This window comes from Sinohyriopsis cumingii, chromosome 1, assembly GCF_028554795.1.
Source record: "Sinohyriopsis cumingii isolate HCF-2022 chromosome 1, ASM2855479v2, whole genome shotgun sequence".
Taxonomy (NCBI): Eukaryota; Metazoa; Mollusca; class Bivalvia; order Unionida; family Unionidae; genus Sinohyriopsis; species Sinohyriopsis cumingii.
Window position 1 is genome coordinate 190,893,913 of NC_142961.1, and position 123,648 is coordinate 191,017,560.

The 123,648-nt window shown below is 36.5% G+C and overlaps 1 protein-coding gene across 5 annotated transcripts; it reads right to left on the minus strand.

Moving 5' to 3' along the window:
* Positions 1-7,288: 7,288 nt before the first annotated feature.
* LOC149808578 (uncharacterized) lies at positions 7,289-76,480 on the minus strand. Of its 5 annotated transcripts, none has more exons than XM_089979462.1 (11): positions 76,324-76,480; positions 50,888-51,052; positions 31,667-31,687; positions 26,211-26,378; positions 22,526-22,791; positions 19,504-21,431; positions 18,691-18,858; positions 17,446-17,543; positions 16,593-16,775; positions 14,922-15,107; positions 7,289-9,837 (listed from the first exon to the last, which is right to left on the minus strand). In XM_089979462.1, the coding sequence occupies exons 2-11, from the start codon at positions 50,993-50,995 to the stop codon at positions 9,739-9,741; spliced, it is 3,225 nt and encodes a 1,074-aa protein (XP_089835588.1). In that variant the 5' UTR covers positions 50,996-51,052; positions 76,324-76,480; the 3' UTR covers positions 7,289-9,738. The 5 variants fall into 5 exon arrangements, with proteins under 5 accessions (XP_089835588.1, XP_089835597.1, XP_089835605.1 ...); XM_089979471.1 differs by lacking the exon at positions 76,324-76,480 and adding an exon at positions 76,108-76,260; XM_089979479.1 differs by lacking the exon at positions 76,324-76,480 and adding an exon at positions 75,144-75,163.
* Between the last annotated feature and the right edge of the window lie 47,168 nt (positions 76,481-123,648).

Genomic DNA, 123,648 nt, shown 5'->3' on the forward strand with positions numbered 1-123,648 from the left:
TTCTACAAATAAACGACAATTAATAATTGTCATTGATTCGTAAACAACCTTTTGAAATTGACTGGCAGAAATCCCCCTTTTTGCTCACAGACGCTAAGGTAAGCCGGAAAACAGTCTGAAAGGTAAGGTTCTTGGGATAAGTAATAAAACAAATGGAAACTATATTTCTGGTCTAATATGAAAATCTTTTAACAATAAAATATATGAAATCCTCAAAAAATAACACATATGGGGGTGGAGCTTTGATAAGCATAGCTATGGCAGACAGACATTTGTATGACCGGATGGCTTTATATCAGTGGAATCATCTCCAAGATTGGCATACATGCAACAAAATGAGTTATGTAAATATAACATAGTTGATTTTTGCCAAATATTGACTAGTTTACCTGCAAAAGATGACACATCATGTATACAAAGCAACTATATTGTTCTTGTAAGGCATGCATTAACCAGGGTAAAGAACACTGTATGGATCAAGAAAGGTGGTTCATTTGTTGTAGATCACTTTGCATCATATAGGATATTCTGGCATGAGTAATTTTAGGTAATTTATTAAAGATATGGTATTCCTTCCCAATTTTCTTTTCCTTGTCCTGCAATAATTGTTCCTTTTTTACACTTTCTTGCCTTTAAATTCTTTGTGCAGTTTATTTAGATAAATTCTGCACTCCCTTTTGTAGAAGGCCAATACCATCAGACATGAACGTTTCTTCAAGTCAGCAATTCCTACTGACGCTTGCGTAAGCCCATTTATAACCTACTATTAAATTTCAATTCATTCTATTTATTTCTGTCCAACTGTACTTCTGGAGTTTCCTTATAAGGTCAAACAATTCTGAGTGATAACCACATTAGTCACATATTGCCCATTACTTTCATTTAAATCTACACCGTTCTTCAAACTTTGCATCCCATCACAAGAATCCAAAGTAGCACAGGATCATATTTGGTATCACGGTACCAACTGTTTTTCCATACACCTCAATGCTAATGTTTTGTGAAATAAATATACTTTCTATCCCTACCTCAGCATGCATCTCACACACTGTCATTGAGAACAATGTTTGATTGTCAATTTGACAAGGGCAAAACCAGGTTCTCCATTGCATTTAAGAGAGATAACTCTACTGAAACTAGACGGGGTAAGAGTTATCTAGTCACAACATACACATTTTCAGCCATGTGTACCACATTTAAAAAAATCTTAAAAAATACAAAATTTGATCTGGATATGATTTAACATAATCTCACACATTGCTAAGAGGCTCGACTTTTAAAATAATCTAACATAAAGTATAACTCTTACATAATGCACCAATCACAGCTAGTTTTGTTTATTTCTGAATACAATGTTCCCTAAACCTTTAGCTCTGTCCACCTGGGTTTGTTCAGTTGGTACCATTATACATATAGCCAACCTTACTTTTTTCAATAATCTGTGATAATAGCTTGGGACTGTACAAGTAACAAGTGTACTTAGTCTTGCTTGTCAAAAACAATTTTATGAGGTACCAAGCTGTGTCTTATATCAATGTCTATATAATGGTCTTTGAACTATTTCAACTGATGTTTTAATATTTGTGCTACCAAACTATATTTTGGGAATAAAATGAATTGTTTTAACTATCAGTTGTGTCTTATTCATATAAGCACTTATTGAATTAGACACGGATGATATTGGATAAATCACATATCATATTATGTAATAACTAGGTCAAAGGTCAATGTACCAAAAGTACGGGCATGACCTAATATTATTATAAAGTATAAGCTTTGAACACTTTACACTGTCTGCAGATACATGACAAGGACAAAACTAGGTACTCCATTGCATTTAAGAGAGATAACTCTACTGGAACTAGACAGGAGTAAGAGTTATCTAGTAACAAACACATTTTCAGCCACGTGTACCATATTTGAAAAAAGTCTTAAAAAAAGCAAAATATGATCTAGATATGAATTAACATAATCTCACATGTTGCAAAGAGGCTCAACTTTTTTTGAAGTCTAACAGAAAGTAGAACTCTTACATAATGCACCAATCACAGCCAGTTTTGCTGTTTATTTCTGAATACAATGTTCCTACACCATAAGTTCTGCCCACCTGGGTTTGTTCATTTGGTACCTTTATACCATTTGCATGTTTATGGAAGTCTGTGCTCCACATAATGGTGTAGTAGTCAAATTTATCCCCCTTTGAAAGTTTCCCTGTGGAAAGAATTGGCTAGCCAATTTTTTTCCCGGAGAAAAAATCAGGAAGCCAATTCTTTCCCCAGGGAAACAAATGGCTAGCCAGTTCTTTCTGCCTTGAGTTGAAAGTTACCTCCTGGAGAAAGAATTGGCTAGGTGACTCTTCCCATGCTCCAATTACACCTTTATACATTAGAACAATTAATTAGCAATACTAAACTTTAAAAACAGAGATACTAACTTATTTTAAGAATTTTATAAGAACAAATTCCTCTCAAAAATGAATATATTTGTTTTTAAAACCAACTATATTAAAATAAATATTTATGTTACAACCTAGGATATAAACAAAAAATATATTGATGCCCTTTCTTCATTTAAGGAATTTATGTTTTTATTTTGGCAGGGGGGATTTTATATATAATTAGAATATAAAATGAGGAAATATAACTATTTTGAGGAAATATAACTATTTTAAGGTCTCACTAGGAAGAAATATGATTGTCCCAGTTAGTTTTTATTAGCATGCATAAAATATTTTAGCATTTTATTGAAATTGCTAATTAAAAAGAAAACAATAGGAAGTTTGCAACCAGTGTTTCTCAAGTATTTAAATATGAACAAACACTGGGAGTTTATAGGTCAAATTGTAACAGAAAACATTAAAATTGCACAGATCTGCCAGAAGCAAAATTTGATAAAATAAATAAATCCCTTAAAACCTTTCAAAAGAGAACTCTTGTACTTATGAGAAATGCCAATAAAATAAGGAGATCTGGCTGCAAATTGGCACAACGGGTCAGCCCTTACATAGTAAAAGATGCTCTTACAAAGGGCAGCATAGGACAGCAAAATGAATGTAACAGCAAGCTGCTAACTTCTACCATTGTAGCCGTTTGAAACTTAAATACAAGGAGACCAGCTATGACAAAAGCCACCACCATCAAATATGCCACAAAGCCCAAGAAAGCAGTAAAAGAACTACTGAAAAGACACAACAAAAGACATAATTAGACTTCAACTCCTTTAACAATAAGTAACAGAAGTAATGGTAATCCACCTATAGTTCTTAAAAGACAAACAAGTCAACAATTGAAAAGATTGCCATCCCAGGGACACAAGGAAAACAAAAACAATCAAAATATCTTCATTTCATCTACAGAAAAACAATGCAAAGACAGTTGCATGAAAATTCAAATCACCTTTATGAAGCAACCAAATTTTAATGTATATAAGACATCCTTAGCCCCAACAATATTGGAAATTGTACAAGGTGAAGGTACTTGTATGTTTAGAGCTATAAGCTTTGCAATTTTTGAGTAAGCAAAGAGAGCTACAACATTTGCTATAATAGTATTGTCAGGCATATGCGCTCCTCAATGTTTACTAAAGAGCTTATCAATTACATCAGTAACAATGTAAATAAGTATTTACAGAGCAGTAATATGGAGTAAACAGACACTGAGATTATGAGTGCAGCATCACTATAACCAACAGACATTTATGTGTATAGTGCTAGCGGATCAGATTCCAAAGAAGTTAAACAGATTGGCTGAGGTACCCAGCATCCTTTCCCTTGGATACTTTCACTCAGTCTGGAGTTTATTTACAAAACCTTGCAGATGACCATTCTAATGTAGAGTTATGTGAGATATATTTTGTTAAGTGAACTATTACATGTATTATATTTCACAGGTGGGCCTTAAGCAGATTAGGAAAGAGTCCATTAATGAAAAGAAAATAAATGCTTGCAGTGGGGAAAGAATTGGATAGCTGATTCTGCCTCCCCCCTTTATTTGTTAAGTGACCCTATATATGTATGACATTTCACTTGTATGCTGTATTACCATAGAGCCCACCAATGAAAAGAAAGTATTTGGTTGTAGGGGAGAATTAGCTAGCTGATTCTGTCCCTCTCTTCTTTGTTAAAATGACCCATTACATGTATGATATTTCACATGTGGGAATTATGCTTATTACTAAAGAGTCCATTAATGAAAAGAAACTAATTGGTTTTTTGGGTGAGGGGTAAGAAATAACTAGAGGGGAAAAACTAACTTATTGTCGGGGGAAAGAAATAACTAGAGGGGGAAAGAATCAGCTAGCCAATTCTTTCATAGGGAAATAACCAGCTAGCTGATTCTTTCCTCAGGGAAATTTTCAGCAGGGGGAAAACAATTGGCTGTTACACTGGCATTCTAGGGAATATGAATTACGTGATGTAAGACATTTATTTTTGGATAATTTGCCACTGGATAACTCTTTTCCTTGTTTAGTTCTAGCACAATTATCTCTCTTAAATGCAGTGGAGTACCTGTTTATGTCCTTGTCAAATTCATTATGTTAATTCCTATCTAGATCATATTTTGTATTTTGTATGATTTTTGAAAAATGTGGTACACATGACTGAAAATGTGTATGTTGTGACTAGATAACTCTTACCCTTATTCACTTCTAGCAGAGTTATCTTTCTGCAATGGAATATCTGGTTTTGTGTTCATCATACTGACATTATAACTTTGTTCTCAATGACAGTGTATGATGAACATGCTGGATTAGGACAGAAAGTTATTTCACCAAACATTATACCCTTATCCAGTTCTAGCAGAGTTATCTTTCTGCAATGGAATATCTGGTTTTGTGTTCATCATATTGACATTATAACTTTGTTCTCAATGACAGTGTATGATGAACATGCTGGATTAGGACAGAAAGTTATTTCACCAAACACTATACCCTTATCCAGTTCTAGCAGAGTTATCTTTCTGCAATGGAATATCTGGTTTTGTGTTCATCATACTGACATTATAACTTTGTTCTCAATGACAGTGTATGATGAACATGCTGGATTAGGACAGAAAGTTATTTCACCAAACATTAGCAATAAGGTCTATTGAAAAACAATTGGTACCGTGATACAATCAGCTTTGAGTCATGTGGCTAACACATGTCGAGTAGCAGACTGAATGCTTATTATGATGCCCAATCAGAAAAGCTAATAATGATTTGAATGAGGGCTTCTGATTCAAAACAAGAGAAATAATGAAATGGAATATTATTATTTAACTTCACAACTGATAATTATATGATTTTCTACAAATTTTTGCTGTTTGCACAACTCTATGTTGATAAATGTTAACAAATGTTGTGGCTATGATGTCGTTAAGAGATGCATTCTCTCTCAAGAACTGAGTTTATGACTGTGTCATAAATATGGTTGCATCCAAATAGGGTGTGGCACGATCTCTCTCTCTCTCTCTCTCTCTCTCTCTATATATATATATATATATATTCAATTTAAAAATGATTATGATTGTATTAAATGCAAAAGATTACATCAACTGCAACATAATGAATTTTAAAAGTGGATTGAAATGGAAATACATGGGTTACAAATAGAAATACATGGGTTACAAATGGAAATACATGGGTTACAAATGGAAATACATGGGTTACAAATACCTTTAAGTTAGCTTTCTTCTCTTAATATATTCAATACTATAGGTATAATATACCTACCTACATGGAACTACATTAATATGATGAAAAGGGCACAAAAGTTGGATGTGTTTACAGGAAATAATGATAATACTGATCAACATGATAGAAAAGGTAACCATATAATCAGTTTTATTTGTCATGATGACATCCTCCTCCCTTTGCAGCCATCTGATCCATCCACTCTAAAAGTATCAGCTGACAGCAAGTAATGGGATATAAATTTGCATTTAAATACAGATTTAGAGACATCAGCAAACTAGAAGACTAGAATAGCCATGATTCTGAAAATCCATCAACTTGAAATGGTTGCCTGGGGTGATATATATATATATATATATATATATATATATATATATATATATATATATATATATATATATATATATATAAATAAAACTTTCTACTGTTATTTCTAGAGGGCCTCAAGGGAGATAAGTTCTATTGAACCAAATGATTTACCCTCATTAAATAAAGACTTTATTGTTATTCTTATTATTATTATTGTGTGTGAAACCTACCAACCTCACACAGTATAATAAAAATTACATTGCAAAGAATACAAATGATTCTAGTTCAGTTTCCAGACTTCAAACCACATACGGTAATAACTTTAAGTGTCTAAGGAGAAAAGACACAATGAAGGTCAATTAATGCATACATACTCACATATACACATAAGTAGGTATAATTCTTAATTATCCTTTCACCATAGTGGTTATTTCATCTCATGCTTCCATATATAAGTAAAGCAGTTCTCTAGATCAACCTTTGTATCAGAGCAAAGATGGATTCAAATTAAACACTTTACAACAATAAAGCGAAGTAAAATATTTTATTAAAATGTGAACATTTATAAAGTATTAATTTTAAATGATTCAAAATAAAAGTGTAATCTAAGTAAAAAAAAATGCCTTGATGTTTTTGATTTCTTTGTTATTATGGATCTGCAGAAAATATTTGTGATTCAAAATGCAGAAATTATTCATTTCCCAAATTTTAACACAGAATTTTCAATTACAGAAAGATTGTTTTTGGACAATGTTATTAGATGAATAAGTCTCACTAATATAGCTTTACTTTACAGAATAAACAAATACACTGGTGTATTTCTTTTGAAATTTTGATACTTGCACAAATTTGGTTACATCAACGTTTCTCACAATTTTCTCATATACTGAATTGTACAGCAAGAAAATTAGACTAAGAATAGTTCAAAATATACGAGTGTCCCAATAAGCCTATGAATATAAAAAAATGTGATAAGTTAAAAAGTTTGAAATAGAATATCACAGATCTGCAGAGTAAAGTTATTTTAATGAAAGGCAAAATACTCATGACAAGTAGCACAAATAATAAACGGACGGAGTTGTTAGGTAGAATGATCTCAATATCTGAAAATACGGAAAAGATATGTAAATAATTTATACTAACAGCTTTTTATTCTGATAGTCCACTCCCAAGAACACACAACAAAATAAAATTTCTAAAATGAACTTGATGTTTATATATATATATATATATATATATATATATATATATATATATATATATATATATATATATATATATATATATATATATATATATATATATGTATATATGTATATATATATATATATATATATATATATATATATATATATATATATATATATATATATATATATATATATATAATGGTACAGCAACTTAAGTAGGTGATTTTGTGCTGAGGCAATTGGAGTAAAGTCCCTTGCCCAAGGACACACCACAGCCAATGACCAAGTCTAATCTGATGGTAGGATTCAAACCTACACTCTTTCAGTTGTGCATCTACTAACCACAGGGCCATTGTGGTTCTTTGGAATATATACACAGAGTGAATATGATGCATTCTTTATTGACACACAAATTTAAACCTCGGTTACAAGGTACGACAACATAACACTGACATACACAGCTAGGTCAATAGCAAAACTGGTTCTCTTTTTACATTTTTTTTAAAACATAAATCAAAAGATATGATGCAGGTTCATAACTTCATAACATATCTTAAGGAACCATATGTTACTTGGTCAAATATATTTAATTTTAGAAGTGTACAAAATAAAACTTTTTATGCAGACCACATGTAATAAATCCAAATAATGACACAATTTAGACAGTACAGGACATGATTTCAACTTACCAATTGACAAAATGACACAATTTAGACAGTACAGGACATCATTTCAAATGACCAATTGACAAAATGACACAATGTGGACAGTACAGGACATGATTTCAAATGACCAATTGACAAAATGAACAATTTAGACAGTACAGGACATGATTTCAAATGACCAATTGACAAGATGTTTTTAGTATCCTTTAGTATTTTTATGCTAGAACAAACAAAGGTGACTTGAGAGAGATGGTATACTTTAACAGTCCTCTTGTAAAGATTTTTAAAGTGATACAGTTATCAATAAAAGTTGAAAGGTGTTAAAGAACCACATCTTTGCACAATCATATGAGACATTATGTGAAGCAAATAAAGCAGAATATGAGTTAAGTATATTTAGATAACATAAAAACCCATTACATTAGATTAAAATATTCAGTCTACTTGACCTTATCTATTAGTGTATGTTAAAATTCTAAGCCCATGAATTTCTGAATGATTTGAGATAAAGTTCATAAAAATCAAAAAAGGTAAACATTTTAATGATTTTCATGATATAGTTTTAACAAACAAACAAAAACCAATAAACAAATGCCAGAGATGCTTCAGAATTATATATCACTGAAGTTAGAGAAGCTATACAGACAAATACCAAGTAAATCACCTCATCTCATGAGACAATATTGACTTATGATTGGTCAATCCTAGGAATGATGTCACTGAACAAATTATGCATATTGCGGTATATTTTGTGTCTGTAAAATATGGTAAATTATATTTTAGTCTGAATATTATTGTTCTACATGCATGTAATTGTTCATGTTTCTGTTTTTAATTTCAAAATACTCTCTGTCACATAGTTAGGTATAGCACAAATACGATGGAATAATATAAATACATCTGTTTTGTACTATCTTGTCATCGTTGTACATGTAAGGACGCAGTTTTAGCATATATAATCAAACCACACACATGATACAAACTTTGCAAAGAAACATTTACCCAAAAAATTGATCATGACATGACTCGTTGAATTGTATTGGTTCAACAGTATGTAAATCTGAGTCATCCCAGCACCTACGAGCAAATACGATAGTATGCATTTTACTCATTTCATGCATATTACCGTCTGTGTATAATGCATTGAATAAGGGTCTTAAAAGGTTGGAGCTTTTATCTTTTCTGTTTAAGTCAAACAGACCTGATTTACATATACATAACCCATAACAGTGCTTTAAAGTTTTCAAGTAGTTTAAATCTTTTAGTTAAATTCTTGATAAAAATTGTAAGGATTTAAACAGAAACAACTCAGATACTCTTCAATGATGCCATTTTCAGAGATGAAGACAATGCTGTAGCAATTTGCAGAAAGATTTTGTTTTTCATTGTAACATATTCTGTCACAATATACATGCCAGCAGAGTTAAACTCATGTTCATAGATCTTATAAATTTTGTTTGTCCTTCCCAAAGCACAAAAAGTTGACGTTTTAGTGGGTGTTATAATAAAATTAACGTAACAGATATTTACAGTTAGAATCAACAACAGTCATGTAAAGTGTGAGATTTCTAACATGCATGTCGAACAATTCAAATATGTGAAAGTTCACCTTCAGCAGTAATATGAAGAAAAAAATTCCTTTTGGATGCTGATGTTGATAAATTGAGATGTATGTAAGAATGATTAAAAATTTGATACTTGAACAGCATTCACATAATACTAATCAAACTATATAAACTCACAAAGGGAGAATAAAGTTTTGATTTGTTTATATTTTCTAACATAGAGAAGTGAAAACAACTATACATAATCACAAAAAAATTTATCCTTTACAAAGTATGCCTTGTAAATCTCTTATCCTCAGTCTTCTCTTTGAATTATCCAATCATCTGTTCCACTACCTACTTTTTTCTGCTCTTTTTCCCAGAAGGAGCTTTATGGGAAGCTGATGGTTTTCCTGATCCTCCTGTAGATTCTACTTCCTCTATCATACCCAGGGACTACAAATAATATGACAAATAAAGTTAATGTTGATGATACAAAGGAAGTGTTGGATGAAGCATGAAATGTTGATCATAGTGGCCTATTTTGGCAGCAGTTAAGTTGCCTCCAAGATGGATCCACACACTAAAATACAAAATCTATAACTGAGAGTACCTGAAACATTCATCTAACATAATTCAAAACTAAACTTAGGAATGATGGAGAGATGGACTTAAAAATAGTTTGCATCAACTAAAAGCAATAAAAATGTTGGCATTAAATTAAAAAAAAGATTTTAAAACTCGGAGCTCATAGAGCAACATAAGAACTTTAATATCATGGCTTTCAATATAAATTGTAATATAAATAAGTAAAAAGTGTGTTAAAACCCCTTGAATGGTTGGAAAGTGTTTATAAATAACACATATATGATACTGAAATGCACAGTTCCTCATTGGCATATAACCTAAACCTTAAATACAAACTTCTACCTGCTGCCTACCTACAGCAGCCAGCCATAAGCAAGCCAGCCAGAACCGGACAGAAAATATTTTACTAAAAGAGTAATTAAAACCACATCTGTATACCAATGATCCATTGTCAAAATACATTTTATAAAAACATAATAAATTGTGACACAGATAATGTGATAAATAATCATCCAAGTTTGTAAAAAGATGCAGGTACGTTTTCGTAATGATACGGACTTGAGATAGGCCTAACATATATGATATGCAAAAATCTAAGCAACAAATACATTACGATCCATACTATTATTATTCATGAATATAGACCACTTAATGGTGATTTGGTGAATATAATAACTTTTATAAATACTCATATTGCTGGTAGCTGATATTACATACAAAATGTGCATCAGCTTTACAAGACACTTTTAATATTATGACTACAATGCCATTTTGAATGTTATACTGATAAGAAATTCCATTGTGCAAATGAAACATAACAGTGCCATGAAATACCTAAAATGTTCCACTTGAAATACAGTCTGTAAAGAAGTTTGCTTTGCTTTGATGTTCTATGGCACAGCAACACAAGCAGGTTATTTTATACCAATGTAGTTGGAGTCAAGAGTATTAAAGATATGCCACTGTAACCAATCTGGGATGATCTGATTCTTGGATTCAAACCCACATACTTTTTGTCATGAGTTAGACTGGCAGGCTAATAATTAACTCAGTTACTGCGGCTCCTGTCTCTTTTAGTCACCCTTATGACATGTAGGATGACATAATGGTCTTATTCTACATCCTTGAGCCCATAGAGGGTACAATCATGACTAGAAACTTATTCTTGTGGTCTCTCTCATTCTAAATTCCTGAACTCTGATTGGCCAACATCAGTCATATATAACCATGTATTTTCTGTAAGATGGTACAACTTGTATCAAATTAGGAAAGAGAGTTAATTCCTTTAAGTCTCCCATTTAAATCAACATGGCATTGAGACTTCTTTCCAGCAGAGAACTTACACAGCAATCATTTAAAATGTTTAAATAGAATGTAGAGGGTGCTCCAAAAGCTACATTCCAAACTAAACCATTTTGACTTGGACGCAGTCTATGGGTCAGTGGGGTCTGATAATGCTACCACAAATTTTGAACAATATTTATCATTTGGTGAATGTATATTTACAAAGTCAATATCATAAGAAAGATGGAAATGAATGCAGTTCAGAGTGTTCAAACTTTGTAATTTTTGGTGCACAATGAAAACAATGAAAACTGCACATTTTGTTTATGTAAACATGCCTTCTGTGAAAAAAGTAATTATTTTGTTTATGTTTTCATGGGAATATCTGGAGTCCCTTAAGTATAGTCTGAACTCAGCCAAACACCTTGAACAACATGGTGTTTGTGTGTATGTCTGAGGTTACCTTAGCTCTGCAGATCTCTGACTATTTGCTGATGGATTAACAACCATTTTAATTATTTGCTACAAACACTTTAAAATGCAACATACATCAGAGGCCACTGTTTTCAGATTCCTCCCTCTGAAACGATCTCGCTCAGCCACTAGAGCCTTTGATTTCTCAAAGGCAGCTGGGAACTATTACCTCCCACACCCCCTTTTTTATTCATAAATAAACAGGTACATAAATGGCTTATAGATAGCATCATGTACCAAGATCACTGTTAACTTGCAATTCTGGCGAAAAGTTTATTTGCATTTGTCTTTAATACTAAAACCTCTATCATCATCAGTATAATAGCCATGGACTTGCAGACCTCAGATAATGTCATGTGTCAAATATTGAAAAAAAGATGCACATACCAGACTACTTGAATTAAATGCCAAAAAAAATTCAATATACAGGTAAAACGCATTATAACGCAATTTGTTATAATACAATTCTGCTTATAACGTGATGGCAGCATGGCTCACATTTTTTAATTTAAGGTGACCTCTCTTTTTAATGTCCTAATTACATGTTCTCAGAAAAGCTGATTATTCGTATCCCTAGCGGATTTTTAATCCATGTACTGTGTTTAATGTTGCCATCACTTCACTGTGTACCGTTTCCACGATATTAGCATGTATACAATTCAAAACTGAAGTATATATGATGTCTGATGAAACCCGGCAAACAAAACAATTGATATATAATCAAGAGGTTAGTTAAAACTGATGACATTGAAATTTCAATGCAAATATTCTATAGGGAAGTTTCTCAAAAAATTTGTTAACGCAATCTCACTTGGACCCTGAGCATCGCATTATAATGGGTTTTACCTGTAAATGCCAGTTTTAATTCATACAGTTTGAAAGTCTCAGCTTAAAAGGTGTTCATGTGTGAATGGAAAAAGTAGCAGCAAAGTGGATGACTTACTATCACAATAGCTGTGTGCCATGGACAGATAATCTAAATACAATGCACTGCTATTTAAAGCTTGTATACTTTTTAAGTTGTAAACCTTTACTGGCTGTATCACTTGTAAGAAACGGTGTTTTCAATATGTGAGAGGAAAAGTATTCTTGGAGATTTGCATACAGTTCCATTGCTGATTAAATGCAGGAGTCTTTCACAGTCCACATTGAAAGAAAAAAACAATATTGAGCCCACCAAAGTTGGTGAAATCATTCCTGTTTCAAAAGATCAGAGAAAACTGCTGATCACTTTGATTAATTGCTGTGTCAGAAAGCAAGAATTACCCCGGTACACTTGTTAATATTTAGCCTCAATAAATGTATTTATTATACTGAAACTAAATAACAGTATGAACTGGCTTAATTCATTTAAAAAAATAACATTGATGAAGCTATAACAGTTATGAAGTTATGAATTTAAAGTAAGAGACTAAACATCCAGAGTAAGTGTTTGTAGTATTCATCCTCGTTGTACCTTGATTCTCTCTCTCTTCCATTGCTGGAGACAAGAAAGACATTTCTCTCTCTCATTCTCTCACTCTCGCTGGAGAGAGAAAGGAATTGTATAAACTGATACAATTATGTTTTCATCAATAATAATAATAATAAAAATAATAATAATAATGAGGACTTATATATATATGATAAAGTTAAAAGATTGAATTCCTGTTGAAACACAATAAAGTTAAAAGGTTGAATTCCTGTAGAAACAGCCATGTAAAATTTCACAAACATAACCATTTTTTCTGTTTTATTAGTTTGTCTTGTCTATGTTTTGTATTTGCCTTTGAAAAAGACTCATTAAAGAGTCGAAAGCACTTAGGCTAGCTAGATACTAGTTTTGCACTGTTCGTTGTCAGTTTATTGCATTTATCTTAATTAATCCCCGACACATGTGATCCCTTGGCGGATCCAGAGCACTTGAAACATTGTTATTCACCATATGATTTGTATTCTTTATATATATATATATATATATATATATATATATATATATATATATATATATATATATATATATATATATATATATATATATATATATATATATATATATATATATATATTAAAAATAACATGGCATTTAATGTGTTAGTACATATCCCAATACTATTGGTAGCAGTATATCAAATTGTGATCCACCCATGGCACAATAATATGCATATAAAAACATTCTTGTGACCGTGTGCAGTTGATTCTAGATCAAAGATCATTTTCCACATATTAATCATTAGTGACATATGAAAATAGTGATACAAATTATTAATAATCCCTGTTTTCTAAATGAATTTAATATGGAACACATTTTCATTGCAATCCTTTCTGCTTTCTCTTCCCCCCTCCCCTCTCATGCATAATGGACAAACCACAAAGAAATATGGAGTGAGAGAGAAAAGGAATTTGGGCTCGATTAAAACCTTGAAATAGAAATTACACCAAGTAACCTACAAGAATAAGGTTTGTTGTAACAATACATGTGCACTTTCCTTGGGATTTATCTACAGTGTTTATCAATGACACAAAGTTGCAAACCATGTCGACATTATACAGATCACTGTCTATGTTGTTTGTTTTAATGGTTATGCCTAGCAACCTGCACAGATCCAGATCTGCCAGTGTATTAAGCACCAGCAGATCTGGGTTAATGCAGTTTGCAGCTAGGCTCAACTTATAAGTGAGTATACAGACAATATATAAATAAGTTTCATCTAAGTGAGCTAAAAAAAATTGATCTTGCGAGAAGTAATGAAAATATTTGTGTCACTGCACATGACTTGATAACAGTGGTCATTTAATAAAAAGGAGGAATATTTGAACCTCCTGCAAAGTTTCCAAACTTAAAAGTTAAACTTCATATGTGGTCACAGGTCATTTTTATTTCATATATTCCTTACAATGTACAAATACCTTATGGTCTTTGGTATTATGCAGCAACTTCTCTTACAGAAATATTCTCTACAACATCCTGGTTTATGTCTCGTTTAATCGAGTGATATTCTTAATACAGATTGTGATAATTCTGCTTTGTGAACAAATGAAAAAAGAAAACATAAATGCATTGTGATTTTAATGTAACTACTTTTCCCCAATGTTGAAGACAATTATTTGTGATCTTATGAGTTATGAATATAACAAATTTCTGCCTAAGTAATACAGAGAAAGCCCTTTCTTACTTTTAGTAGAGTTATTTAAAAAAACAACTAAAAGCTTACCCATCCATAAAAAGTTGCAGCTCCTGCACTAACATCTCTAATCTGTCCCATGGAGAAATTCTCTATCATAGATTTAGATTTGTGAGCTATATCAACGGAACAATCTTTTGGATCAAACTTGGATATTCTCCTCATCATTGATTCTCGCCCTGTTTTTCCCATGAGAGCTTGGCAAAACTTCCATTGCTGGAAAGTACAAAGGATATGAATGTTAACTGAGGATGAGTCGTCAATTTCAAACAAGTCAGCCAAAAGGAATAAAAATGTATTTGCCCAGTCCTTGTGATATTCATGACATTACTTGAACAAGCCATTATTTTATTGAAATCATATTATATTAACTTCAGAATAAAATATAGATAAAAAATTTATCAATTAATTTTTGCTTCATAATCTAACTAGAATTTGGTATGACAAAACATCTGCAGAATGCATGATTTGTGAATTAGGTTTATTTTAATCATCTTTCAAACTATACTAAGGCATCTTGATGACAACAATAGGGAGACATAGTCTTACAAACTTTCCTAAGGTGTCTTGATGACAACAATAGGGAGACATAGTCTTACAAACTTTCCTAAGGTGTCTTGATGACAACAGTAGGGAGACATTCTCTTACAAACTGTCCTAAGGTGTCTTGATGACAACAATAGGGAGACATTCTCTTACAAACTTTCCTAAGGTGTCTTGATGACAGCGGTAGGGAGACATTCTCTTACAAACTTTCCTAAGGTGTCTTGATGACAACGGTAGGGAGACATTCTCTTACAAACTTTCCTAAGGTGTCTTGATGACAACGGTAGGGAGACATTCTCTTACAAACTTTCCTAAGGTGTCTTGATGACAACGGTAGGGAGACATTCTCTTACAAACGTTCCTAAGGTGTCTTGATGACAACGGTAGGGAGACATTCTCTTGCAAACTTTCCTAAGGTGTCTTGATGACAGCGGTAGATAGGCATTCTCTTACAAACTGTCCTAAGGTGTCTTGATGACAACAATAAGGAGACATACTCTTACAAACTGTCCTAAGGTGTCTTGATGATGATGGTAAGGACACATACTCTTACAAACTGCACGAAGGCTGCTGATGATCTTGATGATGACGGTAGGGACACATACTCTTACAAACTGTCCAAAGATGTTTTGATGACAACAATAGGGAGACATACTCTTACAAACTGTCCTAAGATGTCTTGATGATGATGGTAGGGAGACATACAAATTGTCCTTAGATGTCTTGATGACGACAATAAGGAGACTAACTCTTACAAACTGTCCTAAGATGTTTTGATAACAACACCAGGGAGATATACTATGATGAGGATACTTTCGATGGTTTGTTTGATGAATAAAGCAAACAATGTTTCATCAGGCAAAGACATAAGAAATATCTCATGAAAATCCAAGTCAACGTTAATTATGTTGTTAAATAAATCTACATCTCTTCAAGCTATTCTTGAAAACAGAAATGAAATGAAACTGCTGATTATATTATTTTGCAACCTGAGTTTACTTTTGATATCTTTTAGCTAAATGTAATTTATATCAAGAGAAATAATACATTAGAAATGAATGGATTCCTTATATACATTTAACTGTTATTGTAGAATAAATGTGATATGGAATGAGTTTCGCTGTACAGAGAAATTCAAAACAATATTATTCCTACCTTGACCTCTTTAGATGAATTTCCTAGCAATATGAATGTGGCCATCATTGTCTGGTGGACGCCATCAGGTGGATTCTGGTAGGTCTTCAGTTCAGCAATGGTCTTGCTGTCAAGATTTAGTACAGCATGACGAAGTTTCTCGATCTTCTCCAGCTGTTCCTTAAGACGTTGCGCTAGTGCAATCTGCAAAAGCGAAAAATTAGTTTTACACAGTGAATCAAATACTGTTTGGTACCACTTTTCATGGAGTTTTTGGTGTTGTACTACAACAATGACCTCTTTCTATCTCCACTAAGTTAAGCAAGACAAAAAAGAAAATAATTTGTGCAACATCATGAAAATTAATACACACAAAAATACAATTAATTCCGAGTAAGAAGATAAGTGGTACAACGTAAACATTTATCCAATAGAATGCATACTTTAAACAAGGTCAGACTCTGTTAAATGTATTAAATAACAATAAAAACTTGGTCACCTTTGGAGACAGATGTTATACTTTACACTATGCTTTTATTATAAATATTCTAAAATAACGAATATAATAAGAAAAAGGCCCCACCTCATCATTACCAAGCGAATATGTTTCTGATATATATATATATATATATATATATATATATATATATATATATATATATATATATATATATATATATATATATATATGTATATATAAAAGATGGCCAGTCAAGACTCCAGCACTATAGATAAAGACATTATCATTATTTGCGTTAATATTTGTTCTTTTCACTTATTTCATGATTTATGCTGTTCTTTTTATCCCCATGCCAATGAATCAATTTATATCATAAATTATAAAGTCAGTCATTAATTTTTGAGACTTTCATACCTGTAGGTCTAGTTGATGGTCTTGATTGACAGCCTTTGCAGCGGCGATTGCTCTCTTCAGCTCGTCCAAGTCTCTCTTCCCTGAGGCAACAGTCAGAGCTGAAAACAGACACACCTCTTGAAATCATTTTTCATACAAATTTGACAAATGCATTAACCCCCATGTTGAATTCCCCATTAAGCACTGCAAAGTGTGTATTAGCTAAACTCACATATACCTGTTGAATTTCAAGGATTTTATGTTGGTTCTTTATGCTACATGATGGCATGTTTGGTTAAGAATCTACATATATTTAGTTTTCTAATTTATGATTTAAAAGGACAACAAATCGTGTACGTCCATGCACATTAATAAAAGAAGACAGCGTAATCTTTCTATTGAAAATGGTTGAACTTAAAAATAGTATTGGTACAAATATGACACCATTCAGCAAATTAAAGAAAAAAGACTGTAGGAAGGGTATTTTTCACACATAAGTTTAGTGATTTTCAAAGTTCCTGGTAGACTGGCTAAAGAAAACTAACATTAACGCACTGCAATTCTATTGAAATACATAGAAAAAGCCACAATACATAAATGCCCATACTCAACTAATTCATTTTCTTTGTGACAAAACAGTCGAAAAAAATCATACTCCTGACACGCTGTTAAACTTGTTTAGTGCAAATGAAATTAAGTGAACAAATAATACATTTAAGTCTCATCTCTACATTTTTGATGAAATAATGTCTTACCATAAAATCCCAATTGTAGTTAACGTGTCTTTGTAGAGATACAAAAGGAAACATAACATTAATATTACTGAAAATTCTTCGGGCAAGAAACATTTGAAAAAAATTTGAAATTAGAACAAAACTGTCTTGATATCCTCCCTTTCCATTTTTTTTCTATTGTCATTTGCTGATTTTCTACAATTTATTCAACACTAATGACATAAAATTTGATGGAATCAAATTTCTTTAAATGTTATCTCAATTCTCTTATCCTAAATGACTGTGTCTTTAAATGTGATCAAATCGTAACAAACCACAATGGAGATCATGGATTATTGTTGAACCTATATCAAGACACATATACAATGATTAATTAGTAGAAAATAAATCTACTTTATATTTGCTCTAGAAAACAATCACTCCATAATATCAGACACTGCATAAACCGACCATATCTTGGAAGACAAACAATCTGGCCAGACAGTCAAAGATATGTATTACACTATATATTCAAAACCTAAACAGTAATTACCTTCTTTAGCTTCTAAAACACCCAACATGTTTTTCGCTTTCTGTAAAAGTTCATCATCTGGATCTGGGTTCAATTTCTCGTAGGCAGCAATGTACCTTTGGAGCATTTCCGGATCCTTCATCTCGATTGCCTTCTGGATCTGCCTGCGAGTCGCCCGCATCTGCTCCTCTGGAAATAGATTAAAAGCTAAAACACAATGGTCTGAAATCTAGTGTAAACTACATCAAGCATCATTAAAACTCATCTTTTCAACTCAAAGGGGCTGCACCCCTGTTAAGAGAAAGCAGTCTAAGCATTTGCTTGTCCTATCTTCCGGGTTTTCTACTCGGTTAATTTTCCCATGTGTGCTCACTAATCCTTGCACATACTATTTAAATATTCCATCGAACCAGTTTATTCTGTCTTTGGAAGTGAAGAAATGTTAGTACTCAAAATGCTTTCGTCGTCCTTATTCACTCGTTCGTACAATGAAATGTTGTGAATCACACTGCCAACCATACTTGAATAATAAAGAGTACCGGTAGGTACTGGAAATTTGAGCCCCCAGTGACCACCCATTTAATCATCACCAATAAATATCAAACCAAACTCGATACATGTATCTCAATCAGGAGCCTTGATCCAATAAATGTCATTGTAAAGGCAAAGCATCATTTAGATATAGCACAATTATAGTACATGTATTTCAAACATGTATCAGAAATCATGATTTCAGCCGTGAAATTTGCACAATTTCAAAGATAAGACGTGCCCATAAAAAAGAAATATTCCGTTTTGATTTTAAAAAAAACTGGAATCTATCAATAAACATACCTTGTAATCTCAGAGCTTTGCTTTCTTCCGATTCATTCTCGTCAGGCTCAAGGGTAAACTGTTCCTCCTCTTCCTCCTCATGTATTGTCTCTGCCCCAATATTTGTCATCAGCATCTTGGTATTATCCTCATATAGTTCAGACGACGGTTTGCGATTGATCTGGTACTTGGCTATGTTTCTTACCTGACCATTTTCGTCTCTGTCATAAAGATTCATCATATACTCTCCGTACTCTGGGAGTTTAGCCAGGATGCATCTCATGCCCTCCTGTTCAACGATCTGCACTTGGTCAGGATCTGGAGGATCGTTTGCGTTTCTTCTGTGAAGTTCCACTGCCACATTTTTAAATCCAGGAGGAATTGGAATGAGGACCTCCTGATCTGCGGTCTGCACTGTCTCAATGGGAACATTTGCATTGTAGTTATTTTTTTCATCAAAGGTCTCTCCATCGGTTAATGGTCTACCATCAGATTTGACAAGATATGTGTGGACATTGTACATACGTCCACTGTTTCCTTTGTCATTTCCAAAAACATTTAGAGAATATTCTCCTTCATCTGGCATATCGAGTTCAAATATCCATTTACCGTTCTTTTCAGTTTTTTTCACATTCATTTTCTTCATCGCCTCCGGATCACTACTATGAAGCTCACAGACCAATTCAACGTCTTTGCCAGCTTGAAACTCCACGGTAACCTTTCCATTCTTAGCAGTGATTTCGCTTCCTTTGTGGCTCAAAGCTTTTATTCCAAGCTTCTCTGCATTTGGGTTTTTTCCCAAGTTACCCATTGCGAGATTCGGGAAAGGATTATTGTGAATGTCTTTTCCTTCTGTTCTGATTAGATAGTTCAAGACGTTCGGTGCCACACCAGTACTGTCAATGTCATCAGCGTACAATTTGAGCGCGTACTCACCTCCTTGAGGCAAACGAATGTTCACGATTGCTTCTCCATTTTCCAGTCGTGTCACGGCATAGTTGCTGAGTGTAGCATCGTCTATCAATGCGTGCTTCAGCATGTTATGCAGCTGAATATTCTTCTCTGCAGCAAGTCGGATCTCCACGTTACCATCCTTTGACACGATGATTGCACCATCGTGTGTCTTTGGTTTCAGTCCTGCTTCTGCGGCATTTGCTCCGGGACCCCATCCAATCGGTGGAACATCTGGCAGAGGCAGGCAATTTTTCAACGGGTTCTGGCATGTAATGAGATAAGTACATGCAAGATCAAAAATTTCTGAGTCACGCAGATCCATGCCAAATATGTCCATTTTAAATTTTCCAGCAATTGGAAATCTTAGTGCGAAACGGAGAAGGTTTGCTGTATGCTCAAACAACACAAATCTATCTAAAAATACCTCTGGGTTCACATCATCACCTTTACCAGACCTGCTCTGATAAAGCATGTATTTGAATCTATAGAACTCACTCTTGTTAATCGGCAGAGAGAACTCTATTTGTATCTCTCCTTCTGCCGCATCAAGCAAACATTTTTCATGACTGCTTGGAGTGAATTTCATGTTCAAAATGTGAAAACGTTCGCGAATGTACACATGCTCTTCATACTGTGTCTGTGTAATTGGAGTTTCCAAAAGCTGCCACTGCGGTTCATCGGGAAGATGGGTCCACACAAGCTTGTCTGGATCTGGGAAGAAGTAAAATTCGTTTATTCTGTGTTGTGTTGTACCCTCGGATGTCCCTTCTTCTTCTTGTGTCATGTTTCCGTCCGAGTCCACCAATGTCCACTCTCCAGATTTTCTCCCAACGACGCAGGCAGATGCCCAAAAGGCATCCAGGAATCGCCAATCGTCCCTGACGTAGACAGCATTCCACTGGGCACCCATACTCTTCCTATCGCATTTTGTCCCGATGTCATAGGCAGCGCTCTTGTTCATTCCGCTGATTATCACGCATGGTATCCCTGCCATTCTAAAATAGGTAAAAGTAACCTTACTGCTTGCATATATGCTATGGACATATATATATATATATATATATATATATATATATATATATATATATATATATATATATATATATATATATATATATATATATATATATATATATATATATATATATATATATATATATATATATCGTTAAGCTAGAAGTAAATATTCACACCAATGAAAGTAAAGAATATTAAGAAATGACGTGTACGTATGTTTATGTGTATGTATGTTTTTGGATTTTTAAGATAGCTTTAACAATTTGAGTCAAATCGCTACGATGTCTGCAATGCTGCAGTTTATAGTTGTGTCTAGCACTGGGGCATCATGCCGCAGACATGTAGTATCATGTCCCACCCAGTCATAGTATCCTGAGACCAGGCCGACTAGTCCTAACACTAACCTCTTAATGCTGAGCGCCTGGCGAGGCAGCTGCTAGTATTCTTTTTATAAGTCTTTGGTATGACTCGGCCGGGCTTCGAACTCACAACCTGCCGCACCCGAAGCGGACGCTCCAACCACTTAGGCTACCGGAGCGGACTGCACGTACGTTTAATTTCACGACTGTACATTACGTAATACAAACGTCGTTCGGCAATTAATTACATGATAATTAGGAGGTGCATCATTTTTAAATAGTCGTAAAATTCTTGATTATAAAGACAGTTATCCTTATATATTTCCCTTCTTGGAAACAATTTTACGATAATCCCTTTTCTGTGTTGAATATGTATGTATGTATGTATGCATGCACGCTCGTACGTACGCCCGCACGCACGCACGCTCGTACGTATGTATATATGATTAAAATGTTTAACATCTAATATCCCGTGTTTATACCCTACGATGCTAGATCTTTATCATTTACTTTCCTTTACCTACATTTCAATAAGGAATACTTACTTCCTATCGATTGAAACTAAGACAAACTTCGTTTTGATCCGTCAGAAGCAGAAATATAAATAATAATTAAGAAAAACAAAATTTGATCAAAAATGTGTTTTGGAAGACTCTGAGATGTTCAGCTTATCTTTTCAAAAGTAAAATACGTTATTATAAAGCATTCCTCACTGACAAAGGCCGGAAATAAGATGTGCGTGGTTGCCCATGTTCATTTGGATCTTGGTAAAATATTCTAGTGGGGAGTGGTTGGGTGGCACCCCGTCCACTTTCAGATTGTATACATCCACGGAAGTGATCCACAGGAAAATGGCTCTCACGATCTTCAGGTCATCCCAGTCACCAGGGGTCTTGTTCCTGACATCCTGAGGATTCTTGTTCTTCGTCAAGTAGCTCACCAGGTCTTTGAAATTGCCGACCAGAAGTTTTGGTGGAGCCTGTGGTAAGAGATAAAATTCAGGACAAACTGAAAATTACCTAGCAATATCTGACCAGAATCCTGCCCAGATCATTTGCTCTTTACTCGGCTAAATATATCCGAAAGCAACATTTAACGTGTTGATGTGCCGTCAGATACCACCCCCTAAAAACCGTCTAACCCACCAACTGATCTAGCAATATTTATGAATTATTTTTAATCAAAGTTCTTTAAAAAAAAAAATAAAAAAAAAAAAATAATAATAATAATGTGGCAGTCGAGATAGTACTGTGATTCTCTGGACAACATGCAGTATATTAATTTACCACACCTAATAATACAACTAACTTGGACCGGGGTGGGGTGGGGGGGTGGGCTGTTGGCCGAGTTGTCTAAGACGATCGCTTTTATAGCTCACTGACATCTCATCTCTGTCCGCGTGGGTTTAAGTCTCGGGTATGTGAGAAGACTTGCCAGTAGCTTCCCGTGAGTCGATGGTTCTTTCCGAGGGGTTTTCTGGATTTTTCCTCAACCAAATATACTACTTAGCTGCATAGCCTATCATGTGCTGAAAAATGGCAATATAAGAACAAATATTGCCAAATGTAGCAAGGGTGAAAGTATAAATGACAACCACGATATATATACGTTATCGGTCACACCTTATACTAGATATAGACGACGTAACACAAAGACTACTCGCGTCTTATGCTTTTCAGTACCCCTCATTTAATTCCCTAAACTTGTCTCCCAAAGAGGGATGACAATTATATCACCGTCGCGGGCACCTGCAAACTATCCTAACGGTTACTCATGCTGTGAAGTTTCTTACTGTACTGGGTATTCAGAGAAATTACATGTCGCAAGTCCGCACGTATACGTGAAGGTTAAGCTGAAACGTGTAGGTCTTATATTTTCGAAACAGGTAAATAAAACATAATAATAATAAATAAAACCAATTGTGCCCCCAACAATAATCAATATAAATATACAGGTGAAAATTAGTTTTTAGATACACTGGCCAATCTTTCGATGCTGTCCTGCACAAATGACGCTTGTGAAAGTACAAGTTTGGTAAAAATTGGCTGTCACGACTAGGCACTAGGCTAGGTTGAGCGGTTTTCGACGACGTAGTTTATATCAAATTTCAAAGCAAAATAAAAAATATTTTAAAAAAGGCTCAAGTTATCTGGTGACACTTTGTCGACAGATGCAGTGCGGTATCTTCAACAAGTGCGCAAAAGCTATTGGTTGTAAAGTAAATATTTGTCAAAGACTGGATATCTCATTGAAAATATTTTATGTATACCCACTGAACGAATCCTGGTTTTAATACTTTCCTCTTAAAGGTGGGATATAACACTACCGAGTTTATTCGTGATATAAAGCATACTGCGAACAGTAGAAATCGCAATATTCCGCCACGTTTAGCTTTAAAAGCCAGTGTACCAAGCGCCTGAATATCAGCGTCGACGATGTTCGCAATTAGATGTTTAATATAAAAGAATGAATATGATAATGTTATCTCTGACGTCTTGAACGCAGCAAAAGGAAATCAAATGTACGTGACCCAAAACAATAGACAAATATAAGTATTTTTAATACTACAGTGAAACTCCTCAAACCCGTGACCTCTGTGTACAGGAATTCCCTCAAGACCAATTGTTTTAGTCCTGAATTTTTCTTTTTCTGCTTCATCATTGTTTCCTTAGGAAATCGAAACCCCTCAACTTGAATAATGAAACAAATTTTGATCCCATATTTCAATTTTGCACTTTTAAAAACCTTCAGAAACCGAAACTCAATTCAAACTTTAAAATAATAGTTTAACTCCTATATTTATCAGGTGTAGTACTAGAATGCATGAACATAATAGACAAGACACGAAGCAACGGATAAACTTTGTGTAAAACTGGTTCAAAATCAGTAAGGTACTCAAATATTATATTGGGAATAGGTGTGAAATGTCTTCTTTATAGTAATGTAAATTATGGGACACTTACTGCGCAGATAGTATGGAAAAGTTAGAACGGAGCCATCGATGGGTCAGAATGTAAACTGCAAGAGTTAGTTACCTTGGGTTAAGTGGGAGTAGGGAAGGGTGTTATCAACAGTTCCCCTTTCGACTGATAGCATCAAGTTCTTGTGGAAAGGATTAATGGAAGATAAAGAGATACAATAATAAAATTGGTGCTTTAGAAAGTACCAAGATAGAATGACATGTAATAAAGTTGTAATGGTGTCTAACAGGCATTAAATGTGTGACAAGAAAGGAATTAGTTTGTTGCATAGAATATTGTGTTACATGGTTTGTTAAAGGGATTTTTTAACGCATTATTTTGTATTTGAAGTGATGGCTCTGTTTGGTATACGACAGAAGCATCTTATCTTTTAGTACATACAAGAATGTTTAATCATAGTATAAAGAAGAAAACGATTGAAGTAGGAGTTAAAGAGAAAAGTGCAATTATGTAAGGGAGAGGTAACTATTACCTACATTGCCTTGTAGGTATATACATCCATAATGAACACAGTGATGAAATTAAGCTGAATGAAAAAAACTAACATATGTACATAAGCATAATAAATATGAAACAAGGTATGTCCATTAAGTATGAAAAATATAACTCGAAAGTAGATACGTTGGTTCTGACATCCGATTTCACAATTTTAGCACATTTTAGTTATGGTTCATAAATGTACAAAACGTAGTGGTTCATCAACTAAATATAACATTCATAATAATATAAGTACCAACTGGAATTTGGGAATCAGCTTTGGAGACTGGAACCAGGCACCCTTGCAACGAAACACCATTTGACAACATGGCGGTCGTTATAACAAGACGAGCACTTTAGCCCTTTGAGGATGAGAACGATGTATACTGTCAGCATTAATGGGGAGAAAAATGGTACAAAATTACTGAGGCCCATATACAAGGAATTCTCTTCGTCCGTTAGTGAAGCCATTTTCATTAATACATTTATGGATGTAGCAACAGTTGCCAGTTGGCGATGCCACTGGTCCCAACTTTAACACAGACCATCGGGTTAAGAGTCGAGATTACCACTGCGGTAACAATTCATCCGGAAGATATATCATAAACACATTTCATTAACATCAACCATGGCATCGCCTTTTTATGTAGAGAGAGGGGGTGGGGAAGAGTTTGAAATATAATCCAAGAGTTTCGTGTCAAAACAACCGTTTAAGTCCCTAGCTGTTTTGTTGGAACAAGACAATTTTCGACATTCAAAAAAGAATACATAATGTTCAAGACATGAATACATACATACATACATACATACATACATACATACATACATACATACATACATACATACATACGTACGTACGTACGTACGTACGTACGTACATACATACATACATACATACATACATACATACATACATACATACATACATACAATTACTCACCTTTGCAATGTAATCCTCAACGTCCTGGAAGTCTTCCTCTGCAAATATGTCTCTCTTCAGGAATTTTGGTGGAGCAGGAGGAGGAATCTGGTTTCTATTGTAAATTGGAGGGGCACCACTTCCACCCCCTCCTTTGCCTCCGGATTCACCTGTTTTGGGCCGTGATGCCTGTAATACACAAACTATATACTCATGAAAAAGTACCATTACAACGAAGGCCTCTCTTACAGTTTCCAGTTCACGTGTTCGAGGGTTATTATTATCTAAAACAACTGGAGTTAATTCAGGATCGGTCTTTTATGTAGGAAAATAGTAAATAAAGTATGTTGTAAAATTCTTCTGGTTTATTACCAACAAGAAATTCCATGAATTAATGCCGTCTGTTTTACACAGAAGTAGAGTGGTGGTAGTGTTGTTTGTACAAGTTGAGGACGGGAAGACATCGCTGATGAGAATGTAAAATAAAAGGAACAGTCAATGTAGTACAAAAGCTGTTATAATGATGTTTATTTTAGTTCATTTATTAAAAAGAAATTAATATTACTTGTAGATTATATAGTAAACCTTTAGAGGCTTCTGAGTGGTGCATTAGCACAGGTATCCAGACAATAAGGTGAGTTGTATTGGTGAGCGAAAATCTTACCTGACTATAATCAATCTCAGACACTGCTTTATCGATATCAAACAGTTTATCTAATTGGGCTGAAATCCAATTATAAATAAAGAATGTGCGGAAATGTAAGTCGATAGGACCGAAAAATTGGTCTACAGCTCCACAAATTAATGATGGAAAACTGACAAATAAATTCAATCGAAGCCCTATCAGTACCAGATACCTAACATGTGCCTATCGGTATCACATACCTATCATGTACCTATCAGTATCACGTACCCATCATGTTCCTATCGGCATCACGTACCTATCGTGTACCTTTCAGCATCATGTACCTGTCATATAGCTATCAGTATCACATACTTATCATGTACCTATCAGTATCACGTACCAAAATATTGGGTTAAAATACAGTATTTATTAGGAGAGTTGTGTTACTGTGCGAAAGTAAATGTGACACGGCCGGAGGGCCGGAAGAATAGAAGCATGGGAGGAGGGACAAGCTGTAAAGCCTAATTTAATTTATCTTGTTTTCCACAAAAAATGGGTCAACAATGAGTATGCTCATCTTGACCATGCAACACAATCAAGATTGTATTACTAGGAGGATTATGGGTAATGAAATGAATGTAATCGCCTTCACACCGGGGTTCATAAATGACACAATAATATCTCATCTTATTAACTTCATTTGCGACAGAACTAATTTTCAATTCTAATTCGTAAAGGAGCTTCGAAAACATTGCATTTTGTGCTGTGAAAACAATTTGATTCACTAATAAAACTACGAAATTTATTGTATTCCCAGAGAAAATAAATTCGCACAGCTAGCCTGCTATACATAATGGCTGTTAGCTCGGTACGATTTTCGTTTGGAATAAAGTAGACATAATTAGAAGTCCTACGGTGAAAACCCCACGTCATATTGATTATCACTTCAGGAGAAACAGTGACAACAATAATGTTAAGACAGTCGTCGTGGCAGCCATATTGGATTACGACTGGCACTATTTTCATTTAGAACCAACTAGGTAACATAATAAGTGTCTTGCCTAAAACCCCATGTTGATGTAGCCATCCATTTGGAGAGGACTACAGATAACGATATTTTCGAGAAATGAGTTTCTATTCATAAGTTTCAATAACAAGTTTCAAGATGGCGGCTGTGGCGGTTATACTAGACGTCTGATGCGCACTAGATTCATTCAAGACCAACTGGACATCATAAAAATTCTCCTAGTGAAATCCCCACGTCAATATGACTTTCTGTTCAAGCAGTCATGATAACAAGATTCTTAAGATGACATCCATATTGGACGTCAGACTGACAGCATATTTTTGAGCATCAAACTAGACACCACAAGAAGTCGTTTAGTGAAAACCCCATACTGGTATGACAATCAGTTCAGAAGGAGTAGCCATAAAAAGATTTTCAAGATGAGATCATATGGTGCGAAACCAGCTTCAAATTAGACAAGCCACAAAATTACCATATCACACTTTATATTAAAAAAACAATTTTCAAACCAGACATTTCTGAAGCCCAGATCATAGTCAGAAAATCAAAGATTCTTCTTATATGACAGCTTTAAAAGGAGTAGGGCAGTATGAAGGAGTCTGTAGCCCGTTTCGTAATTTTTTTTCTTTCTCTTTACTTTTTATTTTAATTGCCTTGTTTCTTTTAACTTGCTCACCCATCCCTTCAGGTTCTGCAATTTTCTATACATTATATAAAATCTTCTTTTTAAAGAAAATATAAACCGCATGGTTATCATCGTCCACGCCACGTGCGACAATCCGCTACGCTCTTTAATCACATAAAGGAGCTCAGCAGATTGTCACTCGTGGCTTTTAACAATGCATGGTTACGGAAATGCTTATTACTCCCGAGACCTACCAACAGCTAAGTTTTGCTGCATGTACCAATAGAAAATATACAAGTGATAAAACAATTAAAAAAATAAGAAGGTATATCGTCATATACGAAGAACAACATCTGAGACATTTCATCCTCCATACGTTTTCCTAAATAGGAACAGTGTTGAACCACATTTGAAACGAAGCCTGCACTGAAGCTAATAATATATCGCATTATTAAGACTGGATCTATTTACATGTACATGTATATTTAACCAGCTCTTTAACAAAATGCAAAATTCTATTAAACTCTAGCCATGAATTCAACAGTTAAACTCCCTTCTTTATTCTAACATTTTGATTCCAAATTCTATCATTCGATGAAAATGTTTTGAATTAGGATAATACTCCCATCGTGATTCTAACAGCTGTTTATCTGCTATTTAAAAAAGAAGCTATTATATTTTTTGTCCAATGAGATAAAGTTTCGTCTGTATAGAAATGACTACGTGGGATCCAATAAGTATCATTTACTTGATTGTCGTCTGCATACGTGGCTTAGCCTTGAGAAAAAAAAAACCCAGCTAAATTAGGTATGTACGGGTGACTGAAGAACACATTCGCGGTGCCATTGTAACATTTAAAAACGAGTTCTTTGATGCATGTTGCAGTGATAAAAAAAGGCAAAATCCTATCAGCAAGATAGAATTATGGGGTGGGGTGGGTTTAGGTAAACGAAATAGATCTTTGGTGCGGGCATTAGATCATTGCATAAAGAAATATGCATACAGACGGCACTGTAATTTCCTCTTTGCAATACAGTATATAAAAAGAAAAATCCATTAAATAGACCCGCCGCCTTCACCTTAAGAGAGCATAAACAAGTTAAGAAAGTAAACGTCGTAAAAAAGAAAACTACAATATATTTATTATGCATCTCAAATTTTAACATAAATCAAGTTCTCAGATTGACACCCAAGAGTCTTCAAGAGAAATCTATCTTTGGCAGATTGCATTTATCTGACTGAGAAGAAAAAAAAAACCCAAAAACAAAAACAAAAATCCTAACTGATATTAAAACATGCATTGGACTCGAGCACATTCAAGATATCGACCAAATATGTGCGCATAATTAATGATTTTAAATGAAAATTATTCAGACAGGTCATGCTTGTAATTTCTCTTTCAAAAATAAAACAAACAAATTTATTTGGGAACAATATGTCAAAGCATGATAAAATAATGTACCTTTATATTTATCTAGGGACTAGTCATTGATTTTATGGGGTGGGGCCTAGGTTTTCATTTGGAGCCGTTATGCATTATTTTTTGTTGTTTACCGCAAGATAATTTTTTTTCAGCTAATAAAACGAATATACCAGGATCTTATTTTTTTTATAAATATGAGCACGAATGTTTATCAAGCTATTTCTGTCCGCCCCGCCCCTCCCCCCCCCCCCCGAATATTAATTAATAAATGGTTTGTCCCTTATTGATTCGTTAAGATTTTATCAATAGGCTAAAATAAATAATATAAAAAATACTCAGTTTACAAATTAACAATAAATGTCATTTTAATACACTTGAAGTTTTGTTACCTGACGATGACAATTACCTCCCCTGCATTATCTAATAATTATCTTTTCCCTCCAAAATACGATAAGCATACAGATGGACAAAGAGCTTTGTCGATAACACACCGTACAAGGGGCTGCCGTATCAAACCAGGTATTGACAGGGTGTTTCTGATGCACATAAATAACATATAGTATGGACATAAGCACTGCAAAGAAAAAGACTTATATTCACTACCACTTATATTTCACTAAGAATGGATCAGCCGCGTTTAGCTTTTTCCCAAACTTTCCCTTTTCTTTTTTGTTTTGCTTTTCCAGAAGTTACAGTGTACTGATATGCTTAAGCCACATTTACATATTTTCAACCAAAAAAGAGAGTGTAAGATGTATAATAAAAAGGTAGTTTTACATTGAATAGTAAAATATGGGTTCTAGTGTACTTGTCGACGTCGATGGCATCTAGTCCAATGCAGGTTTTCCAATCAACATCGACTTTATATAACATACATCCATACTGTATTGTTTAATGTAAAATAACTGTATAATATGATACAAACCAGATGTAGTAATTAACATAGCAAGCAAGAATATGTGCTCGTCTAACATTGCATTGGGAAGGAACACGGGATTTGCAACCCCTATTTTCATTTCAATGAAGAACAAAATCTACCATTACCAAGAGTGACACCTAATCCAAACACTTTGACTAAAAGCAAAATACCGAGATGCTGAGACACAGAAGAAAAGTAAAAGAAAACGTCGGAAATGTGATTAGGATAGATTCATCTAAATCCGTTATACCGACAACATCTCAATCACACAGTTAAATGGAGCTCATCACCTGCGCAGAAATCCCTTGGACACACAGAATAATTTCCTGATCTGAAGTGTTGTCACATAATTTTGCAGCTACATTATTTATGAGGGAGTTCCGTAAATTACAACCAATAACGTCGTTTGATAGATACAGATCTTGGACACATTTTGTGAAATTACCATTTTGCTCGATAGCTTGCCGTATTATGTCATTTAAAAACCACGGTGAAAACAGCTGACACTTTCAAAGTGGATATAACAAAAAATCTGATTGGTCGAAGTAAAACCACCTTAGCTGACTTGACGGTACGCACGGATATTTCCTCCCTGTATGCCAAGGGTTCGTCTGCAGGTGTTTAGCTTCATAGAAACCATGACTACTGAAGAAGATCTGACAGCAGAAGAAAGTTTCCTACCACCCCTAGATAACGCACAACAATGAAAATGGAAACACACACATACACACAGATATATATATATATATATATATATATATATATATATATATATATATATATATATATATATATATATATATATATATATATATATATATATATATGAAACCTATGTAATAAAGACCATTTTCTTACCTCAGGGTAGAATTTGTCCACCTAGATGGTTGATTTAAAAAAATGGATGAAATTAATTTCATTTTTAGAAAGTAGGGACGTCCATAGAAAGGAAAACGTTTTGGCTTCCATTTTAAATAATCTATACATTTCCGATAAATGTATTCAAACTCTTACAGTACTAAGACAGAACGGTAGAACACTCGTTGGTGGAAATAAGCAAATGTTTAATACCCACACGTAGAAGATGACGGAGTATGACTAACACTTTGATAAGAATGCATGCCCCAAAAAGAAATTACTTTAACATGATTCAGCAGTGGCAATTAGGGAGTTTAGGGTCAAGAAGCATGTTAGTGCAATGCCTTTTGGAATTGAACCACAAATATGCTCGCATTTGGAAAGTGGCAACATTATGGAAAACACAAGGATATAGAAGTTGAATGCAGCATTTGATAGATACTCCCCTCCCACCCCACCCGACGAAACCGATTTGTCATTTCCGTCTCCATGACTTTCATCACTCTAATATTAACAGTACATGCAGGTCAATCATATTTATTTTCTTGTTATGGTTAATGTCAATCTAAATTGCAACCACGATACTGAGTTGAATCTGAATCAAGAATGATTAAGATGATTTATGGATACGTCAAGAATCTCGACGTGCACTTCGAGTTTCTTTGATTTCTTCCTCGACCAGCTAGAACCAGGATTCTGACACTGCGTCGAATAGTCGAACACAAGCATAGTCCAGCCTGAGAGACAAATACAGATCTTCTTTGACATAAACACGTCATGTTCACTGAAGATGAGACAATCAACATGAAAAGAATGTTGAAACCTAAAATATAACAGACTTACCGCCATCCTAGCATACTTTTCAATGGCATATATTCCATTTGTATCTACATTTCGAGGCGAGTATTATATACGAACGATCACTGTGCCAAGTCTTTATTTCATACAAGCTGACAGACTACAGATTAACCTGATTTACTTCAAGATGACTCAATTCGAGTCTATTACGAGAATCAGGTAAACATAATAGATGTACGTTAATAGATCGGACAGTTACAATAAATATGATGAATCTGAAAGGGACCTTTTCCATTGTGACATGTTTTTGATAAGAGCTTCATATTTCAACCCTTATAGTACCAATTTGTAACTGGTCTGTTATACAAGAGAATAAACCATCAATTCGCTAAATTTGCCATTTGGACCAATTTGAAATGACTTAGGACTCAAGCCCGGGTTTCATAAAAATCTCAAAATCTTGTCTTCAAATGAAGACTTTACATCGTCTTGCGTATGATACATCAGACAATACCCATATTTCTGTCTGAGATAGATTTAATGGAAAGGACACAAAATCGTACTTCAGTTTAAAAATAAAACATGACCTTTAAATCTTTCAAAAATGTCTTTTAGGAAATCCTCAATCTTGAGGAAATTCTCGATAATTTTCTCAGCGATAAACAAGACTGCTTTAAGAAACATCAAAGATTCAATTAGTGCATTGCAACACCTGGCGCATACTGAATGTTTTGTGGAGAAAAAAATTGCAACTAACTAAGCAAAAGGAAAAATATTCAAAATTCTACATTTTGGGGAGAAAAAATCCTGAGATGATTAGTGATAATTACCCCAGATCACTAAGTGTAAGTTAAGAATGGTGACCGTCTCGAGAAGAGAAGTAGCAATGGATATCTTGATAATTCGTAAGTTTCCACTATATTTATCAAGATAAACATGTGTTGTTTACTTGGCCATCAAGTTCATAGAATTATTTTTCAAACATTGGCAATAATCTAAAAAAAATGAGTTACTGTTTGTTTACTTTGCGTGTACACACGGATGTAAAGTTTTGCCAGTAAAAGTCACTATTAATACTTTGTAATGCAGGTTGATGAATCTAGTGCACTAGTTAAAGCTGTCCTAAAAAAGACAAGGACTTTAACGCTACTGCGTCCTGGCACATCTAGGGTGAATATATAACTTTGAGATCAATTATATAAACTATCATGGGTTGGAATGATCGATAGATAACGACAATCGGGTGAACGTGCATAAATGAGTGAATTGATAAGTAATTCAGATATTTAAAATGAATTTTTATCATGGGTAATTCAAAATTGTGTCTCGACAAAAACATGTAGTTTTCAATTTGTCACCACAGGCACTCCATAAACCTTTTCTGTGTAGCAAAACGTATGTTTTTGTTTGTGCTTCAAAGATTAATAAAAAAGAAAACTAAACTCCAGATGTATGTGCAGAACTTCATTTGCTCCGCCATAAATACTTGCAAACTCTTTGCAATAGATCTATTGAAAACCAGGTACTGATTTCTTTTTGTAACTGATCATTAAACTTGGTCAATATTTGATGATTAATTACCTTTCTAACGATGCCAACAATCCGCATTTTAAAAAGTGTAATTCAACACCCGTACCTTACGAGTGTCCGCTTCTAAATCTATACGTTTTGGATTCGAATCCAGGTCATAGGAATATGTAAAAGTGGCCTTAAACACTGGGGACTATATCAAATTCTCATTATACGTTTATCTTTCAGCCTCCCTGTTCCTGCGTCCCTCCGTATATCAAATAACAACATCTAATGACGCATATAGTCGGTGATATTCACATATCTTGGTCGTTGTCTACACGTTACTGGTCGACTCACGACATGTCGCATTAAGAAGGATATGTTGAGACATTGGGAATGCTAATAACAAAGACACCATTGTAGAAGCTGATGTCACAAGAAATGAACTACGATGAAGATGCACTCTGTTTCAATTATGCATCGGTTGGCATAGACAAACACTCTGTGAAGCTTTGATTCACTTTACAAAATCCTGAGTAGATGTTGTGGTAATTATCTTGAATGTTAATGGAAACATTTAAACTTTAAATCTGTGCTCTCCCACCCCCACCCCGCTCTCGTTTCTTTGTAGTTGGGCAGGTCAGATGCGTATTCCCTTGAATTTAGAAGGCATTAATGTATTCATTCGATCAGTTGTCAAATTTGCCTTCCACAAAATAGTCAATATGTTGTGTGATTATTGCATGAACATGGCAACAACATTGGTTAGATTGGAGGCGGTGACAGTCGAAAAGCATTAGAGTGGCTCGTTTGTAAATAAATTCTTAAATTCTAACATTTTGTAAAGGCGTTTCTTTTGTTCCACCTACACCACTTGAACCAATTCACAAATAATACACAACAGCCTATATATGACGCCATATACCCATAAGACAGTTTTCTGTCAAAAAGACCCCATATTTTTCTAAGATATTAAGTATATGACAGTGTACATCCTAGTGAGATGCAAGTATGTGAGCATTAAATATTTGACATAGAAATTGCAGGAAACAGGAAAGGGGGTGGGGGCTGGGATCTTTTGAAAAACACATTCTAAGCTCTCAATTAGCAAGACCCGATTCATAGGAAAATGAAAACATTTCATATCCATTATATTACTTGGGAAAAAAAATTATCTTGAGCTGAAAGAAAAAAAAAAAAAATATATATATATATATATATATATATATATATATATATATATATATATATATATATATATATATATCCTGGATTGAAGCCACACACACACACACACACACACACACACTAAATGGTCTGTCCCATATTAACAAATATTCAGCATAATAAATTCAAAGCTCCATTCTACAGTGAGAAAGCATTCATTCACTAAGCAATTCATACGACAGTATATTATTTACGCCTGATTGATTCAACTTGCATGAAACTGATTCGTATAATTCCTCTCTAATTCCTCTCTAATTTTTGTGCAAATTAAAGCATACGGCTAAATAGCAATAAGTTAAAACAAAATATAAAATTACAACCAGTCGCTTACCCTCGCAGACATCTTGCTACAGCTATTGACGTTGTACACTGGCGAAAAATGTCGCTATACTCGACTTAGTACACTAGCATATTCCTTAAGATCAAGTCCTCTTCAAAAGTGTTTATTTTCTAATCGATGGAAATTTGTTTAGAACCGCCTTTCTTTCACGTTTACACCATTATCGATGGCTAATGTCTTTATTTCATATGCTGCCGGGCGTTCTTAACCCTTTTGATTCTAAAGGATCACATTACAGACCACCATGCCAAAATAAAAGTAGTGCTACAGTTTTGTCAATTATCAATGAATGTTGGTTATGCTTTCCAAAAAGGACAGATTATGGGATTCCAGAATAATTTCAAGAAAACCCTTTTTATAATGCAACTATCAAATCAATGACGTCATTGCAGAATTGTCGTAGAAACTGTGAAGCGCTCTTAGCAGATATCTTGAAACCACAAATATTGACTGTTGGCCATTTTGTAATGAACGGCTTTTGACACGATCAAGTGGATAACAACATAAAAGTCGTGCTTTACCAACAATTGTCTTTGAATTGTCTTGTCGAAAACTACACGTTTCATTAATTACGTATGAAACCCTAATACCACAGCGTGCAAGAGAAGGTTCACCAAGGGGTCAAAAAAGGTAACCAGTCTATTATATTTTTCATTTCTGCGCAAGAAGAGACCTATGTACAATTTTTACTGTAAAAACAACGTTATCGCGCACTAGACTTCGGGTCTGGGCTGCGGAGAGGATTGGTAGGTCCTAGGAAAAATTATCCAGTGAGCCCCGATGAAATACAAATTGTGACAGCGATGCCCCCACCCCCCACCCCACCTGATGTGAGCCCCCTGAATTGTATTCTAGTGGTCCTACCGTGTCCACGGCCCTGCTTTATTTGATTTTGTTTGTTTATTTTTGTTTTATTTATACAAAAGAAATCGCCAGTTTCTTAACCAGTGTCACAGATTCGCCTATATTTTTCTATGCTTTAATGGCGTTGAATATTGTTTCTATTTAGAAGGAATATATTATTAGAAAAAGACAACCACGCACAAATAAAATCATCATCTTTTTCCATCCAGCACATTTACATTTAAATATTTCTTTTCATTTTGCTCATTACTCACCGCCTAAAATCACTACTAAAACAACGAAATATCCGAGATATAATTTACGGTTACTCCAGTTTACATACAATAGCAGATGGTGACACGGCTCATACATTTGTAGGTCGATATAAATAGATACCCAGCATCATCAGTCAACTTTAAGCCAACAAACCGAACCATAAAACATGTTTAAGCTTTGATTCTATTAGAAACAGTTATGCAATCTGTCGCAATTTCAACGCTTTTTATGTTTGTTGTTTGTTTGTCTAGATTTTTGTACTTGCCTCAGTTTGAGTCAAAAGCGCTGAGCTAGTGAGAGACTAGCTTTGCACTGTTCGTTGTCAGTTTATTGCATTTATCTTAATCAATCCCTGATACACGCGATCCCCTGCTGGATCCAGTGGACTCGAAAGGACTGTTATTCGCCATTTTATTTGCATTCATAATATAATAATTTTGCGCAAAAGTCACAAAATTAAAAATTAAAAGGTCCCAAATGTAAAATGTTCATGTGCGACCACCATAAAGTCTGCCTTAATAAAGAAAAGTTTTCAAATAACTATAATATTGTATAATCGCTATATTTGCTTTTGCAAAGCAAGGGGTTGGGAATTTAATCAATTTCAGCTGAATAAACTGATACCGTTATTTTAAATACATCTGTATAAAAAAAAATGTTTAACAAATTGTTTGATTGACTTTGCTTTGTTCATTTGAATGGGCGAAGTGTCGTTATGCGGGTAACAAACGTTGATAAGACACATACAAGGAGAAAAATATAAATATAAATGTTAGCGTTACATATCATTAGCTACGAACACTTACTGAATATACTGATATCATTATGGTCCGACTGCACAGATCCAGATCTGCCGTTGCATAACGCGCTGGAAAATCCGGATCTATACAGTTTGTGAGGAGTAATCAGTACAACTAGCGATATAGACCATAATCTACCAGCACATGATGTGACGGCATATATAGGTCTATGTTGTTTTATAATTGGACCTGACGATAAGCGAAGTAAGGACAGCAAACTAGAGTGGACAAAAAATTATGAAGACTGCTTATGGTGTGAAACCTAGTTTAGCCAATGTCAAAACCACAGTCAGGCTTTTTTAGAACATTGTATGTTGTTGTTGTTGTTGTTGTTGTTGTTGTTATAGGGTTTAACGCCATTTTTCAGCACAAGATAGGCTATACATGGCGGCCAGTATTAATGGTGGAGGAAGAACCAGGGAAAACCCCGGAAAGAACCACCGACCCACGAGAAGCTACCGGCAAGCTTTCTCACATATCCACATTGGCCGAGCCCGAGACTGAACATTGTACGTAAATATTTCTAAAAGATATTGAGAAACATTTATGGACAACTATTGTTTATAGTTATAAAGTGCTAAATAGTTCGATTCAATAATGGGTTCACATTGAAGGCTATCAAACAATATAGTATTTTATTTCCAGCTAGGTTTGTGCCATCTAGTGAGTCGAAAAATAACAAATACGAGTAACTTTTTTCTTTGTCATGGTCAATATTACCAATAGGTAGGTAAACACTGGTACTTTCTTTTATTTACTAACCACATACGTGAATAACTTTCCAGATCTGACTAGAGATAGCTACTGGATTGAAAGCTTGTAGAGGCCCATGTTATAAAGGCTTAAAAACATGTTCATACTGGTAATAAAAAGATAATGGCAATTGCTGGAGCGTAAGGAAGGCACCAATTTAAAAAATAAAAGCTCAAACAACGGACACTTTATTGGGAAAGCCGACAAAAGGAGAGAGTCAAAAGTTTCATGCAATAAATGACAATATAAACTACACTATGAATCGCGTGAGAAATAAAGCAACATTAAATGCCACAGCGTTTGCCACATTAGAGACATTTATGCACGCATAGTAGGTCCAGGGCCGGCGCTACCACATAGGCAAACTTGTAACAGATTAAAGAAAGATTTTATACCACAATATTTACATGAATATCCACTATATCAGGGCCGACAAAGGGGGGGGGGGGGCAACGGAAATATATCCCCGGGGCCCGGGCCGAACAACGCTTTTTAATTTTATAAAATAAAAATTTTGCTTAAACAAGAACAAGGAGAGGCCCGGGTGTTTCTTACCCCAGGGTCCTGGATCGCTCTCTACGGCCCTGAATGCACTGATCTCCACTCTGGCCCCCATGACACAAGAAACGAATTAATTCGAGAAAAACCGTTATATTTTAATTTTATTGGATAGTTAAAAACTGTCAAATCACAACTTGTTCCGGTGTGAGTCAGACAAATAAAAGACAAATAATCATGTGGGGAAAAAATAGCGGAGAGAGTGCTTGGAGAATAGATAGAAAAACTAATTGCAAAACCGATCGGGTCTATGTAAAGGGACCCAACGCCTAATTAGCCGTGTGAGCGCCGAACGACCAACTTGCTCATGCCACATTTTACGTAAAGACAAACTCGCCGATTTAATTTATTGAAAGTTCGCGTGCTATGTAGAAATGTTGCCAAAAACTCGTCGAACCTAAGAAATTTTTTTTATATTTATTCAAGAAATTACGTATTCATGTGTATATTTTCATTAACTGTAACGATCAATAACTAATAAAAAAGAACAAAACCACAGTACGTTAAAGTATAAAACATGCTAATGATGTCACTACTCCTTCCACTATATTAAAAAGTTCAGTATAGCTTGGTTTAAAAGCCATATTAGCATCAATTAATTTAGCCGAACGAACTAAACTGACATGAGAAAGACATGGTTCTTTCCAATTTTAAGGGACTTACTGGGGGAATTATCAAGACGTAAACAAAAGACAACTTAGAAGAAATAATATGAACAATGTCGCATGAAATGGCTAACTATTCAATAATTACATATGCATCCAAGTTAACGGATATGCATATTGTTGTTTATACAGCGTTTAAATAACAGTTCAGGTTTAATTTAATACACGGAAACGCATTTTACAAGCAATTCGACGAATATCGTGTAAAAGTGAGTATTGCGAATCTATAGTCTTATAATAAGTTATATAAAATACCAAAACCGAAAAACGTTTGTAAAATTTAAGAAATTACGTTATTGCGAATTAGCCCACCCGCCCACCCACCCCTCAATATATAAAGAATTTCTAACACAAGTCCTGATGAATAAAGTTCTAAATAAACTTTAGTCTTATTTCAAATAATTTACAACGCTGAAGCTGTTGATGCGCCTGTAATGGTATGCAGTCACTAATGTAATAATGTACCAATGACCTGAATAGTAATGATGTGCCAGCAGTCTTTAGATGAATCACAATAATACCATCCAGGAAGTCTTTGTGTTACGACTCTATGGTCACAAACTAAGTAACAGAAAGAAATAAAACTAACAAGTTTTGTAAAACTTAACAAATAATTTAATTATTAAAGTTATAAATCAAAACGTGAGAGGAGCTTAATGTGTTATGAAGTGAATCCAAAATAATCATGATAAACTTTAAAGAAAGTACAAAACATTGAAAAGTTCCATATAAATTTCAAAACCGGAATGTTAATGTACTGGTCCGCCAAGAATCGTGTCGTTGTCACGATGGTGTTGTTCAGAATTCCTTTGAATAAATCACAAGAGTTCTAAAAGATTATTATAGTCCAAATAATGAGCACTTTCAATTTCCCCTGAACAGTGCAAACAAATATTTTTTCCCCTCTCAATTAATACCCAATTACAATATAAAACACGTATGCATACTTGCAACAGGAGCACAAGAAATATGGATGACTAAAATCGGAATGTAATTGCCCAGTTCTTTCCTTACAAAACACCGTTATCGCGACTATAGTTCACAATATACTCTACGTGACGGATCTTATTACTAAGTTGGCCTCAAACATGCATTCTCATCTGAAATAGCCCAGCCAATGGGAACGAACTGAATTCTTCTAGAATCATCTTAGCCCCATCAAGCTAATGAGAAATAAGCCGAAGTCGTCATAAAGGCTATTATCAATATTTGTTATCAACACAAACGTAAGCATATCGTTATGGATCCTATTCAATGTTTACTCTGTTACCAGACTCAGGTCACGTAGGCAAAATCTATCGAAAGATATTCCGTGCAATTTACAACGATGAATACATTTTTTAAACAATCTTGTACCAGGATTTTTAAAAGAAAATATAGATCTCCATAAAACTTGTTTGTGTTCACTATAATTCCAAATTAATACCTCTGTCCAAGAAAATTAATATAGAGCAGTTAGTAATTCCAGAGCATAATACATAATTTAACCGAAGTCAAAATCTGAATACAATAAATACAAATTATTTCTGATCAATTGTTATAGAGTATATAGCTTCAGACATGCACCTCTAAAAAGACTGTTAGCTCCACTTGGTAATTTTCACTTTCTGAACTTCAAAAGAAAATTAAAAGTAAAACTAGCCGATAACTTTTTAAACTTTTTATATAGTTTATAATACGTTGATTGCACTGTCAAAAGTTGGTATTATCTAATAAGCCAAAATTCATTTTACTCTAGTAAAAATTGCTAAAGTTAGTGTACTTTGGACGTACTTTAGACTCATTCATCGAGCACAATGAAGTAGCCATTTTATCAGCTATCTGCTTTAGATAGTGCATAGTTTACATAAATACATGCCGCTCCGGTGGCCTAGTGGTAGAGCGTCCGTCTCGGATGCGGGAGGTTGCGGGTTCGAAACCCGGCCGAGTCATACCAAGGACTTTTAAAAATGATACTAACAGCTGCCTCGCTTGGCGCTCAGCATTAAGAGGTTAGTGTTAGGACTGGTCGGTCTGGTGTCAGGATAATGTGACTGGGTGGGACATCATGCTATATGTCTGCGGCATGATTCCCCAGTGCTAAACATCACTATAAACTGTCACACTGACATCGTAGCGATATGACTGAACAATTGTTAAAGCTACGTTAAAAATCTAAATCACGTACACACACTTACACACATAACTACAGGATATAAACAAATTGTAGTCACAGTACATAAAAGCAGGATAGATATAGGCCAACAGGCTCTCCATTGTGCAAGTTGTCAATGCACACAGCTTCATCTTATACCGGTCCCTCTCTCAGGAGTGCATACCAACTTATAGCACTACCTATGGTTGAAAACGACCTTCGGCAGTATTGCTTTTCGGCAAGATCCCGCTCTTGCAGTGCTCTATTAGCCATTTAATGTTCGACATTTGTCATTTTGGAAATATCATGTCTGCGACTTGTCTATTCGTGGAACTTTGTCATGTACGCAAGCTAAGCAACGGACCAATCAGAATGAGCCAATATGACACAGTGCCTGAATCTGTTTTCTTTGGTTGTGTTTGGTATTCATCGTCGGAGCAACACGTGGAAAGCTGTAGCGTGCCAAGGAAAGTATAACAAAGCAAGGTCACATCACCGTAGCCGATATCGGCTGATGCGATTGTGAAACTCGAACTCGCACTCTTCTAATCAAGAGTCAACTCTTTAACATCTAACCATTGTGATTTATACAAGAGTGCAAATTAATCAAATCAAGCAGTCTCTCCAACCACATTGTCAACTTGACAATAGTCGTTGGCAATAAAGTACTGAGTTGCACATTTTTCTAAACATGCATCCGAAATTATATAGACAGAAATGCGCACGTGTCACAGCTCAGACATCGAGGAATAGCATCCGAAATTATATATGCAGAAATGCGCACATGTCACATCTCAGAAAGCGAGCAATAGCATCAGTAATTATGAAGGCAGAAATGTGCACGTGTCACAGCTCAGAGAGTGAGGAATAGCATCCGTAATTAAGAAGACAGAAATGTGCACGTGTCACAGCTCAGAGAGTGAGGAATAGCATCCGTAATTATGAAGACAGAAATGTGCACGTGTCACAGCTCAGAGAGTGAGGAATAGCATCCGTAATTATGAAGGCAGAAATGTGCACGTGTCACAGCTTAGAGAGTGAGGAATAGCATCCGTAATTATGAAGACAGAAATGTGCACGTGTCACAGCTCAGAGAGCGAGGAATAGCATCCGAAATTAAGAGGGCAGAAATGCGCATGTGTCAGAGCTCAGACAGCGAGGAATAGGACTAACATGCAGTGCTGAGGTAATTCCATATCAACGGTGAACTTGTCTGCAGTTAACTTTTCAGTGATCCATAGGAACAGCGCATGAGCAGTGAATGAATAACTATTGTCCTCGATCTGCTAATTTCGTGGAATTAAGAATCTCGTCTTCGATAATTTCATTTACATTGGTACCTGACAAATTACCCACGATACCTTTAGTACTAGCATTTGAAAATGAAGTCATTTACTAACGTTAGAAGTGTTAATTTTAAAAAAAATTATCTTACATACTTAACAGCAAAGTTACAAAAATATCTGTATTGTAAATAAAAGCATTCTGAGATGGTGAAATGTTTTGTAATTTTTGGGATAAAAAATTAAAAGGCTGGGAATTGATTACGCAAGCTTATTCCAGGCACTTTGACCTTATATTTTGTTCTTGTAGTTTTTATCTGCGTAAACCAAGAAAAGAGATTAGTATTCATGTAACCTATTTTAGTTCATATATTATTTAATTTAAATCAGGTCACAGTGACATCTATGCATCTTTATTACATACTTATTCCGTAATCCTTTGATTGTAAAGTAACAGGAAACATTGGAAAGTAACATGAAAAAAGGGAAAGAAACACGAAACTTAAGAAAGTAACAGGAAACATTTGCGAATACTAATGGACCACTTGCCCACGAGATATCGCTTAAATGTTAACAAATTGTTCTAAATTAAGATGCCAATACCTCTACTGCTGCGTGTCTGCAAACAGAAGTGAAAACAAATATATTGGCGGAACTGATAAGAGTGTCAGCTAGTCTCTGACAAATTAGTAATCGCAAAAAGTACACTGATGTAGTCAGTCACGACTTTGTATATACCGTGTATGTTCGATGTCTTGAAAGTTTCAGGAAAAGTTATCTTTCAAAGAATCAAAGATAATGTAATTTGCGAAAGTGTCCATATCTCTCAAACCCCGTCCCCATGGAATAGATCAAAGTGATCAATCTTATAATCATCCTCAGACCGGCCCAAATCATATTCCAAATTATGAAGTCGGTATCTAAAACATTGAAAGGAAGAGCTGTGAGAAACAGACACGTACGCGCACCCGGAAATGCAGGTTCATATAAAGCTCTTCTGAAAGCATACAGATTGAAATAAATTTCCGTCTTCTTGGCTGAAATGAAAAGATTTTTGGAGACTGTTTCCTGTATTATACTTATCCATTGCCTATAGACATAAAGGTTAAACTATATTTTGATATCGCAGATATCAGTAATCGATCCTGAGCATAACATTCTCAGTTCGCAAGTAATGTATTTGGGTCAAATTATTGATTTTCTTTTTTTTTTAAATGTAACCAAATCTTTCCCTATGTTATGTACATCTGGTGTTTACGCTATAAATAGACAGATTCTTCGTACTCATGGCCAATGTTAGGCTTCTGTGCGGGTCGATTTTTTTGTTCTAAACACAATAGACAAAAAAAGAATTTATGGTCGGTCAAAAAATCCAGTCGACCTTCCAGTCCTGGTGAAGATAAAATGATTTTCCTGTACCAACGAGTACATTTTTTTTTGTCTGTATATTTAAATTTACAGACGTACTTACAACTAAAAGATCGATAACACTGATTGAGTTAGTAAACAGAAAGTACTTAAACTTAGTTCAGAATGGTCGATAACATTGCAATGTTCATATTGATTTTAAACACTATTACAAACAAACTAATGTATAGATCAATGCGCTTTCTCTCTGCTCGTGATTGCAGAACAATTCATTGACATATGCTTCTAATTACAACAAATGATAAGTTGCAAGACTGAACACACGAAATAGTTTGTGTTTGCTGCCAGGCAATCTAGGAACTGTGGGTAAGACTCAACCAACATTATATCAATCGACAAGACTCGATCGGCTCACATTCTGTTGCCAAAAAATGGAAAATAACGAAAAAAATATCTGACAAATGTTACAAGTTCACATGACATTAACGTGCATATTGAAATCGAAACAAACTAACAACTTTAAAAAAAAATATAAAAAAAACATAACGTTTTCTAAACATTAACTCACAAAGCACTGAAACCATGTTTACGCTCAAGTGGAGCGGTGTACATTGGTGCAATACCATACGTCATCAGTTTACACTGTTACGGTAAACACTAGTGTTACAGCTGGTTAATTAAATCGTAATACGTAAAAACAATATTAAATGGCCCCAACCAGGGACCTGAACCAGTGGTAGGAGTAGATAAATTTAGCGTGTGATGATGTTACATTCCAATCCATACGTAAACTGGATTTTTAAATTTAAGTGAAGAATTTTCTTTTATAAAAACCAACAACAACAAAAAAATTAATAACTCAACAAACTGTATACCGGTTATAATTCATAATCACACAATTCCACCCAAAGACAAAAACCAAGGACGTGTACATTGGTGACAGATGGGGGATACGTAACTTTCTTTTGAGTAAATATAAATATTTAACTAATAAAGTTGAAGTTGAAACATTGTGTTGTCACTTAATTTCGATTTACAGTGATTATTAAGCAAAGTCCGATTATCCATTGTTTTCAAACACGATCGTGCTTCTAACAAAAAGTTTATTACTATATTTAATCTTTTTAAAAAATAAAATGTGTGGCGTGTTTGGTTGAGTATTACATGTATACAGGTATACAGGTATTGCAGGTATACAATACTGTATGGATGACACATGGCACAGTCATGTCAGTTCAGACACTGACAATCTCCATGTTTTCTGTAGAAAGCTAATAATAAAAAGGTTGTTTGTTGTTGTTGGTGGTGGTGGTTTAACGCCATTTTCAGCACTTGATTGGTTATACAAGGCGGTCAGTATATCTTGTGGATGATGAACCATTAACAAAAACAGGGAAGAACCACCGACTCAGAGGAAGCTACTGACAATCTTTCTCACGTACCCACATTGGCTGAGCCCTAGATTCGAACCGTGGCGACAAGGGTAGTATCGCCAGTGTGGCGATATAATTGTTCTCCCACTGATATACAATACATGTGGAATACGTAATAATAAACAAGTATTAAAAATAATAGATGAATAAAATAACGGGTTACATAGAAAAATGCTTCATTCCATGGTCCCACCTCTGGGCAGAACCCAGGGACAGAAATGGTCGTAAGAGAACGTGATTATATGATCAAATCAGACTCCAATTATGAGGCGAATTAGTCATGGAGTTCTTGGAGTATAAGAGAGAAATAACTTTAAACCAAAAACTGTATGTACAACGTGCCCCCTTTAGAAATCTAGACTCATGGTCCCCATTTTGCAATTCAGATATTTCTAACAGCACCTGCCCATCCACTTAATTTCGTGTCTTAAAACTCTATCGTTGTTGTAGAAAAAGGCTAGATATAAGAAATTTTAATGAATTTAACACGTGTGCTTTTTTCCGAAGAAGTAGAACTGTTTCAGGCTCAACAAGCAAAAGAAATGTAAGTGACGAAGAAACCTTTTACCAAACACTTTAACTATAACGTGTCCCCATTTCCATACCCAGGGGCAGGACAGACACTGAGAGAATACCAGAATATATGATAATGTTACATTTCAAATATGACGAGAATTTGGTAAGGGGCTACTGGAAAAAAAATTCTGGAAACAAACTTTTAATCAAAACTTCCAAACACACATTCATTAAAACTCATTCTCCACCCACCTACAGCACACGTTAAACCCACAAGCTAGAAACCCATCTGGTGCAAAATTCAATTCTATTTAAACTGGTAAGGAAAAACAAAAGAGACTACTATGAAATCTTATCAATGCCAGCGAAGGGCAATCGATCCGCCTTGTTCCACTGAAACCCTTGTCATATTTAAAAATACCCTCCTACGCATAACAAAATGTTTCTGACCATAGTAAGCAAATTCAATTAACCAATGAGAGAGATCATTACGTGACCTTTTAGAAATTCAATAAGGCAATTTCCACGATGTTTACAGGCAATAACTCGACATAAGTTGTATGAAATGTTTAAATTGGAGAATGTTACGTGCGACATGTGCTACAGAATGCACCACAAACCACATCCCACTGGAGACATATGCTACAGAATGCACTACAAACCACATCCCACTGGGGACATATGCTACAGAATGCACTACAAACCACATCCCACTGGGGACATATGCTACAGAATGCACTACAAACCACATCCCACTGGGGACATATGCTACAGAATGCACTACAAACCACAACCCACTGGGGACATATGCTACGGAATCCACCCGAAGCTGTTGCCTAAAATTTAGGAAGAAAACACGCTAAAGATACAGTGAGGCTGTATGTATGTATATGATTTTATCTGTGCGTACGCTGGAGGAAGTGTAATAAAGGTTCATTAAAATGACAAACAACTATTTATACAGTAACAGCATTACTAATAAAATATGGCAGATCTGTTATACAACATAATCCAAAATTAATGCTGGAAGGAAACACTATTTCTTTCAATAAAATGTACATATCTGTATGCAGAGTATATATTTCTCTCTTAAAGTAACAGTTGTGATACAGCAATCTTTAAAACAGGTTTGATGTACCTATATGATTAATAATAATAAGCAACAAGTCTCTTTTCCTGGAGCATTGTAATTTCGTGTTAAACAGTTCGGTATATGTACAATGTATCCTCAAGAACCGGATCCTACATCTTAAATATATTGGAATTTCAAAGAACATTTTAGCACTCTCACTACGCATACAACATATATACAACATATAGTATAATTATTACTATTCTCTCTCTCTCTCTCTCTCTCTCTCTCTCTCTCTCTCTCTTCTTTACTCTCACTAAAACCTTTGGACTCATTGTCAGTATGGGATATCTAATTATATTCATTGACATTTTTCTTCCTGAGATTTTGATGAGGTATGACAATTTGAGTCTGTGATGGAATAGGAAGGACGCGAACAAAAGACTACATTCTAATAAATGCACAAGAAAAAACATAACACCCCGTAGGGATACTTGTACTATTATGAAACAGTTAAACCCCTGCAAAGATGATGTAATGCATCCAAGAGATGTTTAATTTTGTATCTAAAAAATCACCTAACTAGTGTGGAAAGTTTATTGTGACCCATGCAGTTAAAAAAGCCCATGTAAAGCATTTAACTATAATAAATATGGACGAGACTAGTTGTAATGCACGACAAACTTTGGTAGGTGAGAATGTACTTTTATCCAGATTTTGTCCTTGATAACGGCTTTACATTATCCATAGGAATTTTAGAAGAGGGCTTTGCTACAGTGGCCCTGCAGACCATCGGTACTCTCGCGCCTGCTGACCGTTTTACCTCGCCTGACAATCACGGATCATTGAACAACGTTGTCTTACCTCTACAAATATGCCAGCCCAATACAACTGAAGAAACCTTTATTTATTTTTTCTTTTATCCAAGTGACCTTAAGAGGGTCAACAATGTGCTGATTCCATTATCACTTTTTTTACCACTGCTGATTGGACGATTTGCTACCCTCTGCGTGAACCATAACCATAGTGCCATTTACTCAAAATATTGTTGTTTTAGAAGAAGTCAATTAGCCTCCGGCATAACAATGACTCTGTCACTAACATATCCCGGGAAATTATCTGGAATCTGAAGTCTCGATGACCTGTCTAAACGTTTGTAAAAGTTGGTCTCACCATGCTAGTTGGTATCTTCAATTTCAATGCCATTGCTGACAATTACTTTGTCTTTTTCATTTTCACGATTGCTTGCATTCTCCACAATCATTTCATCACTGATATCTTCGCGATGGACGTGGTGACGACAATTGTCCCCTTCTTGCTAAGTATATCCATCCCCAAAAGATCTTTGGCAACAGCATTTGGGACAAACCCCATTTGTTTAGGTCCCTTGTAAAGCGCAGAGTCGAAGTTCACCCAACCAATCATGTCGCGAATGGTTGGCCGACTGCTGTGTATAGCATAACCTCGTACCCATCCAGCCCGCAACTCATCGTGATCGTCTTTTACTTAGGTCATATCAAAGCCAGTATCCTTCCCGAAAATGATTTCACATCCTTTTATAAAGCCTGTTTTGCATATGAGGTTTTTTTTCAACAAGCAAAAGAAGATGTGGAATTACATTGAAATTTCCCATGATTTTTCTTTTTAATATGTTCCCATGTTTGTATCAATAACACTGCTTATACGTATGCTTGGATCGGTCATTGTTAGACGTTTGTGTCACTAACTAGTACTTGCATTGCTACTGTTGCGAAAAGCATTCTTCTGGACTTGTGTATTAATCGGCATATACTCCTATGCAGCCTCAATGGCTGAACTGAGCTCTTGCTCCATCCACTGCTGTGCCTAATGTTGTGGCAAAGCTTACAATAAAAAAAATCTCGAAGACGTGTAAGTGGGTCTCGATCTTTCAAGAAATGATTGATATGTTGGTCAATCCAAGCTATCAAACCTCACTACGTATCGGTACTGTCTTTCTTTACCCTCAGTTCCATAGCGAAATGCCCATGCGGTCGTTTTCCAAAGCGATCCATTTCCTGAGCTCCATGTAATAACTACAAGTTTAAGTTGCAACATGTCTACCTCACATGTCCAAAGCTTCCGCAGTCGTAATATCTTTACACTATCATACCATTTAGCCAGCTTAGCGACTGCTTTGAACTATGCCACGAAGGTCATGATATCTTGCCCTCGTTAATGCTCATTTGTTTGAAAAATTACTTTGAATGATAAGGAAGACGAAATTGTTTTCTTCGTTGAATTTTCTTCATGTCAAAATCGTTCAGATTCAATCATCAAACACTTTATTTCCAAAACCGTGTTTGTTCCCGTCTTTAATTTCCCTTTTTCTAACTTAGTTTTTGACGTTCCAGTTTGAATTCAAGCTAACATTGTCTGAACTCCAGTGCTCTTTCACTATTCTCTGAGGCTGGTTTTCGCTTTGTTTTCTAAGATGGCGGCAAGAAATTGATAGCGGTGTCGTCTTCATACTCCCAAGTCTACATGCCCGTGAATTCCATTAAATTAGACGTTCAATCGTTGAATCCACGGCCACTGGACTGGTCTCTTTTCTCGTTAACGAGACACACACTTCGCACTAAGTAGTCAAGAATTGTATATGAGCACTATACTATAACAAGTCAATGCTAAACACACTTGCTTATTTAGCTGAATCCACAATTTCCAGAATTTTTAAAGACAATACCAATGTTATTAATATACAATTCTAATACATTCACTCCAGAATTTGGAATAAAACATACAGCTACTATCCCCCACCCCCAATGTAACAAGCAGTCTCCGTGTTCGCACAAGCATTAACTAGAGGTCCAACATCTGTACGTGCAACTAAAGCTGAAACCAACAATCATGTGTTGCTCAGTAGCTAAATGTAGTGCTATACGGTTCTATCATTGTTTTAAAACGGCTGCAGATAAGTAATTTTATATGAATTAGTGTGCCTTATCCAAAGGAGTGGAATTGGTACAAGCTCAGCTGGTCGTGGGACGATAAACAATATAAGTGTGCCTGTTTGATAGTTACTGGTATCAACTGTCCAAGATGCTGAAGGTAATGGTCTAACTGTCACTACAGATTTAACCTGATATGCACTTAGCAAACTCACTAGTAACAGTCATAACCATAATGCCATGCAGAACATTACCCACAAAGATTTGTAAAGAGGGCGTCATTTCGTACATGAATTTCCGTTGCCTTTGCTGTTATCTGCTACAAATAAAAGTTCTCACTGAAACTGAAATACATTTACTTGCACAAAACAACATGACTCCATTTTTGACAATGTTTGCATTATTCAGACTTAATTCAGCATTTTGACTTTCTTATTCATAAACCGGAAGACTGTATCTCCTCAACTACTTTGAGAATTACTTTGTTTTACGGAAGGCTCAATTCTTCTATCATGAAGCATACTCAACTTGTCACGTTTATGACTTGAACAATTTTTCCACAATTTTTTATATTCCACTTGGTTTTGTCAGCAAGTGCATGCCCCATTCATCACTATATCACTTCTGAGATAATTTTTAAGTTATGTTCTTGTTAGTTCTTACCTTTAGTGAGAGACACAGAGAGAGAGAGAGAGAGAGAGAGAAACGAGAGATGGAGAGAGAATGTTTTTTACTTGAAGACCGTTCACCGTGGCACCATTCATATGAGCTTTGCCTCCATAAGGAACGCTGGAAGGACGGGTTTGTTGCTTTAGGGGTGGTGTCGATGATCCGGATCCCATTGTGACGAAATTATTCTTTTTCTTAAGTCTCACGTTGCTGCGTTCATGACGTCAGGTCTAAAAAAAAAAAGAAAAGCACTTGATATTAACTTATTTTATTCAAGATCATTTTAATTTTGTCATATTCTGTGTCTGTTTTTATCATTAATGATGTTTTCCAGTTTACATGGAAATTAATCTTTTACTTTTAAATTAATGAACGCTTGCAATATTAAATATCACGATTTAAAAAGGAAAACGCATATATCACCTTTCTTGATAATCGATATTGTTGTAAATGAATTGCTGCCTCGTACCAACACGAAAGCAGAAGGTGGCATGAAAGTCTATGACTTGAAGCTTACATTGTGATTTGTGCTGGCTGAAAGGTTTTTAAAAAGAAGGAAGATATGGTAGTGCACATCTTAGAAACTCGAAAGAATAATTTTCCTCTTTGGAGAGTTCTTGCTGGTAATTCTGGACATATCTGGTACGGAAAACAGTTGAATAAAATTCTAATTATCTTGAAAGAACATTTCATATCAGAGCATTAGTAATGTGCACAGCAACTTTGTCCATTGCATAGCCTTCTATAATTTACAGAAAATATGTCCGGAATAATACAAATGTCCCACTTTGTCACATTTATGTTAATAAATAACTGAAACTTCTTAGTTCTGTGACAATATTTTCATTGTTTATAGCGAAATGTTTTTTGGATTGGAGGTTAGAACACCCAATACGGTAGGTTATAAAAGGTCCCATCCTTTACTTTATGCCCGACTATAAAAACCAGGAAGGCCCGACTATAAAAACCAGGAAGGATATAGTCTTCATTCCATTTAAGTTTAGGGTTTATATAAGTTTCTTGTACACTATTGGTCAAGGTGGTCACCAATTTATTAGCATGCTGGACTGGCTACTAGAAGGGTGCGTGTTAAAAAAAACAGGTCTAAATCAGGCACGATCTATCTTGTCTTAGTGGTATGTCACCCAGCAACGTACTTTACTCACATGGCCTCTGCACAATATAACCATATGCGTATGTCGTTAAACATCATCCAGTCAAACCATCCTACGATTTTGCGATTATAACTTCCTCCTGCCAAAAGAAGGCTAATGTGACCTACATTTCAGGTTTTACCGTTTTTGGCAATGTTTGGTGTTTTAATTAGATTATCATGCAATATAGATCGCAAGGTCATGTATCTTCACGCTTGGAGGTTTCTTTGCTAAAATGCATCCTCCCTCCAAATGTAGGTCACTGCAGAGTTATGAAGTAGAATAACCTCATAGTGCTTCTTGACATAACAAAAATGGAGCGAAATGACCCAACAAGGCATTTGCACCTACAACAAAACGAAGAGTCTTCTTAGTCTCATGAAAATGATTCAATTTTCACTGGATCTAAAAGTCACTAGAGATAGTTTGCATAATTACCAAAGCTGGTGATTAAAGAATTTTAAAATATTAAGAAATCGTTCATCACTAACCACTGTCGCCATTAGGACGCGAAAGAGAGGGTGACTGTTGTCGTCCATGATCCAGGGAGACACAAATCAATAACAGCTTTATCAGCTTTACTCTATAATCCATATTACACACATCAATCATACACCAAAATAAAGGGAATTCAAAGTTCTTTGAACGATGCCTAAGATATGCAAGGTCTTTATTAAATATCCAGTCCAATGAGGACAACTGGGAAAATACTTGTTCTTTAAAAACTAACCCATCGCAAAAACCTTAACAGAGCACTGGAAATCGTATTAACATTAACGTGTCATTAATTTATGTCAATGAGCCACAGTGGTTTAATGGATAGTCTGCCAAGCTCGCTACCGACAGGATGAGGGTTCGAATCCCACCATCTGATTAGCCGGAGTTGGTTATAATGGCGTGTCCTTTGACAATACATTTGACTCCAACTGCCCGGAAACAAAATAAAATACTGTACGGCTGTACCGTAAAACACCAAACCAAGATACACATAATGTAAATCAAAGATCAAACGGAATTGTCATGTGCTTTGTAATCAACATTGACCCAACATATTTACTTTTCGAAATCTTTTCCGGAAATTGGCAAACTAACTGTTTTGGCTTCTCTGACCAGATTAAAGCAGGCTAACACTATCTGGAATTTCTTAAGATGAATATTTGATCGAAACCAGTGATAATTCTTTACCTCTTTATTTTTTATAGGTGAAGGAAAAAAAAAACGAACAACAAACGAACACCTCTAACATCCCGATATTGTTTCACATATTCGTATTGTATTGAACCTCTGCGAATCCAACCGTGCCCTGAACTGTACTAGAAGTCATTTGTTTTCCTCTTATGTCCAATGATTTATCGACAATAACCGTTGTCTACTAGAAACTCCAACGTGCCCAGATAATTTTCCTTTAAGCAATGCATGCACGCAAATATCACAACCATACATTTGCATCACAACCTCACAACTGCATGGTTTCTCCTTATTACATTTCCGTAACGTAGCGCATGACTTCACACCGCGAAAATGTAAATACAACTCAAACTACCCTATCCCTAAGTCATCAGAGCATACATACATACATACATACACCGCTCCGGTAGCCCAAGTGGTTAGAGTATCCACCTCGGATGCGGGAGGTCGCGGGTTCGAACCCAGACCGAGTCATACCAAAGACATAAAAATGTGCTAACAGCCGTCTTGCTTGGCGCTCAATATGAATTGGTTTTTGTTCTTTCAAACTTAATATGACATGCTGATTCCTTGCAATTTCTATCACTACAAATGAAAAAAGAGTAAAAACTAGTTGATTTACAACATCGCGTCATGTTTGACCCTAAAATTCTCATCAGCTAGGAAAGTTTGGGGAAAAAAAACATCGTTCTCAAATAAACTGAGATTTTTTTTATTTTAAAAGTCACATGACCTCTATAAACAAATTGAATACGATTTGCATTTATAATCTTAATTTATATAATGACATAATGCGTTGTTTATTCCTTTCAAATTATAAGGAACCAAAAAACGCCAGGGACTTTGATATGCTGTTCGATTAACTGCAAGGCGGTACATGTAGCAAGAATGACCTGCGCCTCATACAGTATACAGCAATTATAGAAAACGATTTAATAACTGAATTATAGTAACAAGGAATGTACATAATTAATATCCATCCTGGTAGCCATATTTTACTAAGTTATCGAGTTGCAAAATCTTTGATTTAACAATTTGATTTCGGTGATAATACGGGAAACTTCGGACAGACAAGAAACCAATAATTTTGTTTAGCTTTAGTAACCGGTCACGAGAGAGGCCAAACAATGTGTACACTCGATATATCGATATTCTGACACATTTGATGTCGATTTAGGACGTAATGTATCACGAATTAGTTCCGTTTCTCACTTCATATTAGGAAGTCTTCTAGAAAATAGATGATAAACTATTATAAGTCTAGGGTATATGCCATTTGTAGTTACGTCTCCATTTCTATACATTTATTATATTTTTTTAAATAATTGTTTAATTATGGGAATTCGGTGTTGGGGAAATATTCCTCAGCTCGAATAATTAGCCAGTTGCTGGGGGCAAACGTCACAGAGTGCAATGTTGATGAGATTTCATGATGGAATGGCTTAGTTTCGTATCAAGTTCAGGTCAGATCCGCATAAATGGGTATGTAGTCAGGTAGTTCCTATTAAAATATAATTGTGTTGATTGACTGTGTATCCCCATGTGAAACATTAGAGATAGGGTCTGATAATTTGTACAATGGAATAATTGAGAAGAAACTGTTCCATTATCACGATTAGTGAATTAATAAAATATTAGATTTGATCACTTAATAGTCCTGTTGATGTCGATAATTAAATCAAGTTCAGAAGAAAGAAAACGACATGCTGATGTTTAAACTCAATAGTTACTCTGTTCGATACAGTACAAGTGGCAATGATTGTGAATCGATATATAAATTAGTGTCAAATGACATTTCTCTGCATTTGTTATCAAGCTGCAACTGAGCTGAGGAGAACATCATTACAGACCACTGATTTCTTTTTTTTTTTGGGGGGGGGGATATATTTTGTCCACAACTGATATCAAGTTTCATATCTCTAAAGACATAATTACAAGTTAGAAGCACTGTGTTGAATAATTTAAAACTTAAGTTATGTCTATTTGTCATGAAATCTTCCATGTCATAAAGCTGAAGCAAGACAAACGATGCGTAAATATGGATTAATGTTGTTTTTTTTGGGGGGGGTGGCGGATCCAGAAATATCGTTAAGAGGAGAGTAATCAAGCTGGCAAGGTGTCTGTGGGATGGAATCCTGAGTGTGGGCCGCGGTATCTTCTGAATTTTAAGCGTTTCTTGGACATAATTTGTACCATCTAACTATAAAAAGACTTCTAGGTACATTTCTTTTTGTATAGCGCTCATTTGATTACGTTTGGGGGGAGGGAGATGGGGATCGGGGTGCGAACCGGTTCAGCTACCTTCCTCACCCACTGGATCTACATCTGCTTCTAGCCGTACAATAATGAGTAAATTCACCCTTAATGTTAAGCATGACTCCTCACCCCACCCCACCCCGAAAAAAATATAACAGCGTCACAAAAGAAATTTAGGTCGTTATGACATATTTTTGTGAGTGTGAATATTAGTCTTCGAAATGAATGCATTTGTCACTTTTTGCAATGGTACAATGGATAGCATCTAAAAAAGGAGCTAATGTTTGGTTAAAAATGGATTTCTGTGACCTAAATTGCAAGATTAAAAAATATTTCTCTTACTCAATGTATTTATTACACGTAATGACTTAACATACAATACTCTCAAAGAAATGGGACTTTGCTAGTCAGCTTATGACTTTAATCAATGCTATCAGCAACATTAAAAACAACCACTCATCCAAAAAGGACTCATGCAGATATATCCAGGGCCGACAAGACGGGGTAGGCAACATGGTGATATATCCCCGGAGCCCGGACCCGCAGGGGGTGGGGGCCGGGCCTAACAACACTTTTTAATTTCAAAAAGAATTGTTTTTAACAAGAACTAGGAGACGCCCGGGTGTTTCTTACCACACGGCTCGTGATCGCTCTCTATGACCTAGGTTATATATTTCCTTTATTGCGAATGCATGACAAAACTGTTCTTTCTACATGAAATTTTGAATCATTATCAAAACGAATCAAGTGGTGACTAATTCAAACATAAACATTTTAAAGTTTTGAAATGTTCTCTTACTTAATAGGTGTATTTGTAAACATGTATTTACATGATGTACACAAGAAATTTGCACTCTTTGTCTGTATTTACCAAAGAACCAAAAAGCCATAAAATATGATAAGTGTCAACTCATATCCATAATTAATGCTCAGTTTGTGGAGAGCATATACATCAAACGCTAACGGCTGATTGGATTCTTTGATCATAGGAAATTTCCCTAAACGCATCAAGGTGCTCAAGTGTCTCATATTCTGATACGTAGTTACCCTGCTATTATTCTGGGAATTTAAAAAATAAGAGATCGTCAGAAAGTATATTACTCTAAACATCACTGACCCCGATAATCCAAATCAGTTCAAACTTTAGAGAAGAATATTACGCTCTAATTAACAAGGCCTTCGTGGTATTAAGCATATTTTATTGCGTATATTACGAAAGGAAAAGGGTAAGGCACAAGTACTTCCAACTTACAACAGCCTCTCCTATAATAAATACAAAACACATAATATTTAATTTAAAATAATCACAGGATTTTACTACATACATACATACATACATACATACATACATACATACATACTCGGAAGCTGACATTGCATACAGTAGTTCCAGCAGCCCGACACCGCCATTGCATGTCACATAATGGGTGTTTACCATTCATTGCCCATTTTATCTAATATCGTATCTACTCGCTTCTACGTTTAGTCTAACTGCAATCAACAGAGACCCTGATCTGCAATCGCATAGTGCGCTGAGCGTTCAGGGCCTATGTTATTAGTTCTACTAATTGCTCCCAATGAACTGCATAAACGCAGATCTGACAGAGCATTCTGCGACGACAGATCTCAACCCATGCAGTTGGATCTACCTTTACAAGGGAGTATGTATGGTATTCATTTCAAGTAATATGTAAACACGAAGGTAAAGGATTTCGATACGGGAATATGAACAAAGTTTGAGTAAACAAATTGCTTCCATCAACTTGAAACGAAATTCTGACACCTGTATGGTTAGAGCGTCCGCCTCGGATGGGGGAGGTCGCGGATTCTAACTCCGGCCGAGTCATATCTAAGACTTATAATTTTTTTTAAATGGTACTAACAGCTGCAGTGCTAGGCGCTCAGCATTAAAAGGTTAGTGTTAGGATTGGTTAATTTTATGACGGGATAATGTGACTGGGTGGGACATCATGCTACATGTCTGCGGCATGATGCCCCGATGCTAGACATCACTATAAACTGTCACATTGCAGACATCGTAGTGATAAGACTGAAAATTGTTTAAAGCCACGTTACAAATCCACATCACACACACACGCCACTTGTATGAAAGTTATGAATTACATATCTCGATATATTAGTATACGGCCTTCAGGCACTCGTTTTATACTCCTATAACCGTTTTGATAAATGTTTTCTTGAATTTGTCAAGAAATATTTAAAATGGGTCGTACCATTTTCCAACTTGATTTGTAAAAGCTGTTAATGTCATTAAAAAAAAAACGCTGCGCAGTCAGGGCCAAACTATCTACCTGCCTTAAGTACCTGCGTACACGAATGACAAAAAAGCAGAAGGCATGAAATTCGTAACAGGAACAAAATATCCATTTTTATGGATTATACTGTCTGGTATAGACACACACATATTTGCTATTTTCCTTCCATACATTGAAAATGCGAATATAAATTTAGATCAGTTTCAATCTGCAAAGAATGAAAATTATTATTTACCTTTATCTCGAGTAACGCTACTTTCCTATACCATCGTCAATTCTACACTAGTAGTTAACCCACCAATTACCTGTATTGCTTACGGGAAACATGTTGAACTAGACTCGGTTGATACCGCATGCGTAGACGATAGTCATAATAAAGGGGATATACCCTTTGTGTGCTGGCGGGTATTCGATATTCTAATAACCACTGTATTGATCAAGAAACTATGGCGCACCAAAGGTCAAAACCAACTGATACCTTTACAGCGGTATCAAAGTCTAATTTAATTTACTTCAAGACGGAAGTAATGGTACTAAACCTCAAATAAACTATTATATTAATTGTACAAGCAAACCACATAACACACGTCACATGTCCAAACTCAAGTGTAAGAATAATTGTCCAAATTCATACGTAATATACTAAAAGTCATACAACACTAAAATTTGACAAATTACATTACATACGTAGAAGCACAGAATTACATTACATACACAGAAGCACAATGTACAGAAAATTTAACATATGTGCTATTATACACTTGAAGCACATACTCTGGTGGAAGTAATTAAATATATTGCATATTATACAACATATATTATTATTATTATTATTATTATTATTATTATTATTATTAACTAAAGCAAGAGTAGCTTCGTTTTTAACATAAAACATTTGTAACATGGTAGATTATTGATATACTATAATCATAAGACCTAATATAGCATACAAATAGTATTCTAACATTTAATGAGTCATGGTGTACGATGGAATTTAAAGAGTGCACAAGGACCTTCGTCTACGTGCAAACAGAACGAAGCTGTGAAACTGACGTACAGGCATTTCTTCATGTCTTCCCTGAGAGAGAGAGAGAGAGAGAGAGAGAGAGAACTGCACGAGTATATTTAAAAGAATGGATGCAATATTTCAATGTTCACTCCCTGGGAAGAAGGTTCGTTGTGTTTTACATCTAAAGGAGTACAAAATTTGCTTCACATTTATACGGTGTAAATAACTTGAAGATTTCTTTTTTATAAGTCTAAAAACCTCAAGTGTAATTAAATTTAGCCGTCTTAACTCAGAGATGGCAAATTTGACCTTGCTAGCATATCTTCACACGAACTTATATGGTCATTATAAATTAACGTGAGAGCTTTTATTATAAGTTTCTCAATTTCGGAGAATTTATCACCTATATAAATGCCATACTAATGACAACAGTTTGAGTTTGACATTGTGAACGAGTAGCAAATTGTTGGCTTTCCTAATACTATTTCAGTATGTCCCTGGCGCTTTCTTACCTAATTCTGATAAAGTAAACAGTGACTCCAAGTTCAAAATGAACTGTAATTGTCAAAGTTTAACTCCCGTTTCACAATCTATAGTAATTTCTTGAAGGTCAAAAGAGGCATTTTGATTATCCATCTTGAAACCAGTAGATAAGACATAAAGTTTACACTCTATTGCCGTATTTGGTATTCTGGTATCCAAGAATCTTGTCAACGGTATACTGTTCTCTTTGCAACGGTACATAGTTATCGTTGCATCACTGTTTTGTTAATGCAGGAGTAATATTTGCCGTGAATGATAAAAATCACCACTGCAACGGAGTTTTTGTTTACATTTGTGTCATTGCAAAAGCTTTCATATTTGTTGCAACGATATGTATATTCCGTTCAATGGTATAAAGATACTAGTGTTACGGTATATTTTGTTTTTTGCAACGGTATATTTTATCGCTGCAACAATAATGCCACCTTTGTGCTGCGATTTTTAACCGCTAAAATTATATTTTACCTTTGCATTGGTAATATTGCCATTGTAACGGTATAATAATACTCCGCTGTAACAACACAAAAAATGTTACAAATGGTGAAATAAACCATTGCAAAACACGTTTGCAACGACAAATTATACCGTCGTACAGGTATTTGAATATTGTTGCAACGGTGGTTGAATCTCCAACGGTACATGTATTTGTCGTTGCAAGGATACCAGTGTTACAAAATATCGTTTACAACCGTAAATGTTATCGTTGCAAAGAGTATTAGTGACATTGCACCAATGACATTTAGAGTTGTAATGCTATGTGGACACCGTTGGAACGTTCTCTGTTCTTGTGTGTGTCCCATTTGGAATACTACATGTTGTTGCTAACTATTGTTACAGGTGTGTATTGGTAAATTCAGATAGGAAAATATATACCGCTCCGGTGGCCTAGTGGTTTGAACGTCCGCCTCGGATGCGGGAGGTCGTGGGTTCGATTCCCGGCCGAGTGATACCAAAGACTTACAAAAATGGTACTAACAGCTGCCTCGCTTAGCGCTCAGCATTAAGATGTTAGTGTTAGGACTAGTCGGCCTGGTGTCAGGATAATGTGACTGGGTGGGACATCATGCTACATGTCTGAGGCATGATACCCCAGTGCTAGACATCACTATAAACTGTTACACTGTAGGCATCACTGAAAAATTTTTAACGTTACGTTAAAAATCCAAATCACACACACACACACACACACACACACACACACACACAGAGATAGGAAATATGAATGCACATAATCTACTTTGAATTTGGGATTACGTGGAAAGTTACTGCTGTTTTACTTTAAAGGGAAGGAATACAGTTTTCTTACAACCTCTGCAAAAAGAAGCGCGGATATTCTCACTGAAGAAAACGGCAATCCCAGAAACGAGCCAGACAATTCATAACCATCCAACATTAAACTACCAACCAACCAACCAACCAACCAACCAACTAAAATAGTACCAAAATAAAATAAACGATAATTTAAACTAATGAAGTACCATAAACACTTTGAGGAGGAAAAGGTCCTTGTGTGATAGATTGATTATGTCATAGATTGACAATGTGATAGATTGACTATGCGAATGTAACTATGTCATACATTGACAATGTGATAGATTGACTATGCGAATGTGACTATGTCATACATTGACAATGTGATAGATTGACTATGCGAATGTGACTATGTCATAGATTAACAATGTGATAGATTGACTATGCGAATGTGACTATGTCATACATTGACAATGTGATTGATTGACTATGCGAATGTGACTATGTCATACATTGACAATGTGATAGATTGACTATGCGAATGTGACTATGTCATACATTGACAATGTGATAAATTGACTATGCGAATGTTATGTAATTATATCTATGAACTCAAAACACATCCTTGGTCTTGTTCGCAAAATTAATTTTGTTCTGACTAAACGGACGCCTAAATTAGTGCTGCTTTGTTATCTACATGTATGCAGTCTTACTGAATTTTACACACACACACACACACACACACACACACACACACACACACACACGGCAATTTCCTTGGCATTTATAACATAAAATCGAAAGAAAATATACTTTAACACGACCTCCGGCTTCATGCCAAGATATACACCATTGTTTAAGTGATCAACAGTGACATATGAATTGATAACCTTTTAAAAAAGGGCATGCATCACACAAATGTCACTTAAACATAGCAACACATGAACTCGAACTCATATCTATCGAACGGTAGATCTTTTCATAGCTATTCTACTACCAATGTACATTTAGAAACCACACATTTGCTTTTTAAAATTGCACACTTTTTCGGTTCCTCTTTTGCACTGTTAGTTTTACTAATGCAAGCGATTATTTTGATTTCTGAAGGCAATGGCTTCTGAATGCAGTAATTATAGTGATATATATATATATATATATATATATATATATATATATATATATATATATATATATATATATATATATATATATATATATATATATATATATTTAATAAATACGTACGAATTATGCTAAAGTATATGTACCTGTGTACTGCATATTGTTCATATACGTCTATGTTTCCCAGTGAAGTCATACATAGTCATTCATGTTAAATATGTATGAATGGTCTTTTATTCTTATTTGGTGCTTTCTTGTGTTTAACATAACCAGTTACAAATGATTTTAAAGAATCCTTCAGATACTTCCACGCTTTTAATAAACACCAGACATTAAATATTTTTATCACATGCCGATGTCTTATTTATTGAAACTGCTCCATTTCGGATCTAACGAGCAATGTCAATTATCCAAAGTGAAAGTATTTCGAGTATCCTGCTGATCGAATAATTCTTTTTTCCCATAAAATAGAGTTTTCTTATGGTAATTTGTTACACATGTAATGATGTATAGACCCACTTTCCTTAAATTATGTATGTATTATGTATGCATGTATGTATGTATGTATGTATGTATGTATGTATGTATGTATGCGTGTGCATGTATGTATGTATGTATGTATGCAATATAATGCTTCATATGTCACGTTACAAGTCAATGCTTTTGAACGACAAGTACAAGAGTATTGAGGATATATTTTTTCCTACTTCAATGTTATGTACTCTGCAATTAGTCTGGTTAACATACCACTGAATTCGGTTGTTTTCTTGCTTTCTAATAATACTTGGCAAGTTTTAATCCTGTTGCTCCTTTGGGACCATGAAAATAATTTTTTCTTTAAAGTCAAGTGAAATACCTGTAAATGACTGAGTGAAGAATAAAAACCATTATCCTTGAACTATCCCACAAAGTTCTGGGTTTCTACACTCTAACATCACAAAAAGGAAAGTTATTTAGGTCAAAAGAATGTAGTAATAGGCTGTTTTTATCAAGTAGGTCATGACAATTGGTTAGCGTTAATAAGGATTCACTATTTGTAGACTAAGTTTGACTCCGCTCTTTTTATTCTCTTCCAGCTTGGAAATACACATAGAAAAGAGGCCACAGCAAATAAGCACGCAATCCAGTATTAGCTATACAAGAAGAAGTCATTTGAAGAGTACTGTGCTGTTCGTTTTACCAATAACTCGTTCTTTTAAGATGTCTGTTTCCATATACGCGCAAGTATTGTTTATCTTGATTTGGTTTTGCGTCATTTTATTGTGATATACTGTATATCATGTAAGGTTAGGTTTTAAGTTAGCTGGAAGTCCTCCTAGTCTGCAAACACATACATATTTTAAGGTAAAAAACGTCATTGTTATAGTTAGATCCATTAACAAATAATCAGTTGGGATGTCCTTGCTTCTGAATATGTTCAAAACAATTATAGAAGTATATCTTTACAAAGAATTGTGGAGGAAGGATACACTGAAGACAAGTACTGTACAATGGTATTTACAAGTTATTTACTATAGATTTTGCATAACTACCCGTTTGTTTTTACCCACTCCCCTTCCGATTTCAATAACAAAAATCATTAATGTGATAAAAGGGTGTACCGAACTTAGTCATTTCACTCACTGAGCTATAATTTCTAACCCGATTCTGACCAGGGTGACACTAACACTGTCATCGTCTGTGCGTTTCATACTTCCATACCAACACGGCGACATATCGCGTACACTACAGGCGAGTCTATTTACCTCAGACAACAAAGTGACGTAGTTCATCCTATTTGGTAACTGCCGGATAATTCCATAAATTGCCGTAAGGCTGAGATTTTAAAGTTCTATCACTTGGACATTTAAATTACACCGTTGGATAAATCCACGTGAAAGGCAAATGTGTAGCCGTCATTCTTTTTTCTTCCTTTTCTTGATTCGACATTGCATATATCGGAAGCAGACGACTTAGTCTTTACCTTCTACATAGATACACATGTAGTCGTACACCCCTTCGCTGAAAATGGACTTGTCCATGAAATGGAAATGACCGGAGAGCACGGTCGTCTTACGGGGGCGCTAACCAGTTATTATGTACTTTTGAGAGAGCGACGTATGTAAGGTGAAGTTGTTTGCTTTTAAAACATGCACAGAGGAGAGAATGGTGGCATACCTCTATGTTACTTTAATGTAACGTGGCTGACATTTCTTTGGATATTGTACTTGTGGTAATTGTTCATGGTATAAGCACACTGTTAACTAAAATGACTGCTCCCTTGTGCTAAAAAAAAATCAGCCTGAATTAGTCTAAAGTACACTAGCTTAAGCAGCTATTAAAATAGGGAAAATGAATTTTGCCAGACTAGACAATAGCAGCTTCTGAAAGTACAATGAATAAATTACCAAATATATAAAATAAAATAAAAAGAAATTATCGGCTCTTTTATTTTTACAATTTACCTCTGAAGTTCAGGAAGTGAAAGTGACCAAGTGGAGCTAGCAGTTTTATTAAAAGTACACATCTGGAGTGAAGACAAGCTGTATAATCTATAACCCACATTATAACCATCTATCATACACCAAAATAAAGTGAATTAAAGGTTCTTTGAACAATACCTAAGATATATAAGGCCTTTTTTAAAAAGCCAGTATAACCAGTGAGGGAACCCGGGGTAATTCGTTTTCTTTAAAATTCTAACCCTATGCAAAATACAAAACTTTACACCGAAAACTTCCGTTTGGTATAAAACACGCAGACGATAACGGTGTTAAGGCCCCCTGGTCACAATCAAGTTTGAAACTGTAAATCAACGAATGAGCTAAGTTCTGTGCATTTTTTATATCTCATTTATGTCTTTCGTCTTTTGAACTGGCGAGGGGTGTAACAAACAAACAGGGAGGTATATTAAGGTTATAATTACTTTTGCAGTATATGAGAACACTCTAAATTACAAGGTACAAATAGGACAAAAAACAAGTTGGTAACACTTACTAATATTTACTGTCAGTTATAAAGTGGCATCCACTGAATGCATTTAGATTGTTTTTTGGTATTTATTTTTATAACATTTTTCCAACTACTTATTCTCTTACCAAAGTTCCGATATGTTAACCCTATCTACACTTTAGCGGATCGAGCAGATATTTTAGTGCTTTGTCCATGAGACATCTATTAGATTTCATGAATTGCCTCCCTTATTATGTAATGTCATACAACCAATAGCATGTAACAGCAGTCTATTGTACATCGACCGAAAAGGGTGCAGACAATTGACTTCAAAAGGATACTTTGTAAGTGTAACGTCAATAGCATGACTTCGTACCAGAGAGAAGCCATTACAAGTGTATATGAGTGAAAGGTATTTGTGCAAACATGGACCGGCAGTGGAAAATTGCTTAAAGGGGATAAACATGCTTAAAGGGGACAAACATGCAAAACTGAAATTCGGGCAAACTTCATATATAATTTGCTATATGTATAAGGTTCATTTTCTGAAAATTTGCACATTTCATTCTTACTCGTTACGAAAACAATTAAGAAAAACCCGATCCGTCCTTAATAGAAAAACGCGCTTCCCTCCCCCTGAACAAAAAGCGGATGCGACATCATTTGAGACACTGTGCACACCGGCACTGTTGATAAAGAATTATGGATAACTCGCTCCATGGATAACTCGCTCTGGGAGAACTCATCCCAGGTGTTAGGAGAAGTCGCCCGATGGTGTTCGGATAAGTCGCCCCACTGCGCCTGGAGAAGTCGCCCCAAGGATCATATATTCTAATTTTGAGATGTCGCCACATGGTCGCTAAGGCTTTATTTATTGTTAGTTTCCTTCAACCTAATAACTTATTAAATCTATAAAATGTGCAACTTTTCAACTTTTCCATTTGATCAACTCCGCTTCTGACCTTAACGAAAAAGAGGTGGTATCTGTCTCCTTTGCTCTGCTCTTCAAATCATTAGATGCATTTTTATTGGAAAAATAGAGCGGGAGTAACCATGATGTGACGTCTGCAGTTTTATTTATAAAAGGGCTCCAACCTATTAACCAAAGTCATCCTGAGACGACTTTATGGCATGGACCTCTATGACCCGAAATCGACTGAACTGGGGCTGGCAGTCAATAAGCCAAATGGTTATAGCATCATCTCTCTAACTGAACAATTTAATCTGATTTTTCATTGAGATTTCCTAACCACTGACGAATGATACTTGAACTCGATAAAAAGCATCATTGACTCCTACTCAGGAAATGCGGTCTCTACTGAGTTCAACATCATGGCTAATGCGCAGAATTCGGACGGTTTATGAAAGCTCACATATACTACGCTTATCATATAGTTTATTTCTTCATTTCTTCTTTTTTGTCAGTGTTCGTAATTTTATTATTTCTCAATAAAACAAACTATTTAAAGTTGAACGAGAAGTTTAAAAAATATTTCACTACTAAATTGCCGATGCAAAATAAACATGATTACATTATCGTATTATATAAAACAACAACTTGATCACGCGTATTAACGGCATTTTGTTACCTTAAACGCATATTTGAACTGCTAGACGTAATTGGGACATATTGAGAAGATCATTTTTAAAAACAAATTTAAATGTCACATCTAAATCTTGGACTAAACTGAATAGTATTTCACATGGTCCGAATCAGCTTGGTAGTTTGGAGAATCAGCCAGATATCTGGGCCTAATCAGTCAGCAATTTGTACCGAATCAGCCTGGTCCGAGTTTGAGAGTAATTACCAAATTAATGAATAATGTTAATATAATAGCTGTATCAATCAAGAAAGTTAACAGTAACATTTGTTTTTAAAAACAAATCGTGGCGTTCCGGTGAGTTTTGTTATAAGAAATCTTACGAGTTTATATGAACACACAGGCTTTCAATTATAAGTGATTTTTTTCTTCTATTACCGATATTACACAAAAAAGATGAACGCAGAATGAGAAGGAAGGGTTTATTATACAATGAGTGGAAAACAGTGAGTCCATTCAAATTATTTGCTCCCCTAGTCTCGATCATGTAGAAACAGTTTTCAAAATTAATTTTGATTGGATGTGATGTCTTGCCGCCCCATCCAATGAAATTCACAGACCCGAAGCACAGAAATATCTGCCAAGGTGTAGTAGATAGGGTTAACAAATCGGAATCTTGGCTAGCGAAGATGGTCTAATTATTCATATATATATATATATATATATATATATATATATATATATATATATATATATATATATATATATATATATATATATATATATATATATATATATATATATATATATAATAGGCTGCGCATAATAACTGGTAGATTACCATGTACTACATTTTTGTTTTTAAGCCAATCGTATAAGATGTGTGTATATATAAATTTATATCAGGTATATTTGTCCAGATTTGATCAATTGAAGTTCAAACGAATACTGTGGAAGAAGCTGTAGAGATGATGAAGTGACTAAAATGTTCAAGTAATAAAGAGGCAGTCAATTGCGTGACTAAGACTTGGATACCGTATCAAAACTGAGGGTAAAGTGACAAAGGAGGCAGCTAATGACATCTAAGATATAAAAGTTCGGGTGTTCTATTTGTCTTTTTTATATTTATTACCTGTATTATCTCTCTCTTATCTTTGCAAAATCTAAAATATTAATAGGTAGCCCCGATTCATGTAACTGATCATCAGTGAACCATTAAAATGTGCATACTGTAGTTATATGTAATTTGCATTTCATTTGTTTCAAGGTATGATGTTGATTAAAGTATACATACATACATACATACATACATACATACCGTAAAGATGCAAACTCCTTGTCCATTTGTATCTATCAAAATAATATAGTGAGTGATACTCTGGTAACCAAACATCTTTTAGCTGAATAACAAATAACAAACTGACTATATAACCAACTGATCAACCGACTAAATTATTGACTGCCTGCCTGACAAGGAAATTAAATCTCTAACTAACCTATTGACTGTCTGCCTGACAAATCTCTAACTAACTTATTGACTGACTGCCCAACAAATGTCTAACCAACGAATAAATTACTAGTAAGAAGCTGACATCGTACTTGAAAGGTTAGGTTAAAAATGCTTTCTAGTTTCCACTCTAAGCTGTGTAATTAAAGTCCTCTGCTGTGCATTACGATGTGTTATACCATGTTAAAACATTTTGGTTGACTGGCCTCAAATTTTATTCATAATAATGATTGTAGTGAATTATTCATTTTTATTTTAAGGAGGCACGGCATTTAATCGCTTTTTGTAAGCTATGATTATATATTGGTACCGTCTATTACCGAGGTATGCCTACACGGCATTTAAGCATTTTTTATAGCGATGTCTACATCTATAACATCTGAATAAATGTAACCTGTAAACATTTTGTCATGAAGTCATTTAGCCGTGAAGATTAAAACTTGAAAGAATAACTCTATTCAGAACAAACAAAATCGTAAAAATCATTCACAAGTAGAATTTTTAGTAAGTGATCCGATTCGATTTATACAGTTCCAATACCTGAGTTTTTGTTAGTACCTTTCAGTCATAAAATTAAGCCAGGCACAATGTCTACAAAACGTCTGCATCACGTTCTAAACAATGCGAGCAGAGGGAAGGATCGTAGTCAGTAGTTTCGCTTGAATTCGATAGGTGGCAGCACGGAACAAACCGATCCAAGATTACATCCGGTTTACTTCCTGCTTTATAAACAAACAACGAATCTATATCATTTTCACTGCTTTAAAAATGTTTCAATCTCATGAATCATGGACGTTATCGTCGCTAAGACAGCAGTTTAGCCGGGTACCCTGGCCTCTTATGGTTTCCTGCACACGAGGCCAGCACTGACTCGCCGTGTGAATGGCCGATACCTGCGGAGAAATTCAAGATGGCGGAGGTAATTCAGGAAATATTAAAAAAGAAATAGCATTAAATCAATCATTTCTAGCGCTGTCGCTACTGACGTTTTCTTTGTATTAGTCATACCTATGTCAATTAAAGAAAACATGAGCGTTCATTTAAAATGTCAATATGTAATACTGCCATTTTAAGCTTGTGTGCGGATTTAGAAGGGGATTACGGTAACACAAAAGCTGATTTGACGCTATTTCATTATTGCCAACGCAATTTTTGTCTTACTTCCGCCATTTTGAATTTTTTCAACGGGTACCAGTCGTCCAAGGTACCAGGCTACGTGTAGTAAACAAAAAAACAAAAAAAATAGTCCAACAAATCGGGATCTTCGTTATCTGGACAAAAGAATGTGTCAATCGATCGGTCAGCAAATATTATGTACACTCGTTGTCATAATTGGAAGATAACATATTCTCGTATCTGCATCAAAATAGAATAATTATATTCTATAATTAGCTTGTAACAGATGTCCATAACATTATAAATCCACGTACCGTTCAACGATTTGTTGAGAAGAATTTTTTTATATATTGTAGGTGGGATAATTTAGTTTTTAAACATACCATAATTTTAATCAACTATTCATTTTCAACTAAAACATTTTTCTTCTTTCTTTTACAGTTTCCTTTCCCTAAATATATCAACCATTGATAAACGTACATATAATTTGGTATTTACTATGTTCAAATTAAGAAGTGTGGTTGTAATGAACGGTTGGTATTGTCGTAGAGATCATTCTTAATTTTGATGTTATAAATATTCAATATAAATAACATAACAAAATCGTCAGATTTGATATTGGCAGTCTTAATTTGTATTTCACATATTTCCTGTTCAAATATAAGCTATTTTACAATAAGATAAACAAACATTATTTTAAAAATAATTGACGGAGCAGTGAGCAATTTCATCAACATTTTAAATAATTATGCGTGTGTGTGCATGTGTGATTTGGATTGTTAACGTAACTTTAACAATTATTTAGTTATATCGTTATAATATCTGCAGTGTGGCAGTTTATAGTGATGTCTAACACTGGGGCATCTTGCCGCAGACATATAGCATCATTTCCCACCCAGTCACATTATCCTGACACCAGCCCGACCAGTCCTAACACAAACCTCTTAATGCTGAGCGCTAAGCGAAGCAGCTGCTAGTATCATTTTTATATGTCTTTTATATGACTCGGCCGGGGTTCGAACCCGCGACCTACCGCATCCGATCGGACGCTTTAACCATTTAGGCCACAGGATCGGTAGGTTTTAATCTTTAAATAATTAAAAACACGTCTACTTTGCAAAGAGACATTTTGTTTATTAATGATTGAGATTGATATTGTAACAGTACTAACAACTTTAAGTGAAATTTTGAAAATGATATGGGGTTAAGGCTATCCGAGTATTATTACCTTTATTACGAGGGCTATATTTAAAATTATTTTCCTGATCTGATATTATGCCCATCCAAGTATGCTCTTGCTAAATTTTATTTTGATTTTGCTTAGCAGCCTCTCAATACATTCCAGGTTATATATAACAGCTTCCAAAGAGAACATCAGAAGAAATGTGGGACTTTCCTTTCCTTAATAAAAATGTCAGATAAGAAAATGATCTTAATAGCATTACAAATTTGATATATGCTAGGTTGTTGCTAAAGTCTGAACAAACGAAGTCTAAAATTATAAAGATATACCGATTATATTAACTTAAAAATTTTAATTATGTAATAGGTTGTCTACAACTCGTACATATAAAGATCTTGATAAATGTATACGACGCACCAGCGTACTTACACAGGAAGCTCGCATGTTAGTTGTTGTTGTTGTTGTTGTAGGGTTTAACGCCATTTTTCAGCACACGATAGGCTATACATGGCGGCCAGTATTAATGCTGGAGGAAGAACACGGAAAATCCCCGGAAAGAACCACCGACCTACGAGAAGCTACTGGCAAACTTGATCAAATATCCAAGTTAGCCGAAGCAAGACTCGAACCACACACGAAACAGTAGTCAAAGATATCGTTAAGGTTATGGGTGCGGCAAATGTGTTGCACGGTTTGTTAGTAACCGACTGTTTTATATGATTCTATTTGTAAAAAGTCATCCAGGCCATTAAACACATTTACTAATCATAATTTCAATTATAAACTGTTATTTAATATAATACTAATTGTGTTTAAACAAAGTCTATTCAGTCATGATTACTGAATGTTCTGTACCTTAACTGCCATAAAGAATCTTCCAGACGAAAATTATCGATCGCTATGGACTATTACAATGTTGGCTAGGTACTACACTGGGTCAAGAAAAGAACAGAGCGCGACATTCAATCCAGATTGTACTGGATAACACTTTTAGGTTAATCTCGTCCAAAAATGTCCACATAATTTTAACACTGACTTTGTCCTATGTACTTATCGGGATGTGTAAATAATGACATTCCAATATAATGAGGATGTACGCGGAACCAAATATAGCGAAATAGCGAATAATTGCCATTTAAAGGAACGTAAAATCAAATTCTAACAAAAGTTACACCCTTTACTGAGATAATCGGTTTTAAACGCCTAGATGACCTGTATCTGATTTTTACGATAAGTCAGTAGAAACCTTACCTTGGTTCAACGCAAGCGCCTCGCCAGCTAAGTTTAATATTCCATTCTGGGTCACAATTGACCTATCGCCACTTGTCGACCAGCTGATCAATTAACCAATCAGCGACCGTAAATTAGACAGACCTCCAAGCATTGCTTTCGTCCGCCATTTTCCTCCGACAAGTTGCTTGTGGCAATAATAAATTGATTATGATAAGTATTTAAAACTGTGCAATGATTTGTTGATTTCTCCATCGATAGGGGTGAAAAGAAGTCAGTGGGAGCCTTGTAATTCTGACAGTCGATACCCAGATCGTCTAAATCAGGGGTGGGCAAACTACGGCCCGCCAAGGGTTTTCATGCAGCCTGCAAGGGTTTTCATGTTGCCTAGGAACAAGTCATCATTCGCACTGACTCTGTTTATGTTACTCTTTTTATCAAATAAATGTGCTTTTTTTGAAGTTTAAGTTTAAGTTTTCAAATATTAACAACGTATTAACAACTGAAAATTAATTAGATGTTATTTAGAAAAACCTTTTGTTTTTGCTATTTCAAATATTCATTATTTTACTTAATGAACTATGCGGCCCGCGACAAGGTGTAAATTTGTGTATGCTGCACTTGCACTGGAAAGTTTGACCACCTCTGGTCTAAATGGAGGAATTAGAGTTATTCCTTTTCCTAAATATAGACAAACCCTCGATGGATACAGACCTTTTTTGTGGTCGTGTGTACGATCAGTTGAATGTGGAAAATATTGATGGCAATTACAAATGTTTGTTTGCATAAACGTAGGTAGAAAGCATGTCACATCTATGGCTTGAAGAAAAAAATAGAAACTGAAATTGAAAAAATATATGTAAAACTAAACGTTTGTAGAATATGGTTGGAGTACCTCCTAACCTTCGGGCTTTGATAGATATTATTCTTCTTGTATAGGAAGGACTGAACCCCAGACTATTATTTTAAAGTTTGAAAATGTACATTTTAACGTTTGATTTTCCCAAAAATAATTTTTTATAGCCTCGATTTTTCACATATTTGAGTGACAATTTACTTTTTCATTGGGCTAATGGAGGCAGGCCTGACCCTAGGATGTGCGGGGCCTAAGGCAGCAAGCGATGAGCGCAGGGCCCCAAGCAAAAATATTGCATTGCGAGTTAGTACGGGGCCCAAGGAGGCTGCCTTGTTCGCCTTGCCCTAGGGCCGGGCATGAAAGGAGGTGTGAGGATACAAAAATGTAGTGATAAAGAAAAAAAAAACAATAGTTTAAGATAATTATCGTCCACAATTTTAAGCATGCATTTACATGTTTACATTAACAGACATCACTGATCAAAATTCCGTCTGACGAACACAGTAGAACTTTAGAACTGTTGTGTACAGCAGTATACTTCTAAACAGTAATTATTTACGATTTTGTTATTAAATTTTAATTCATTTACTTCCAAGTCAGCATAAACATTGGCCAGATAAAATCAACAAGGATAAGATTATATACTAAATACATTAGCACCTTTATGCTGCGAATTTCCGTTTAGATGAATAATTTATCAAGCAGCTTTGACATTCATTTTTATTCTTTACTGAAATAAAACACGTAGATTATTACTATACGAACTTGAATTCAAATATAAATATTTTCTACTGCAGTATAATTTATGCAACTTTGTAATTTGACATTTTGAAGAATAATACAAAACATTTTAAATAAACATATCACTTAAACTGAAACATATTTCCTGCCAAATACTGCATGTTTGTCGGAGGTTTACAGGTGGTCACGTCACGTCACGTCACGTCACGTCACGTCACGTCACGTGGTTTTGTAGGCGGAGCGATCTAACATCTCGCGTAAGGTCACTTAACCATGCAGCTAATGATATTCTAGTTTTGTCTCAGTCTTGATAACCGCTCCGGTGGCCAATGGTTAGAGCGTCCGCCTCGTACGCGGGAGTTTGCGGGTTCGAACCCTGGCCGAGTCATACTAAAGACTTACAAAAATGGTACTAACAGCTGCCTCACTTGGTGCTCAGCATTACGAGCTTAGTGTTAAGACTTGTTGGCCTGGTGTCAAGATAATGTGACTGGGTGGGACATCATGCTACATGTCTGAGGCATGATGCCCCAGTGCTAGACATCACTATAAACTACACACTGCAGAGATCGTAGCGATATGACTGAAAAAATCGTCCAAAAGAAATGTAAACAGAGAATTAAAGAACGTATCTGTAACCGGTTGTGACAGGGAGAGTAGCGCAGGGATTGTCGCTGGGAAATGGACCACCCACATGAGCATGAGAGTACATGTATACCTCAGACTGTTTAAACAACACCCAGTGTTCCAATGAAAAGTAATAAATCATGTAAAACAAAGTTTAAAGTCAACATCTGTCAATTGCGAAAGTCACCAGAAGAAAACAACCGTCCATACTTCACATTTTGACTCTTATTTGTTTTATTTGCTGCCATAGCTGCGATCTCTTGGTTCTTAACAAATAGCGTCATCATGTGGTCTGACTCTTGTATAACATTACTGGACATTATTAGACAACAAACCGGTTAACCAATTTGTTACAGTGATATCAATTTTAAGAAGATATTGATTCTATTTGAGAACATGGGTTACGGCCATTATTAAGAAACAGTGATATTCATGGATATATTTTTAAAATAGTATACTCGTCAGCAATCCCGACAATTTCCCGAAATCAACTGGTGATGAAGAATTAGTCATTTATTATTAAGTAATAATTCCAATTTTTATAAACTGACTGCGTTTTCTACGTTTCGATTGGATATACGTGATACTGATCTGGAATTTTTTACACCTCGATAAATTCTGCGGGCGACTTTTGGTTCCCTGTTTCCAGTTCATTTGAGGTGAAGTTTTATCGTTAACAACACCTTACACCCTAATAATAATAACAACAATCTCCCACCCACCCACTCCTGCGATTTCCGATCAAAAATGACAAGCCACAGCTTAAAATCGACCATTAGAAGTTAAAACAATGTAACTGCACAGTCCTTCCGGCACTCCAACACTCACCCCTTTTGCATTTTACCTCGACATGTTACAGCAGCGGTTATTAAAGGTCAAGGTCATATGTCAACCAAGGGATGTCACCAAAAATGGACACGGTTTTGCTTTTGTTGTTGTTGTAGTGTTTAACGCCATTTTTCAGCACAAGATAGGCTATACATGGCGGCCAGTATAACTGGTGGAGGAAGAACCCTGGAAAACCCCGGGAAGAACCACCGACCCACGAGAAGCTACTGGCAGGCTTCCTCACATACTCACGTTAGCCGACAGACACGCAGAGGTGAGATGGCAGTGATCCGGAACGGTGAACGCTTTAGACCACTCGGACACTCGGGGCCCCCGATTTTGCTTTTGAAAGACCGAAATGCGTAGAAAGTAACAACAACGTTGCTATAACAACACGTGCCATACGCAAGCGTAATTTTTGGGGAAAAAAGAAGTAATATTCCTAGTTTAACTGCAACAACCATTTTTTATATGTTAAAATAATGATCATAACAATATATGACTGGCATGACCCTCTATGACATTCTACCCCGTATCACTGTATAAAGAATCGATGAATCTTGGCTAGCGAAGATAGGGTTATGTATTCTATCGCAGTTAAGAGGATAATGAAACAAAACTTCGATGTACATAAAAGTGAATGTTTTGTTGATTAAATCTGCTGATCTGATGTTAGAAAGGAAGTAAATTGGAATAATAAGGATTAATTGATCATGGTTGGGTATTTATCGATGTGTAAATTTTACCTAATCGCTCAAAAAGTTAACATAAAGTCATTCGGACCTTATTTACTTTGTAAGTGATTAGGTAAAATTTACACATCGATAAATACCCAACCATGCTCATTTAATCCTATACTGTAAATAAGTCAAGTACACTATAGGTGACGCCATGCAGAAAAAATAACGGAAAAAATCCGAATACCACGATATCATAGAATTCAGGCTATCATAAGAACCTACCATATATGTTATCGTCCTGCGGCATACGTTGTCGATTAGGACATGCGTCATATTATGACGCCATACAACTTTTTACATTATGACGTCATCAGTTTGTCCAATAAACTAAAGCGCATCAGTAATGAAATTATACCTAATGGTTGGTAAAGAATGAAAGAAAGCCTACTTGTTTAAAATATTTATACTTGTTCTCAAAGCAAAGTTAAGACAGCTGGTAAACGAGGTTAAATACATATCGGGGCAGATAATAAACATGATAGATATTGTAAAATGTACTGTTTGAGTCGAGTCGCTACCTCGCTGGGAACGTGACAAAATAAGCTCGTTGATATGAGATATCAGAGAGTAAAGTAACCAATAAATTATCCGATAATCACTGAGAACAATATGCGCTGCGACTTTGCAAGAAGAAAGATAAAGGCGCTCATGCTGAGTTAATCAATGCTAATGAAAGACAAAGCCCCAAAATGTCCGCAAACATAAAAACCTTTGTCAGTCTATTAAATCTTACCCGGAAGTAGTAGATGAAATAATGAATGCCCAGTGTCGTAGCAGGGGTTCTCTTTTGTGGCATTCCTAACGAGACGCCCGCGGAAAATGTTCTTTAGTAACGCTCCGACTTTGCTAGAGAAGACAGTTTTTATGTCGGTGCCCAATCCACCCCCTCTCCTACTGGCTGCGCGAGGGTTCAGGGCGTCAAATGTAGTTTTTCTACAGTGGTGCCGCTACTGTGCCCTATAAAACGGTTTTTATGACAGTTGCCAACCTCACACTTCCAGACACTTCCTAAATTGAAGTTTTCTAATAAATTACCCCGTTACAATAAGGTGAAGGTAAATTACTATGAAAAGTTTAGCGACAGAAAAGTTCCCAAAGGCGCCCCATACTCCTGGATCCTAGGGGAAAATTGTCCCTCCCACCCTTCGTGCACACCACCACCCATATATCCTGTGACCCAACGTACCTTTACGTTCCCATTATAGTGAAATCACATTAATACAATCCTGTCAGCACGATATTATAAATATCATTCATGGTAGTTGGTAAACTTGAACTCCCTCTTTGATTCCATCAAGTCATATAGAAACAAATTAGACCTGCCACACGCCTATCTAGTAGCCAAACCACTAACGCACAACAAAATATATCTATCATCTTGACACAGAAAACTGCAACTTACCAGTTCAAACTTTTAAGACGACAGTCAATTCTATCCACTCCGATATACCCTGATAAAGCTTCGAACACGCATTGTATGGCTTGCCGACCCCAAATGAGGTATTAATAACCGTACAGCCTATTCGGATTGCGTGCTATACGAATCGTGTTGGCATGCTGTGAAGACACCATGATATGGCAGTCCGTTCAAGTAATTTGATCGTTTCGATCGATATACATTGACGAACAAAACAATGTAACCACTAAATTGTGAAAATCAGTTTTCCACGTTTTAATTTTGTTTCTATCTTTTTTACCAAAGAGGGATAGTTGAACAATTCAATTCGAGATCCAGTGTGAAATTCACCGACCTTAAATGACAACTTGTCAAATGTAAGCCAATTCTAATAACTGTACATTGATGAGTAATTCATGTTACTTTTCACTGCCATCTGTTTGTTCTCGACGTAAAAGAAGACACGATTTCGAAATGCCAAACATTTAGCATACATAAATGCGTCAGTCTCAAATTTCTTGTGGGCAGCGAAACATTGCCAAATATAAAGAAAAATGTTAATTAATGTTCATACATAAATAAGGGCGAAACGATATTTATATGTCAATGTACCGGTCAATATACAGAATAACTGGCTATTTCAACAGAAAATCAATAATATATTCTATTTTTATTTATTATAAATATTCTGTCATAATCTTTATTAATTACTCTTTCTTACAAGCTCGAATATAACTGTTTTCATATTGACTTCATACAGAGAGAGAGAGAAAGAGAGAGAGAGATAGTACAAGCACACTCATATATAGGAAGTTTGCAGGATTACATCAACTCTTTCACGGTAACCTTGTATTAGTTTTAATACAGTTATGACTTGTTATAGAACATTGTTCAATAGCAGACGAAGTCCCTCGTGTTTACATTAAGTACATGTTTTTTCAAGAAACCACCTATTCATCCAAGTACATGCAGATCCATAAAAAGCGATCACGGGCCCTGAGGTAAGAAACACCCAGGCCTCTCCTATTTCTTGTTCAAACAAAAAATTTCTTTTATAAAATTAAAAAGTGTTGTTCGGCCCGGGCCTCTTGTCGGCCCTGAGCACATGGATATAGATAACAGACACTCCTGATAATACAAATAAAGGATCTATTCAAAATTCTTAACAGGGGACCCGGGTGGCTGATTGGTCTAAAGCGCTCTCTCCTTTACCGCTCACTGCCATCTCACCTATGTCCGCATGGGTTCAAGTATCGGGCTCGGCCGATGTGGGTATGTAAGAAAGCTTCCTAGTAGCTTCCCGTGGGTCATTAGTTCCTGCTGAGGTCTTGACGGGTTCTTCTTCTACCAATTATACTGGCCGCCATGTATTGCCTATTGTGTGCTAAAATGGCGCTAAACCTATAGCAACCAAGTGCCCAAATCGTAATATTGTAACGTGTCAAGGGTCAAGGTCAAATAAAATGGAATAGATGGATAGCTCACGCCTTTTTCAGTTACTAGATCTCTCCAGTGTATTGTAGTGTCAAGAAATGGTGTGTTCACCACAAAAGTTATTATTTAGATCATGAAAGCACAAAACAAAACAGATATCAATAGTCAACACAGTTTATTATATATATGACTTCCAGACTTGTCTGTGTTTTCTCACAAACTTTAGTGCTCAAAATGGTGAAATATAACATTTGCAAATATGCAGAACAGATGTTTGATAAAGCATGTTGAAAAAACAACAATAGTTGCAGTGGTAAATTGCATGTTAAAATCAGCAGAAATGTTCAATTTGTCCTAATTCATATAATCTCTAACTCAGTTAATCCCAGTTCCAAAACTAATCTTACACAGACAAAAAAGTTAATAGTTCTTAAATTTGTTCATATGAAGTACGGAAGTGGTAATGATTTTGTGAATCCAATCAAGGCTTGGAACGAGACCCGGGTTTGTGTTTTATAGTCCAATGGCGAATATGATAGAGGCACAGTCTGGAACCGGATGTCGATAGTGTGTCGCGTTTGTTGGCTGAGACACAGGGGGCGCTCACCAGTTATTATGTACTTTTGAGAGAGTGACGTATGTAAGGTGAAGTTGTTTGCATTTAAAACATGCACAATGGAGAGAATGTGGGCATACCTCTATGCTACATTAATGTAATGTGGATGATATTTCTTTGGATATTGTACTTTTGAAAATTGTACATGATTTAAAAACACTGCTAACTAAAATGACTGCTCCCTTGTGCTAAAAAATCAGCCTGAATTAGGCTAAAGTACACTATCCATAGAAGCTATTAAAATAGGGAAAATTAATTTTGCCAAGCTAGACAATACCAGCTTCTGAAAGTGCAATGAATGAACAACCAAATATATAAAATGTAAAAAAAGTTATCGGCTCTTTTTTATACAAATTACCTCTGAAGTTCAGAAGTGAAAATGACCAAGTGGAGCTAGCACTTTTTTGAAAGATGCACATCTGGAGTAAGGCCAAGCTGTATACTCTAGAACCCATATTACACCCCTCAATCATACACCAAAATAAAGGGAATTAAAGGTTCTTTGAATTATACCTAAGATATAAAAGGTCTTTTTTAAATAGCCAGTATAACTATTGAGGAAAGCCGGGGAAATTCTTTTTCTTTAAATCCCTAACCCATGCAAAATAGGAAACTTTAGAGCGCCGGCACAGTTTTGTCGTTTTGAGCCACACAGTCTGTAACAGGATGTCAATAGTGTGTCGCGTGGGCTGGCTGCGAAAACAGTTTGTCGTTTTGAGCGACACAGTCTGGAACTGGATGTCAATGGTGTGTCGCTCTAATTGAATGCGACACTGTGTGTCGTTTTGTAACAACAAAGTGTGTCGTTGTGTCGGGTATATTATTTTGACACAGAAATGACACAACCACTACAAAATGGATGGAAATTTGCGATTTCAAAATGACACGTGAAATTGAGTAGGAAATTCGATAATGCCAATACTAAATTTCCAATGAATAGCAGACGGTTGTGTTGATGACACGAAAAATTATGAACTTACACGAGTATTACCTTAATCCTGAAGAAAAATTGATACAATTGCCTATTTCTCTCTCAAAATAGAAGGTAAGTGATAACAGTTTACAATCCTATCATGTACACACTGGGTTTCAAAATCTTTACCCAGAAGACAAATATTTAAACAAATCATTTTTCTATGATTTACATATGGAATCAAATTACTTTTCCTTTGTACAAGCGTCTTATATCAAAAACTGTTACTACAGTTAATATTATTTGCATTGGAAAAGAGGTACAAATTTCCAAAATGAAGGGAATTTTAACAATAAAAGGAGATTATACATTATTTCAACCATTAATGCTATGTGCAAATACACTTTATAAGAATATAAGTTGACAGGTAGTCAGGATTGTTTCACTTTTTCTTACCTACTAATGAATAAATTGACTCTCTCTTACTACACAATTTTAATTCACGGTCACGTCAAAGTAACCAACAGTCTAAACAAATTAGGTTAAATAATCGTTGAAAATTTTGCAGTAAAATAATGTTTGAAACTATTCATAGGGGTAACATTAAAACACCAACAACACATACAATTAACACGTTTTATGGTTAAACTCGTTTTGAACATTAAAATCATAATCATTTAAATACACTAAAAAGAAAGCTAATTGTATGTAGGCCCAATAATATATTACAAATCTAAATAATCTGAAATAATATCTTTGGCTTTGATGTTTCTTTAGAAAGGACATTTACTAAATACGAATATTGCAAAGATGAACGTCTAATTAAGAAATGATTGTTTAAAATTAATTTATGTTTCAAGAATGATAACATTCCCAACCACTTATGGAAACTGAGTGTTTACCATTTTGAATTCGAACCCGATAGCCGTCAGAACAAAACTTACTGCTGTGCACTGCACCTTTATTTATACAATATGTGTGTGTGTGTGTGTGTGTGTGTGTGTGTGTGTGTGTGTGTGTGTGTGATTTGGATTGTTAACGTAGATTTTTTAAAAATTCAGTCATATCCCTACGATGTCTGCAGTTTATAGTTAGGTCTAACACTGGGGCATCATGTCCCACCCAGTCACATTATCCTGGCACCAGACCGACCAGTCCTAATAATAACCTGTTAATGCTGAGCGCCAAACGAGGCAGCTGTTAATACCATTTGTATAAGTCTTTGGTTTGACTCGGCCGGGGTTCAAACCCGCGACCTCCCGATTCGAGGTGGATGCTCTAACCACTAGGCCACTGGAGCGGTGGATCACAGAGATGTAAATCTCTGCAGAAATAATGTAAACCTAAGAACCTGACACTAAATATTAACTAAAATATTAAATATTTCGATTCAATACTTAAATTTAATGCTACGTTATATTATTTCAAATTACAAATGTACGATCAAACAGTACAAACCTTGTCTAAGACGAGTAACAGTGCACTGGCTTATAACGAAGGTTGTGTTGACCGAAAAGTGCAACAAATAAAATACAGAAGTGTTATCTTTACAGGAGACAAAAAGTAGATTTTGTAACCTAATGTTAAATATAACTTATTCCACGTCAAATTTCGTGACATCAAAAATACTTATTATTGCTGAACTACGATTGACACATATCGCAAAGTCAATACGTAAGTATCCCCAGTACACAAACCGCCTCCAAACCAAAGATGGCAGACATTGTACAATAATGAATGGTATTGAACATAGTCAAAAATTAACATGATCTGTCAACATTACAGACGATTCTATGAGCAAATCATAGTACTAAACATTGTGTCAAATGAATTAGCTAGAATGTGTGCGAAGGGTGTTATGGTTGCAGTGGGGGGTTCCCAATATTTATTTAAACTATATAGAAGTCCCACCCAGCTCGATTTTGGTTGTAAGTTAAATTAGTGAAAGATAGATGTAAAGCTCCGAGCCCCCGGTCAGCAATGCCGACGGTTAAATGGTTAAATATACAAAAAGGTTGAAGTTCAATGAATAACACTTTAATAACTATTCAAGAATCATATGATTCAAATTTCCAATTACACTCCTTCCGATCGACCCTTTAATAGCCTATTGCATCATTTGATTAGCAGTGTGAGATCGCTTTCCGCCTGTCCTTGTGTTCCACTCATCTGTGGTATTCTTGTTTCCCAATTCCTTCTCCTCTTCCTCCCCGACTTTCGCCAAATTCCTTCTCATCCTCCTCAACTCCTCTATACTCCTCCTTCTCCACTTCCCCCTTCTCCACCTTCTCTCCACCGACTAGACTTCCGTCGACTTCGACTGTTTCAGCTAGTCTCAGTAACGTCTCCAACTCTTGAAGACTCGGGATTCAATATAACCCGAAGTTCTGTGTCCCCTAAGAAGCTTCCTATGAAAACACAAGGACGATACAATATTTTTCCTTAGCCCTTTCATCTCACACTACACACAGCCCATCATCAGATAATGGCAATTAAATTTCTTTGGTCACGCATTCATTCACATCGAGATACCCTTACGTTCTTGTGTGGTAAAACAAACGTCATAACACAGCACAGTATCAATTACGTCTTATATACACATCGATAAATTCTGTCACATCAATGCATATTCTTAATCCTTTTATACTAAACAATATCACAATAATCAGATGCATTTCGTTATCTTGCAGATCATACAAAGTACACAAATATTCAAATATCCCAGCTCTGATATATGAAAACATCTATGGTAACTGTTCTTACATACTTCACCCATTTTCCAAAATTCACAATTCAAGCATGTGTAAATTCTAATATAACGCATTAATAAATGTACTAGTTAACTGCGAAGTAACGTAATAGCGAATTACCAAAACAATTCTGACCACAAGCTAACAATCTACATAATTCCGTATCGCATCTAATAATTCTCTACGTAGGCTCAAGACCATTTCTCAAATACTCATGTAATTGAAACACTACAAAGGTAATTATAGGTTACTGCATTTGTATGGGAAAATATGAACGAGTTTTGGGATGGAATACTGCACGACCTTGGGAATGCAATATATCCTTCCGACAAAACGAGTTCATATTTTCCCATACAAATGCAGTAACCTTTTTAGTATATGCTCATTTTGTTTATTCTACCTAAGGTTTAATTATACAAAAACAATACACTACAAGAAACAACGTAAATGAATGTATGCCGCATTCCAAACTAAATACACAAGCGCATATTCATCATTATACAAATCAACATTATTACTGCGCACATAACTCCGCCCAGATAAATTCGAACTTAGTCGCGCGCTCGACATAACTTTCGAAAGAAAATGGCGTGTCTAGTTAAAATTTAAATTTGGAGTCATATTGTTAATTAATGTGCATTGCAACAACTTTTCCATTTGATCTGGAATGAATAGATTTTGGTATTTTTCTCGATTCTAGGAAATTTCGTGATTATGGACTGGATTTGTATGTGACGATTTCACATGAAATACATGAGATTGAATAAGCTAGGAAGAAGTGTGTTGATATCAGCAACTGTGTTTCTGTTTCTGTCATTGAATGTTTGAAATCATAATGTGGGAAAAATATGAAGTCTTTCAATTGCAATTATCAAAAAGACGCTATGGAATTTAATGCTTATTTCATTTTGAGTGCAGTAGCGAGGATGCAATTGCACTTATCATCTAAAATTACAGCACAATTTCGAAATGTGTAATCCAGATTGAAAACCTATGACATGGCTCATGTAATTCGGATTTGCAGAATTAAGAAAATACATTTTGAGGAAATTCAGGATGTAAAACTGTACGTATATTTTATTTTGCCATTCTTATTTCCAGCTAAAGAAGAGAGTATATGACTTGTCACTTGTATGTTATTTGTAAGGACCTTATCTTGCGTCTGTTATATACTGTAGCTAGCCTAAATCCGTAACATTGTATCAACGCGGAATGTGCCAAAACAGCTGGTACGTGGCAGTCCATGAAACATCTGTTATAGTTCATTCAGAAACAAATGTAAACAACCACAACGTAAAGAGCCTGTTACGCGAGTGTACATGATTTATGTACAAATCAAAAGTGATGGCGTCTGCGTCCATTGTTTGTTTACAATAGAAAGTAGTTCCTTTACGCACGTGAATGCTATATGTGTATTGTCACGCGAGTTCAGTATCGGGTAATACTGAACGATTCTGACAATGTAAAGTTAACGGGGAAAAAATGAGCATATAATAATTCCACATACTAAACGATGCTAGTAATTAAGTGTACATACTACCAATGATTACAATTATGATGCCGTAATATTCTGCAAAAATCGAGCAAATAACTTACTGATCTTTTCGAAGATTTTCTTTCCTTAGAATCTACCTCTATGTTTTGCCGCCAAATTACGAGTGGCTCTCTCGGAGTAACCCTATATTACTCAGGAATCTATCTAGGTGAAACTAACGTTTCATTTACAAGTTCGGAAAGTTATTCTTCGAATTGGAATGTAATCACCTCTATCTAAATTCTGATTGGATATCAGTAGTGTAGTGGGATACCCTAGCCTCAATGAAAAAATAGCCAACAGACCCACCCACCCGGACACTCTAGCCTCATGGTTTTTCACATCACTCTGGGACACTCTAACCTCAAGGGGAATTGAACATGGGGAATATTGAGCATGTATTGCGTCAAAGGAAGTTGGGGTTATTGTATAAGGACAATATGAATGGAACAGGTGAGGTGACGTCACGATACTGAAGATTTGTAACAAAGTTGCAAAAAGAACTCTTTCAAATAGCCTCCAAAGACGTCACCCATCCTGTGTGCGAATGTTGTTTGAACGTCTTGAAAGGCATGATACCTTTGTCTAAACACCAGAAAAATGTTTAGCCAAACATCGACACGTTCTTCGCAAAATGGTTCAAAATAAAATACCCATTCTTCAAAAGAAAGAGAGGAATTTGGCCCCTGTTGTTAGGATCCTTGGTGAAAGGAGTATTGAAAACAATGCTGGGAGGAATCATGGGAGCAAGATAAAATGGACCAAGAAGATAAAAGGGATATTTTGGGCCCTAAAATCTCAGACATTACGATTGAAATCCGATGGCAGGACGAAAACTGGCTTTAATGCCTTAAATACGATGGATGGAATACCATCGTTGGCAAGAACAACTAACCCCGCACTTGCCTGCCAATCCGACTTTTGCCGAGATGTCCCAGTTACAACACGAATTGCAGTCGTTGATGGATCGCAACGATTTGTCTGAAACAGAAAAATCGCCAAAGTACGGTCAACTGTTGTAACGACTGCAAGTCTTTCACCAGAAAGTTTTAGACGATTTTTAGGCCTTAATGAAAAGTCGATCACCATAACCACCAGCGGTCAAGACAGACGCAGCGCCACGAATGCCTGAGGAAGAAGAGGTACGAGAAGTCTTTCAAACACCGTCAGCAGCTCCCATTCCAAGTAAGATTGTAGCATCCTTATTGACCCGTTCACTCACTGTCTACTTCTCCTTCGACAGAAGTGAAAAAGAAAGAAGGGAAACCATAAGTGAAAAAATAAAAAAGACCAAAGCCATTCCATTATCAACCATATCGCCACCACTACCCTCGACTTCTATTCCTGTGGCACTCGGACACAGAAAGCCGTTTCCAAACCACCATTTCGCCCCATCCAAAGTATCATCAACGAAGAGTGGGTGACTTATTAATAGATGAAGAAGGTGTTAGCCAGCATTTACTACGATCCAGCCCATTCTGCAGGTTACGGAGCAGTTCAGAAATTGTATCGTGCTGCCAAAACCCATCTGAAAAGTCTCCGTTTACCTCAAGTGGTTACAAGAAACCCATTCGACGAACATTTTCCAGAAGTCGCAAGCGAGTGGATGGCATCGATCATCAATGGCAAGCCGAATTAGCCGATGTTTCATTTGGCCACCTACAATCGTGGCTCCAAATATTTGTTTTTTGTCATCGACGTCTTTTCCAAATGTACCTTGGTTGTGCCATTGACTTCTAAATCGAGCAGTGAATTCGTGCGAGCCCTCAAACTGGTGTTGAAACAAAGCGGCCGAACCTTCTTTAATGGCAAACCAACAAGGGCACCGAATTTCTGAACCAAGCTTTCCAAAAAGGATTAAAGAAACGAGACATTCATTTTATTTACCACCGAGAATCCCAAAACCAAAGCCATCATCGTGGAATGTTTTCAACGCACCTTGAAATAACGCATGTGGAAATATTTTACGAAACACCACACTCTCAAGTACATCGACGTCTTACCGCACTTGGTTCAAGCGTACAACAAATCTTACCATCGAAGCCTCGGACGTGCTCCCCCCCACCAAGAAGTCACCCCCGACAATGAAGTAACTGTTTTTGAGCGCCTGTTTGGTACGTCCCCGACCGTGACTGTCCCCAAGAAAAATGGAGTGTTGGCAGCAGGAGATTGTGTACGCATTGGCAAAACCAAACACACTTTCGACAAAGGTTACTACCCAACTGGACCACCGAATAGTTTCGTGTCACTGGACGAGTGCGTAGCGTTATCCTGCCATCTATAAATTGGAAGACATGAACGGGGAATTGTTAAAATAAACGTTTTACTTGCCCTAGTTACAACGCGTAACCAGAAAGGAAGACGAAGTGTACGACATCGAAAGCATTCCCTAACGAAGAACCCGTAAAGTGGGAAAACACCGTGTCAAATAAGTCAAAGTATGCTGGAAAGGATATCCTCCCAGTTTTGATTCTTGGATCGACGCTTCGCAGGTCATCGACTATAAAGAGAAGTGACCATCATGCTCTTCCACACAGCCTCAGCTACCGCTACCACGGTAGTGACCACTCCTTCACCGAGTTCTTCTCAGCAAGATTTACAAAAGCAACCCTTGTGGGTGTGGTGTGGAGAACGTGTGCCTAAAACGCAAATCGTCTTTTTCTGCCAAATCTTTGTAACGTATTGTGTCATCGGTGCTGCCATTGTCAATCTGAGTTTGCAACAAAGAGACAAACAATTGTGGACCATTTTACTGAGCAGTTGCATCGGTTAACTTCTTCCCAATCCTTCCCTGAAATGTTCCTCGAACGGGAGCCTTCTGACCAACGCCAGTCACCACCCCAACAACAACAATCACCAAAATAATCATCTTTTAGACACTCCTCTGACTGTGAGTGACTCCTCAAACATCAGAACTCTGGAATTATGAATAATAACAACCAATATTACATAACGTTACCCAGTGACAGTTCCATGGAGGTGTTTCCCCACAACACTTTGTGTTGTTACACGGCCAAATCACTTGAGGCCATCCAATTACGAAGCCCATTGGGAAGTGGCTATGGTGGAAATCATTCACCCTACACATGTCCTAAATGCCCTTCCAAATTAAATTTTTTATGGACGTAGTTCATGACCAGCAAGTGCAAATGTATTTGGATACCCATGTAAAATATGAGAATAAAACATAATTCACAAACTCAGAAGAAAAAAGTGTCACCATTGAGTACCATAAATTGGCTCGTCGCCTACTGATGAAATTTCCGGAGGGTAAAGTGTTGTCCATTTTATTTTGTCCTGAATTGTTTGACAATTTGGGCGGGACATGGATATGAGGATGACGATGATGATAGAAAACGAATTGCCAGTCATTTCAGACAACGATTCTTGTATCAAGTTATTTCGTTCCCCGTTAGAACGGAACCAAGGACTCAATGTGACATTTGTGTACTCCGATGTAGTGGAGTACAACGTGGTGGGACACAACTGTATCGTTACTGCGTGTCATTCCTTTCAAAGTGGATTCTGTCACGAACGCTGAAAATGATGTTGAAACACCTATCACGTTGACCGCAAATTTGTACATCCTCACTATTTACCCGTCAATAAGGCTTATTTCGACACTGTCAACATTGCTATAAAAAGAGATCTTGGACAAAATATTCCATTCTCCAAAGGGAAAGTCAAGGTGAAACTCCATTTTCGAAAACGATTCTATAACGAGTTGTGAGTCATTTATCCAGTGTACCCAGGAGTCACTCGACAGCGAGGGCATGGCTTGGAAGACACGTTGAAATCGGTCTTTCGTTCGGTGGCTCCCATTTCGAAACCAATGGTGACACGAGAATCGCACGCTTTGAAAGATGCTGCATTGACGCAAAGCAAATAATTTCTTTAAAATGTCATCATCGACATTTAAAACCCCAAATAAGCGTTCTTGAGAGCAGGCAAAAATGTCTTGCTTCAAACGGGCAAAGACATTTTGGGTCAACGAGAAATGCCTTTAAATGCCCTGGTCACTGCCGAGTCAGGAATTCCTGCTTCCCTGACGCCTCAGCAATGACATGGCAGAAAGAGACGACGACGAAAACATCCATTCAGAGGACTTCATATTCATTACGCGAGAAAGACTAAGAAAAGAAGAACCGTCTGAGACTTAGACTATTTGATTCTTAAAATACACAGAGAGAAAAAGAAAGAAAATGATGCTGAGAGAGTCTTGCGTTTGTTCCAAGTCTGAACTGGATCTGTTTGCCATGCCATCACAATGACGACGATGCAAAAATCCCAATGGGTCGACATTCAACCCGTTTCCTCTGTCAAGGACTCAGGATCAGCTCCCATCGAATTGGAAATCAAAGGACAACCCAAAGATTACATCGATCTGAATAGCATTGACTTGTAGTTGAAAGTCAAAGTAGACTGCTAATGACAATCTAGAAGACGATGACAAAGTAGCTCCCGTCAACAATTTTATGCATTCCATCTTCAGCGCATTGGATTTGTACTTGAATAACAAAATGATCAGCAGTATCATGGATACTTACCCTTATCGAACGTACCTGGAAAAGCTCTTGACGTACGGAACAGAGGCCAAGAACACTCATCTGGATGCCTGCGCGGTATGGAAACCTGACACGCCAGGCAAGTTCACTAACTTAGATCACATCAATATGGGGTTTAAAGACCGTAAAGACAAAATTGATAGAAGCCATAGTTTAGAACTGATGGACCGTTTGCATTTGGACAGAGTAGTATTTGCTGAACTGCGTGGATGTCCGTCTCAGATTGAATCGAAGCAGTGCCGCTTTCCATTTGATGGCTGCTAGTGGCCCTTACAAAACGGTCATTCAAGAAGCCCGACTCTACGTGCGACGCGTGGAAGTGTTATCTAAAGTGGAAAACGACATCAGTCAGATATTGAGCAGAACGACCGCCAAGTATCCGATACGACGCGTGGAAGTGAAAACCTTCACCATTCCCGCTAAACAGCGATCCATGATCGAAGAACATCTGTTCCAAGAACAGTTACCCAAGCGTTTAATCATTGGTTTAATCATCGAGAATACAGCCTTCAACGGAACCTTCGATGAAAATCCTTTCGAGTTTAATCACTTCAACGTGACCGAGATTGAAGTCAGTCCCGATGGCAAGACCTTGTGTACAAGACCCTTCGAACCTGACTTTGAGCAGAACAATTACTTGAGGTCGTACTTGTCCCTGTACTAAGCCACCGGACAGTTAGGGACCAACACCAGTCACGGTATTTTGTACAAGGATAATGCAGACGGCTATGCTTTTGGGGCTTTTGATTTCACCAAGGCAGCGACGAGGGACATTTCCACCTTGTAAAATCCGGCCAGATTCGTCTGGAACTATAATTTAAAGGAACACTGAAGGAGACATCTGGTATGCCGAATTCTACAATACCATAGAAATCAACAGTTTGAGAGAAGTCATTCTAGACTATTACAAGCTATGGAAGACTGTTATCCCTCTTTGAAAAGTAGATAATCTGTGGAAATGGAATGGGAGGATACCGTGGAAATAGAACCCCAAGTCAAATACAAAGATGACATATTGATGAAGTCCAGATGGCCAGAATAAGAACAACATTTAGTCTCCTGTTTTGCCAAGCACATGGCAGACCAATTACAGAATTGATCAAGAAAGATTGCTATGGATGTCAAAACGATTATCCCAGTCAAATTCCACACGATATATGTCTGATGCTGAGTCAAGAAGAAAAATTGAAAGAGTATCTGGACGAAGCTTGGAGTCTCATCTCGGAAGAAGCTGTGTTGCATAAGTGGTATAAAACCTTGCGTGACCATTCCTCTCCTCCATTGATGGCTCTAGAGATCCAATACATCGAAGCTCTCTTGGCTTAGAGTTCGGATTGAATTGTTAACTTATCATTACCTGTGAAGAAAAAAACAACAACAAAACAACACAAATATGGATACCTGTGAACGTCGTTACCTTTTGAACCATAGCTCGTACACTGCTTCTTAGAATCATGTCCTGTATGCTAAAGATGAAATGCCTCATCGCAAACCTCAAGACCATCAAGCTTATGTCATCAACACGGACGACCGTCATCACCCAGGAACCCACTGGGTAGTCGTCTACTTTTCTAAAGAAGGTTGTGTTGAGTATTTTGATTCGTATGGATTGCCACTTTTGGAAGACGGCATCATTGTCTTTATGAGAAGAAATGCCCAGACGACACGATTCAATAATGCGAAATTACAAGGCACATATTCCATGGTGTGTGGACAATATTGTGTGTATTTTCTTCATCAACGCAGTCTTGGATATTCTTTAGAACATTTAATGACTTATTTTAATCGTCACTCTTCTAGAAACGATGACAAAATAGACTGATGGTTTTGTGACCATTTTATCTTTTGTCTTTAGCTAGGAAACGCAGTGTATATCAATGGCCCAATGACTTCCATCAGCGAAGTCTAGCTTCACTTTACAACATTGTCAACCTTGTCAAAAATAGTTTGTTAGTTGAACAAATGTTTGTTTTATTGTTTGAAAAATTGTTTTTCGTTAATTGTTAGTTTTTTGAATAAAAATGTGTTTTGGAAAAAATGTATGTCGTTTGTTTTCAATTTTTATCATCATACATGCTTATCGTCTTCTTTCTATCCCTCACCCTCAAATCAAACTACCATAGCGTTCCGACTCTAAACATTGTAGAGATTGTTTTTATATCAAGTCCGCGCATGAACCATATAAAACGAGGTAGTATCCAGTCTGACCATCCATTGTTGACTCATCCTCCTATGAAGATGTGTTCAAGACTAGCCAAGCTGAACTAAACTTAAGTGAATTTACATAGTGTAATCCTTGTATCCGTGCCTGAAGAGATAGAGAATGTCAGAATGTTGAAAGTGACCGAAGTCATGATAAAAGAGCTCTTCAGAAAGGAAGTCAAGAAAGAGAAAGAAGAATGGATGCAGAAGTACAGACTTTAGAAGCAGAGAGAGAGAGAGAGAGAGAAGAAGAAGAAGAAGAAGCAGCGACAGCAGGAGCCGGACAGAGGTTTTGTAGACTGCCTTGTAGACACGTAAGAGTTCTCCTTCTCTTTCCGAAGAAGCAGACCCTGTCCTGAAGGAAAGCATGTCGCCAGACGGGGACGCAATCTTAGACGATAAAAGATTGCCATAACTCCCTGTCCACAAAAAACAGCCTTTTCACGGCTCAATGGTCAAGAAAAGATATATTAATTCAATTGCCAATTGCATGTTAGTAAGTTACAAAAATATAGAAGTGTGTCTATAAGCACTTCATTTGTTGGACTTTGTTAGAAGTGTCTATTAGTACTTCGTTTTTGTAGCTTGTCAAAGAATAGTCTGTATGTGTTTGTGTTTGTAATTGGTAGGTAAACAGTACTTGTTTCATTTAGGTCCGCGCGTTCTATGGTTTTGTAATCAATCAATCAATCAAGTTGAATTATAGAGGTGTGCGCACATATGTGCATGTACCTCTGTTTAATGCTCGCACAGCGAACTGTTAATTGATCCTGGGGGAAGGAGTTAGAGCCTCATGCCCAGGCATTTATGTGCTCGAGGAGAACTGTTAATGTAGCCTCAGGCAGTGGGTCCATATAGGTCTCTAACGGCCTGAATGAAGGACTAACGTGAGTGGGAATGGACCCAACGCACTCTCATAAATGTGAAAAATATAAATCTGATTCAATAGATGGGATGAGAAGGAATCGTGCTCACTCACGCATGTGATTATTAGGAAACATTTATGCACGCATTGCGCGTTGATAATTGATGTCTGTCCGTGGCAAGGGAGGAAAAGTGCGGGAAGGCTGGCTGCTGTCCGTTGTTTCCAGGTTGATCTAAGGTTCCGTTATGCAGGAAGTTTGAAATTTATGTTTTGACTTCTGAAATTTGGAAAGATATTCTGTGCTGTTTAAGGTTAGTAGAGCATACAAGTAGAGGAAGTGTAAATTTGTTATTTTTTAAAAGGTAAATTTGAGTGTAAATTTAAATTTAATTTTTAAAAAAACAAATAATTAATTAAGGATTAAGGGTTATTGCTTTTTATTGTTCCTGTATGTGTAGGTTTTAGGGTTGTTTAGTTTATTTGTTTCATGGTTTTATTGATGAAGCTATTAGTATGTTATTATTTTATTTCCAGGCTAAGTCTATTTTATTAAGATAGATATCTTTGCCGAATAATCAGTTCCCTATGACATGTCAAAGATGTCTGATCTTATTTTATTCCCTAGTTTTTAAGTTTATTAACTTGTTTACTAGTTATAATAGTTGATTTTATTTTGTTTTATTTATGTGTTGTTATTTTATTTCAGGCTAACTCTGTTTTAATAGGACAGATATCTTTGTCGATTACTCGGTTCGCTGGGACATGTCAAGGATATCTGAACTTAGTTTTTTGGTTTTCCCCCTAATTTTAGGTTTGTTAGCCTGACTGCTAATTATGGTTGTTTTTAGGGTTTTAATTAAAGTAATCGGTCTTTGTATGGAAGATCAGTTTAGTGGTGGAGGTTATCTAGTATTTGTTAATTGAAGACGAGTTCGTTTACTGAATACTCAGGTCTCGTTAGACATGTCAAAGTCGCCGTCTTTTGTTATCTACTTGACAAGGTTGTTTGGGGCTGATTATATCCTACTTTATAGGATATTATTTGTATGTTAGGATTTTTTAAGTCTAGGATTTCTTGAAAGGTATAAGGGGTTCCGATTACGTTTTGTTGTTTTTGTGATGATTAGGGTCTTGTAGGTTATGGTATCAGGGAATGTTTTCCTTCACGTCCGCGCTTCAAAATTATAAATCGAAAGCATTCGTCAGTCTGGCTATCAGACATTCAAGCAGAACAATAAAAAATACGCGATCCCACACTATGGAAAAATAACACCACCAAAATCAACCTTATTGCCCAAACATTCGGATCCAAACTAAAAAACCCCGAAGCAACACTATCAGAAGTACACAAGATCATCGAGGAGGCATACTCTAAACATCTTAAAATCTATATACAGATGGATCCAAATCCCAAGAACTAAAAAGAACATACGCCGCAATAATAATACCCGAACACCGGATCACACTCGGAGACAGACTCTCGGATGATTGTTCCATCTATACAGCAAAACTATTCCGACCAATAAATGAGGCACTTAAATTGATAAAAACCCAAACATGCAACCAATACGTCATTATAACAGACTCTCTAAGTGTACTCAAATCCTTAGAGACTGGCACAACAAAAGGCAGAGGAAACATGCTAGAAGAAACAATGATTTTCATCAGAGAGATTGAAGAAAAACAACAAAGTGTTGAATTCCTGTGGGTGCCCTCGCCTATTATTCTAACAGGGAACGACAAAGCTGACCAACAAGCAAAACTAAACCTCATGAACATCTCACTAACACATCTTGATTACAGTGTACAAGAGGTATATAGTCAGATAAGAATTAAAATAAACAAGAAATGGCAACAACTCTGGGAAAATACCAACAAGGACAGACACCTATTCCAACTACAAAAAGAGGTCAACAGAACAATCACAACAACTAAAAAAAGGAAAACCACTGACCGTCGCGTTATTAATAGGATAAAAACACGAGAAAAAAATCTGATCCCCTACAAAATAACCAGAAATATTAAATAAGGCATATAACAAGAACATCGAAACTTGATACAAAAATATAATATGGTACCTTACACAAATTAACAAATACGACAAAATATAACAAACATAAGAAAGTAAAAACATAACGTAAATAAACAAAATAAACAAATTCAGCCCTATCATGACCAGGAAACAGGCTAACAAACCTAAATTTAGGGACTAAAAAAGACTTGATGCCCTTGAAAAGTCCTAGCGACCCTAATATTCGGCAAAGACATCTGTCTTATCAAAATATATTTAGCCTGGAAAAGTAAAATCATATAAATAACTCAATTAAAAACTAGAAATAACCTAAATAACTCAATCAAAAACTAGAAATAACCAAACCAACAAAAAATAGATCTAGCCTGAAAATAGCACCACAATAATAAATATAGCCACAATCAAATCAAGACATAACCACCAGACAGGACTATAGCTGTAGGGTAAGACCGCTAGCCAAAAGGCAAGTCCATATCACTTTAAAGATGTGTGTGTGTATAGGTGTATGTTAGTGTGTGTATACATTATAACACCCCGTGTGTTTTGTATCGAAAAGAGCAGATTTCAAAACTAAAAATGTTTTTTTATAAATAATAAAGGCGAGACAGAACATGCTTCTCAATATGGCATAGTGACTTTACATAAACATAGTGTCTGTCAAAACACTATCGGCTTTTGATAATATAGATCAGACTTAATTGTCTAAATGCCAAAATACAACGTTATAATACACCATATTATGGTGAAATTAATTCTATTATTAAATTCCTGTGTATATTAACAGCTAAATTTATTAGATTGACTGTGATACCTTCTGACATGGTAGCGTGATCTCAATAAAACAATTTCAGTACTAGTGTACTTGAGCAGTGTGGTGGGAGATAGCAGCGGCTTTATAAAGAATTATATAATAATTATAAAGCATTTAAATTCAATAGCAATCATGTAATAAATCTATTGAAAAATTGTCATAACAATTTGATTAAGTTTTATGATTTTAAAGTGCCAAAGTTAATATCGGTTATGTAAAATTATATAAGTGATGGTTTTAGAATATATGGCCGAAATTCTTTTCTACTTAGATGTTCATACTTTACCGCTCTGACAGCTACCTGCCAGTGCACTGTCTGCACTCATATTTATAGACTCATATTCACGTCACATGACCTTAGTTAGCCAATCAATGTGTGTCCTTCTCAGGGTTAGTCATGGCGGTAACCGAGTCAACTGTACAAACTGCATGGAAAAATCCCTAATGCGCACAAACTTTAGACAGACTTAGGTTGTCCTCTCAATGTCCGTGGTGTGCGTTTTTATTTTTAATCTTATTTATATATTCATACCTATGATTAAGTAGAAATGAACGAAACGGACAAGTGAATTTCGATGCGAATCGAGCGAGAGTACAACGTGCTGCTGATGCAATGAGTCGTAATACGGTTAGAAATAGTCCCTATCAAATGTATACTATTTCGCACATTAAAGTAAAATAACAAGTTCTACATAACCGATAACTTAAAATAATGAACAGTAACATTAATTCTAACTTGTTGCTCAACAAAAGTCTGACAAGAGAAATGTGATTCTTTGATTCCATCACTATCCTGAATCTCGGCTGTTTCGGCAATAAAACTACACCGGATGGTTGAAGTCTCTAATTTATGGACTAGCATCATATTTCTGGCTATGATATTCCAAAATCATGAAAGATAAGATAATTCATTTCCGAAACTATTCATGTGAAATTCCAGCACGACACACGCATGGTCCAACATAAAAAATGAATGTGGCACAATAACTGCTATTATGCGAACTTCTTTCCACTTAATGTTGATATCCCAGGGCTTGTAGAACTGTTGATGTCTTTAAATGAATTCCATGACGAATTCATTTATACTCATGACAACAGCGTGACAATACGTGACAGTACACATTAATAAGAGATGCATATGGCGATCTAAACAATGGTGAGTGGGTGGCATACGTTCAGGAACGGACGAAGTAATTCACAAGTGGTAGATGTATTCAGTGACAGACAAAAATGACAAAAATGACATGATCAAATACGCCAAAGTCTCGTAGGTCAAACATCATCTCAACTCTCAACGTTTAATCATCAAATAATCTTCACACATTAATAGGAAAATGTGCATGCAAAACTCTATTCATAATACCATGAAGGTATTATAACCTAGTGAACTGCCTCATGTTTTTCTGACTTTGTTTCATTACATTATCATTATTAGTATTACTATTGGAAAAGGAATGTAGTTTTAATAATGCCAAGTATCTTGGTTTGCTGAGTTAGGTATTACAATATTAATAATTATAAACTTCTTCCACTGCATGTGTTCAGGCTACTAATACAATAATAAACAAACATGTCTGACAAGTACTTCTCCAACTCCATGTATATATATATATATATATATATATATATATATATATATATATATATATATATATATATATATATATATATATATATATATATATATATATATATATATATATATATATATATATAAGGTGGTTAACTCCGCCACCAGGCCCGGTTGCACAAGGCGACACAGATTTTGGCAATGTGTAAACAAACACCACTAAAGCTTAGGTCCCAACCAGAATTAAGAATATAAGGTGACAAAATCCCAGTCATCAGGCCCACCGCACAAAGCGGAAATAAAATACATAAATGATATACAGACCTCAAACTATTAAAACACAAGATTTAAATCCCAACATTACTTACAAGACCAACACATTATAAATAACAAAATTTAGAGGCAGACTGTAATTTCAAAACCCCATTAAGTAAAAAGAAATAAAAGCCCATGAACCAGACGGACCAGTCGCAAACATCATGCCGGACTACAACATTGAAAGTCGAGTCGGAACCAAAACATCATCATAATAACAGAAAGAAGACAAAGAAGAAAAAGAAAACAAAGAAAAAGAAAAAGAAGACCGACATCGACTTTCAAATTACCTCCTGACACGAGGTTCTTCTTGTGGCTTATGAAGTCCTCTTTTGATAAAAGCTCTATCCACAAAATCCTGATCTGCTCCTTTTGATTACCACCATCAAAATTCGAAACCAAAGAGAAAAAAGAAGAAGAATAAAGGACAAAAAAAACAGTATATTCGGTGCCTGACACCCAGCTGATTAGTACCATTTAGAAATTTAAAGGTACACTACGTACATAAAATTCCAATTTATCGTTAAAATAACAAAAGGAAATTATACAACAATGAAATTGGAAAAATGCACAGGTGGCTTACACACTATTGGGAAAATAATTGTCCACTAGCAAAACTAGACTAAAAATTGATCATACTAGCTTCAGCGTTCCAGGGCGTACCGACATCCAATGGCTTACTGCGTCACCAGGGTGCCTTTCCTCTTAGCCTCGCCTAGACATTTTCAAAATTCCAAAATTAGTGAGTGCGACATTTGCACATAAAAACGAAGCTGTGGTGGCACCATACCCATATCTCCGACTAATTAAGAACCCTGACCTTCAGGACTTAACCGGTCGCGAAAGCACGAGCTGCATAGAAGACTTAAATTTTATTATCATCATCATCAGTCTGGCTATTCACGTTGAGACCGAGCAAGAAGCAACATTGAAGGAAATCAATACTGCAACACAAAGCATGAAATGCGTCGCTCTAAGATGGCTACCGGCAAACGCAGTAATACCCGTTCCAGCACTAAGGGTCATTAAGCTATCGGTTTAACTCTAGCTTCAAATTGGAGTCTGAGAGCAGGAGCAAGAAGAACAACAGTGTTATTAGTCTGGGACTCTAACACTGAGGAAGCATACCTTAATATCGGATAGGGAGGCTTTAGTATTGCCAGAAGGAAGAAAAACAATAGGAAAAGTAATCAGAGAAGGAAACCTGCCCACAACGAGGCGGATAGACACTCCGTTACTCCTGCTTCTAACTTAGGCAGTATACAAGGTCACCAACAACCAGTAAAGGCGTCCCAAATGCTTAGAACAACATCTACATCTACCCAGACTAAAGTTCAGCAGCCAAAAATAAGGAAGGACGCTGTAGCACAGATGGACATATCCACAAGGGAAGCTACCACCATGACTGAGAAACCTCCACAAACAAGAAAAGAAAAGCACTCAGCTAAACACACGGTAGGAGCGGAAGGAGGGAAGGATAAGGACAGAGAAGAAGATACGGTCGAGCAATGCGCCACGAGGTTGGGTGGTTGTCAGTATACTCTAAATGACACCAGAAATGCCTAATATTTCATTAGTTCATTCAAGTACATGGCCTGGAGATCTCTGCAACCAATGAAGCAGCTCAACACAACTATGGCTGTTTGCTCAGCGTAAGCTAAAGAACTATCCGAAAGCCTATGATAATTGCCCGCTTACCGCCCTTGTGAAACTCGCAACTGGGTTATCTACTATCTGTGGGACTGAGGCATTTTCCACAGAAGAGTACGAGGACAACCACACTCCAGCTGTCACCTGGGAGTACGAGAACCGCAGGGACACATTCCGGCTGAGAACATAATAACAAAATCCCTTTTCAGGACTACAAATTGCCTCTTATCTTTAGGGAACCATTTTGGCTTGGTATCCCTCTTTGATACAACTATATTCAAAACAAACTTGATCCATTGGATTGCCATATCAAAATGTACAACGTTTATGACCTAACAGTGACCAAACTTTCTATATGTCACTTAGACATATTAGTTAAATAGGAAAATTAGGGCATTTTTATTATGTACACTATGTACTAGAATTAGATATAATTATTCAGAAGTAGGAAAATGTTTAGACTTGCTGGATTTGATCTAATTGCACAGGTGACTAACACATTATTGATATTTTTTATTGTCCATTAACAAAACTGTAATAGATTTGAAATAAATACGGACTGGCGTTCCTGGGAGTACGTAGCATCCATGGATGGCTTTCCTAGACCCTTCTTCCTGACCTCACTCGGACATCGTACCATTGACGGAATGTGGGACCATTTTCACCAGTCAAAAAAAAACAGGTGTCCTAATGTGACGTCATCGCTGCCCACCAATCGAAGTGGACATTACATACTGCTTGGGTTGACACCTGGTGCGTTCAATGGCAACTGAATTCCGACCTTTCAACCTTTCAATGTTGGGTTCATTCGTTATGTAGTCCCACGATCTGATGGCCAAATTAATAAGTTTTCCTTGAACACATACATGTCTGGAGGATCAGGCTCTAATTCCTTCCCCCAGGAGTAATTAAAAATCAGCTGTGCTGGAATAAAGCGTCAAGCATGCCCTAACGGGCGAAATCGACGTTACTTCAATACAACAACAACAACAGCGAACAGAGTAACACGCAGTACATAAGCAGAAACGACGCTAGCGATGGATATCATTCCCGCTCAAGCCATGAACGCATTGAAAGACCTAGGTTTTTCTATAGCGACTGGATGGAGCTTGAGAGCCAAGGATAAAATAACTACCTTAGTACAACTACAAACTAGGCAACAACAGGAGAAGGCAGTAACATTTGCCAGTGTTGTTGCTCAAACACCATCTCCACCATCTAAACGTAGGAGGTCGCCAAACACCAGCACTCCTATTACTACTAGAACTCTGCAGGTACACCAAGAGCACGTTCTTCAAGATATAAAGCAACTCTTGAAAACATCACGGAGGTAGAGTTTACCAATTCCGGAAACACCAACAAAGGTTACAGTTGAAGCGGACATAGGTGCAACAACGCAGCATGAAGAAAGCGACCCATACATTAGCAAGCTAAATTCACTGGGACTTAACATGGTAGTAGGAGATCTCAGGCTATTAAATGAGCTTATCAAGTCAACTGCCTTCATAGCCTGGAGATCCCTCAAGTCTAAGAAGCCGACGCCCCAACAATGGCACGTACGGAGACGCATATTACAGAAACGGTTAATGTGGCGTATACCGAACACCCGATGTCGACCCTATTGGACGCAGCTGAATTCCTTTGTGTTTTCTATGGGTATGAAGCATTCCCGCCACGAAAAAAGAAGGAAACTCGCACGGCTGCAGAAATATGTGAAGAAGAAGAAAGCCGAAACACCTTCCCTTCTGAGAAGAAATAAAAACAGCCCTTCTAAGGGATAACATCCAAATTGCCTCTAATTTAAGGGAACCATTTTGGCTTGGTTTCCCAATTCGATCAAACCACAAAAAGCTGACTTGATCTTTTCGGTCGCCTTCATCAAAATGTAAAACAAATTACCTAACAGTGACTATACTCTATTTGTGCTTAGACAATTAGTTAAATAAATTTTGTTAGGGCATTTTATTATGTACACTATGTACTAGTATTATTGGAATAGTTAGGAGATAGAAAATTACAAGACTTATTTGGATTTGACTCAGTTACACAGGTGGCTTACACATTATTGGTTATGTTAGGGTCCATAGAATAACTGGACAAAAATTTGATTACGTACGCGCTGGTGTTCAGTTACTCCAATGCGGATAGCCATCTTGCCGGATCGTTTCCCTCCTTTCCACTTCCGGACATTCGTACATATCAGCCGCGACGTGGAACGATTTCCACCCGTTAAAAAAAGGTGCCCCCAATGTGACGTCATAATCGCCAACCAATTGCGACTGACGTTGCATACTGTTTTGGTTGACACCCCACCGATTGATTTCATTGCTGAACAGGCTGTGTTAGGAACAATTTCCACCACCCAGAATTAGGTGTCCCAGTGTGACGTTATAGTCGCCAACCAATCGCGACTAACGTTACATACCGCATTGGTTGACACCCCACTGATTGGTAAATATAATTTTTATAATGTACGTGAGTGCGTGGGTCTAGTCCCACTCATGTAAACCCTACACTCAGACCGTTAGGGTCCAATTGGACCCACGGCTGAGGCAAGTTAACAGTGCACTGTGTGCACATAAGCGCCTGGGGGATGAAGCACGTATTCCTTCCCGCAGGATCAATTATCAGGCTGCGGTGCAGCCTTATACCCGTGGTACATGTACTATCGTACGAAAACCACGTCAATCCAATTAATCAATCAATCAGTCTGGCTACCCGTCGTTGACCTGTCAACAGTTACAAAATGAGCAGACTTTCAAAATTACTAGAACTTCAGATGCACCTTTAATTATTATTTTTTTCACTTTCCCGTGTGTAGATAGTATATTTGGGTTTGCTTTTCCTCCTTCCCGTGTGTGGATAGTAGATAATATGTGAAGCGAGTATAATGGATGTTTTCCTTCACGTCCGTGCTTGACAAATATAGAGTCAAAGCGTTCGTCGTTCGCGCCATTCAACATTGAATAGTCAAAATGGATTTGTTCAACAATTTGAAAGACAGTTGGTACTGGATGGTGGATGGAGCCTATGTGGTGGAAAGGCTTGCAGATGAAAGGAAGTATCCAGGTAGTCTAGTTTGTGTCACCAGTCTGAAAGTAGCAAGAGATCTGGTAAAAGGTATGATAGAGGAGGAAGTGGAGAAATTAAGAGGCTTCATTCAACCACAATATGTCAGAGTGGAAACCTTGAAGGAGGTACTTGACGGTGTCATTGAAGTCAGGTGCTTTTTAGAAGACAAACTGAATTTTACAGAGTGGTCTTTTGTGATGTGGGGATTAGACCTATTAAAGAAGCTGAAGAAATGATGAGACAGGTACTGAAAGAGGAGGTGAAAAAGATAAAGGTTAGCTGGGCAAAGGAGAGAAAGGTCAAAGACAACAGAAAGAAAAAAGAGGACTTTGACAGAATGAATCAAAACCGGATCAATGTTCAGGACAAGTATAGATCCATGGGACACCCTGATTGGATGCCAGCAGCAGGGAGGGCGAACAGACCAAGGAGCATTTTCCAAAATAAACCCCCCTACGAAAATATTGTTCGAAGAAAGGGCTGATTTGGCAAAATAAACGCTTCCACGACGATTAAAAGTCGTGAAAGAATATAAAATACCCCTTAGGACTGACCCTCCCTGCTGCTGTCGTTTTATCCAAATATTTTGTCAAGGCCAATTCGATATCGTGTTCGAGGATCATGCATCGCTATCGTTACAAATCCATGCGGTGATGACTGTGCGCGACTGAAAAAGTTTTTGAATTTAATAATATCCATGTCGCCGCTGCACCAAGTTTGGTGAATATTTCGCAGCGTGTGCGTGTCTACGCCGTTAAAAACAGCCAAAACGTTACAATTGTCTCTAATTACTTTCGGTATTTGTGTATACCGCTGAGTTACATAAATAACATCAGTATTTTTATGACTGCCTCGGGAAAATATTCTTGCAGGATTCGATTGTTTATCCAACATTACATCGTCGTATACAACTAAATTGTTAACGGATCCATCAATGGAATCAACCGATGGAGCTTCATCGATGTCAGTTATAAATTCAATAATATCACCGCACTCACTTAGCAACGACGCGTTTTCATTAAAATCTTTTAGTACTTGATAACATTGCTGATCATCAACAGATGGCGCAACCAAATACAACTTGTCCCATTTTAACCATCTCATTATCAAATTAAGCAATAACTGCGTTTTTCCACTACCAGATGGACCTATTATTATCATTCTGATAGAATTTGGTAATGCCGCGTGATGTTTAACTGGTTTATGTTTCTTTGTGGCGGAAAAATCAATTACATTCATGATATAATTATATTATGGATTTATATTGTGTAAAATGTCGATCACGTACACCAACAACAGGGTTAATTACAGTTGTTACGCGCAATAATAAATCGGCACCTACAGGTACGTGCGTAAAATGCGGCACAAAGAAATATAAATTTGTTTCTAGTCAGAAGCCAATCAAAGTAAAATTAATTTTAAAAAAAGAAATACGGCGGTGACATTACAGCAAAGTTAGCATCGCTGCCAGGATTATTTTGGTCTAAATACCAAGGAGAAAAACATCTTCCCGGATATAATTATTGTGGTCCAGGAACCAGACTCGATATTAGACTTAACAATCATGATATACCAAAATTAGGAGAAAATCCGATAAATGCGATTGATCAAGCGTGTCTCGCTCATGATATTACTTATTGAAGTAATGATTTACAACAAAGGCATCTCGCGGACGTAAAATTAATTCATACGCTAAATTCTATAAAAAAATAAATCAATCAAAGAAAGATTAGCTAGTTGGTTAATTAACACTGCAATGAAAGGCAAATTAGCGTTAGGTGCTGGTAATTAATAGTATAGAATCGATTTATTATTCTCCGGTTGGATTTTGGAAAGGTAAAACAGTGATTAAAAAACTTGCCATGGCTGCTCGAGGAAAACCTGCTACTGCCGCCACGTGGTTATCCAAGCAGGCTGTGTGGCAAATTTATCTTCCTCCGCCTAAACGAATCGAACACGCGCATTTTGACGTTAGTGTTCCTAATGAAGTTCATCAGGCTGATATTATGTTTTTACCGCATGATACCGTTAACGATAAAACATACAAGTATGTGTTAATGATAGCTGACATAGCGAGCAGATACAAGGAAGCAGAACCGTTATCGACGAAAACCGCAACCGAAGTTGCAAACGCATTTAGGAAAATTTATCAACGAGACCATTATGATGGCCAATTTTACTTCAAGTTGATCCTGGCAGAGAATTTTATGGTGTTGTATCGTCGTTGATGAACCAAAATAACGTTAAAATACTACGTGGACACACTGGAATTCATCGTGATCAAGCTATTGTTGAACAATTTAATAAAACACTTGCTGAGCGATTATTTGGATATCAGTATGCGAGAGAATTTTCAGGACAAGAGATCCCACGAATGGGCGGAAAGATTACCAGGTGTAATATCAGCGATAAGTAATGAATCAACACGAGCAATAAACATGAAACCAGCGATCGCGATTACAAAAATAATTATACCAATAAAAAGACGCGATTTTTCAACACGGCCAGTGTTAGGTAACATTATTGTACGATACCTGTATAAACCAGGCGAGGCTGAGGGTGGCAGAAAAAGATCAACAGATCCCTTCTGGAGTACAACAACACATAAAATATCAACCGTGACAAGATCGTCAGGTAGACCAGCAATTTATGTACTTGATTCACTTGCTCCTCAGCGTGGATTTACTCATGAAGAATTACAAGTAATTCCCACTGATATTCTATTACCGCCGCGGACACTCAAATAATCAATTCCACGTCGATTACATTCCAAACACGCCAAAGTAACATTTTCTCGCGTACGACCGTAATTGTTATTTTTCCTGTCCACGGTAAATTGCCTTGAATCGTGTTTCTGATGCTGCCACGTCATTATACAATTACAACCAGAACAGTGATTGTTTTGTTGTTGTTTCAGCAACATTATAAATTCGACACCTAAGTCAAATTCGTAATTATTTTTTTTATCAAATTGTTTGTAACTGTATAATTTTTTCTTTTATTACGTAATCGTCGATGTTATCATCGGTTATCGATTTATCCAAAACGATCAGCACCAGTTGAGATATTTTTCTAACTCTTGACACAGCTAAATAAAATAAATTTGCCCATTCTATGCGATCATCAACAATCCAAACCCGTGTATCAGTGATAGTTAATCCTTGCAACGAATGAATCGTCATAGCGTATCCTAGCGTCCATGGAGATTTATCTGCGTGCAGTGCTTCTTCAACGAAATTAATATCAACTACAACAATATCATTCAACACTAGGTTTTTTTTTCTCTTGTCCAGGTATATCAACGTCAATATTTTGTCGTCGCGTATCAGCTGGTCGATAACATAACGGTACCGGGATCGTTGGAAATTTCTCTCGTTGTAATTGAAATAATTCTCGTTGAAGCGCAACACGAACTATTTTTCTGCTTGTAACTATTAAATCATTTGGCGTCCATGATTCTAAAAAATCCTTCATTGATGTTTCTAAAATTATTTCTCTCATTATGCTACACTGAGTGTTATTTGATTGTAATCGAATTAATTTTTTAAATTCCTTTAATTTTTCATCAAGTGATCTATAATCGGTAACTTCTTCGTAATAATCAACAAAATTCTTCAGCCATTCATGAGGAGATTCTCCATCAATTGGGCTCGGTTGACCGTGATCACCGCACATTATTACCGCGGTATTTCTCGTTAATAACCAATCAAGAAATAATTTTAGCGTTTTCAATGAAACATTACAAATTTCATCAAAAATAAAAACTTTATTAATATATTTTTCTCCCATTCGCGAACAAGTCCATGTACCACCGTTGTATTTGAAAAAACTATGATATGTACACGAATTAACTCCGCGGTGTTTCATTTCTCGCGCTAATATATATGTTGGCGTTAACACGATCACGTCAGAGTTGTTAAATAATTCTATAATTCGTGTCGTTTTACCAGATCCACCTGGCCCGTTCACGTAGACGGTTTTATATAGTGATACCGGATCATGCACGGACGGCGCTGATGAAATTTCCAACGCGGTATCGGAATAATATTTATCTTCAACCGCAACATCAGCTGGCACACAATAATTAAGAATATTTTCATCTTTTATTCTCCACGTGCCCCATGAACCATCTCCGGTTAAATTCGCCAGCGCCGATAAGTGTTTTCTATCGATGTAAAACGAATCAGTAGCTACTCTAACTGCGTCACAAGGAAATCTGTTTATCATCGAAAGTAAATTTATACTCACATACGCGAGCATCGATGATCTTAAATGAGTGTACTGCGGCGACTCTCCATCGATGTAACTAACTACGGTACCTAATTTTGTTCCGTCACCGAGGTAAATATTTTCTCGATTACAAAATATACCCCTCGATGCGGTATTAGCGATTATAAAATCTAATTCAGCGTCGTCCATGATTAACCTGCAATGATGTCACTGATGATCATATGCGCCGCCCTGAGTAAATTTACCAATTATTTTTCTACCTAGGTCTTTTGTGTCGTCTTGTTCCGTTGGCAACCAAATTATATTTTGTTTTCCATATGATATAATTGCTTCACTGATCGTCAACGACGTTAACATCGCCGAATCAAGCATGTATCGCAATAATACTATTGGTACTCAGCGCCGCTCCCAGAAATGCCGACCAAACCAAATATAACAAATTTTATGTAGACCCGCAGCAAATTCAAATGATACAACACGGGCGAATCCCGTCGCGGGGAAATCCGGCAACGGACCATTAATTGACACCCGCGTCATTACGTCGGTAGGATGTCCAAATTGTGTAAAATATTTAGCACATTCGCCGTATCCGAGAAAACTTCCAGGATAACACGCAATCATGTCAAATGATACCATGTCGGCGCAATTATATCTGGTATTCCATAATCCGCCGTGTCCGTATTCGATACAACTTTCTTGCACATCTTTAAGAAATTTCCGCCGCGTCGGCCTCCATGAGTTTTTCCCTAGCAGCGTGAGCAACAATCGATGGAACTGTAAAACAATTAATCAACAATTGCTCAGGATTTATTGAGTATTTTTCTGCTAATTCCTTCATCGTGTCATGTAATAATTCATTCCTGTACATGTCGCCGTTAGGTCCTACAAATTGATCATATCGTTCATCGCTGGAAAACAACCACACCGATATTGGATCGGATTTACTTATTTCGTGGATAAAATCAAACATATCTGAGGAATAAAATTTAAAAACACGATCTCGCGGAAATACTGTAACCGCACTGGTCCAAGCATGCGAATTATGATCAACAATTACAATTGGTGCTCCCTTGGATTTATACGCGGATGAATATAAAATTTACCCCGATAACGTCTTTACCGTCATGGGAAATTTTAATTTAGTCGATAACGCAGCAACGTCATTCACTGACGCACCAGCAGCGACTGATTCCGCCCATGTAGTTATTTTTTCTCGTCGTAAATCATTTAAACCTGATCCACGTTTTGCCTTTGTAAAATGCTCCATTACTTGCTCAGCTACACAATTTATCCTCGAAGATAATTTCATCAGAGTAAGATTTCCAATATCGGGTTTATTTAGTCGATAAATTCCATAAACAACCGCGGTAACCGGGTACGCACGCACATAATATGGTTTATCGATGCCGGTTAACAATCCTGGTTTAGAGCAGCCGCTTACAGTGACAGACTTTTTTCCGCCAATTACAGGATCACGTTTATCACGAATAATCCATACGTCATTGTCGTTGTAAACGATAAATTTTATCCTGAAAATAAATATTTCGTTACCGATAGCGCTAATTATTTTTTTTGCTCGTGCGTCGTTCATAGTATTATCGACACCGTTAGTTTTCCACGTCGACCATACATGAGATGCTCCGTCATCGTAAAACTCTCTTGGCGTGATTTACTTCAGTTAAATCGTATTCAGCATCATCGGGGTCGAATAAACTCATGTTATATTTTAGACAAATATCTAAATAATAATGAATCAATGCAAATGGTTAATGGTTGGTTCGTTAACTTGCTGTGAAAAATCATGCAGGGGTGAATTCTGCAGAAAACACCTAGCATGTATTCGTAGAACAGGTTCAGGACCAACTAGATGTATACAATTCTAGCATCGGAATTCGCGGAAAAACTCGAATATGTGTGCGATTCGGTGGAAAACGCTACCGAGAACTTAAAAGACATTATGATAAAAAATCCATCGACAGTGATATCGCTATCAAGTGCGAAGAGGATTACCTAAATAGGTTTTCAAGCAAATTTTGATTTAGACAGATAATAATTACTATATGAGTGATATCTTCACAAAGCATCCAATCATCGATAACTACGAAGCATCTTGCAACGGTGCAGTCAGACACTGCAAATCGAAAAAAACCTGTTGGTGGTAATGTTAGTAATACTGGCTATCTTCATTTTAGTGCTGGAAAGAAACATTATTATTGTCATCGATTTATATACGAGTGTTTCCACGGATCAATCAAAGATGGCCTAGCGATTGATCACGTCGACGGAAATAAACTCAATAATAAATTATCTAACTTACAAATTATTAATCAAAGTGAGAACTGCGCACGAGGAAAAACTGGTAGATGTTCAAAGATTCCCAGGGCGGTTAAGTCAGTAAATATTTAAACCAGTGAAGAAATAATATTTCAGTCGATGTCAGCTGCTAGTAAATATTTTGGTATTCATCCATGTTCGGTCAAGTATGTTGCAGAAAGAATAACCAAATCAACATTTTCATATAAATTTGGAAGCTGGATCTCATTTTATTATACTCCTCTGATATTAGATTAAGATCACTTTAAAAATCAAATTAATCTTATTTTAGATATTTTTTTTTACTTTTAGAAATATGATATTGATATATTATGAACGAAGAAATATCAATAGCGTAATTAACTCCATTGAGGTGTTAAAAATTAAGGAAATAAATATTTCAGATGAACTTGACGCTGACAAGATTACTGCGGATTTCGAAACACTAATGCAAAACAAACACGAAGGCAGATACGTTCTGTCTGCCGAATACAGATTTATAAAAAAAATTCAATCAGCGATGTATCAGTCGCTGGCTGGCATCGACGAGACACAAATAAAAGAATTAGCGACGCTAGCCAACGCAGTTGAAAAAATAAGATCAGAATTATCTGACGAATACGAGGCTAAAAACATAATTAGTACTCGTGTACGACAACTAAAAAAACTAGACAACGATGAAAAGCAATAAATTTATTTAGATTTTGACTACCTAAATTATTCAAAATAAAAAAAGTATTGTTTTTGTTACTTTTTTGTTGGTTTTTATCTATATTTTTTGTTGTTGTTTTTTAGATATACATCTACGATCGCACAAGTAAATTTATACCTAGTGTTTCGCCGCAAGCAGGTTTTCAGATTGATCTGTCAGACGGAAACTCATTCTTGATAATAAATTATTATGACATCGCAGGTAAACCGGATTAATTGGTTCCTGCACGATCAAGAAACCAGGTGGTATATCTTTTGGTGAAAACGAATAAAGAACAAATCCTTGCCAGGCCTGATTTGACACTGATGTATCGGCGCTATAGCTGTTTTCGACGATGTCGCACCCAAGATTAATCGCGATCACGTTCGTTATATTTACGATCTGTGGTGACGTGTGCCTGCCACCGCCAGATTGATCGTTATTATTTCTAAGAATAGCTGGCGGCGGTAATAATTTTCTCCACGCGGACAGTAATTCAGAAAATAACTCATCGATGGTATCACTGACGGATTTTTTTAATACATCCACGTTATAACCGTGAAATTTGTAATCTGGCAGCGTCGCCGTTGTCAGCGAGTATTCGTCTAAAAATTTTTGTTTATTGGGTGATTTTTCATCAATTATCATCTGAATTAATTTCTCATTTAAATCTTTCATGTCGTATTCGAGCTGATTTAAAGCTTTTACGCGGTCGATAATTTTATCACATTAACTTGATACGTCGAAAATACACTCCTGAAAATACTGCCGCAGCAGCTGTAGTTGTTCTTTATGCTTCTGATTAATTCCTTTAAACCACCTAATGACATCATTTAGTTCAGCATCTGGAAAATAATCACTAGAGATTATCAACAACATATCGTCTTTTCCTCTGATAAAAAATTTTTTTGAATTCGATAATCCCATTTCGATTAGAAACATTTTATAATCTCCAACAGTACCAGGAAATCTAAATAGTTCGTCTGTGGTATAATCAGATTTTTTAGGTTCTGGTGGTATCGGTGGCGCTGGTGGCGCAATCTCAGGGCATCCTAAGACGGTTCTAATTGAACTCGCATAAATATCTACGGCGTAATTTGAACTTACCTCGATGATCGAAGTTAGTGTTGGTTCGTGCGCAGATATTTTTATTCCATGTTCTTCTCCGGTTATATTTGTTATTCTGCGTGTTAATTCGTCATTAATCTCTTCGATCTGATAACTACATGTTGCAATACCAACAACGGTCCAGTCAGGTGTACCTGGAGTACCATTGGTACTAGGTTTATTTTTATTAGCAAAAACAAGAGAATTATTTGATAATAACCCACCAAATGATTTAGATCTGATATTGGGCCAGCTGTAATAGACTCGTAACTGTGCCAGCGCGATTTCGACGATGGAAATAGTAATTGGAAAATTAACATTAAATTCTGGCTTAGTCGAACTTACCGAGATCATCGTGGTTTTGCGTGGAATTGTGTTTGTCACGATCTGCTGAAGTAATTCCGCCATTATTTATATTTGTAGCTTTGATCGTTTGGTTGTAAATTTTCATCATCGTGGAAAACTCTGCGTCAGATATAATACCGTCGTTGAGGCTCTCCGATAGCAACGAAGATAATTTTGAATACGCGGTCGTCGCGCTATGTAATTTAATCACGTACTCGGATAATTTCACACTCGTCCACGTACATATTGTTTTTTGTAATAATATTAAGGACGCCTGCGATCGTTGTTGCCGCGGAAATACAAATAGTAACAGTTACCGGTGCCATCATTGTTATCGCGGATAATATTATTCCAGCACCAGCAACGGCCGCGGATACCGAATAAACAATCACGTCAATGATAACTAATCGTCGCTGATATCTTTTTATCTTTGCCGAGTACACGTCGATGATATTTTTCAGCGATAACTGCCAGGCATGTGCCTGATTGTACCTGTACTTGGATGCGCTCATTATACTTTACTTGGTAAATAATTGAGGTGTTTCAGATATAAATTCCATACACCACCAGTACGATGTTGGTGCTGTTGTTTTATCGGCTTCAAACGTAAAAGTTTCTTCGACGTTTTTATTTAATAAAACAGTCAGAAAACCAAGAAATCTGTCACTGGGATGTCTCCAATCGTATTTTTTAGTTATAATTCTGAATCTTATTTTAGAAAAAACATATAATCGATACACGCCAGTAACTGCAGCGATGTATTTGAGAGAATCATTCTCTGGCGACCACGTTGATGATCCCGTTGCAGTGATAAATATCATATTGTTAACCTGCGATGAGGTTACCGTCGGTGGGATCTTAACGAAGCTAGTTTTCTCGATAATTCCAGGAAGTAATCAATTCGTTCCTTCAAATGTATCAACGGCGGTTTTAATATCAGCGAGTTTTGTATTAATTTCATTTATTTTTTGGTTGTTTCAGCGACGGTTTCATTAGTTTTTTATAACATCTTGAAGCGTAGTAAAATCACCGACGTGAATGTCGTATTCGGTACGTCGAATTATATCATTTAACTTGATATTACTTGTTTTTAATTATCCATGTTGATCTTGTAAAATAACAACCTCGTCAGGATCTATTCCTGATATCGCTAAAAGATTATTAACGTCGTCTTTTGTTGCGTGTTTTGACAAATCCACGTCGATGGGTCTTTTTTTTTAACATTCGCGATAACAGAGTTCTTCCGTAAATGTCAACCATTATAATAATGATTGATTTAATTTATCAGAAGTATATTCGTGAACGACTTTGTGGTGCGGTTTAGCTGATGCTGATATCGCTGAAAGAACATTAATTGCTTCACGGCCACATATAGGAGGATCATCTAAAGTTTGCATCGATAACGTAGAATACCACGTTGGGATATTTAATTATTTCACATAATTTAGAAATTCCCGTGGCGGCGCTAACCCGTACGAGTCAAAGTAGATAATTTCACGTGGATTAATCGCGTAAGCAACCCAGCGTGTGCCAGCACCAATGCTGTCATCGAGATTTATAATTCCCGTCTCGGTGCGGTTTGAATGCTTCGGCAATTGATCTCGCATAAATACACCACGGAAGAACTTTATTTTTAGTTTTTTTAGCAGCGTCGGTTAAATCAAAATTTGACATCGGCGTTGTCATTTGATTTTGGGATACCACTGCGGCGGTGTTCCTGGCAGTCGAAGGCCTTTCCCGTACCATGGAAGCGTTCCTGGCAATCTTAGGCCGCGTCCTTTTTTTTTTTTTTTTGCCGTATTTTCCTCCTGTTATTTTTTGTGCTAATTTGCTACCAGCGTAACTAGCAGCACCTAACGCGGCTGCTTTTGCCGCAACAGGAGCAGCTGCCGCTAACAGCGCTGGCAGCGCAGCTAGCAGCGGAAAGAAACCACCTGTCGTAACCATGTCTTTGATGGCACCCGCGGAAAGATTAATTTGAACCCCAACATTCGCCGATTTAGCTTTGTTGAAATGTCCGTGTTGGGTTTCAGTTAGCGATAGTTTATTTGGACCACCATGAATTTGATTGTTTTTTAGTGTTAATTTTACCCCGCAGGCTTTTGCTGCATTTGATTGAAGTTTTTTCATCTGACCCGGAGTCAGAGTTATACTAACGTGATCGTATGGCATTGTTTATAATAACTCGATTGATCTAAAGTTAGATCACATTTTTCCACGGGGGCATCAATGACTCTCATTCGGCCACCAATACCTTCCAGAATCATAGTTATATCGCTGAGTATAACAGCAATTGCTTTAAAATTAGCGGCACTAGGATTACGTATTTTGGCTTTAAAATGTATATCAACCACGGACTGTTTTATCAAATCAATATGTTCTAGTGAAAAATAATAGATCGGATATAAATTTGTAAAATCTAATTGTGATATTTGTAAACCAGTATCAATATTTTGATCTCACCCCATAAAACTTAACAACCGATGATATGCACGTGCTACTGAATTAGTTTCAAAATCTAACGATATTTCCTCAGATGGTTCCTGATGTCCATTTATTCGTAATGATATTTCACTGGCATCATAATTATCAAATACCATATGACTAAATATTTGATTACCTGCTGCTGATCTATCACTTCTTTGAAGAGCAATAAAGATATGTCTTGGCGCAGAAACACCTTGCTGTGATGATATATGCCAAGTAAAAAGATTATTTACGGTGGAATTAGCACTATCTGTGACCGTTGTCAAACATTAAAAATTATTGATTATCCACCTTGATTCATAAAGGAAAGTAATTTACCTTCTTCAATAAGTGACGGGGTCATCACTGGCATCCACAGTGTAAGTTTAGATAATACTACTTTACCATCAACAACACCAGCAACATCTTTTCTCCAGATAGCATCGTTGCTATTACCCTTTCGATAAAGAACAACCGTGTGCTTGGCCCCGAAAATTGCTTTTCTAAAATCTCTGCAGAATCCAAATATATGAGATCACGGAATTGCACATGAAAAATTTCTATGATCACCTTTTAACATATTTTTACGTGTAGCAAACCCTAGATTATAACTAGGATTAGCGCTTTGTAGCACAGAAAACGCAGCACCTGGCTGAGCTATTGTTCCAGGTGCTTGAGCAGCCCCGGCACCTACAGCTAACTGTACTTTAGGAAATTGTTCGTGATCAGCGTCATCAAAATTATCCTTGGCAAACATCATACTTGGCACAGATGATCTAGTATAATCATCTGAGTACCTTGCTAGGCCTATAATCGTCGTTCAACATCGACGTTATCGTGAATCAACTCGATTTCTTTTCCATCTATCATGTATATGGCGCTGTTAAATAATGCCATAATGCCATTATTAACAAATCCGACTTTAACATTTGCTCCGTATGTTACATTATTGACGTCGGTTGTTATAAGTTCACCTACAACTTCGATAAATGCTTCACAAGGTAGAAAGTATCTGCTCGTGTCATGAACTTGAAGTTCAATTCGTCCAGTCGCATCTGGTGTTTTCGCGTCATATGAATAATACTGATAATCGCGCACCGATTCGTCTTTGTTTATTTGTTCATCCATGTCGAAAGCAGCGTTAAATACTCGCGTAAACATTTTATTGTAAATGTCATCTTCTAAAACGAAGACCACTTCCTGATATCATACTTGTATTTATTATTTCGGTTCCTTGATTCATCAACGATGCTAATTTTTGATTTCCTGCGTCGTTTATTACCTTGCTGACGTCGCTGGGTATCACTGCAGTGCTTGGTAATTTAACAGCGGTTGGTTGTTTTTGGCGCACTAAATTTAATATTCTGTCTTTGACGGTGCTAAATGCTTTACTGGCAGCGCTACCAATAGCAGCGGTGGCTTTATCACGAATAAAATCCATTGCTTTCATTGATAAGTGTTTCACGATAGGTCCTGCTTTAGGAGCTATTCTTGTAATGAAACCTTTAACGATATCACCTAATCCATTTCCGTAGGTGAATTTGTACATGGGTAACCGCGCATTATCCACTCGAACAGGTATATACTTGCGATGATTTTTATGCACGATCATCTTATTTAATTATTTTTGTATTTAACAACTAGTCGCTGTAATCGTCAATGATTTCATCGATGAGATTCCGATACACGCTGATATCCATGATGCCGCCGCTAAATAATCTTCGGCAGATATCAGTTGCCTCGTTGATTATTTCTGATGAATTATTTCCGGCTCGTTTTCCTCCAATAAGAACCTCTAATCGTGATACATCGTTGACAACGTTGTCGGGGCAGATAGAATTATAATCACTACCGGTAGCACCAGGTTCATCATCGGTAAAAAATTTTCTGGAAATTGTGATTTCAGAGATATTTCAGTTAAATATTCTCTTACATCAGTCAGAAATTTTTTATATTCCAGATCTGATGCACTAGCCTTCTTTCTTAAAGAAGCAAAATACACTGAAGGAACCCAATTTTTTTAAAATTAATTTATCAACAAATTCTGGTTTTAAATATGTCTCTGTAATCATAACCATACGCAGCAATATCAATTAATTTATCTTTATCTTTAAAAGAATCAAGAACATCATCGGTAAATATTTCATGAAGCAATGGTAATTTTTCAGGTGAAGGTTGTTGTGGTAAAGGTTGAGGTAGTCGTTGTAAAAACGTAGGAATTTTTACTCCCTCCACGAGTTGTTGTTGCAGAGATGTAGGAATTTTTACTTCCTCCACGAGTTGTTGCTGCAAAGGTGTAGGAATTTTTACTTCCTCCACGAGCTGTTGCTGCAAAGGTTGAGGTTGTTGTTTTTCTGGCACATTTTTTAATTTCTTCATTGATCTTTGTGTCATTTTGTTCATTTTTTCTTTTCTTTCTTCTTCACTTTTTTTTAGATCATATTGTTCTTTAGATACTACCCCCGTCGTTAAATTTACGATAAATATCGTCACCAATTCTATCTAAACGTGTAATATCTCGTTTTGCTTTATATATTAAATCAGTCCATGAATTACGACTTTTAATTTTTGTAAGAAATTCAGGTTTTAAAAAATTATATCTTTCTTTAAAACTTGAGTAAGCAAATGCACCAAATTCAATTACATCATTAGGATTTTCAAATGGAAATTTTTTTATTCTTTGTGCAACATCATCAGTAAATCTTTCTATGAAGGGAACCTGTTCATATTGATCTGCAGGTTCAGGTTGATCTGCAGGTACAGGTTGAGGTGCAGGTACAGGTTCAGCTGCAGGTTGAGCTACAGCTTGAGGTCGAGTTTGTTCTTCAATTTGTTGTTGTTGTTGTTGTAGGGTTTAACGCCATTTTTCAGCACACGATAGGTTATATATGGCGGCCAGTATTAATGGTGGAGGAAGAACCCGGGAAAACCCCAGAAAGAACCACCGACCCACGAGAAGCTACTGGCAAGCTTTCTCACATACCCACATTGGCTGAATCCGAGACTCGAACCGACGCAGACAGAGGTGAGATGGCAGTGATCCGTAACGGAGAGCGCTTTAGACCACTCAGCCACTCGGGGCCCCCTCTTCAATTTGTCTTAACACTGGAAGAATACCCCTTTTTTCTTTCTTCAGAATCTTCAATATCTCCCAGCAGGATTTTTTCAGCAGCCTCCGCGGTTTTTTCAGTGGCTTTAGTTACAGGCCTAAATAATAACTCAGTTGACTCAGCGAAACTTTGCTTTGCATCTTCAACTGCTCGTATTTTTCGTTAAAAAGATTATCTCACTGGAAGATATTTCTTTATTGCTTCTAATCGTTCTCGTGCTATTCTAGTAGTGCATGCTTCTCCAACATCCATAATTATTAATATATCAATGATTTTAATTTATAATGATAAAAAATTTATTATCATAAATTTACAAAATATTTGGATAAAACGACAGCAGCAGGGAGGGTCAGTCCTAAGGGGTATTTTATATTCTCTCACGATTTTTAATCATCGTGGAAGCGTTTATTTTGCCAAATCAGCCCTTTCTTCGAACAATATTTTCGTGGAGGGTTTATTTTGGAAAATGCTCCTTGGTCTGTTCGCCCTCCCTGCTGCTGGATGCCAGAGACGGAAAAGAAGAAGAAGAAATGTATTGAGAAAGTGAGAAGATGGTGGAAGAACTGGAGAAAATAGAAGAACCCAAAGGCCCTTTTCAGGGCCACTCATATGCCTCGAAAAGATTTGCTTTCTTGCCTAAATTTTTTATAGACGGTTGTATAGTTGTTGATGTGATAGATTGATGTTCATGAATCTATATTTGTATGTTGCATGTGTTATATATGTCTGTCCCGCCAAACGTTCTAGGTTTTTTCCCGCTCTTTGGTCCCGATTGACGTCACTTCACCTGTTCCTACATTGTTGCAACATTGTTACCAATCTTCAGTACCGTGACGTCAACTCACCTTTTCCTACATTGTTGCAATATTGTTACCAATCTTCAGTACCGTGACGTCACCTCACCTGTTCCATTCATATTGTCTTTATACAACAACCTCACTTTCCGTTGACGCTGTACAGGCCCAATATTCCCCATCTTCAATTCCCACTGAGGTTAGAGTATCCCAGAGTGATCTGAAAAATCTTGAGGCTAGAGTGCCGGGGTGGGTGGGTCTGTAATGTATTTTCCCATTTAGGCTAGGGTACCCCACTACATTACTGATATCGCTGTGAACCAATCCATTTAAACTTATCGGACAATGTCCCTCTCGCTGTCTGTCAAGGTGGGTACGGGCTAAGCTGTAACACACAGCCTTTTGGCTTGTCACGGTATAATTGCGTAAAAGTTCGACACTAGCCTGCGACAATCTATATACATCAAACACATGGCCGCAGTAATATTTCCAAGACAGTAGATTATAGCTTATACATGGCTTTAAAGCTGAGGCTTAGCAAACATGACAATGTGTGAGTGTGTATGTGTTTTGGATTTGTAATGAAGCTTTAACAATTTTTCAGTTATATCGAAAGATGTCCGCAGTGTGACAGTTTGTAGTGATGTCCAGCAGCACTTGGGCATCATGGCGCAGACATGTAGCATCATGTCCCACCTAGTCACATTATCCTGAAACCAGGCCGACCTGTACAAACACTAACCTCTTAATGCTGAGCACTAAGCGAGGTAGCTCATTCATTAAGACATTCATTCCATCAGAATTTTGATCTTAAAGGCTAATGAATTACACAAGTGGGGCAGTGGCGGCGCGAGTGGGTTTGGAAGCGGGCAATTGTCACCAGGCGCCAGGCGAAAGGGGTGCCGTCGTTTTGGTGTACAGATATTCTCATAGTATTTCACTATTACCTTCTTGTAACGGGAGTCGTTATTCACAAACTTTTATTTAGGAGGGGGTGGGGATGGACGTGGAAGAGAGGTAGTAGACACAAAGACTGTTCTCAGTAGCAAAGACTGTGCGCCACTGAAGAACATTATCCCCGGGCACCTCGAACTCTCGTGCCGCCGCTGCGGTAGAATGTGTAATGGCATGAGCCACCGATCAAAAGAGCATGACAGAGTACGTCTTCAGGGAGCCACGCGCTGGTTATTAGAGTGCTAGGGAAATCTGGTATACAACACAAACGACTACGCAGGTAGAATTTACCAAATATGTTTCATTATCGATGTCTTGGTGATGCTGATGACACTAACTATGGGTGGCCTCGTTGTTGTAATAATTTTCGCGCTATAGACATTGCATCAAAGCAGGCCAGTCGGAACGACATTGCCACCCGTGGCACTGATAGTTCGCGCCTCCTTCAGCAGATCAGCCGGCCGTACCGAATAGATGCCACATCCCGTCAGGCGGCAACGATTCTCCGAAAGACAATCTAAAGATAAAATGAACTTCTGAGAGAGTGGCGGGTACAAGGTAAAGTTTCCATTTGCAACATGTACAAAGGAGAGAATGTTGATATTCCTCTGTATACTTTCATGTATTGTGGCTGAAATTTTCTTTGGTGGATATTGCACTTGTGGAAATTGTACATGATCTAAGCATAAATCTAACTAAAATGACTGATCCCTTGTGTACAGAAAATCAACCTAAATTAATCATAACACATTACACACATTAATCATAAATCAAAATAAAAGGAATTACAAATTCTTTGAACAAGACCTAATATATACAGGGTCTATTTTAAATATCCAGTATAATCAATTAGGAAAACTGGAGATATTCTTTTTCTTTAAAAATCTAGCTCTACACAAAATAAGAAACTGCAGTGCCCCACCTAAAGCCGGTGCCAAAATAGGTCTGTTGGGACACCATTTGTTTTGTCCTTCGCAACCGCTGGTGTTGCTCTGGGGAAAAGCTGTGTTACAGAATGATGGCGTCCCTGGGGCTTTTGACATTTCAACAGCTAGCGTTCAGATTAGGCTCAATCCTCAACCCTGGCAAGTTAAAGTATCATGGCGAGCTACTGGTGAGCTTTGGTTCTTCCGCGGACAACTATTTCGTCTTTGCTACCAAGTCGATTACACCGAAGTGTGTGCTTTGTGCGACCTCACTAGTGTTTCGTTCTTCATGGCTGCGTACTTGCCGGCTTTGAGAAGGATGAGCTTAAATATTTCCGCGAAGAGACTTTAAATTGTGGTCCGCATTGGCGTTAAGCTTGCTTTTGGCTAAGACGTAAACTGCGACATAGCTATTTACGGACAGCCACATGATTACCAACATTCAGCTGGAGGAAACCGGTCACAGAATAAAGCGATGATCATAAGGGCGATTTCAATGGGGGGAGGGGGAGGACACTAATTGTTGTGCGTATTCCAATTCCACCTATCCCGGTTGCAATAGACATGGCGGTCAACGTGGTGTCAGTGTCATCAACAGCGTTTATCGTACGCCTTTTCTTTTGTAGGGTTTACTTAAAACACCGAAATACGTTCAAAGACGGAAATAAACCGAAATACACAAGCATTTACACGTTTTATGTGAATCTAACGGGATACACACCGAAATTATGATCTATAATTGTTTTAGTAATAATAAAAACCAAAAGTAAAATTTGATTTAAGCGATTTTGATACGAATTATTAACTTTTTACATATTGGACAGGTATGATAAAACAGCTAATCGTACCGAATTTACAATATAAGATAGTGAAATTATAAGTGAGATTTTAACACGCCAGAATATGTATTTGCATGTTTTCGGTGTATATGTCAAATACTTACGTTTCAAAGTAAATAAAGACTTAAAAATGCGATGGATACAACCACGGGAATGGAGTTAACCATTGGAACCGACGGTGAAAGTCGGTTTAATACTTCTTTTTTAAACGTATCTTGATTTTTTTAACTGACTGCACACCTTGTTTAAACGCTTTTAACAGATGCCACATTGACATGGACACAAAATACATTACTTCTACGAACGGTCAGACAAATGGTGTTGCACCACGAAAACATGGACAAATGAGGCAAAATCTTGATGTACGAACTGTTACAACTACAGTTAAACATTTTCCAAACCCCAACCTTGCAATACACTTCGCTAATAATAATGTCTGCGAGTACTTTATGTACATTTCTTTTCTTTTTTTTTCATCCTATGTATGTAACACGATTCGCCCGTTATCATATCTGTCCAATCAACAATGCTTAGTGACGTCCTTGCATGAATTGTGTTAGCAATAAGTGAAAAGTCAATAATTTGTATATAAAAAAATTAAACTTTCTTCTGATGAGCATATTTATTCAAATAAATACAGGGTGGAACGCGCATGGAAATATCACTGACATTGTTGCCTAAGAACGCGTTTGCAACAAGTTTAAGATTGAGAATAACTCGGGCTGGCGTCAGAAGCGCGTCAAAAACCCAAGACCTGGGTATGATAAACTACAGTGTCGACAATGGCTACTAACTAATCCGTGATGGTGTATGGGACCCATGCGTAAATGTAATTGATCATTCAACCAAGCACAAAGTTGACTATTTAAACAGGGAAGTGAAGCTAACCAAGGTTTTGTGTAATTTATGCAGGACAAGTCGCAAGGCTTTACCCAAGCTGGGGTAGATCGTCTTAATGAAAGCATTCTAGTATATGTTTGGGCAATCCTGGACTAAAAATAAATTCTTACCTCAATAGTGGGGCCAGGAAATGCCTTTAATGTGCGTACAAACTAGTTTCTTGCAAACGTAAAATATACAGCCAGCAGAGCTGAGAACGCTTCCGATTTGTTAACTAAGTAACAGTCATTGCTCAGGCATGCCCATAATCAAGCCATATTACGTGACCTGTGCAACCTCTGCATGATCCCAACTGACATGAAGCTTAAGGTTGGCACCTACGAGGGGTATAACAATGAGCTTATTCTAGCGGACGAAAACAACGATATTAATTAGTTAAAGATGCCTCCATGCACAACTACAAATGCTCTGCTCGGGTAGGCAGGATACACACACGCAAGAAGCCTGCATACCGGCAAATTGAAAAAGGAAGTCAAAAACGAGATTTTTGATAACTTAAAGCCCAACTACGCCATGATCGTTGACCACTGCGGCTGTAGCAAAAGAGTGTCTGCCTGAAAACTGCTCAAAAAGGCGTTTAGATACTATGTTGATTTTATAGTCATCATCTGTCAAAAAATACGTCATAACAAGGCATACGATAGGCCATGGGCCACGCCTAAAAATAATCTGGAGTATTTTTTGGGCTATGACCTGAATTCCCTGCTTTGTGCACTCGATGAGATGTTTAAGAAAACCACCACTCTGTTGCTGCTTGACGATTATGCCTTTCTTTCCTGCTAGTGGCATAGGAAACGGACCTAACTAACCTCTCCTATGTCAGCCGCCATGCCGGATCATAACAAAAATAAAATGTCGTTGCTGCGCTTTCCGCGAGCAGACCTTGTGCAAAAACCTCTTCGACTGCAAAGACGAAGACTCATTTAGGGGCACGCTGAGATTAAACGATATCACTGAGGACTCGCGTCATGTGAATTCCTATACTTTTTGAACATGGAAAGTTTTGGCAAGCTCCTTATGCGCATAGATACACCAGCGTCCTATCAGTCTGTCTGTTTTTTAAGCGGCCTGCTGCGGTGGAGTATTGTGGTTCTTTTTTATTTTTGATCGCCAGCTACCTCATAACACTTATGGCCAGAGGCTGCGTACTACTCAAAGTCAAGCTATCAGTGGTACATATTGAAAAAAAAGGTCCATTTCAGAAGCTCAGAGTGATCTAAATCCTGAGGACTTACTTCATGATTGGCAGCCAAGCCGAAATACACAACGTTGGCAGACTCTGCAGGATTATGGACAAAAATGACAGAACATTTGTGGATCACTTAGTTGTCACGATGTCTTTAGGTCTAAATAGGCATGTGCGATCCCATTTGCATCGTAAAAAAAAGGCCTGCGTTTATCTTGACGGACGCATAGTAAACACCTGACTTGATTAGGCAAAGCCCCATTTAAGTTCCAACATTTTTATACACCTCCACAATACACGAGTCAACCTTACTTACAGATTAGGGAACTTGATTCTCCAACGGCTAGCGTCACACTATACTTAATATGGAGTCTTTTATCTTACCGAAGTATATCCAGGCATAATCAAGTGGTTAGGTTTCTCTCAAAATATGTTGACAAATGAACAAAGGTAGGAATTCCGAAGCCGGTTAACTTATTAGAGGATGCAGATTGGAACATCACTCGGTAATATCCGTCATATAATGAAATAACCTCAGAAGTAGTTGTAAGAATACACATAAATTTGTTGTTTGGTCATTGACCTCTCGTGGAATGCGCCACATAAACACATAAATTGCGATAACAATGGCCGAGATAGTTCTGATTGTGACTTTATCTCCTATTACCGTAATATTGTATCCTGGGTTTCTTTCTCGACTTCGCGAGTGCACGCTATAGTCTTACTATACATCCCGTTTGTTGGTAACACACACACACACACACACACATTTCAATAATGGAAATCTTTAATGTGATAAAGAGTGCAAGGAACTTAGTCAATTCATTCATTGATTTACAATTTCTAACCCGACTCTCAGTAGTGTTCCTAACACCGTCACCATCTGCACGTTTCACGCTTAGCGGAAGTTTACAATATAGATGACAGACATGCTCGAGATCCATTTCCAGTTCCTAGACATGTCCATTTCCAGCAAAGGGGTGTGTGCACGATTAGAGATGTACGTACATATGTCGTCTGCCTCCGATATGTACAGTGTCGAATCTAGCAAAGGGAAAGAACGACAACAAATTTGCCTTTCACGTGGATTTAACAAGCGGTTTAATTTCTGTGTTCATGTGTGCAAAGGGATCTAATTCCAAACTCTCAACGTAATGGTAATTTACGGAATTATCCGGGAGTTACCGAATAGGATTAACAACGTCAATATTTTGTCTGATGGAAATAAACTAGCCCATATTGTACGCAATACGGCGCCATGTTAGTATGGAAAGTCCGTTAAGCATGAAAGGTGCATGGGATGCCAGTATTATGCCATTGAATATGAGATTTTCAAGTCCATAGGTGGAAAGGCACCTAGGAAGAAATTGGCAACCAAGGCAGCTCGTTAGAGCGCACTTCAATAGAAAGAAAAGGGTATATTAGTGTTACACTTTTTTTTTTCATTTCACATTTGCTTTTTTAAATTTTGTTGATCTTTCATGCAAACTTTTTTTTCTTCTTTCATTTATTACATTCATTATTTACATTGATTTCATATGTTTGTTGCTTAACAAGTTAAATTTCGTTTGTAGCAATCTGTATTTTTGACACATAGTGCTTTTTTTGAATACATGACACATAGTTTTACGCAACAGCGTGATACCATATGAGCGAAATTCACGTCGCTCTTAGGATTAGCTGAGAGTAATTTGGACCACAGCCGTGATCCATTATCCCAATTAATCTTTTTTTATTACTTAATTTTGTAGTTGTGTAGTATAGAGAATTTTGCCTTTTCTACTACAGTGTGTTAGATTTGGAAACATTTTTGGGATTTTTTCCCCAAATAGTATTATGGCCCAGGGATATAAAACTATGTACAAAGGGGCAAGACTTGATCAGTACTTTGCAGTTAAAATAGAGAAAGGGGATGGGAGAGATATTTTAATAGCCTCTAACCCCAAAGGATGCCATCTGCTAGATTTCGGGGACGTTGCAGATTACCCCCGACAATCAGACATAATCACCGCTTTCAAAGCTAAAGGATTACCCATAGATGAGATTGAGGGAATACAAAATGGAGGGAGAAATAGATGTATTATCTACCCCAAAGACTACGACACCCCCCATTAGGCATGGGGGAAATAAACAGTAAGGGAATGACAGCAAAGGTGTCAGAAACCCCCCAAATCACCAGAGGGTTAGAGCCCAGAACAAGAGAACGTAATTGTCTCGGGCTCCCCTTGGAAGTTGATAACGAAGCTCTGATAGACAAAGTAAAACAGAAATTCCAGATCAACATTAAAAATAAAAAAATGGCAACTGTGTGGGGGTACTAGAAAATAAAAACCGGGGTAAGAATCATTACAGTTGCCAAAGAGGACGCAGCCAAGCTCCCAACATTTTTCTGTTTTGGGTGTCCTGCTAAAAACGTAGTACAAGGAAAGCGAGTACGAGCGTCCCTGTACACGATACAGGAAAACTGGGCATGCGCCCAGAGACTATACAAATCCGTTTGCCCCAATCACATATGCAAGTGCGGCGGCTACAAATACATGTACAACAAAAACTGTTAATGAGGAAATAAATGGCGAAAATTTGATTGATTTCGCAAATACGGACATAATTGATCAGACAACCTCACAACTAAATGACACAACAACCACACCTTATGGAAACACTCAGACACCAACAATAAATACCACCGGCAAAGATCTAGAGTGAGAGGAAACAAGAAGAGCTACCTGTTGACATATTGGGAACCAAACCAATGACATCAACATCAACACCGGCGAGCTACCTGTTGACATATTGGGAACCAAACCAATGACCTCAACATCAACACCGGCGCAGAAGCGCAACACACCCTGAAGGGGAGTTGAGCTATGTGTACCAAATACTAAACAAAACCCAAGAAACAGTAATCCCGCCCGTAAGGGCTAAACTCATGAAAAAGATGAAAGACAAGGACCTTGAAACCACGACAGAACAAAAGAAAAACAAAAAAAAAAACAGAAAAACAATGGAATTGAAACGGAAAACGAAAGCGAATACGATTCAGACATGGAAACTATAAACGACTCACAGCTTACAGAAAACAGCAACAATCAGACAAGGCTCTGGGACCAATCCAGAGCCCCACAGGAATGCAAACATAAT

What these genes read in the sequence shown, in the direction of transcription:
- LOC149808578 (XM_089979462.1), bottom strand. Translation starts at nt 50,995, where the DNA reads ATGGGATCCGGATCATCGACACCACCCCTAAAGCAACAAACCCGTCCT. An exon ending in TTGAGGATTACATTGCAAAG is followed by an intron (nt 22,792 to 26,210) that starts GTGAGTAATTGT and finishes CTCTTACCACAG; the next exon opens with GCTCCACCAAAACTTCTGGT. An exon ending in CTGCAACTTTTTATGGATGG is followed by an intron (nt 9,838 to 14,921) that starts GTAAGCTTTTAG and finishes TATTATTTGTAG; the next exon opens with TCCCTGGGTATGATAGAGGA.